The sequence below is a fragment of the Macrotis lagotis genome, chromosome 8 (assembly GCF_037893015.1).
Source record: "Macrotis lagotis isolate mMagLag1 chromosome 8, bilby.v1.9.chrom.fasta, whole genome shotgun sequence".
Classification (NCBI taxonomy): Eukaryota; Metazoa; Chordata; class Mammalia; order Peramelemorphia; family Peramelidae; genus Macrotis; species Macrotis lagotis.
In genome coordinates this window covers 26,924,495-27,067,013 of record NC_133665.1, presented here as the reverse complement: position 1 = coordinate 27,067,013, position 142,519 = coordinate 26,924,495, and the positions used below count along the sequence as shown (strand labels likewise).

At 42.9% G+C, this 142,519-nt stretch overlaps 6 protein-coding genes across 10 annotated transcripts in view; 2 read left to right on the top strand and 4 right to left on the bottom strand.

Annotated features, from left to right (window-relative positions):
* Positions 1 to 41,010: 41,010 nt before the first annotated feature.
* Positions 41,011 to 44,109, bottom strand: RPP25L (ribonuclease P/MRP subunit p25 like). Of its 2 annotated transcripts, none has more exons than XM_074196566.1 (2): positions 44,041 to 44,109; positions 41,011 to 41,965 (listed from the first exon to the last, which is right to left on the bottom strand). In XM_074196566.1, exon 2 carries the CDS (start codon positions 41,944 to 41,946, stop codon positions 41,398 to 41,400), a length of 549 nt encoding a protein of 182 aa, XP_074052667.1. In that variant the 5' UTR covers positions 41,947 to 41,965; positions 44,041 to 44,109; the 3' UTR covers positions 41,011 to 41,397. The 2 variants fall into 2 exon arrangements, with proteins under 2 accessions (XP_074052667.1, XP_074052668.1); XM_074196567.1 differs by lacking the exon at positions 44,041 to 44,109 and adding an exon at positions 43,453 to 43,831.
* A 6,195-nt stretch (positions 44,110 to 50,304) lies between these two features.
* DCTN3 (dynactin subunit 3) lies at positions 50,305 to 70,225 on the bottom strand. Of its 2 annotated transcripts, none has more exons than XM_074196564.1 (7): positions 70,072 to 70,225; positions 66,776 to 66,860; positions 57,135 to 57,221; positions 54,730 to 54,813; positions 52,810 to 52,868; positions 51,456 to 51,515; positions 50,305 to 50,831 (listed from the first exon to the last, which is right to left on the bottom strand). In XM_074196564.1, exons 1-7 carry the CDS (start codon positions 70,165 to 70,167, stop codon positions 50,742 to 50,744), a joined length of 561 nt encoding a protein of 186 aa, XP_074052665.1. In that variant the 5' UTR covers positions 70,168 to 70,225; the 3' UTR covers positions 50,305 to 50,741. The 2 variants fall into 2 exon arrangements, with proteins under 2 accessions (XP_074052665.1, XP_074052666.1); XM_074196565.1 differs by lacking the exon at positions 70,072 to 70,225 and adding an exon at positions 67,030 to 67,059.
* A 7,810-nt stretch (positions 70,226 to 78,035) lies between these two features.
* ARID3C (AT-rich interaction domain 3C) lies at positions 78,036 to 88,719 on the bottom strand. The gene is made up of 9 exons (XM_074198966.1): positions 88,705 to 88,719; positions 87,846 to 88,139; positions 86,559 to 86,957; positions 84,817 to 84,889; positions 82,796 to 82,979; positions 82,354 to 82,616; positions 80,463 to 80,654; positions 80,057 to 80,146; positions 78,036 to 78,625 (listed from the first exon to the last, which is right to left on the bottom strand). Exons 1-9 carry the CDS (start codon positions 88,717 to 88,719, stop codon positions 78,501 to 78,503), a joined length of 1,635 nt encoding a protein of 544 aa, XP_074055067.1. The 3' UTR covers positions 78,036 to 78,500.
* A 3,301-nt stretch (positions 88,720 to 92,020) lies between these two features.
* Positions 92,021 to 108,297, bottom strand: SIGMAR1 (sigma non-opioid intracellular receptor 1). Of its 2 annotated transcripts, none has more exons than XM_074196563.1 (4): positions 107,903 to 108,297; positions 106,481 to 106,681; positions 106,137 to 106,229; positions 92,021 to 95,455 (listed from the first exon to the last, which is right to left on the bottom strand). In XM_074196563.1, the coding sequence occupies exons 1-4, from the start codon at positions 108,051 to 108,053 to the stop codon at positions 95,292 to 95,294; spliced, it is 609 nt and encodes a 202-aa protein (XP_074052664.1). In that variant the 5' UTR covers positions 108,054 to 108,297; the 3' UTR covers positions 92,021 to 95,291. The 2 variants fall into 2 exon arrangements, with proteins under 2 accessions (XP_074052664.1, XP_074052663.1); XM_074196562.1 differs by lacking the exon at positions 92,021 to 95,455 and adding an exon at positions 105,448 to 105,764 and having other exon boundaries at positions 107,903 to 108,157.
* Positions 108,298 to 125,175: 16,878 nt separating this feature from the next.
* GALT (galactose-1-phosphate uridylyltransferase) lies at positions 125,176 to 130,349 on the top strand. Its single transcript, XM_074196561.1, has 11 exons — positions 125,176 to 125,325; positions 125,525 to 125,694; positions 126,054 to 126,129; positions 126,240 to 126,288; positions 126,501 to 126,630; positions 127,072 to 127,128; positions 127,431 to 127,553; positions 128,141 to 128,273; positions 128,982 to 129,065; positions 129,837 to 129,991; positions 130,141 to 130,349. The coding sequence occupies exons 1-11, from the start codon at positions 125,250 to 125,252 to the stop codon at positions 130,204 to 130,206; spliced, it is 1,119 nt and encodes a 372-aa protein (XP_074052662.1). The 5' UTR covers positions 125,176 to 125,249; the 3' UTR covers positions 130,207 to 130,349.
* Positions 130,350 to 131,956: 1,607 nt separating this feature from the next.
* The window catches only part of IL11RA (interleukin 11 receptor subunit alpha), a 12,777-nt gene continuing 2,214 nt past the window's right edge, over positions 131,957 to 142,519 (top strand). Inside the window, exons 1-11 of one of the 2 annotated variants that reach the window (XM_074196559.1) lie at positions 131,957 to 132,051; positions 134,151 to 134,250; positions 134,528 to 134,588; positions 134,834 to 135,012; positions 135,198 to 135,312; positions 135,517 to 135,549; positions 135,722 to 135,888; positions 140,620 to 140,783; positions 141,685 to 141,826; positions 141,918 to 142,073; positions 142,210 to 142,306. In XM_074196559.1, coding sequence (XP_074052660.1) covers positions 134,151 to 134,250; positions 134,528 to 134,588; positions 134,834 to 135,012; positions 135,198 to 135,312; positions 135,517 to 135,549; positions 135,722 to 135,888; positions 140,620 to 140,783; positions 141,685 to 141,826; positions 141,918 to 142,073; positions 142,210 to 142,306 — 1,214 coding nt within the window. In that variant the 5' untranslated portion in view covers positions 131,957 to 132,051. Of the gene's footprint in view, positions 132,052 to 132,772; positions 132,892 to 134,150; positions 134,251 to 134,527; positions 134,589 to 134,833; positions 135,013 to 135,197; positions 135,313 to 135,516; positions 135,550 to 135,721; positions 135,889 to 140,619; positions 140,784 to 141,684; positions 141,827 to 141,917; positions 142,074 to 142,209; positions 142,307 to 142,519 lie in introns of those variants that run through there. The other variant, XM_074196558.1, reaches the window with a different exon arrangement.

Sequence of the window (142,519 nt, the reverse complement as noted above, 5' to 3'; positions counted from 1 at the left end):
GGGGGCAGTTCTCTCTCTCTCTCTCTCTCTCTCTCTCTCTCTCTCTCTCGTGTGTGTGTCTGTCTCTCTCTTTCCCTCTCTCGTGTGTGTGTGTGTCTGTCTGTCTCTCTCTCTCTCTCTCTCTCTCTCTCTGGTGTGTGTGTGTGTGTGTGTGTGTCTCTCTCTCTCTCTCTCTCTCTCTCTCTCTGGTGTGTGTGTGTGTATGTGTGTCTGTCTCTCTCTCTCTCCCTGGTGTGTGTGTGTGTGTGTCTGGCTCTCTCTTTCTCTTTCTCTCTCTCTCTCTCTCTCTCTCTCTCTCTCTCTCTCTCTCTCTGGTGTGTGTGTGTGTGTGTGTGTCTCTCTCTCTCCCTGGTGTGTGTGTGTGTGTGTGTCTGGCTCTCTTTCTCTCTCTCTCTCTCTCTCTCTTTCTCTCTCTCTCTCTCTCTCTGTCTCTCTCTCTCTCTCCTCTCGGGCCTTAGTCGCCTCTAGTGCAAAACGAGCCACTTGAAGCAGAAGATCGCGAAGTCTCCTTGCAGCCCTCCCAGACCTCCCACCCTGCTGCGCTCCCAGGCGCCCTCTCCAAGCGCCCGCCTGGCACGGCGTCGGAACACCTGGACCACGTGCTTGCACCGTGCTTCACGCTTCTCTCCCCAGGTTCCCGGGCACCGCCCTGCTTGGCCGTGAGGCTGGAGCCTCGGGACAGAATCTGTAAAAAAAAAAAAAAGGAAATGAGGTTTTCGCACCGTTTGCTACCGGCTCACCACAGTCTGGGGAGAAGGGATCAGAGCAAGGATTGGCTCCACCGACCAGGGTTGAGATGAGGACCTAGGGTGCGTGCGGTGTGTGTGTGCGAGGCTGGTCAGGGAGACCTTCTAGGTCAGGACTGAGCTTCCAGATAGCTTCCTTTCTTATTTAAACAAGGCTGCCAAGCGTCAGCCTCAAACCTGGAGACCAAACATTTACATATCAATGCCAGGAGAAGGGGGAGCGAGTTTTTGGATTACATTGGGGCTAGGGGAGTACTGAGTAGTCTAAAGCAAACTCAAGCTCCCACATCTTCTTCTGGTCTCCTCATTCCCTTCTTCCTTCTTCCTCCACCATACCCTGCTCCCACCCCCATGTTAAAAGAAAACCTTTGATGGAAAAGACTGCACCCACTGCTCCTTCTTATTAAGCTCATCAGTTCATACTCTCAAGTCTCCATCCCCTCCCTCATCTCCCCATCTCTCCCATTTTCCCACCTCCCCATTCAGTGATTCCATCCCCCCCACTTTCTTGTTTCCATCTCCTACAAATCTCAGTATCCTCATCAGTGTGGGAGCTCTGGCAAAGTAGACATCTTCCTAGGGTGCAATGAGGGACATGTTTAACTTAATTTTTAAGTATAAATTTTAATGTCAGAAATTTCTGCCTCATGGGTCAAGTTACTTGCATTCCAAAGAAGGCTCATCCTGATCTGTGGTTAAAACATTACCTTGCTTTAGTACTTTCAGGACCTGTAATTTCCTCTTCTGTGACTATGCAGAAGACAACCCTTCTACAACTGATTAGCTGTTCTTCCTAATTTGCTATGACTGAAAAAATTCACCCCATTTTGGGCAACCTGGTGAGTGATCTCTCTAGATTCAGTTAGATCAATATACACAGTTCATAATGTAACTTTCAGGTCCATCAAGAGGTTATTATACTCTGCTGGTAAAATCTTTGAGGACCACATGATGAAGGGATCTGGATTTTATTGGAGAAAAACCTTGCTTTTCCTGGACCTAGTCCCTATTGATCATTCTCTCCCATCTCTATTTCTTTCCCCATACTTATTTCCTTTCAGATCCCCATCTTTGCAGATCTCCAGTTCTCTAATTTCTCCGTTTCCCCAACTATTCCCATTTTCTAAACTTTCCATTCTCTTCCCTCAATTCCCTCTTCCATCTCTCCCACTACCCATGTTTGCATTATTCCATATCTTTCTCTAATCTCCTCTTTAGCCCTTCCTCCTCGTAATAACATACTTACCTGCCACATAAGGATGGAAAAAGAAGCAGCCTCAGAAGACTTTAGGGTTTCCCTCCCTCATCCAATGAGTTGCTCCTCCTCCTTTCCCAGTGGTTTGGAAGGAGTTGGAGCAGAGATGGGGACTCCATGTCCTCACCCGTATTTCTGGGAACAAATTTCCAAGACATGAGGCTGTTTTTAACTTTCTCTGTGTTCCATGTGCCAGACTTGATTCCCATCCTGCTGAAAGCAGTGACTTTCAGCCAATGTTTTGTCACAGTGCCTAACCTCAGTTTCTCTTTCTGTATCCTAGGCAGAGTTATCCATAGAACAATCACAAAATGCATAGTGCCTAGGAGAAGGTTATAGCACATTGATCAACAAAGAATTGCACCAGAGAAATAGCCTAAAATAGCAAAAAAAAAAAATGTATGACCAAGAAAAAGAGGTGGGCTGGTCTTGTACTGATGAGAGGTCTCTAATTTCTAACATTACTTTCACAATTTCAAGAAATCTAGAGAAAAACCCTCCACATATTAGATGAAACACCTTGCAGAACCTTTCCTTGAGAACTTGGGCAAGAGTTGTGCACACTGTAGGAAAGCAAAAATTAGTTTTTAGCTGAGCCCTTGGAGAATGGAGGGTAGGAGTACCCTCTTAGATGAGAACACAGAACCATCTAAATATTTCTACTGAATATCATGGATAAGAAGAAGCCTGTTCCTAATTCTCCACCCCACCCCAGCCCACCCCAGAACACCAGTCAGACCTGATAAAATGAGGACAGGTTAGACAATAGGAACAATTTTGGGATAGAGGGGAAGAAGAACTTGCATATTTTTTTTAAAAATTCCTGACCCTTGGGGGTGGCTAGGTGGTACAGTGGATAAAGCACCGGCCCTGGAGTCAGGAGTACCTGGGTTCAAATCCGGTCTCAGACACTTAATAATTACCTAGCTGTGTGGCCTTGGGCAAGCCACTTAACCCCATTGCCTTACAAAAAAAAAAAAATTCCTGACCCTTCTCTTGTTGCAGGAGCTATAACTTAAGTGGCTCCTCCACAATTGTTTCTTCTCAAACCTCTACTATATTAGGAACTTGGTTTTTTTAGAGGGGGTGGAAAGAGAGAGAGAGAGAAACTGAGGGAGGGATGGGGAAGAGAAAGGAAAAGAGAGGGAGAAAAAAGGAAGGAAGGAAGGAAGGAAGGAAGGAAGGAAGGAAGGAAGGAAGGAAGGAAGGAAGGGAAACTGACAATCCCAGTCTTAGAAAGTTCTTAATCTGAAGAGAAAGACCTTTCAAGGACATTCCATGTCTATCTTCTCTTGCTATTCCCAAGAACAACCCAGAGGGATATTCAGGGCATGAAACCCAGAGATCAGCAGTAATTTAACAAATGATACTCAGAAATCAGGGTCTAGACAACTAGCTAACTTGTATCCTTTCCCCTAAAAACGTTTCCATCCCACTCACCTGCAGACCAGCTAGGTCTCCAGACTCTGGTAGCAAAGTGTTGGAAAAGAGTCTGGGTCAAACAAGAATTCAGGCAGAAAAGAAAGAGCAAAAGAAGCAAAAAAGGCCTTAGTGGTTTAGATGAAGCCTTGATTCTCCTGAGCCCCTCCTCACTACTGAAAAGGGAGGGGGGGGGGGGGAATAAATTGTACTCTTTCTACAGATAAGAAAATTGGATGTCTAGAATGACTGTCAAAATGTCTCTTAGATTCTTCCTTTCCATTTTGACTATCAATATTCTCAATCAAGCACAATATATACAGTTCACATTTGTTTCATTAAACTAACCTAGCTACAATTTGTTGGGAAAGACTATAGTGTCTCAGAAAGAGAATTGAATTGGGAGCCAAAGGGTCTAGGTTCTAGTCTCATTTGTTCCAGTAGCTAGCTTTGTAACTTTGGTTAAGTTCATCTCTTGGTAAGTTGAAAAGGATAGACTAATTCCACAAATATAAGACATTCTATGCTCAATAATTTTCAGTCATTCCTCAGTTTTATGTTTGCTTATGTCCAAACTCCTTAGCCAAGCATTAAAGGTTCTTTATGAATGTCCCAAGTATATCTAACTACTGCCATCCACACAAAAAGGCTCCATGCTCATTTCTTTCCACAGGTTCTTCCTTTTGGTCTCATCAAATCCTATCCATCCTTCAAAGTCCAATTTGTTCTACCTCCTCCATGAACCTTTCTCAGACTGTCTCAACTCTGTGCCCCAGGACAAGTAACTTGCCTCTGTTTGCCTCAGTTTCCTCATCTGGAAAATAAGGATAATAATCACACCCACCTCCCAGAGTTGTTGTGAGGATCAAATGATATAATACTCATAAAGCTCTCATCATAGTAGCTACTAGCATCTTAGCAATTATTATCATTATTATTATTATTACCACATACAGTTTAACACATAATTTCCCTTTAATTGTCTCCTGTATATAAATTGGTGTCTCCTTAACTAGATTTTAAACAGAGAAAAGAACCTAAGGGACCTTGGCAAATGCAATATGATTATCTCACTAACTTGTGCAAGGTGACCCAAGGTTTCCTTGGCAAAATAGACTAGAACCCAGGATCTTTATTCTGAGATAAGTGGTGAATAAAGTGAGGGTTAGAGAGGCAAGAGGGATGGGAGTGAGGGAGGAGGAGAAAAGAGGAGAATGGGGGATACTGCTCACAGACATTCCAGAGAAGGGTTTCTCAGCACAGGAAATGTGGGAGGAAGGGGGGTGGATGGACATGAAAGGGTCTGAGGGGCAGGAATTTGCACTAGAGCTGGCCCCACACACAGCTTCTGAGAGATTCCAAGGGAGGGGGGAGTATGTATGTGTCTGAGTGTGTTTCTGTGATTGTGTGCATGTGTGTGTCTCATGCACTGAGTCTGAGTGTTATATGTGTGGACATAGTCTCTGTCAAGAAGCACTAACTTGAAGGGGTCTTGGACGTGTTTCTGAGGCTGCTGCTTTCCATGTATACATGTGTATTATCTTTGTGTCAGGGATACTTATATATGTGTTAGTTTTAGGTCATCCTTAGGATAAATGGGCCAAGATTGTGGATTTAGGAGCATACTCATTTATAAGACATTCCAGGAATCATAGGTCAATTTATAACTGTGGGTCAGAAGGAGCATTCATGGATGTTTCTATGGAAGTGAGAAATGCAGACTAGAAAATTGGGTGTATAATCAACAAAACAAGATTTCTTAAGTTCTTTTTGTGTGAGCACTATGCTAGGCACCCTGTTCTTGACTTCATGGAGTTTATAGCCTAGTAGGCTACTAAGGCAGAAAAATCAGGATAGATAGGATTCTGTCTGTGAACAGTGCATGTCCTCATTCTTTTTCTTCCTAAGGAGTTCAAAATACCTTTCAGATTCAGTGCACTTTCTAGGATCCATGGGTGGAGTATCTACTTTATGAAGTCATCAGACATCGGAAAGACCTTGGAGTCTCTACTTTCACAAGGTCAGAAGGACCCTGATGGGGGAAGGAAAAGAGCTCCACTTCCATCTCCAGTTTCCTACTGGAAAATCAATCACACCTTCCTTTTCTTCTCCTAGTACTAACAGGCTAGACACTGGTGGCTGCTTCCTGGAAAGATTCTGGCTACCTTAGGCACCGTTGTCCTTACTGACACCCTCCACCCCCCCCACCCCCCCACCCCCACCAAGTATTCTTTATCTAGACTGATACAGGGGAGATTCGAGGTTGAGCCCCAGTCTGCGTGTGGCAAAGGAGGGGAGTTGCCATAGAGACCGAACCAGGAAAACGTACAGTGTTGTCAGTGTGTCCATGTGTACCTCTGAGGGAAGGGGCTGCTCCCTGTGAACGTGTGCCCGTGCCTGTGTATCTTTCCACCCAGGATAGAGAATATCGGGAATGATGGGGGGGGGGGGTCAGTATCTGTCTGAATGTACCACTGGGAATGAATGTCTTAGTGTCCCTGGGTCTGTTTGTGTGATTTCCTGGGTGGGGATGGAAGGCGGAGGAAGCGATTCTGTGTTAGTCCCTCTTGTGTCCTTCACGGCCCCCAGGATACTCCACCTGGATGGAGACAATTAAGCCGAGGGGAGGTTAATGTCCCTTTTCCGTCGGTCCCTTCTTTTTCCCCAACTCCTCTCCCTACCACCCTCAGACTTCTCATGTGGACCCCCTGTACCCCAACCCCGGCTATTCTGGCTCCCAGCGCCGCCCCCCACCAAATGCGCACGCAAACACGCATACACACACACACACACACACACACACACACACACACACGCACACACGCACACACGCAAGCATGCGCGGGCGCCCAAGCAGGTCCCCACCCCAATTTCCAAAAGAAGACAGAAGCGAGTAGATCTGGGGGTATCATGGAAGCCCCTAAAACTATCCCAGTCTCCAGGATGGTCTAGACTGGGAGGTTATGGGGAGAAACCCGAATCCCCAGCCTGGATACGGGTCCAGTCCAGCCCAACCCAGGCAGGAGGGCGGAGCCAGACCTCCATCCGCGCGACCCCATTCCCTCCCTCCTCCAGTTGGATCCTGGATGGGCATTCTCCGGGCCACAGCGACACCTTCCGGTCTATTCTGGGGCAGAGTCCAGGCAGAGCTGGTGTTGGAGAGGGCTAGGGGAAATAGGGAGGAGGAGGAGGAGAATGGCAAGGGGAGGGTGGGAGTCCGAATTGGAGAGGACCTTTGGAAGGGACTCTCTCTGGCACTCCACTGGGAAAATGTGTGTTGGGGGGGGGGGGTGTTAAGGGTGTCTCTCACAGAACAGAGATAAAATTAGGCAGACCTAGAAATCAAATAATCAGACACAAAGACAGAAATAGACACAGGGACTTGAGCACCCCTGTACTCAGTTCACCTTTTTCTGTGCTTTTGTTCTGGTGGTTGCCCAAAGAATAGGCTGCGTCTCCTCCCTCAGACAGAAGATCCCCAGACTCCGAGCTTTTTCTTCCCCCTGAGACTAGAGCTCCCCAAGGACTGGGTTATGTCTTTCTTTCCAGTCTTTCCAAGGACGAGAGCAAGGACACTGTTTCTCTGAATCCTCCAAAATGCTCAAATTAGTATAGACTCTCAGAGTGAGTGACTTAGCTCTGTGTGTATGTATGTGTCTTGTGTGTCTGTGAATGTTTAGGGGAACCAGTCAGGCCTTTGGTAAGAAGAGAAGCCCTGCAGGTTTCAGAAGGAATTATTTTACATTTAATTTCCCTGGGTGAGCTTTAAACCTTATGAATTAAAGAGTGCAAAAAGAGGTATTAATAGACAACCTTGAATCCTCTGACTGAAACTGCCACTGAGACTGCCTCAGCACACTGCCACCGTTGCAACCTTTCCCATGGCCCAAATGTAGGAAATCTGACTGGAGTGATGAAGGGGACAGAAGCAGGATCGTTCCATCCTCTTCCTCTCAGCTACCTTTGTAGGCCTGCTCCCCACCCTCTGGGCCTAGTTGCCAGCTACCAAGACTGGAAAGGCATATTCCTGGATGAAAACAGAAATTGCTTTGTGAGCAGTTTGCTCACCAAATTGCTTTGTGAGAAATTGTTTGTGAGCACTCATGGAAAGAGATGGGGGCAGCTAGGTGGCGCAGTGGATAGAGTACCAGCCCTGGAGTCAGGTGGATCTGAGTTCAAATTTGACCCCAGATACTTAATTGCCTGGCAGTGTGATATTGGGCAAGCCACTTAACCCCATTGCCTCAAATGAATATTTTTTTTAAAGGAAAGGATAGGAAGAGATTAAAAACTCCACTAATATATGACTCAAGGACCTTGACCCCTCAGAGACCCTTCCTCAGGCCACACACAGGAGCCCCTTTCCTTCTGATGACAAACAGCACTCTGCAGTGGAAAGAGGACTGTACCAAATCAAATAAGCAAGCAAAAAAATTTATTGACCACATGTACCAGAGAAGCTTCTAGACCCAGACTCTGCTGATGACCTAGTGTGGCCTCAGTTTCTTCAACTGTAAAATGGTGAGCTGAACTAAATTTCTAAGGTTCTTTCCAAATATCTAACCTCAGCTTCTCCTGCTAAAATGTCAGCCATTTCCCTCATGTTCAGTCCTTCTTTGGTTTAGCTGATCCTTATCCCCAATGACTTCCCAGAAATTTTCAGAGGACAACCTCCCCCTCTTTGGTTCAGTCTTCTCTCTTGATAGGAAAGAGGGAAAATAGATGCACCAATCAAATTCTCTTATCTTTTTTTTGGTGGTGTGGGGCAATGGGGTTAAGTGACTTGCCTAAGGTCACACAGCTAGTATCAAGTACCTGAATCTGGATTTGAATTCAGGTCCTCTTGACTCCAGGACCAGTGTTCTATCCACTATGCCACCTAGCTGCCCCCACCAGTCACAATCTCTTTCTTTTTTTTCCTAATTCAAACTTTGCTGAATCTTGTTTGGAACTGGGGTCTTGATTTTTCATAGTCCAATAATGAAAACTATTTCCAGACTTATACACACACATACTCAGGGAAAGTACATTTGTAGATGAGCAAATACATACTGAGTAACTTCACAGCAGACACAGGTTAAAAACCTAGCTAATGGACATAGTAACATAGTCAACACAAAGAGATAAAAAGAAACGAAGTGAAAGTGAAAAAAAGTACAGTAGCAAAGTGCCCCCAAAATGCCACTCTCACATTCACTGACACACTGTACCCCACAGGAGATCTCTCACATACACAGATTCACACATTCACACACCAGCAGTCACACACATACACGGCAGGGTCCAGGCCGGCGGGCAGGCGCCTGGAGCTCAGCTAGTTACATAAACGGCCTCTTTTAGTGCCAGGGCCTGGGGCAGCTTGGACTCCATCAGGGAACAGGATGGCCTCTTCGAGCCTCCAGGCGCCGAGAAACACGATCCGACTCAGCCTCAGAGCTCAAGCCAAAAGTGAATGTCCCACCCCTTTGGGATTCTCCCCTGTTCAGGGTCCCCTGTCCCTAGCTTTGACCCCTAACTCCAACTAGGACTTCTTTTTATAGCTTTTCCACACCCACAATACCAGGTTAACTTTTCTCCAAAATTCTGGAACCCTCCTCACTCATTCTGGGCCATTTTTTCCCTGGGGCATTTTCTGATCAAGATTACCCCAATACTTTACATCCTCCTACCTAGCCTTCCCTCCTCCATCCAACCTCTGCCCTATTTCCTCCACTTGCCCGAAGTCCCACAGCAAAATCAAATGCAAACCCACAAATGCCTGCTGTGTACAGAGCACTGTGCTAGAGGAAGTACATAGATTGGAGGTGGTACTGGAAACTTATGAAGGTGCCTGGGGTTATAGATTTAGGGGGATCAAAGACCCAGGCATTAGATTTCCATCACTGACCTCTCCCATAACAACAACAGCAAGAACATCTTGGTGTTATTTCACATTCCTCTGCCTCAGTCAAAACACTCAAGGTCATGGGATCTTCTGGGCAGGGATAGGTGCCATAGGTCAAGAGGAGAGGTCTGGGGGAGGGGGGCAAATAAGAGTCATTTCCCTTATCTTCTCTGAGGGTTAGGTGCTACCACTGTCATTCTCAGGGGTTTGAATCCATCAATCTGATCATAGGCTGGGTCCTCTGAGTTTGGGGTGAGGGATAGGCAGGTGCTTCTGCTCTCTTACCAAGTCAATTGGCTAACAGATCAGGATGGTTCCCATGTGGGAGAGTAGGAGAATGGAGATCAAAAAATGGAGCTCTCCTGTGGGATACAATGTATACAGTATGAACTTTAGATATATGATTATGAATTTAGATTTGGAAGGGACCTCAGAAGTCATTTGTCTAACCCCTTTATTTTACAGAAGTGAAATCTAATGGGGGCAGCTAGGTGGCACAGTGGATAGTGCACTGGAGTCAGGAGGACCTGAGTTCAAATACAGGCTCAGACACTTAATATTTACCTAGCAGTGTGACCTTGGACAAGTCACCTAACCCCACTGCCTTGCAAAAATTAAAAATTTTTAAAAACAAATCTGATGCCCAGAAGGGCTGTGATCTTTCCAAGGTAATGATCTAGATCCTCCTGACTCCAAATTCCTGACTCTTCTTATGCCCAAGATCCTGCAATAACTAGATTCCTGAAACTAGCTCCTTGAATTTCTGGCCCTCCACATCCCTTGGCCTTCTCTATTCACCCAGATGAAGTTCAGTTTTTTACAATAAACTTCAATGCTCTGAGTTGAAGCTGTCCTTGGGCCAGGGAGAAGGGAAATTTCATTCCCATGCTTTTTTCTTTTAATGAACAAAACATTTCAATTTGAACCTAATCTTTCCTTATCCCCACCCCATCCCATCTATTCTCCAGGCTCTTCTACTCCCTGCAGGCTATGAAGTTGTTGGGGGACAGCTAAGGGAACACCCTCTCTTCTGTCCTCCTCCCCTTCCATTCAGGGGAAATAAATATGATTGGGGATTTTTTTTTCCTTTTTTCCATAAATGATTATTTGAGGTTGGGGGTAGTTTTTTGGTTTGGGGGTTTTGTTATTTTACTTTTTCTTGTTTTGGTTTGTTGTTTTTTTTTTGTTTTTGGCTAAAAATACCCACTGGTGTGGCCGATTCCCAGAATGGGCCAGAGAAGCCCTGGCTCTGGGCACACACTCTCCTCTCCAGACAAGGATCCCATCTCCTTGTTGTTGTTTTCCTGACTTTCCCCCTGGATGTTGTTTCAATTATTAATCACATTTTCCACATTCTCTGGCCAAGCCTTGACCCTCCCCCATACCTTCTCTCCCCACCCCTCCCCCAACCCCACCCTAGGGCTGGGGATCAGGGACATGGAACTCATGCTCTTCAAGCTAGAAGGGGCCTAAGAGATCATCTAATCTAATACTCTGGTTTTCCAGATGAAGCAACTGAGGCTCAGAGAGACAAAGTTCACTTGCCCAAGATCATGCATGGATTTGATGACAGTTAAGATCATAGAACTATAAAGGCCCTTAGAGATCATGTTCCACAGCCTCTTTATTTTACATATGAAGAAACTGAAGTCCAAAGAATTTAGGTAACTTGCCCAAAATCATAAAGTCAGAAAAGTTGAACCCACACTAGAACTTCTCTGGGCCTCAGTATCTTCATTTGCTTAAAAAAAAGGGGGTTGAATGGATTAATTTTGAAGGTGCCTTTTAACTTTAAATTCAGTTTCCTGTGAATGCTCAAATAAGATATAATTAACCCTTTAAGTGCTGGGCTAGTCCATGGAGAAGAATTTTGAGATGGTAGAAGGGGAAGCTGACCTCAAGGTCTCACATCCCAAAAAAGGAATGGTCTTGGTTAATTGTACTCTGCCATCTTAGTCACTAAGTAGAATCAGTGATCACTCATTGTTCAAAAAAGGGTTTGTGAACACAACCAATATCTCCCCTAGACTCTGATCTGATGGCTCAGAAGCCTTCGACCATGGACATACCTTCAAATCCAGAGACTCCCCCATGAGAGTCTTGTGCTGAAGTCTTTTTCCTTGGGCCCTCAAGTTAGGAACTCTATATAATTTAATGAACAATGAACTTGCATCAACCATGGACTTCCTGGGTTGGACAATGGGGATGGACCTTGGAGATCATCTACTACTACAACCCCTTCATTTTCCAGATGAGGAAACCAACTTTCAGAAAAGTCAGCTCACATTAGCATCAAAAACCCTTTACAAGCTGGCTCTAGCTTAAATTTCCAGGTTTACTTCACATCATTATCCTTAACTCAAGCTGTGTTCCCACTGAACTGGTCTGCTTGTTTTTTCCTGAACTTGACAATTCATTTTCCATCTCTGTTTTTACACAAGCTTCCATCATGGGTAGAACACATTTCTCCACATCTCAGCCTGTGAAAATCCCTAATTTTTCTCAACCAACTTCTACAGGAAGCCTTCCCTGATGCAACTAGATAGCTTAACTGGAATTTTATCTGTTCCACCTTGGAACAGCCCTATTAAAGTCTGTCCCATTCACCATTATAAAAAGGAAGGCAAGGGAATAATAGGGATTATGGGACACAAAGCCTCCACCTGCATATTCCAGGCAGATTTCTGTTCTCCCTTTGTTGTTGTTTAGTTATTCTGTTGTGTCTGACTCTTTGTGACCCCATTTCTTGGTAAATATACCAAAGTGGCTACCATTTCTTTTTTCTAGCTCATATCACAGATGAGAAAACTGAGGTAAGCAGACTTAAGTGATTTGCCCAAAGCTATACATTTTGTTAGTGTCTGAGGCCCAATTCAAATTCAGGAAGATGAGCTTTCCTCTCTCCAGGACTCTATTCATTGCAGCACCTAGCTCATTTCATGAATAGTATGGTCCCAACATAAAGGGGATGGGATATGGATGGAGTAGGTCTTCCAGAGTTTCAAATTGGAATCCCCAAAGAGCACAGTGCTGGTCTCAAAAATCACAGCAAAATTCATATTGTAGTACATAAACATTGAAGAAGAGAGGGGAGGGGAGAGGAAAATTACTTCACCCTGCCTACCTAGGGGCATCTGGGATGCCCCTAATCTTTAGGTACTCTCCCTGGGGATTGATTCACTTAGGTTAAAGAACACTAGAATCAGAGAGTTCAGGAGGAGCCTTAGCTCTCCCACTTACTAGTTTGTGACCTTGAGAAATCACTTTTCTTCTCTAAACCTCAGTTTCTTCATCTGTTAAAAAAAAAAGGTGATACTTGAACAAGATCTTGTGCTGATCAAATGAAGTAATATATATATTAGCATAAACCTCATAATAATATATAATGTGAAGTATTTCTAAAATGAGACATGGAAAAAATTGAGGACTGGAGGGTACTTGATTGGCTAGGCCAAGGTCCAACAAATAATTAGTGGCTAGGATAAAATTTGAAACAGGAGTGAATGACAAAAAATGGGTTCAGATCTCACTATCTGTACAACTGTGGATAACTTAATTTGATACATGTTTATTAAAGGCCTACCATGTGTAAAGCACATTCTAGGTAACTGAAACACAAAGTCAGAAATGAAACAGTTCTTGGCTTCAAGAAATATACATTTTATTGGAGAGGGAAAAAACAAAGTAATAAATATATAAACACAAAACCATTTGAGGAGGGAGATAGTGCTGCTAATGGGGATCAAGAAAGATTTCCTGTTGAAAATAGGCAAGTAATTTCATCTAATAAATAAAGGATCTGGATTATATGTTCTTTTTTTTTCTTTTTTTTTTTTTAAGGTTTTTGCAAGGCAAATGGGGTTAAGTGGCTTGCCCAAGGCCACACAGCTAGGTAATTATTAAGTGTCTGAGGCCAGATTTCAACTCAGGTCTTCCTGACTCCAGGGCTGGTGCTCTATCCACTGTGTCACCTAGCCACCCCTGGATTATGTGTTCTTTATGCTCCATTCTCCCAACTGGACCCTCTCAGATCCCAATAGACATAGGTGATAACTAGATCAGAAACCATTCAGGAAGGATGCTCCCTTTCTCCTCTATGTTGGCAGGAAGTTCTCACTCACTCTAACCTCCAACCCTTCTGTTGCTTCTTACTCTCCTTTCCCAACCATAACGTGTTTGAGTTGGGAGGGGGAAGGGGAACAGGCTGGAAGGGAAGAAGGGTTAAATCAAGAATGGTCCAAGTTCCCAAGGTTCTGATTCTGTATTTCCACTGCATGTAGAGAAGAGCCTGGAGGAAACGATTCAATTGATAGTCAAGTGAAAGAGGTGTCACTGGCAGGTGTTAAAGAGGTCTGAAGTCAGAAAACCTGGGATCTAAACCCTAGGTCTGACACTGTGACCTTGGGCAAATCACTGCCACTTGCCGTTCCCTGAGCCTGAGTTTCTTCATATGTCAAGAAAAGGGACCAGTCTGTTTGATCTCCAAGCTCCTCTGTGACTCTGAGTCTTTAACAGACAAAGAAAAGGACCTACCTCCAGGACTGAGGCCCAGAGAGCTGGGTTGGGGGGAAGGAAGAGGAGGTTTCCTTCTCCCACCCCACCACTTCTCTTCAGCGCCGACACTCGAGCTGCCCCGGGAATCGAAGTTGCGACCTTCCTCGCCCTTCACCTGAAGCGGCTCTTGTTGGTGACGCCTCCTCCAGGGAGGCAGGGGGGGATTGTGATGGGGAGGAGGGTGGCGAGCGGGGAAGTCGCAGAGCGGGAGCTGGCCCCGGGCCTGGACAAAGAGAGCTGAGGTTGTCTGGAGATCCGGGCGCCGATTAGCACGTGAACAATTGGCCCAGCGCTCCTTCCCCATCGCCTGGCCGGGATTCTCCAGGGAGCAGCCTCGTCACCGTCACCGAGACGGAGGAGGGGGAAGGGGGCTGAGGGGAACTCAGAACAGGCAGGCAGAGCCACCCACCCACCCGAAGGGGGGGGGGGAGAAGAGGGAGAAAGGAAGAAAAGTGGAGAGGGGAGAGGGAAGAAGGGAGAAAAGGAAGGAAGGAAGGAGGAAAAGAAGGAGGGAGAAATTTTAACAAGAGGGAGGAAGGGAAGAATGGAAGGGAAGGGACTACAGCTGAGAAAGAAAGACTAGGAATGGGACGGATTACCAAACACAGGTAGATAGATACTTAATCTTTTATATAGACTTCAAAAAGTAATCTAGGTCAATTAAAATTCTTCTACAAGAATTTCTTGCAGAAGTGCCACAAGAAGCCTTTCCCCATTCCCCCTTAATTACAGTACCTTCCCTCTGTGAGTTATCTCAAATTTAGTCTATACACATCTTGTTCGTACATCACTGTCTGCATGTTCTCTCCCGTTAGCTCCTTGAGAGCAGGACCTGTCTTTTGCCTTCTCCCCCTCCTCCCACCTTCTCTAGGGTTCAGCACACATTAGAAGCTTAATAAATGTGTATTCTCTGGTTTCATCATCACAGGAAATACTGGGCATAGAAAATAGAAGGCTTCTTTTTATCATGAAGTCTTAGCCAGTTGCCAGGGTTAGTGAGAGATTAAATGACTTGCCTATAGTCACACAATTAGTATGTGTTAAAGGCAAGAACTGACCCCAGATCTTCCTGAGTCAAAGACCAGTTCTCTATTAGATATAGTATGCTGCCTCTCTCATAAATGACTAAAATCATATTTATATAATTTCAGAACTGGAAGGAACTTTAGAGATCATATAATCTGACACCCTTCATTCAACAGATTAAAAAAACTGAAGCCAGAGAGGTTATGACTTCAGATGCAAGGGGCAAGAGCATGAGAGCTCAAATTCAGGTTTTCTTGCTTAGAAGCTCAATGTGCTTTCTCCTTAACAATGTACTGTAATAACTTCTCTACCTTTTCCACATAATAAGAGCTTAGTAAATGTCCAGTTCTTTTTCTTTCTCTTCTTCCTCCTTCCACCCTCTTCTACTTTCTTCCCAAGAATCATAGAATTTGAGAGGTGGGAAGAAACCTTAATCTCATCCTGTCATTTATAGGTGAGGATGAGAATGATCAGAGAGGATAAGTGATTTGGACCTTGAACTCATATCTCCTGGCTCCAGACCAACTCCTTCTACTGTTCTACACTGTTTTTTTTTTCAAGGCAATGGGGTTAAGTGGCCTGCCCAAGGCCACACAGCTAGGTAATTATTAAGTGTCTGAGGTCAGATTTGAACTCAGGTACTCCTGACTCCAGGGCCGGGGCTCTATCGACTGCGCCACCTAGCTGCCCCGTTCTACACTTTTTAAACTAGGTATTTGTTTGTTGTTTTGCTTTGTTCTTTGGACCTCCTGTAGTGTTCCAAGGCCTGTGTGGGCCAGTCTTGGGAAAGGCTGAGAAGCAATCCCTGTCCCTTCCCTCGGGCAGATCACAATCTGGCTAGGGAGACAAGACTCTAGAGAAGGAAAAGATAACTAGGCCCCCTACGCTTGTTCAGTGCCAAATATTTGGCATCTTGGCATCAATGTGTAGGAGGGGAAACTCTTCTAGTGTGGAATCAGGGGCACCAATTAGAAGGATATAGTCATAGTTCAGGGCAGAAATAACGAGGCTCTGAACCACTGGTGTAAGCAGGAATGTTTGGACTGGGGCAAAAACAGTTGGGTGTGGGGAGAGGATGGTGTAAACTTTACACAGTAGAATGCAATGGTGTAGGGGCAGAGAACAATTTAGGATCTTCCAAGAGAAGGCAAAGTCTTCCCCCTATTAGAGAGAGAGAGAGAGAGAGTAGAGAGAGTAGAGAGAGAAAAGGGTCCAGGGCATGGTCTTGGGGGATGCCTATGATATGGGGTGGGAATGAGAGTGGAGAGGAGCAAAAAAGAAGATAGTAGAAGAAACAAAAACTGTAAAGAGAAGTAAACTGTCAATCCATAAGCATCTAAACCCTTACTGTGGACTTAAGAAAAGGATAAAAGCATGTTGCCAGCTCTCAGAGACTACAGAGTCTAATGAGGAAGTCAAATAACTATGTTCATACAAGATCTACATAGTATAAATGGAAGGTAACCTCAGAAAGAAAGCAAGGGGGGAGGGACTAGGAAAGACCTCCTGCAGAATCAGGGTCTTAACTGAGGCTTGAAGGAGGCCAGCAAGACTAGGACTTGAGGAAGAGGAGGGGGAATATTCTGGGAATGGGAGACACAACTGGGGCAAGTGGGAGATGGGGTGTCATGGGTAAAAAACAGAAACGAAGCCAGTGTCGATGGATTGCAAAGTGTGCAGGGGGAAATGAAGTATTATGAAAACTGTAAAGGTAAGAGGAAGCCAGGTGCTGAAGAGCTTTTAAGTGCCAAATAAAATATTTTCTATCTGAATATGGATGTAATTGGAAGCCACGAGTTTCCTAAATGAGTACGTATGTGTAGAAGGAGGGTGGTATGACAAAATCAAACAAGTGCATTAGGTAATCATTTTGGTGTTGAGAGGAGAATGAATTAAATGAAGAAGAAGAGAAACAGGTAAATTAGGTGTCATAGAAGCAAAGGAAGGAAAGAGTATTCAGAAGATAGATAATAGTGTGTGTTAAAGGAGAATGAAGATTGAGTACTTGCCACTGACAATTTCAGTAGATGCCAGATTGTAAAGGTTGGAGGGGTGAATGGTGATGAGAAAGTAGAGGTATCAAATGAAAACTTTTGAGAGTTTTGGAGACCCCAAAGGAGATACTGTCCCTAAGCTTTCCCCCTTTCTCTTTCTCCTACACCTTTCCCTTCCTGTTCCTTCTTTCTGTTGTCCCCCTTTCCTTCTCTATCTCTTACCCTGTCCTAATTAATTATGCTAAAAGAAGTCAAATAACAAAAACTATATTAACTAAGTTCCCTATAAATTAATTTTCCAATCTTAGCATAGCCTTCACTTCAACAAAGAAATCTTTTTATCCCTTCCTAAATGGTTCTATTCCAGACCTTCTCTACTACCTCTACAAACTCTACTACCAAAGAATCACTAACGAAAAGAAAAAGAAGCTATTTGCTGTAAATTCTCCTCTTTTCCCTTTCTCTACATCTCAAACCCCTTGAATATCACAAACACACACACACACACAAACCCAATTCCTTTTGATTTACTCAGGGATCTGATGAAGAGGTTGCTCTTCTCAACAAGGCCAGTTCCTTTACTTGTACCCTTGATCCTATTCCCTTCAAGTCTCCGCTAGCAGATTGCCCCCCAAAATCATTCCTTTCTTTTGTCTAATATTTCATTTCTCATTTTCTAGTGACTTCTTCCCTACTACTTAAAAATATGTCCAGAAAATTCCCAGTCTTAAAAAAAAAAGTCTTTACCTGTTCCTATCATCCCCTGAAGACTCTTTCCTCCCTTTTACAGTCAAGCTCAGAGAAAAATCCAGTCTCTTGTCTTTGCTTCCTTTCCTCTCATTCCCTTCTCTGAGAGCAAAGAACTAAAAGATCTCTTAGTTTCCTTCTGTCTCTAGAACTATGTATGTATGTATCTATTCTTTTAGAAAACATCTTTCACCTTTAGTACTCAGCTAAACCTACTTTCTCCAAAGTTATCAAAGATCCCTTAGTTGCCAAATCCAATGACATTTTCTCAAAACACATCCCTCTTTGAACCCTCTGCAGCATTTGAAACTAGTGACTCATCTTCTCCTCTTGGATATCCTATCCATTCTCTTGGTTCTCCTCCTAGGGGAAAGAGAAAGGTTAATAGGCATTTAATAAGCATGCCTAATCCATGCCAGACACTGAGCTAAGCACTTTATGAATATTATCTCATTTAACATCACAACTCTGAAAGGTAGGTGCTATTATCTGTATTTTACGTTGAAAGAAGCTGAGGCTAGTAAAGATTAAGAGACTTGCCCAGGGTCATACAACTAGTATCTGGGCTTAGTTTTAAACTCAGTTCCAATGTCTCTATTCACCTGTCACCTAGCCACTACACCTACCTACCTGACTGATTCATCTGAGTCCCCTGCAATCCATAAGCATGTGTGTTTTATGTGCCAGCTACTGTACTATGTCTTTTGATGACTCTTCATTCATATTTTGGTTCCTAAGTGTGAATATGTCAAAAGACTATCTTGGATCATATGTCTTTTCTTGCTTATATTCTCTTAGAGATGTCATCCACTCACATATATATAGTTATCCTCTCTACACAAATGATACCAGTTCTATATATCTAGTCTCTTGCCTGAGCTTTGATCTGAAAACACCAACTGTCAGCTGGACATTTTAAACTGTAAGTATCTCTGACTCAACAAGTCCAAAACATTTTCTTTCTCTAAAAGAAACCTCTCCTCTTCAAACTTGGTCCTGTTTCTATTGAAGGCACAACAATCCTTCCAGCCCCCCTAGTTCCAAATCTCATTCTTGTCTACTGCTCTTCACTCTCACTCACTCCACATACCTACTCAGTTTCCAAGTCTTGTCAGTTCATTCTCTAAAACATCTCCCATCTGTCACCTTTTCTCTGTTCACGTGGCTTGGTTTAGACCCTCTTTATCTCTTGCTTGGACTAGTCTGGATAGATGTACTATCTTCCTAATTAGAATCTCTGCCTCTTCTTCTTTTCTTCTCCATTCCATCTTCCACTCAACTATACAAGTGATAGGTCTAAGCATGGCTTTGACCAAGTCATTCCCCCTTACAATAGAACTCCAGTGGTTTTCTATTATCTCCAGAATCCAATATAGACTTCTCTTTGTAACCTTGTTCCAACCTATCCTTTCAACCTTATTATACATTATTTCCTTCCATGAATTCTTTGGATGGACAAAGAGGCATGGAAAAGAGAGATAAAGTTTTGTGAGTAAATAATAACAGTACCAATTGGGCAAAACTAAACAGCACATAAATCAATTCCATTGAATAAAAATACAAGTAAGAAAGTGATTGACAATTCCTGCCCTCAAGGAGTTTACAATCTAATGAAGGAAGACTACACATAAAAGGGAGCTGAAAAGAGAGACGTTCAAAACCGAGCAAAATTGCTTCTGGAAAATGGGGTGACCTAAAAAGTTCTCAAAGTTCTTCCACATCTAACATTCTCTTTCTACAAAGAAAGGTAGGGCAGTGAATTCACATATCCCTTTTTGGAGGCCAAGCTCAGACATTATCATTTCAATGTGTGTTTCAAGTTTGGTGTTGTACACTCCAATTCCATTGGTACAGTCATTGTACCTATTATGTATTTGATAATAATAGCTAGCATTTATACAGTGCCTTAAGATTTAATGAAGTTCTGATCTAAGGTTTCTGGAAAGCAATTTGGAATTATGCCCAAAGGGCAACAAAACTATGCATACCTTTTGATCCAGCAATACCACTATGAGGTCTATATCCCAAAGAGATCACAAAAAAAGGGTAAAAAAAAAAAGATATGTACAAGAATATTTATAGCGACTCTTTTCATAATGGAAATTGGGGGGATGTTCATGGATTGAGGAATGGTTAAACAATATGAATATAATGGAACACTATTGTTCCATAAGAATTCTTGAAGGAGGTACTTCAGAATTGCATGGAAAGACTTGCAGAAACTGATGCTAAATGAAGTGAGCAGAACCAGAATTATTATACATACTAACTATACATTATACATATTAACAGCAACATGGGATGATGATCAACTATGATGGACTTGAGCATTTCTGCAGTACAGTAATCAAAGATAAAACTAAAAGATTTGTGGCAGAGAATACCATTCATATCCAGAGAAGGAACTGTGGAGTTTAAAGGCAGACCAAAGTTTACTTATCTTCAATTTTTTTAAAAGTTGTCTTATGAATTATGTTTTTTCTCTCTAATTTTTTTCTCTTCTATTTGGACGTGAGTCTTCTTTTATAACATGAATAATATGGAGCTATGTTTAGCATAGTTATAGATGTTGAACCTATATTACATTGCTTTCTGTTAGGGCGAGGGGAGAAGGGAGGGAGGGAGAAAAATATTTTAAAAAATGATGGTTGAAAATCATTGTTACTTGTAGTTGGAAAAACAAATAAAGATATATATATTTAAAAAAAAGATTTTACAAAGTTCTTTGCATGTCATTTTATTTGATCCTCTCAACCTTAGGAGGAAAATGCTATTATCATTCTCACTTTACAAATGACAAAACAAATTGAGAGAGGGTATGTGACTTGTCCAGGACCACATAGCTAGTAAGTTTTGAGATATTTGAATGCAGGTCTTCCTGACTCCAAGTCCAGTTCTCTAGATACTGTGTCACTTGTGTCACCAATGACTTGTTTATTTTGTATACATTTATTGATGCACATATCGTTTCTCCTAGTAGAATGTAAATTACTTGAAGTCATTTATCACACAATGCCTGGAATAGAAATGATTAATAAATGTTTGAGGGTATATTGGGGCCTTCCTTGGCCCAGTTATTCAGGTCTGAACTCATTTCCAGAAAGCTCTTGAGTTGACCCCTAATAACAAGGTCAACATCTTCCCAGCTTCCTGCTCCTCTTCTCTCTCCAGGACAATCTTGCTCTTAAGGTACTGACCCTCTCTCTAGTCCCATTCACTCTATTAATCTGTGGTTCATCTGCAGCATCTTTCATGTGGTCCCTCTCAGCTCTACAAATAACCCTTTATTCCAGAAAAGTAGTGGAGGATATTTTGCAGGCAACCTATAGATAGGGGTCTCATGAATAGAACATCTCTTCTCCACCCCCCACCCTACCACAATCCAGGGAAAGGCTCCATTTCTAGCATTCCCCTCCTATCCATTCTTGTGCTGATCTAAATCCTTCCTGCTACATCTTGAAAGAAGATGGAAGACATCACCTCTCCCTGTCTTTATAATGAGGAAACCGAAAAATCAACAATAATAGCCCTTAAGTTCTTCTTTCCTCCTAAAAGAACTCAGATTGTGGTCTTCTTGGAAACCAAATAATAGTGACAATGTTGACATACTTTGTCAGCACACCATCCAAGAGATCTGAGAGTCCATGGGGCTGTGTATCTGGGGCTAGGAGGTGAAGAGGAAAAGAGACCAGTGGTAGGCTAGGGACCTGGAGAAGGGAGAAAGGGGACAGGGCAGGGGCAAGAACTTTCAATATACACTGAACTCTTTCCTGGAAGAATTTCTCCACTCCCTGCATAATTCTTGAAATTTCCTCAGACTACCAATGAGCCCTGTTCCCCCCACCCCCAGCTGACAAGACTCATAGAGGGCCCTGTGAAGTCAACTAGATGAGATTAGTATCCAAATTTGTCTTTCGTTGCACAACAGTTCCCCACCCTTTCCTCAATCCCCTTTTTCCTTCCCTTCCTCCTCCTACCCCTCCTTCTCTCTGTCTTTTTCCAATTCCCCCCTCATCCTATCCTAACTTCCACATGCTATAATAGAAAAGATAAAGGTTAGACCATAAGAAATAGAGGAAAGAGAAGAGTAGGGGAAACTGCAGGAGACTAAAGGAGCCTCCTCCTCTTGGGGATCTCAAAGCACAGAGAGAGAGAAAGAGCCACCATCTGCCTCAGATGGGGGAGGGGCTAGGTGGGGGAGGAATACAAGGGAGACTGGGGGGGGGGGGAATAATTGGAACCAGGACTGAAACATTAAAAACCATAACCCTGGCTCCTGGCCGGCCCCCCTCACTCCCCCTGTCCTCATGGGACTGGCTCCTGGTTTTCCTCTCTTCTCCCATCCTCCCCATTGCTGACAGCTCTGTTACCCCCCTACCCTTCCATCCCTCATCAGTCCAAAGTTGTTTGCCCCTCCAGAAAGCCCCCTAGGAGGTGTTAAGAACCAACAGCACCCTGATTCTTCTTCCTCCCTCCCCAAACCTGTCCCTCTTGTGCTTTGAGATCCTCAGAAAAGTAAACTATTTCCTCCTAGCTTCTTCTCCCCATTTCTCTGCACTGCCTTCACCCCCACTCCCCCACTCATAGTTGGGAATTTGTTCCCAAAATCTACATTCAGTCCCTCCTATTATATTGTGAGCTTGGCCTCAAGATTAGAAAGGAGGAAAGTCTTCCTGACAGAACCAAGAGGAGACACTAGAAGTAGGATAGTGATGGAAGCTGGGAAATTGCCTTCCCCAAGGATCTCAAAGCATACTAGTGTCAGAGAGGGGGGTGATGCACAACTAATTATTCCAAAACAGCAGAATGAAAGTAATGTACTCAAGGTCCCTAAGAGAAAGGTGCCACCCTTATGCACAAGGTTTTCCCCTATTTACCAACCAGGACCCACTCTCCCTGTTTCAGTCTCTTGTTTCTTTTTTTTCTCTCTCTGGATCTCTGTCTCTATTTCCATCTCAATCTGGGACCCTTAGCTCTGCCTGACACTGCTCCTGGGGCAGAGCCAAGCAAGGTTTGGGGGAATTTGGTAGGGGGATGTCCCTGACTTCAGGGAAGAGGAGGGGAGGAAAGGGGGAGGGGGAAGAATCCGTACTCTGGAGTCCAGGGAAGTTTTTAATTAAAAATCAAAACCACAAAAGGCAGGAGATAAGGCTGGGGCTGGGAGAGTATATTAATCACAATCCTGAAGGGAGGAATTTCCATTTCTATGGCCCCTTCCTGGGGCAGCTGGGATTGAGGGGGAGGGGCTAGAGAAAGGGCTGGCTGGGGACCATGGGTTGGGGGAAAGCACAAGACAATAGGGACTCCTGGGATCTGGGGATGAGGAGAGAGAGTCCCTGGTGAGACCCTAGATTTGTCACAGTGGGGAGGGTAGGGAGGAAAGAACTGGAAAGAAAAGGAAAGGTCTTCCCCCAACCTTCTCTGCTCCCCCAAGGCCTTCCCTTTTCTCTCCTAGCCTCAATAAAAACCAGCCATTAATTCTTCAAGCATTTATTAAGTGCTTACTGTGTGCCAACAACTCCTTATTGGGGGGGGGGGGAGATAGAGGTTTCATTTCAGAGTCAGAAATACCTGGGTTCAGATCCTTACTCTGCCACATACAAATTGCCTCTCTGTGTCCCAGGCAACCTTTTAAGACTCCATAAATTGCAGAACAGTTGCTGATTTGTATTGGTAGAAGAGTCATCTCACCTGGGACCTCCCTACTCCCATGAATTCATAGGTCTAAATTTTAAAAAAGTAACACTAGGCATTAGCTTGGAGTCTATAGAATACATACAAAGTAATTTGAGGAAGGGAAGGTCACTGGCAGTTGAAAGCATCAGAAAAGATCTCGGGGAGGAAATGGCTCTGGGACTGGGTTTTAAAGATGTAATTCCAAATAAGGAGCACCCTCCAAATATAGAGTATAACTTGTGCAAAGGCGCGATAGTATCAGAAGGTCCGAACAGACATGTCTAGTCACCCTCTGCTCCAAGTCCAAGTAGACTTCATGGAGGAGATGTTCAATCTAGAACCTAATGGTGTTGTCTGGTTTCCTAATATTTCTCCTGACCTGTTAGCCCATTGGCCACTTCCTATCCTTGGCACCCTCTGAATTCATATAGTATAATTCATAACACTTAGGAGATCCTTCCTCCTTCCTTCAGTTCTTTGTTCCACAATTTCTGATCATGAAAGATACTATCAGTCACTGGAATACTGTCCTCACTCTTACCACCATGCCTTCAAGAATTTCAGAATTAAATCCATTCCCTCCCTTGAGTCAGAAAACCAGGAGAATCTTCTTAAAGGTGGTTTTCACAAAGGGGGGGGGTAAAGAGTTACTACAGGGGGAGGGATGGAGGTTAAGCATAATGAAGAACTCACTGGCAGAACTGCTTCCTAACATGCTTCCCTTCTCTTGTTCCCCTCCCACACATATACACTCCCAGTTATGAAGTCTGTTCTGCTGGGACCACCTGGCAAGGAGACAAACCAGCTGGACAGGTTCTTTTCCTGAGGCCCCTAATCTCTGGGCATGAGCCAGACCCCAAGTCTGGTCTGAGCCTGAGTCTGAGCCTGAGCCTTGGCCTGGGCATGAGCTTGAGCCTGGCTTGGAGTCTTATCCTAAATCTGAGTATTAGTCCAGGTCTGAATCTAAACCTGAGCAGCAGTAAAGTATGAGGAGTGGAATCACTGGATATGGAGTCAGAGTACTGGGTTCAAATCCTAGATCAGACATTTACCACCTGTGTGAAGTTTGGACCTCAGTTTACTGAGCTTTAAAATGAGGGGAGACCCCCTTCTCTTTGGCCTAAATGAATGACCCAACATTGCCCATGTTCTCTTTCACTTTGAGAAGTCACACCAGAATGTAGCATAGAAGGCTTGTACTGAAGGATTGGGGGGGGGGGGGAATTGGGGGAGATTGTATCATAATAGCTTCCTTCCTCCAGGGAAAGTTGGTGGTGACTTTTAGCAGAAGCACGTGGCAGACAGACATATGCTTTCACACGACCTGAAAAGAAAGGGCCTTTTCCAGCTCAACCAGACAGAAACATCTGGGGCATGATAGCTTTCCTCCAGAAATACAAGAGAAAGACAGTCATCCGTGTCAAAGAGGGGAGTTCTGGGACAATATTTGTGAACCCCAAATCCCCTATGGAGTTGGGGAAGGCTCTTTTAATTCCTTAGGCATAGTGATACAAATCTAACCTTCTATCTAGTCCAAGCAGGGCCATGCCTTATAGGTAATTCCAAATCTGGGAGCACCCAAGTTTAAGAATTAGGCCTCTAGTGAGAGATTTCCTCCTCTGGTGTACTCTTTGGAAAAAAAAAGAAAGAGTCCATGTAAATGTACAGTTTTCTCTTTGGAGAAAAAAACCAGTAAGCTTCTCCATACAGAGCAGGTAGAAAGAGAAGGGGTTGCTTTTTCAAGTTACCTCATACTTAATTTGCATGCAATATTTGAAGTAGTTAGATGAGTTAGCTCAGGACCCCTTTTACCCAGACAAGGGTAACCCAGATATGAGTTATATAATCACTATATTAGGAGATACTTCTTTTTCTGAGGACAATTTCATGTGAAAATAATGAGTCAGAGAGAGAAAATTACCCTCTTGATGTCAGTGCCTCAAATTAGACCCCATCTATGGGAGATCAGCATTATGGGAGGCCCTAGGCTATGGGTGACAACTATAATGATATAAATGAAAGGAATATTAAAATAAGTCCAAGTAAATGTGATAACCAATCCTAACTCCAAGATGAGATGAGGAACTACCTGCCTCCTTTCAATAGAGAAATAGGTGATGGGGGATGGCTAGGTGGCGCAGTAGATAGAGCACCGGCCCCAGAGTCAGGAGTACTGGAGTTCATATCTGGCCTCAGACATTTAATAATTACCTAGCTGTGTGGCCTTGCAAAAAAATTTTTTTTTAATTTAAAAGAAATAGGTGATGCATATGCTATCAAAAGTGATCACTCTGGCCACTAATTTAACTTGATTATTTTTCTTTGTCATGAGGGAGTCCTCATTTTGAGGGTTGGGTATATCTGCAAACAACAGACATATAACCTGATATAAAAACAAACAAAAAAATCAATAAAAGGCTCCCCCCCCCTTTAAGGAACATATTGTGACCAAACAAAACTCATTTCCTTTTTGAATGTACTCCTAAACCAGTAGGTAACACAGAAGAATGCTGTAAAAATAATTTACCCAGATTCTAGAAAACTATCTGACAACATCTTTTGTCAGTCTGGAAGGAGATCTCTAGTAAAGTACCTCAGGGACCTGAGGTCAGTCCCATGTGACTTTCAGTGTAGATATCAGCATCTTCACTCTATTGCTTATCCCACAGAACTCCCAAAATTACTTGCTCCGATCACATAGCCAATATGTGTCAGAGGGGGCCTCAAACCTAGATCTTCTGGACTCTAAGGTTAGCTTCCGATCCACCATGCCCCGTTATCTTTAGTTGTTTTAACGTCACTAACAGTGACTAAAGGGATAGATAACATGCTTATTAGAATTGCAGATAGAACAAAGCTGGGACAATGTAGGAAATAACTAACCCACTGATGTCAGGAACAGGATATAGAAAGATCTAGATAGCCTAGACAAAGATGAGGTATAATCATGACAAATCTAAAGTCTTACACTTGGGTTAAAAAAAAATCAGCTTCACAAATATAAAACGGGGAAGGTGTGGTTGGACAGAAATTTGTCTGAAAAGGCTCTGGGAGTTTCAGTGGGCTGTAAGTTCATTATGAATCAACAAGCAGGATGCCGAAGCCAAGAAAGCTACATAATTCCTTCTTCCTGCGAGCTGAGAGGCCCGTTACTCAGGGCTAGGGAGGTCATAGACCCTCTTTCCCTGTCCTTACCAGAACACATATAGAGGAATATATTCAGTTTCTGGAAACCACATTTTAGGAAGGACACTGTTAAGATAGAGTATAAGGGAAGACAAGATGGTGAAGGGCCTTCAGTTTATACCATATAAAGCTCATTCAGAGTCACTGAAGATGTTCAGTGAAAGACAGACTTCTTCAAGTGGTTGAAGGACTGTCTTCAAGTATCTGAAGGACTGGTACATGGATGATGGGATAAACTAGTTCTCCCTGATCCTAGAGAGCAGAACTATGACTGGTATGGGAAAAAGTCTGTGGTTTGGGGATATTAATCTTTCCCTTACAAAATATCTATGTCCTCATGCCCCTTCCTCTTGTGTGTTACCCCTTTCCTTCTGTCTTTTGTCTAATCCGGAATTCTCCCCCACAGACACACAAACCATTTATAGAGAATCTTTATGTATCCAGAACCTTAAAGGTTAGAAACTAGCCATTTTCCATTCTGTGACATTAGAGGCAAAGAAACCAATCCAAATTTTCCGAGCAAAAGTGCCCCCACTACAAAACTTTCTCTTCATACTCCTTTAAGCTGCCCTAATGCACAGAATAAAGATGGACTCATAAGAAGCCAGGAGAGCTTGGAATGATGAGGTGTCAAGTCCAGGGAGCAGCCTCTTGAGAGACCACAGTGAATTTTTTCTTCCTGACACAGACTGAAGCCCATGGAGCCTAAGGCTTTCTGACCACATTCCTACTTATATCAACTTTCTGCTCTTTCCTAGCCTATCTGGAGGTGTCAGTCTAATAAGTGTCAGTCTAGATACCAGTTGGGTGTGGGATGGGGTGAGGTGGAGTGAGGGATGTTGCTGTAGTTTCTTTCTTTTGTTGCTTCTACCTCCCTCTCTCTTGGATTGGCTCCAATTAAGTCAGGTGACTAATTCCCCCCACTTTTGTGGTCTTTATGAACTTTGAGTACCCTTATCCCAACTCACAATGATAAAATCCCCCCCCCCCAGAAAGGCTATATCTTTCTCACACTATTCTAGGGTGAGTCCTGAGAAACAGGGGACAATTTTTCTCTAATTCCCTGGAGTCCCATTCCAGAGTGTTTTCCCCAATATCAACCACCAATTTTTAATACCCCAATTTCATTTAATTAAGGCCAATTAGCTTCTACAAAAAATTTTACAGATTTCTAGAAGGTTCTACACCCAAGTCTTTCATGTAGACTAGCAGCAGACAGATCTTGCTGCACATTTTCTTGAAGATGGGGCTCCATTGACCAAGCCTCTACTATACTTTGGATCAGATTGATGATTTCACCAGGATAAGGAGCCCCCCACCAGAAAAATTTCTTAACTACTACACCAGCTCTTCAATTTCTAGTCTTAAGAGAAATGCCTGGGCCACTGGGATGTACCTGGAGTCACATAGGACCTTAAGTGTGCCAAATTAAAAGGCTTATTGTTTTCATTTTTACTGGTTTGTCTCATTCTTGGAAAAGTCCCTTTAAGGCCTAGACACTGATTCCAAAATAGGAATGAGTGTAAGCTGCAAAGAAGAAAATTTAAATTTGAGGTATGGAAAGCTTGCTAACAATTGTGGCTATCCATCAAGGACTATATGAAAAAAATTCCAAATCTTTAATAATTAGAGAAGTGCAAACTAAAGCAACTGTTAGATTATACCCCGTACTATCAGTTTGGTAAAAAAAAAAAGACAATTGTGACAAAATGACAACTATGGGAAGACAGATACATTAGTGAATTGTTTGTGGAGATTATGATTTGGTAAATCCATTCTGGAGCACAATTCAGAATTATGTCAAAAAATCATTAAACTATGTATCCCCTTTGATACTGTAATATCACTAGGCAATTACCCTCTACCCCAAAAAAATCAATGAAGAAAAGAAACCATTTGCACAAAAGTATTTATTTAAGTTTTTTTGTTATGGCACAATACTAGAAATTAAAGGGAGGCTCATCAACTAGGGAATAGTCAAACAAATTAAGGTTTATGGATGCAATAGAATATTAATATCTCATTGCCTTAATTATTCATCTTTTGCCTCCTCCACCACCTCCTACCCCCACCCCCCCTTTTCATAGGTTTAGACTTAGGCCTTTACTAAGGTTCAAATTCAGGCTCAGACTTAGGCCCAGACACAGATTTAGACTCAGGCCAAGACCCACATCCAGACTCAGCCATGGATCTGGATTTGACTATGCATAGTTGTCGCAAGGATTTTTTATTTATTTATTTATTTTTCATTTGGGGAGAAGGAAGATAAGAAGAAAAGGGAGACGTGATACAGTTGCCAAAATAAGAAAAGAAAATGAAAAAAAAAAGGTCATAGAAGCATTTTTTTTAATGTACAGAGAACCATAAGAAAGCCAGATGGAAACAGACAACTTTGAAAGTTACATGTTGAATTTATTATATACTTAAAAGAAAAAGCTAGCTGTATGTAATAGAGATTCACAGTTTCATCTACAATCTTCTTTCTTCTGTCCTATTTTGTATATGAAACATCCATTTTGCTTAAGTGGTGTTTAAGTTCAGAATAAAACAACATTTTTAAACAATTAGAACTATTCCCACATAGAATGGGTTGCCATAGGAGGTGGTGGGTACGTGTGTATGCCTGGCTCAGAGGCTGAGCCTAAATTCAAGCCCAAGCATAAATCAAAATCTAGGACTGAATAAAATCTGAAGGCTCAGCCTGAGCTTCAGACTGAAGCCAAGCTTGACTTTGTACTATCAGTTGGATCTTTTCTGAGTCTAAAACTGAACCTCAGTTAGCTTAAATCCATGTCTAAGACCAAGATGAAGTTTAAGTTTGGATCTGTTTAGACCCCTGATTTTGAGCTTTTCATCTAAGCCTGACCCTGAGCCAGACTGAGCCAGAGTTTTAATCCTGAATCTGACACTGAACCTGGGTATGAGATGAAGCCTAAACCTGACTTTATCTGAGCCTGAACCTGAAAATCCAGCTCCATGGTTGAGTCTGAGCCTGGCCTTGGTCTGCGTCTAACTTGTAACTGAGCTTAAATCCGAGCCTCAGGAAAGGCCTAAACCTGTTCCATGTAAAAGGGGAGATAGTTGGCCTTAGATCAAGTTATTCTTTACCTACCCCTCCTAGTTGAGTCCCAAAAGACAAAAGTCAGATAACAGAAGCAATGAGATATTAATATATTAATGAGGTGTTAAACAGTAAAACATGTCTAAGCCCTGTGGTTCCCTTAGGAAATTTTTTCAGTTGGTCAACAAACATCAATAAAGCTCCTACTATGTTCCAATTAAGAAAGGCAAAAAATCCAATAAAAAATCCATTATCTCTTCATATCCTCAAGCAACTACATTCTAGTGGGGGATACAACATGTAAATAACTAAGTAACACACGATACATCCAAATTAGTTGAAGTTAGTTTGAAAGGGAAAGGAATTAGCAGGTTTTCTTCTGAAGGTAAGATGTAAGTCATCTTGAAAAAAATTCAGACAAATGAAGGAGTGGTGATGAGGAGGGAGACCACTTCAGATCTGGGGAGAGCCAGTGGAAATGTAGTATTCAAGTTCAATAGCAGCTAGATTTTAGAGTGTGGGGAGAAGAGAAATGTGCAATATAAGAAGACTGGATATAACAAGAGATCAAGCAACGGAAAACTTTAAAAACCAAACAGAGAATTTTATATTTGATCCTGGAAGGAACTAGGGTTCATGGAGGTAGGGATGGAGAGGGATGTTGGAGTCAGACCTACATTTTATAAACATAACTTTGACAACTGATGGGAAGATGGATTAGAGTGGTAAAGGTTTTGAGGCAGGGAGATCAAGTGAAAGGTGATTATTCTAATAGAGGCCTGAACTAGAGTGTGGTTATATAGGTGGAGAGAAGAGGTCAGATATAAGAGACATTAGGAAGGCAGAAATGACAAGATGATTCAGGATGACACTGGGGTTGGGAACCTGGGTGACTGGGAAGATAGTGATGCCCTCAAAAGTAATAGGAAATTTTGGAAGAAGAGTTTGAGAAGGAACAGAATTGTCTTATTGAATTAGAAGAGCTTGGAATTTTTTGACTGAAAATTGACTACGTTCCTAGACTCCTTTGAATAGTTATGCTTTCCAGTCCTGGATTTGGTAGACAGTTGGAAAGTTGAAGAGATGACCAGAATCATCTCCGTAGAGTTAGCCCCAAGTGCTTAGATTAGAGGGCAGCAGAGGAGGGATTTTGTTCTTCCCCTCCCCCCACCCCCCCCCACTGGTGTCCAGCAACAGAGTTATTTGTCCAGGTAAAGACATCTCATCTCTAAGTCTAAGAGAGTTCAAGGCAAAATTAAGGCAAAAGATGGTCTCAATGAGATAATATATATATATATAGACATAGAGAGGCACTGGCAGCAGAGAAGAAAGCTGATAATGAATTCAAGGGAGAACTATCCTTGAGTCAAATTACAGAGAGAAGTTAGACCCTGGGAGCCCAGTTGAGGAACTCACCCAGGAAAGACAGATTGCTCTAAATGTAGTGTGAGCACTGTATAAGGAGTTCTACAGTAAATTGCCTTAGCCACATGTTCCCTACATGTGTATTTTACTCCCATAGTATTCTAAGTTTGGGTACTCTTTTCACCATGGAGTGTGTGTGTGTGTGTGTGTGTGTGTGTGTGTATTTGTGAAATAGTGAGTCCCAGGTTTGAGGGCTACTGCTTTTAAGATACCCTGGAGTCAGAAGGACCTGAGTTCAAATCCCACTTCAGATCCTTGACATTTAACAGCCGCATGACCTCGGGCAAGTCATTTAACCTTGACTTCTACATTCATCTGGAGCCATCTTCAGTTGTCCTAATTCATACCTGGACACTCCAGATGGTTCTAGAGGAGAAAGTGAAGCTAGTGATTTAACCCCCTCCTTCATTGAGCCTGAGAATCAATCATGACCAACTTTGAGAGATCAGATGTTAGGGGCAGCTAGGTGGCACAGTGGATAGAGCACTGGCCCTGGAGTCAGGAGTACCTGAGTTCAAATCCAACCTCAGGTACATAATAATTGCCTAGCTGCTGATGTTGTTAATCAGATGTTGTCCCCTAGGTTCTAGGAACTCCTCTTTAACTCTGGAATAAAATGTATCTATTTCTGTTTGGCATTTAAAGTCCTTCACTTCTGCTTCCAGTTTACCATTCCAGGTTTTTATATGCCTTACATACTCTTATAGGCCAACCAAATTCTTTTACTTTTTTTTTTCCCATTGTGGAATATTTCATCTCCTGATTCTGCCTTTGCTTAACTACAAATCTGAATGCTGTTCTTCCTCACTTCTGCCTCTTAGAATTCTTAACTTCTCCAGAGTTCCTTTCTAACACCACCTCTACAGGAAGCCTATCCTTAGCCCCCAAATGCTTCTGCCCCCTCCAAAACTATGTATTTGTCGTGTGTAAATAAGCATAATTCAGTTATGGGCATTGTTCCCTATCCACCAACAGAATGTAAGCTCCTTGAGAAAAGAAACTGTTTCTTATCTTTGCAACTTTAGTACCCAGAACACTGCCTGGTATAATCAGTTCTAGTTAAATTAATAAATCTGTAAAATGAGGTTAGACAAGACATCTAAAGACCCCTCCAGCTCTACATACATTAACCTAGATACAATATCCTGCCTCTATAATCTCTCTAGACCCTACCACATCACACTATTCTCTTCTATTTCAATTTTTTTCCTGACTTATTATCTATAGAAAACAGGTCCCAGAGAATTCTTTGGGTAGGAAAAAGAATCCCTAAAGTTCTAGATTCCCTTTCCATTCCATTCAGCAGTTATTAAATACCTACAATATCCAAGGCATAAATATTTTAAAGTACATGGGAACTTTCTTACCAACAGCTTCCAGTTTTAAGCCCAGTAATAGTCTCAGATTCAAAAGGTATGTACATTTTAATCACTTTATTTGCATAATTCCAAATTGCTTTCCACAGCTCCACCAACAACTCTTAAGGGTACATCTTTCCAAAACTCTTCCAACATTAATGGTTACCATTTTTGCCAATTTGTTGTATATGAGGTAAATCTCAGGGTTATTTTGATTTGTGTTTCTTTTATCTGGATGATTTTTAGATCTGGAACATTCTTTCATGTGGCTGTGAATTCTTTGCAGTTCTTTTGAGAAATGATTGTTCATATCCTTTAACCATTTATCTACTGGAGAATGGCTATTAGTCATATATATATATATATATATATATATATATATTTTATAATTTCTATATCTTAGATACCAAACCTTTGTCACAGAAATTTGACAGAAAGATTTTCTTCCTTTTGATCAATTGCCTTACTTTTAAAGATTTTATTTATTGTGTTTTACAATTTTTCCCCTTCTTGCTTCCCTCTCCTCCCACTCCCCACAGAAGGCAATTTGCCAGTCTTTACATTGTTTCCATGATATACATTGATCCAAATTGAATTCGATGAGAGAGAAATCATATCCTTAAAGAAGAAAAATAAAGTATAAGAGATAGGAAAATTACATAAGATAATGTTTTTTCCCCCTAAATTGAAGGTCTTTGTTCAAACTCCACAATTCTTTCACTGGATACAGATGATATTCTCCATCACAGATAGCCCAAAACTGTCTCTGTTGCACTGATGGAATGATCAAGTCCATCAAGGTTGATCATCACCCCCATATTGCTGTTAGGGTGTACAGTGTTTTTCTGGTTCTGCTCATCTCTCTAAGCATCAGTTCATGCAAATCCCTCCAGGCTTCCCTGAATTTCCATCCCTCTTGGTTTCTAATAGAACAATAGTGTTCCATGACATACATATACCACAGTTTGTTAAGCCATTCCCCAACTGATGGACATTTACTTGATTTCCAGTTCTTTGCCACCACAAAAGGGCTGCTATGAATATTTTTGTACAAGTGACGTTTTTACCCTTTTTCATCATCTCTTCAAGGGTATAGACCCAGTAGTAGTATTGCTGGGTCAAAGGGTATGCACATTTTTGTTGCCCTTTGGGCATAATTCCAAATTGCTGTCCAGAAAGGTTGGATGAGTTCACAGCTCCACCAACAATGTATTAGTGTCCCAGATTTCCCACATCCCTTCCAACACTGATCATTGTCTTTTCTGGTCATATTGGCCAGTCTGAGAGGTGTGTCCCTTCTTAATCTAGATGCATTAATTTTGTCCATGCAGCTTTTTAGTTCCAAGTAATCGAAGTTATTTATTTTATCTTTTGTAATTGTCTCTATCTTTTGTTTGGTTAAAAATGTATTATGAGACTGTAATGATAGATATGATATTGGCCCTCTTCTCAAGAAGCATGCAATTTAATGAGATAAGGACTACAAAGAGATTGAAGAGGGAGAAATCACTTTCACCTGGTATCATCATTGTGGTTCAGAAATCACAGTATCTATGATCTGCAGTTCCATGACCTGAAGGCTATCTGCCCTAATAATGAGCTCCCAAGAGCAGATAGCAAACAGGTAGCCTATGGAGGGTCCAACTGACCCAGATCACAAAAAAATTAAAAAGCAAGTTAAAGCTTCTATAATGATCAGGCTTGGGATTAAGTCCATGAGTAGCTGTTGCCCTTCTAACCCAGGTGGGATAGGAAGACAAGGGACCAAGGGAAAGGAAGAGAAAGGAAGGAAACAGAAGGCACGAAAAGGGAAGGGAAATCAAGGGAGGGAAGGAGGGAGAAGGGAAAGGAAAGAGAGAGAAAGGGAGAGGGGAGAAATAACTAGAAAGGGAAAAAAGGAAGGGAGGAAGGAAAGAGGACAGAAATAGGAGGGAAGAAAGTAAAAATAAAAATAAAAAGTTTTGTTTGGTTTTTAATTATATGGAGAAAAAGAAGAGTATCAAAGAATAGACAGAACTGCTTCTAAAAGGGGGTTGATGGAGAAAATGCAGAGCTGCTCAATTCTTACCTTGCTTCTGTTTTCTCTTCTAAGAACAGACTTTGGAATGGAAAGGAAGGACAAAAATAACTAATATATAAAAAAATATAGTTGGAGTTTATAAAGGAAAGGGGAAACTTATATTTTCCCTTTCTTGATGTAAGTGGAAGCCAATTGAGAATGATTCCTTTTCAATTTAAATGGGTAGTAATAAAAAAAAAATTCCTTTTTTCATTTTCCTCTTCTCCAGTAATTGCATAAGGCTAGCCAAAAGACAAACACAGTCCACCCTGAGTTAGACCCCAGCAGCAAACTATAGACCAGTAGATTAAAAAATCTCTGCTTTTTTTCCTTCTAGAAAACAAACTGCTCCCAAGAACAGAGGCAGATCATTTGAGAGCCTAGTATAACTATACGCCTGCTGTATATTCGAAGTATAGAATAGGTACTGGAGAAATGAGTAAAAAATTCAAATGAAATTATTCAGAGACCCACTTGCTCCACAAAGACCTTCCTTTGGGGTAGGTCAGCCAAAGCTTCTCCATGCCATGGCTTGCAAGTGTGGACAATGTAAGTTTTTTTTTTACTGGCTTGTACCCTAAATTGTTTTCCATAACAAAATCCAAGACTAGTAGGGAAGATAGTAAGAACTCTAGTTGCACTTGATAAGCTCCAGTCACCAAACCCAGATGTTCTACATTTCAGGGTACTGAGTCACGATCCAAAAATATCTTGACAGGCTAGAATGTTGGACTGGATCTAATAAGACAAATTTAATCAGGACAAATGCAAAGTCTTACACTTGGGTTTAGAAAAATTAATTTCACAAGAGGGAAGGTATAGCAAGAAAGAATGTGGTCTAAAAAAGCTCTGGAGGGGATATAGTGGATAAAAGTGGGTTAAGTTCACTCTGAGTCAATATTGATAACAGCAACCAAGAAAGTTAATTCCATTTTAGTCTCCCTTGAGAAGCACACTGTTCAGGACAAAGGAGATCGTAATCCATCTGTACTCTACCTTGGTCCTACCACAGTTGGAATATTGTGATAAATTCTGTGAAATACATTGTAGGAAGGGCTTTGATAAGTAGGATAGTGTTTGGAGGAGGCATCCAGGATGGTAAAGGGCTGAGAACATACCCTACAAATATTGGTTGAATGAACTGTTAATGCTTAGGCTGGAGAAAATTGATGAAGGATATGATTACTGGTGTCAAGTAAATGAAGTCCCCTTTCTTAGATGAAGAATAAGACTTGTTTTGTTTGAGCCTGGGGGCAAAAAGAAGTATTAAGTGCAAGGTGAACAAAGGTAGATTTATATTAACTCAAGGCCATCTTCCTGATAATTAGAATTGTCCAAAATTGAAATGGACTACATATGGAGGTGGTGGGGTCTTCAAGCAAAGGCTGAATGACCATTTTTAAGGATGTGGTAGAGGGGATCCATGTCCAGGTCTGGGCTGGACTAGCTGGTTTGAGACTCTATGAGTTGCTATTGCCTCTGTTTCAAATTTGAGAGCCATTTTAGCAACAGATGCCTCATTAAAACTAAAGTGTTATCCTTCTGATCTCTCATCTGTATCTACCTTAATCCTATCTCTCCTAATCCTTGCTTCCTGGATCCCCCCATTCTTTTCTTTTTTAAAAGTCTTTTTGGAGTTAAGTGACTTGCCCAAGGTCCTTCAGACTTCAGGGCCTGTGCTCTATCCATGTTACCACCAAGCTACCCCTCCCTATTCTATTCTTAACAAAATTACCTCTTCCCACCTTCTTGTTTATTACTGACACCTGGTTCCTCCCTGAAGATGCTGTATCCTTGCACCCCTAAGTAACATTTCCCATAGACTATACCTGAAGAGAAATGGCCTACCGTCATAGCTAAAGGGCTGCTCATGGAGACAGGAAGATTTACATTCAGGTCCTACTTTTAATACACAAAGCTCCCTAGGCAGTTTTCTAAGATTCTTTATAGAAATGTTGCCTCATAGGGTATTTTCATCCTAGGAATGATGTATTAAATAACAGGTCTTGGATGTTCCTTCCAAAAAATGCAACACTTCAAATTTTGCAAAATACTTTCTATCCATTAGACTATCAATAGGATGCCACTATAGATTTTTGAGCAAAGGAATGGCATAACCAGACATATACATGAGAATAAGTGTGATGAAGGCTTGAAACTGGATTCATTGTGGTGGGAGAGAATAAAGGTGGGTAGCAGAAATAGAAAGGATGGATACTCCATTTAATTTAGGCTGTCACATAAATATCACCTAGTCTGGGTAGCTTGCCTTTGTACATACTTCTAATGCCTTTAACCTGGGGTATTATCATTGCATTTGGTTCCTCTACTTTTTCTTATATACCCTATATTATTCTTATGGTCCAGAGCCTGTGGAGATGGATAGTAAAGAGGGAAGTGGGTGACAGAAATAGATGATAGTTTACCAAATCTTAGGCACCTATTAATGTTCAGGTAAAATTATTGTGTACTACATCCACTAGTAGAAGCAGATAGCACCAATGAATAAAGTATTGGTTTGGAGTCAGGAAGACCCAAGTTCAAAACTAACCTCAGACATTAGCTAGTGATCCTAGGCAACTCACTTAGCCTCTGCCTGCCTCAGAATGCAAAATAAGTATAATAATAGCATCTATCACATAGTTACGAGAATCACATTACATATTTGAAAATGTCTTCAGTGTCTAGATAAAGTTTGAGAAAGAATGAAAGGCTTTAGGGTTGAATGTAAGGTTCCCTGAAGCTGATCTAGTTGGAGGATTAAGGTGTAGGGTTGTGTCCTTTCCTCCTTTATTTGTCCTTTCACCTTCCCATTCCCCCCAACCCCATATGATAAAAATGACTCTCCACTTTCATGGGTATGAACTGTCTACTCTTTCTCAGGAGAGATAAGTTGGAAAAGGGAGCAGGGTATTGGAGGGTGACAGGGATGGTGATAATGAACAGGAGAGGAGGGTGGAAAGGAGAGGGCAACAAAGTCACACATCATCCCCTTTGCTGAGAACGAACTTCAGTAAGGAATGTTCAGAGAATATAGGTGTCCCAACAACTCAGAAGCCCTGGAGTCACATTAGCTACTTAAGCAGAAGACTCTTAGGAAAGGTTATTGAGAGGCTAGACAGCTGGAGGGACTTCCCAACAGTGAAAGGGTGTAGCATATATCCATTATGGGAATGTCTTGGTTCCCAGGAACAAGTTTTTTTTTTTCCTGAGGGAGTTGGAGGAGTAGGGGGAAGGTGGGAGGGAGACCTGCCCTAACTGGCTACAAACGCCCCCACTTCCTGGGTCTGGGCCAGACCCCCCACAGCCTAGGCTTCCCAAAGTCTGGAGGGGAGGGGCCAGACAATCTGGAAGCGGATTTATGGAATGATCTATGAAAAACCATCACCCCCTTACTTTCCTCTTCCTCTCCCTATGATCTCTTCAGAGGTCAGCTCCAAATAAGCCCAAGTCTCTTGACCTTGGATTGACCAAGTTCAGTTGTTCAGTGAGGAATCCTGCTTTTTTGACCCCCATATTGAGGAAAGACAATGGCCACCACCTATTTTGCTAAAAACAGTTCTTCTCCCTCTCACACAAACCTTTCACCCTTGATACTGAAACAATACATGAGGAGTAGGGGACACAAGGACACCTTGAAGACCAGACTGTTCTTTTGATCTTTTCTCAAAGGCAAAAAGGGAAGTATCTGTGTAGACACAATTTACAAGGGGAACAACTAAGTCTAGATAGAAGAAAAGATTCCCTTATTGAAAAGAGAACAAGTCAGCCTTATGACTTCTCCCTTCTTGAGAGACTTCAAAAGCAAGGAGGGAAAAGATCTTCATATGGGCAGAGATGAGGAAAGATCCAATTAAATTTCATTTGACAAATGATTCAGAAATTACTGGAATGGTTTGGAAGGAATTCAGAAGAGCTGATGTGAGGATTCATGGTGAAGTAAGGCCAGAAGTTGGAAAGACCTGAATTCAAATCCTGTGTGAAATTGGGCAAGTTTTTAACTTCTGCCTCAGTTTTCTCATCTGCAAAACGAGAATAATATAGCAGCTACTTCCTAGGACTGTGAGTATAAACTAAGTTATTTATAAAGTAATTTGCAAATCCTAAAGCACTGTATAAATGGTAAATACTATAATAGGAATGACTATAGAAATACATGAGCTTTGGGTATGTAATTTGAATTAGAACAGGGACTAACTAGATAGGGAACAACATTCAAAGTTATTGGGAAGGGGTACCTCTCACTAAAACTTGGGTCATTTGTAGCTCACATTTTCATTTCCTGGAGATTCCTGGAATTTCCAATCCATACTCAAATTCTGCCTCCAAAGAGGATTCCACTAATATACAGTACTCTCCCTTATCCCTTTCCCTGAAGGTATATTCTAAAAGTCTAGAACAGGCTAAAACCTGTAGGAAAAGAAAAGTCCCTTTATGGTTTCCTCTCCTCATACTTCAATATGTTTCTGACAAGTAGCAAAATCACCTCCTCCAAAGGGAGCCCAAAAACAGTGAGACAGAATCACATGGCAAGAATTAGGAGTGGGGCAAACTGGTGACTTGGGGTCCACCAAGGGAATTCCACATGATGATGGCCAAGAATTAAAAAGTACTGTGAGGGAGGGCCTGGGAATTTTGGAACATGTGGGCAGCTGGGGAGGAGGTCGGGCTTCCCAGCAAGCAATGACAGATGGGAGACTTCCGTCCTTCCCATCAGACAGAGCCAGATCCAAGAACACCACCCCTGTGCTCCTCACGCCCAACCCCTCAGTCACAACTGTTAACTCAAGATCTGCTGGCCAGATGACCAGGTGAGTCAGTTTTTAGGTACCACCACCTCCAACCTCTTACTGGTGAGGACTCAAGAGAAACTCCAAGGAGTTTTCAGTCCCTCTTTTCCTAAGCCAGCTTCCCCCAGGGGTGGGAGGAGTACTATGAACTGCTTACTGCTCCTGTTGCCATGGCAACAGAGAAGGCAGCCCTTGATTTGCATGTATTTACATCTGCATAATTTCCTGGGCCCAGTCACACATTCTTATGAATGTAAATGGTTCTATCCCAACAGATAGGCTGCTTCTCCACCCTAAGGACACTGCAGTTAGAAATTCAGGCCCACTTCACCACCACCCTCAGATCCAGTTCTGAACCATCTTTCCCCCCTTATGAACTATATCTCCATCAGTAGACTAACTCACTTAGATTCCATCTTCCTGACTCAAGAATAAGGAAAAGATCCAGACTTGAGGAAAGAGTATCCCTAAAGTGGGTTATGAATTTCAGCACCACGGAAAGCAATGGGAAGGGTTGGCAGAAAGCCTAGTCTACCCCACTCCTCAAGGTGAGTCCAGAGTAGGAGAGAGAGAATATGGGGGAAGAAGCAGGGACAAGACACTGGAAGAGACTACACTGGAGGACTGAGCAAGAATACAACACAGAAGAAATTTAGTCTAATATTAAATCTTTTCAAGGCCCAAATGAAGTTATTTCTCCTTCAAGAAGTCTTTCTGCAGTGTTGCAGCCCACACCGACCACACCAGACTCTCCCACTCTCTCTTTCCCCAATCACTTGAGTCGAGTAATATATACCTTCATCCTGGAACACAAATCATCCTCTCCCAAGATCACCCATTTAGACTTTATTTTCCCATCACTCCTAGAAATCTTACCTCCCTAGGCTAAGATCTCAGAGGACATGAAGGCTGTCTTCTCATTTCTCTCAATCCCACAGGGTTTCCTTAGTACAGGGGTCTAGACAAACAGTAAGCAAGTATTTACAAGGACAGATTGAGAAATTAGGTGGAAAGGGCATTACACCTAGACAGAGCTGCCACCATGTGGCCAAATCCAGAACAACAAGTAAGACTCCGGCAGCCCTGCTGCTGCCCTGGGGCTGAGGTATGATGATCATTGGGAGGGAGGCTGCTTTCAGCACCCTTAGCTCACGGGCAGACATTGAAACACCAACTGCTAATCCCAGAACCAGATTTTGAGCAGGAGGGGACTTCAGAGGCCCAGCTGTCCAATCTATTCATTTTTACGGATGAGGAATTGAGGGCCACAAAAGCTAAATGACTTACCCAGGGTTATAGAGATAATGACCATAAGAAATGGGATTTAAAGGTCCTCTGACAATTGTTTTTAACACTATTCCACACAGCCCAATTCCACTCTGAGTAAAGCCCTCACCTCAGAACCCAACCCCACAAAACTGGGTGTCAGCTTCCATCTTCTTAAATTTACTGATTATAGTTTCCAAGGAACCACACATACAGTTCAAACTCTTTTGACATTCAAAATCCTCTACAGTATAGCCCCTGAACTCAACTTTCTAGCCTCATTTCCAACTGTACCCTTTATGCTACATGTATCCTTCTGTAATCTGGCCAGACCTCCTGTGTTTGGTACTAGTCCCTATAAGTTTCACTTATCTTTGGCCCAACTAAAATGTTTAACCCATCTCTTACTTTCTTCATGAAACTGGTCCTAACCAACCCAGCAATATTCAAATAGTTCCAGACACACTATCAGTTCCATAGTGTGTGTATATACTGAGACAGACAGGGACGTACACACGTACACACACACACACACACACACACACAGAGTTGGGCAGAGAAGGGTTTCATAAATGGTGTAAATGGAACTTTTATTACCAACTCATTTCCTTTCCAGGGGGAAAAACACCTTATATTTCCAGTCCAACGAATCTAATAGTGGCAAGAGATTAATAAAACTGGTGGTAACACTCTTGAGGGAGGAGAAGGGATACAAGGAGAAAGCTGAGAATGTCTTTGACAAAACACAAGAGCCTCAGAGTAACTATCAACATGGCTGTTCTTGAGTCATATGTTCATTTCCACCTGTTACTAGAGAGAAAACAGCAGTGTGGCAAGAGACTACAGCCATTGGACCAAAAAAAAAAAAGCAGTGATGGGGACCTCAGTATTGTCCCACTCTTCCTGGGGAGCACCTCAGAATCTGCTCCAGACCTCTTTCCACCAAGGGGGTCAGGGCCTCCTGGGGGTCTCTCCTCGGGCCCCACCTCCACCTCCCTGCCAATGCCCTGAGGCTCGGGACCCCCGCCTCTTAGGTTGAGGAGTATGTGGTGGAGTTCGGGGTAATGGTTGTCCCAGACCAGGAGGTGCACCTGGGGGCTGGTAGCCACCTTCATTGGGATCCAAAGGGTCCTTGCTGAGCAGAAGCCACACGGCTGGCACATGTCGGCGTACAGTAAGGGGGTCAAGACCAGCCTCTGGCACTACAGGAACCCAGGCATCCTCTGTTTGCTGGAAGTGCAGTTTGGTGAGCTGATGCAGGCCAGGCAGGCGGCGTTTCAGGATCTCTGCACAGGTCACAGCTTTCCCTGTGGCTCGGCCTGCACCAGTGAACACTATTTGCCGGGTGGATTCACTTTCAAGTCGGCCCAGTGCAAAACCCAAGAGGTTACGGATCTTGCTGCCATCCCGGACCCGCATTTCCAAGGTATCTGGAGGCAGACTTGGCACTGGGGGAACCAGTGGTTTCTCTACAGAGCTCGCCTTCTGGTAATTCTCCATGGCTGGACCTTCACTGTGCCTAAAGAAAGAGAAGTGAATGCATAGTACCCTAGGGCTAAGTCCAAAGCACCCCACACACACCCCCTCATTTCAGAAAGGAAGTACAGAATACCTAAGATAAAGGTTCTCTCCCTATAAGAACTGAGTAACCCTGAAGAAAGGAGCAATGTTTCCTCCCCAGTCCAGGATCTTCCTAAAGAAAAATCCACTGACTTTAACACAAAGGGCTAACAAAGAGTCACTGCCTTCTCAAGAACTTGCAATAGATAATATCCCAATACCTATCAAATTAGAGGCAGGGGTATTTAAAGCTTTCTGTAAAGGCAGCATGGTGTAACAGAGTGTTGGACTTGGAATCAAATACTGGCTCAGACACTTACTAGTTGTGTGACCTTGGACAATTCACTTAACCTGTTTGGGTTTAAGTTTCCTCCTATGTCAAAGAAGAATAATAGCACCTGCCTATGGGAAAAACACTCTGCAAACATTACAACACAATATAAATGCTATTATTAAAACAAAATAAAGGGCAAAAATTTTTTCAAAAAGAACTTAAAAAAATTAAGTTTAACTCCTCCCATTTCCTTTTTTTCTTTAGATGAAACATTTACTTTTTCAGTCACAAAATCTGCACAATATTGAAAAACTGTGAACTCAATATTGAAACTTGAAAGGAATTAGATGGGAGTCAAATACAGAGATGAAATGAACAAGACAAATGAGTAGGTCTCCTCCCTTTTTTTTTTTTTTTTTTAGATTTTTACAAGGCAATGGGGTTAAGTGGCTTGGCAAGGCCACACAGCTAGGTAAATATTAAGTGTCTGAGGCCAGATTTGAACTCAGGTACTCCTGACTCCAGGGCTGGTGCTCTATCCACTTGTGCCACCTCCTCCCATTTTTCTAAGCCAGGCAAACATATCTCTAATTTACCATAACTTTGTAATGAAGACACCAAGTGTGTAAACTTAGGTGAAGATCCTTAATGTCTGAACCTTAGTTTCCTCATCTACAAAATAGGGATAACATACTTGCCCATACATTCTCACAAGGTTGAAATGTCAAAGTGTTTTTTGGAAACCTTAGTGGCATAAGAAATACGAGCTGCTGACCGAGCTTAGCCCCAGAGAGATATGAGAAGGCACCTTTACCCTTTTTGCAGAGGAAAGGGAATACAGGAGCAGAACCCTGAACACAATGTCAACTTTTTAAAAAAAATGTGGGGTTATTTCTTTTTTTCTTTTCTATTGTAAGTGATAGCTTTCTTTGAAGGGGCAAGCAACACCAGTAATGTAGTAAAAAAAAAAAAGAAAGAAAAAGAAATATGGATTATTACCAAAACAATCACTTCTAAGTGAACAAAGTGACTTTGGTTCTGTAAAAGCTCATAAAATACTTATTCTATACTTATATATGCTGCATTATAATGTAGGTATTATATGTAACATAAATGCTAAACCATATTGTATCCAATACTGATATTTTGTTTTCTCTCCTTTACGTCCCCACCTGCCAAAGGAAGCTTTTCCGTGGGTCAGAAAGTGTACAAGTGTATCCAGACTTCTCAGCTGGTTCTCAGTGCTGCTCAGGCTAGGCAGGGCCCTGCCCACCGCGCCCACCTCTGCCACCCCAGGAAGCTGCTCGGGGCAGGGAGGGATGAGCGGGTCAGCGGCCTCCGGGGTGGCGGGGGCGCCGGGCGGGGATGGCACGAGGGAAGACCGGGGCAAAGGGGCAAGGAGCCGCAGGGGCGCGGCGGCCAGGGCCCAGCCCTGGAGTCGGGGGCCCTCCGACCGAGCTGTGCGGCCTTGGCACCCTATTACCTGGCAAGAAACCCTAAACGATGAAATACACGAAACGAGGGGCGCGGGGCCGCAGCCGCGCCCGCCCCCGCCCCCGCCCCCGCGTGGGCTCCACGTGTGCGGCTGCGCGGGCGGGGGAGGGGCCGCTGCCCCGCGCCGCCCGGCCGGCCCGCAGCCGGGGCCTCTCGAGCGCCTCTAGCCGGGGCCTGTGTCCGCCGGGCGGGCCGGGGCTTTGAGACCGGCCGCCCCGCCTCGCCCCGCCCCGCCTCGCCTCGCCCCGCGCCGCGGCGGCCCTCACCTCCGCCGCCTCCCCGCCGCCAGGGACCTCTCGAGCCGGGGAACCAAGATGGCCGGGCGGCGGGCCGGGGGCGCGCGCGGCGGCGGGCGGGGGCGCGCGCGGCGGCTCCGGGCCACGCCCCCGGCGAGGCCACGCCCCTCGGGGAAGCGGCCGCCAGGTGGCGACACAACACCGGCCCCGGGACTCCCGCCCGCGAGGCTCTCCTTTGTGTGGTGACGACTGAATGCCCGGCGCGCTCGGCACGTAGTAGGCGCCTAATCAATGCGCGTTGTACTCAACAGAATTGGGGGGGGGGGCCTCCCCTCTTCCAAAGCAGTCCAGCCCCTTCCTGGGCCTTATCATCGCTCCGGCCGGGAGGGCTTGAGACACGGGTGGGGGGGACCCGGACCTGCACCACCCGGGCATTTGGGGGGGGGCCTTGCACACGCACGTGGACAACGCCACGGACGCCTCAGAAATATCGCCTAATTCCATAAGATAGCTGCGGAGGGCCGAAGCGTGAAGAAGCGCCGGACGAGCCCCGCAGTCCCCTCCCCTGCCCTCTCCCACCAGCTCCAAGTTGGCATCACGCCGCGGCCTCAGCCAGCTCCCGGTCTACCACGCTGTCATTCGAGTATGAGCTTCTGGCAACAGCCAGATGTTGCTGTAAAGGAGGACTGGCCCACAGGGGGATCTGAATTCGAATCCACCCTCGGACACTTGGTACTTGCTAGTCTTGTGACCTTGGGCAAGTCCCTCAACCCCACTGCGCCCACAATTGGCAGGATCCTACCTACGCGACTCTCACGGCATCCCCTCGTTGCTAGGCCCTCCTCACCTTTCACCAAGATTACCGAATTATAATGATAGACCCAGTTTCCAGGTCTCCCTCCTCCAGTCCATCTTCTGCAGGGTTGCCAAATTATATTCCCTCAAGCACAGGATTAACCATTTCATTTGCTTTATTCGAGATGGTTCAGTGGTTCTCTGCTACCTCCAAAATATAGGAAAGTTATAACCCCATGAAAACTGAAAACAGATGAAGAATACAATGCATATAGAAAGATATATGATTGCCTAGCTGTGTGACCTTGGGCAAGTCATTTAACCCCATTGCCTTGAATTTTAAAAAAGTTAAAAAAAGAAAGATATTAGGAAGTTAAGGAAAGCAAGGATAGCAGAGCTCCTCAAACCCCCCCCTTTACAAATCTGATTCCAATCTATCTTTCCCAGAATAATTTTACATTACTCCCATATCCAGTCTATCCAAACTCCCAGGTCTGCTAACTTGATCCTCCCCATGCATGTCAAACTTTTCATCTCTAACTCCCTGCCTTCACAGGCAGACCCCATAAGAAGAATTTCACCACTATCTCCCCCCCAACCCCCCAATCTCTCTCCTTCCTCACCTCTGCTTCCTAGAATCCAGCTTCCTTCAGGGTTCAATTCAAAGTATCAGTTCCTTCACAAAGCCTTCCCCTGTTTCAGCAGTGCTTAATGTTCTCTCCCATAAAATATTTTGAGTTTACTTATCTGTGTATATGTTGTATGTTGTCATTCCCCTCACCAAAGAGATGTATTTTCCTTGAGGGGTCCTGCTTTATTTCTTTATCTCTAGATGTCTCACTGTGACAGGAACATTGTAAATGTTTAGTAAACAATATGAATCAAAAGTATGATTTTATTTCATATTTTGATTGTTTTACATTATTAATTTTTTTAAATGAAATTAATAATCCATATTTCCACTGTTGTCTCAGTCTGCCTAATCCTGAGTTTACCCAGATCACTCTTCCCTGCCAGGAAAGAAGTATTCCATTAATTCTAGCTTTGTCTTTTTTTGTTTGTTTGTTTTTTGCAAGGCAACGAATAGGGTTAAGGCCACACAGCTAGGTAATTAAGTGTCTGAGGCCAGATTTGAACTCAGGTCTTCCTGACTCCAGGGCCAGTGCTCTATCCACTGTGTCACCTAGCCACCCCTAGCTTGTCTTTCTTAATTAATTCTTGGCTTGTCTTTTTTAATCTGGTTTAACAACAATCACATCCTTGAGGTACCTAGATGTAAGCCAGCAAACAAGGGCACCAAGCCTGGATTCTGGAAGACCTCAGTTCAAATTCTACCTCAGATGCTTCCTAATTGTATGACCCTAGGAAAGTCATTTAATCTTTTGCCTCACTTTTTGCTCATCTGTAAAATGGGAATAATAACGCCACCTATCTGCCAAGATTGTTGTGAAGACCAAATGAGATAAAAATTGTAAACTGTTTCACACGGTAAAGCTTGACACATATTAACTACCATATAAATGTTATTGTGAAACACAGTTTAAAATTCCTGTTTGCCTTCCCTTCCCCCCCAATTAATCTAGATGTTCCCCAAGAGTAGAGATCATTATCTCCCAACACAAGAGTGGGAGCTTCCTGGGGGTAAGGATCAGATCAATTATCCTATAATGATTTGTTGCTGTTATCATTGGTGAAACATTCTGGTTGTTTCCAATTCTTCCTGATGCCATTTGGGATTTCCTTGACAAAATTACTGGAATGATTTACCATTTCCTTCTCCAGCTCATTTTACAGATAAGGAAACTGAGGCAAACAGGGTTAAAAGATTTGCCCAGTGTCACACAGCTAAAAAGTATCAAGGCCAACTTTGAACCAGGAAGGTGAATCTTCTTGACCCCAGGTTCAGCACGCTATCCAGTCCCATACAAAACAGAGGCTTTGTTCCCCAGGATTGTTTCTGATTGGACTGAAGAGTAGAAAGTTATGATTTTTAGAATCTCCCCAGTCAAGGAAAAGAATCTGATGAAATGTTCTCTGATTTTGAGATTAGGTGTGATTCTAATCATCTCTATTTTGTGAATAACTGATTTCACTCCCTTAAGAGTGAGGACCACAAGAAAATTGCAGCCAGAAAGGGTGGGTCATGGTGGCTCCTGTGGAATATATACTCCTCTTCTTCTGTTACAGCCCTCCAAATTCTCCTCTGCTCATTCCAGGTCAGTTCCCTCACTGTGCCAGGAAGATCCCATTTTTATTCTTACTTCTGAACTGATGATATTGCCCTTCTAGAGTACCCTCAATTATCCAATTCCTACTGTGCAGAGGAAGAAGATATTGCATAGACCTTGTGGAAATGCCACAATATATGAGGCAATGTAAGCCTTGTCCTCCAGAAGCTTATTCTTAGGAGAGGCAATTGCTCAAAGATCACAATACAATGTGTTCTAAGAGATTTTCATCAGGGGAAGAAGAAACTATTTCTGACTTGAGTGACTGGTGAGGTAGCTTTTGAAGAGTAAGTAGCACTTGAAGAATGGATAGTGTTTCAGCAGGCAGAGATAGGTGAGGATGGAGCACATTTTAAGTATATATAATGAAGTGAGATATGTACCAAGTAGGAAAACATTAGATATATTCAAGAAATGGTTAGTAATCAAGTTTGACAAGAACAGAGGTGGACAGTGAGAGATGAAGCTGGAAAGGAGGTTTGGAGTCATTGCTTGCTTGGTGGGCCTTGAATACCAGGCAAAAAATTTTGAAATGTATCATGGAGGGATAACACTGGAGGTTCTAGAGTAAGGATGTAATTTAATTAAAGTGGAAATTTCAAATGGTCAGTCTAGCAGGAGAGGGCAGAACCAGTTAATGTTCATCCTCCTTGTCACCAAAATATAAACATGAGAGCAGGGTTAAGAATGAGGATTAGACTTTCAATTTCATTGATCAGTGTATGTGTATCATAAACTCAAATAAATGAAAATGAATTTTGAGATTTCAAGGTCCTGGGTGAAATTATCCTATTCTGGGTTCCTACAGCATTTATTGTCAGCTCCTTAGTTTCAGTTCCTGACCAGACTGAACTCCATAGCATTCTATATTCCCTTTGCTGTTTCTCTTGCTCTGTACTCTCACCCCACACACACACACCCCCCTTAGCACTTTGTTGGGCACCAGCATGAAGCTATTGAGAAGAAATTGCTTTTTGTGGTTGGATTGTTGAAGTCATTTTGTTTCTCAGTCACAGTGTCAATAAAGTCATGGTGTCAATAAAGACACAATGTCAATAAAGGCAAGTTGTCTGACTGGGACACTAGGGGATGCAGCAAATCAGGGCTAGAGTTCTCTCCTCTTGTTCATTTGCCTTTGTTTTTTATTCCACCATTGCACATGTAAATGGCCCAGGAGTTCCCCAAGGCCAAGGACCCCATTTCCTCTCTGGTCCCCACACCCCAGGAGGCACTCAGACCTGTGATGACTGCTCCTCTAATTAGGTTAATGAGGTTACCTTCTATTTCTGACCTTTGGAAAGATTGAACAGATAAGATGTTTGAGACTAGATATGTTCCCCTTCTCCCTCGACCTCCAAAAGAACTACGGAATACTGGTCTATCTCCTTCCTCTGTGATTTCACAGCACTTGGGTGAGTTAGACCCTTGGGATCTTGACATGAGGTAATCCTTAATAGGAAAAGCCCCAGGTTTAGAATTAGAAGAGCTGGGGTCTGGTCACTTCTGCACTTATTCTGCGTGGTATCAGATAGGTCTCTTCACTTCTCTGACATTGTTTTCCCATCTGTAAAATGGGTATATGATGAATATACATAATAATCTTTTATATAGCACTCTTAAAGTTTGTTGTGTACTTTTTATATATTTTTTCACCTGATTCTCACAACAACCCTTTGAATGGGAATGCTGATTGTGATCAATTGAGATATTAGAGCCAGGAACAGGGGCTGGCTTCAGTATATACTGGTTCAGTTGAAAGATTGCTTCTCCCTTAAAGAGGAAAGAAAACCAAGGTTCAGGAACAGGAAAGTCTGACCAAATATCAAGAATTATACCTAGGGATACTGACTGAAATAATATTAGGCCAGCATTAGATTATAGCTAGTTTTGTGAAGGATAGAGTGCTGGGCCTAGAGTCAGAAAGACCTAAGTTCATATCCATCTTTTGACACTTTCCAGCTATGTGACTCTGGGCAAGTCACATAACCTCTGTCTCCTTAGTTTCTCAATCTGTAAAACAGGCATAACAATAGTAACTACCTCCCAGGGTTTGTTGTGAGGATCCAATGAGATAATTTTTGTAAATTAGCTTAGCATAGTATCTGACACATAATGGGTTCTATACAAATACTAGTTATTATATTATTACCTTACACAATGGTAGTAGAGAACTTGGAAAGAAAACTGAAGGTACATGCTTCTCAGTTCAATTTCTTACTCTAAATAAACATCATTCAGCTGCTTTTATGACATTCAGGTCAAAGGGCAAAAGCCAAATAATTGATTTTCCCAGAGGATTTTCAGCTAGTGGCACCTCCATATGAACATCTCATAGTCCCCTCCTACATCTCAGCTTCTGTCCTGATAAAGTTCATTCAGCAAGAGCATACTCTGACCACCCAAGGTCTCAGCTGTCCCCTGCTCACATCAGAGCAATTTGACCACCTTCCATTCCTGTTTGCCTTTCATAGATCAAAAAAACTCATAAAACTCCAAGCCCACCTCCCTATTCCCATGACTACTATCACAAGACCTGGGAATAACATAGCACCCAAGGGGGTTAGAAAGGGCATTTCACATATCTATTTGCAGGGGAGTTTAAATGAACAGATGAGCAGGCAAGAGGGAGGCACAAGACTGGGAAGGAGCTCAGGGCTATTCAACTCATTCCTAATTGTAATCCATCTTTTATATCACTGCCCAAGTATTTTATACAGAACTGTTATTCCTCTGTTCAAAAATCTTCAGGGCCTCCCCAGATATCTACCAAATACAGTTTGAATCTGTCATGCATTCAAGGCCCTCCAAGTTGTGATACTATTTTACCTTTCTAGTTTATTCATAATCTTCTCTGACTGCTTCAGATTACCTATTCTCTGCCAATTTCCCCACATAACATACCAGGTTCTCTACTCTCCCATCTCTGTGCCTTTGTTCACACTGTTCCTTATATCTGAAATACTATACCTATATATATCTGTTGAATTCCTACCTATCTTTTAGTCCTACTGAAGTGTACTACTTTACCTAGAGAAGTTTTTCTTATCCCCTGGTCAGAAGGAAGTCCCTTGGATCCCCTCCCTCCCAGCCCTTTGCTTTGCCTCTTTCTAATGCTTTTATGTGATGTATTGGTTGTCTATTGGATCCAGAACACAACAGATGCTTAACAAACATCTGTTGTTGAAAGTTGATGCATTTCAAGAGAGGACTGAGCAAAAACTCCATTCTTCCTTCTCCCCTACCCCCAACAGGATATCAGAATCATTCACAATTTTTTTTCTATGTCAGTTCTTTATTATTACAGTAATAAGGACAACAGTTCTGGATTTTTATTGTGTGATGTAGGTTATGAGGAGAGGGGCAGTAATGAGAAGAATGACAATATAGCAGAAAAGTGGAATCCAGATACAAGGCCTGCATCTCTGCAAGTCACCAATGTCCCCAGAACTTGCAGTAATAGCAAAAGAAAGACAGGGGCTATCAGGCATTCTTTTACCATCTTCAAACTGGGGTTGACTAAAGAATAGGTACCCTTTAAGTAAATTCCCCCAAATTATAATAAAAACACCACCAATCCTTATCCCAAGAGGAGGGGAAAGAAGTAAAGCTGTGGTGGGTGTGGGTGACTGAAACATTAAATATAGGGAAATGGAAGGCCCTGAGTGGGGAACATGTTCCAGGAGGGAGTCAACTAATGAATATCTTCTCTCACTCTGTTGCTGGTTTTACTTGTTTCGCTGCCTCCAGCTGGGATAGTAGTTCATCCCACTGAACAAACTGCTTGGAGAGGAGAATCGTCTTGGAAATGGGGTCAAGGATGAGAATAACATGGCCAAGGGGAGTAAAGAATGGGCATTTCACATATCTAAGAGTTTTAAATGAACAGATGAGCAGGCAAGAGGGAGGCACAAGACTGGGAAGGAGTTCAGAACTATTCAATTTAGAACCTCCAAGGGATTCTTCACTATATACAGGACTGAGTCCAATCTATTCAGCTCATCAGTTAAAGCTCTCTATGTTTTGACTAACTTTTCCAACCTCAATATCATTATCTCCTATGAGAAACCTACACTCTTAACTGTGCTGGACCAGTAGTCACCATTCATTTAACATGTCTTCAAGTTTTCCCATTTACCACTTTCATTTATATCATTCTCTAAAACTCGAATATCTTTCCCAATTTCTAACTTGAAACTCCATTCATCAACTAAGGTTTAATTCAAATGTTTCCAATTCCTCTGTGAAACACATGTGACACTTGAGGAAAGTCAACTTTCTCAGTTATTTCCAAGGAGGCTAGGATTTGGGAGTAAAAGGGTGGGAGGGAAAGGGACAGGGCTTAGTAAAGGGAGTAGTATGGGGACAAGGAAGGAGGCTTGGCCATGCTGAAAAACAGGGGAACCCCAAGAGGTGAAAGGATACCATCTTGTTGTACTCTTCTAGGAGTATCTTGGTTGCTTCAGAGACTTCCTCACACTGATCCTAAAATGAGGAAATGAAGTTGGAAGGTATCTGGTGAAAGGGATAGAGTTTCCCAGGCTAGCACTGTTCAAAGCTATAGGGAACTTTGGTGCCTCCAACTCTCTTAGCTTCTCTTGCCATTGTGATACTGCTGCTCAAGCCCAGAGGCTCTCAGTGGGGGAGGTGGAGGCTAATGTTTACCCCAAGAGACAAATAAATTGCTATTTTAGTTTGACATTAACTGGCTCACAGTTTAAGGAAGACAGTTTGGACACAACCCAGAGGCACCTTATGACCCACTCCCACCTCCCCAAAGCAAAATGTACATTAGGAAAAGTCAAGGCAGATGCAAGCCTGAATCACTGGTAGAGAAAGTTCAGGACAAGGAAATCAGATTTCTTTTTTTTCTATAGGAAGATATTTCCCCCCTCCTTTCAGAGTTAGTAACAAGGAAAATAGGATAATTTTTTAAAAATCAGTAATCTCATATTAACATATAGGAATTACTTTTCAAATCAAGTGAAAAAGAAAATTGAAAAAATTTGAAGGAAAAATTATATTATACATATTTAATTATTGTATATATACTAGAAAGAAGAGAGATTTTATTTCATCTTTTATTCAGTTAAAAATACAACTGGTGGGGCGGCTAGGTGGTGTAGTGGATAAAGCACCGGCCCTGGAGTCAGGAGTACCTGGGTTCAAATCCGGTCTCAGACACTTAATAATTACTTAGCTGTGTGGCCTTGGGCAAGCCACTTAACCCCATTTGCCTTGCAAAAAAAAACCTAAAGAAAATACAACTGGTAATTTTGCTTTGAGTCTTTGAAAAATATTTTTACTGTATTTGAGTGAAGAGCTCTTGTCTATCTGCTATGGTCAATATAATGGCATCTGCCATGCAGGTTTATCATGTAAACAAAGGCAACTTTTCCTGCTCTGAGGGCTTCAGTTAAGGTTAAACATTATTACCTTACCCTTTCCCCTCAATTCCCACATTTGTTAGGAAGAAAGGTAGACTGAGCCAAGAGACAGGAGTTCTAGTTTCATTTCTGTTCCTGACTTATTGTGATTTTAGGCAAACCACATAACCACTCTAAGCATGTCTCCTCAACTGAAAAATTCTTTAAGTGGATTTCTTCTTAGATGTCTGAGAAAAAGGGAGAGAAAAGCTAGGGCAAGATTGTCTAAAGGACAGGCACATATTCCTGATTCATCTTTGGTTTGCATAGATGCAGAGGATAAGGGCACTGCCTCTTCCCCTCTTCTTCTCTCCCTGCCTCCCACTCCCAAGATCCAGATACCACACCCCTACCTGCTGCTGGATGTGGATCTGTGACAGGGCCTGCAGCCGGGCAGCATGCTTGGGAACAGCTGAAAATCACACAAACACAAGCCTGTTATTTGATGGGTTTTTTTTTTTTAATCCTCTGGGGAATACTCAATAGTCTATTAGGTCTTCGGCTGGGATTAAAGTATTGAGTCTCTAAACTAAACAAACGATAGTTTCTATTGATTGCCTGGCAACTGTGGATGGAGGAAGGGCTCCATGGGAGTGTGAGGAGGGGGTGCAGTGCTGAAGGTTCCTAGGCAAGAAAGCTGCCTGGCCACCTTCTGCCTTCCCCTCCCTTTGAGGGGCAGGGTGGAAAAAAATTAGATCTGGTATAAATCAAGGAATCATGGCTTACTAGAGCACAGAAGGAAAGAGCAAAGGAGATGAGCAAAGCTTCAGAAGTGTCCCAGGTCAGCTTTTCTACCCTTTCCAAAGGACCCCTGGGCTGGGTACAGAGTGAGGACAAAGAGTTTATGGAGATACTGGCATGTCACTATGATCTAACCCTCTCTTTCCTTCCCTGGTGGAAACCAGAATATCTAGGGGGCAAACAGCTCACTGCCTAAGCCCAGGACCAGGACCAATATGCACTGAGTCCTTAAGCAAGTCTCCCAGAAATTCATCATTCTGAGAAGCAGCAACTGCTTGTGACAGGGAGACAAGGACTTCTACTAGTCAGCATTGAGGAAATGCAGAGAAAACTCCTAAAGAGGGACAAGATAGTTATCTGGATTCCATTCACTGGCCCCTGCTCCCTCCACCCAACTCAGCAGAGGCTGCTCTCTTGTCAGTGTGCAGAAGGAATCCGCCCTTTCCTCACAGTAGGGTCTAAGGCCTGATAGAAGGGAGAAACCTGCTTGCTACTGCATCCCTAGGGTCTTGGCCCCACCAAAACTAGTTAGTAAGGACTAGAATGGAAAGCAAGAAGATTCAGCCCCCTAGATAAAATCAAGTATCTTTTCACTATCTTTTAGGTGACATATAACAATACCACTGCAGGGTCAGCTGGAAGCTAGTGCTAAAGATAATAAAAGATAACTTTATACATATAAGCCACCTCTTCCTCTTTCAGTCAGATTCTGCCCTCTTTTCACTACAAAGAGGAACTGAAAACATACAAAAAAATTTCTCCACAAGGAATGCCATTAAGGCCTACAATGAGTAAAGGGGGGAGATTATGGAATCTATTTTCTTCATTAAGAATAGGGAAATGAGGGGCAGCTAGGTGGTGTAGTGGATAGAGCACCAGCCCTGGAGTCAGAAGGATCCAAGTTCAAATCCAGCCTCAGACACTTAATGATTACCTAGCTTTGTGTCCTTGGGCAAGTCACTTAATTCCACTGTCTTGCAAAAACAAACCAAAAAGAAAAAAGAAAAAAAATAGAGAAATGGACAACATAAAGTTGGACAACAGTCTCTGGAATAAGCTTTCAGGGATTCTGATCGTTTTGTATAAGGGAAACTGACATCCAAAGGAAGGGATATGGTTTAATCTAAGTTGATTCAGTGAGAAAAAGGGAGCAAAGGAGAAATGTAGCTCCATAATGAAGCCCTCATCCTAAAACCCTGGAGATGGACCCCAAAAAGGGATCAAAAGCACATATAGATTCTAAGTGATAGCCCCAAACCAGGAAGGAAGATGCTATGTGTTTCTAGATATTAATCAAGGAAGGGAGCAGGGACTCAATCGTGGATCCTGGAGGTACTACAAGTGTAGTCACTGATGCTGAGTCATATCCAGGGCTCTTTCTATATATATAGACTACCCCCACTACTCCTAACCTGGACAAAAATCCAGAGACAAGACAGAATGCAATAAACCAGCCAGTATGCCATTTCTGTAGCCATACTGAGGAGGTGAGTTGCAGTTGATTTTCCCAGGGGATAGGGTCTTAGAGTTACCTTTGATATGAGAACTGTCCAAGAGGGGAGCCAGGGCCTCCACCTGCTCCAGCAGTGCCACTTGGGAAAGAATAAACTGTTCCTCTGAGAGGAAAGGAAGCAGACAGTGAAACAGAGATCAGGGCCTAAGCTGATACCTCCTATCCCAATAATTCATCTACACACACATACACACACACAGACACACACAGACACACACACACACACACACAGACACACACACACACACACACACAGATACCACATGTCTGATATCTGTGTGGAGAGTTAGAAAACACATATCTAGAAATTGCAAGATTGACCCTGAGATAATCCCGGTGCATCCCTCCTATCCTGGATTTGGGGAATCTCTTATTGCTCAGGCATCAGGGATTCTTAACATGGTCAGATTTCAGAGGTCCATGGACTTAAATAGGAAAAAAAATTATATCTTTATTTTCACTAATCTTTCACTGAAAAGAATATTTCCTTCAACCATTTAAAAATATTCTGAGACAGAGTATAAGGCTTTCCTAGGCTGCCAAAATGGTCCTTGACACACACAATCCTGTTCAGAGTCTACCTTGCCCCTAATGTATATACATTCTCATAATGCAAATCTTCCCATCCAAGGCCACTGTTCCCATTGTTTCTCTGATCCCCCATACAGAATGCCCTCTTGTCTCCCTCTGCCTGTGCTATATCCAGTTCAGTTTTACCTCTTCTTCCATTAAATCCAATCAAGTAACAAATGCTTATTTAATAACTATTATACGCAAGGCACTGGAGTAATGTAAAGATTTGTGATAGTAACTAGTATTTATATGGCCCTTTAAGTTATACAAAGTGTTTTACAATTATTACCTCATTTGTCTCTCACAACAACCCTAGGAAGTTAGATGCTCTTATTAATCCCATTTTGCAGATGAGGAAACTGAGACAAGCAGTGGTTAAGAGATGTGCCCAGAGGCACACAGGTAGCTAGTTAGGGTAGTCAGAAGATTTCAGGAGAAAGTCTTGAGATAGACACTAATTGGCAAAAGTAGGATTTCAATAGGTGAAGAGGACAAAGAAATTCCAGATTGGCAGTGAAACCATATCCTGGAGGGCTCAGGATTGCAGCTAAGTGTCTCTCACCTTGTCAGTAGACAATGAGACACCACTAGAGGTTTTTGAACAAGGCAGTGACATGATGGAAGCATTTTAAGAAGAGAAGCCTGGAAACAGTATAGAATAACTATGAGAGACACTAGAAGCAAGGGGACTTGTTTAGGAGATTACTATAATAATTCAAACATGAGATGATTAAGCTTGGACAAGGATTTTGGCAGCAGAAATGGGAAGGAAAGGAGGTATATTAAAGACTACAGAGGCAGAATAAACAGAACTCTGACACCATCTAGACTACTAACCAGAGACCTTCCCCTTTTTTCTGATCCCTTATAGTCAGTCCTGAGGGAAATAGGAACAGTGTCATACTCCTTTTATGTACATTTTATCTTCCAAACTAAATCTCTTGAAAGTTGAGGACCACATCTTCTCTCTAATAATCAACACAAAGTTGGATACACATTATGTATTCAAATAAATCCTTACTGATTCACTTTGATCATCAGGTTGCTAGACCCCTATCCCTTATTCTTTTTCACTGTGAGATAAAAGAATTTTAAAATAATTAAAATAATTAATAATAAAAAATTTAAATAAGTAAAAATAATTAAGATAAAAAACTTTATAATTGTTAAAAACAATTCTCCCAAATCATTCTATCTCTGAATCCAATTTCACATCAATTATTCCCTGTAAACCCTATTTCTTTACTTGAGTGAGGCCTAGCAGGTAAAGGATAACTCTGGGGTCAAAATCCTGAGGGGTGGGGCAGCTAGGTGGCACAGTACATAGAGTACAGGCACTGGAGTTAGGGGACCTGAGTTCAAATCCGGTCTCAGACACTTAATAATTACCTAGCTGTGTGGCCTTTTGAAAAACCCCACTGCCTTAAATAAATTAAAAACAAAAAATCCTGAGGGGCTATTGAATGAGCACATCCAAGGGAGAAAGACTGATCTCAAGAATCTCATTAACCCATCCGGTGACTTCACCAGATCTGTCTTCTGATGTGGCTCTGAATTTGGCCCTGCTAGTCACATGACTGCCAGGAAAACAATTAATGAACTAAACCTATCCTCCCTGCCCTGAGAACTTGAAGCCCCTCCTGGCAATGAGGATCCCACAAATTACTTCGTAATGGCTGATACTTTCAATTGGGCTGGGCCTTTCAGTGCTAACTCAGAGCAAATTAAACCTTAAATTGAGTTGGTTTCTTCAGGATGGGGAACATCTTCAAGGCTACAGTGATTCACCAATTAGATGGATATAGAATTCATTTGTGGTGCCTAGTGGGGAAAAATTCACTACTTGTTTACCTGCTAGGATGAATTGCAATTTGGCAGCATTAGGAACAGTAATCCGATCAATATACTCAGGATCCAGGTATTTTATCAGGTCTTCAACTAAATAATCAAAAGAAAGAAAGGAAACAGAGTAAAGGTTAACAACTCAGGAAATGTTGAGAAGTTCTTTATAACTTGGGAAGAGAGCGAAATAATTTTAACTTGTGGAGTGAAGGGACATTGATTGTCTCAGTCTAAGATCATGAATTAGGTTTCTAACATTAGAGACATAAATTTTTTCCTAGCTTCCAACTTCCTTCTCTAGACCCAAATTCAGGGGCTCAATAAATAGTATAGATACTGCCACCACTACTCTATCAGAACCACTAGGATACCCTACTTCCCCTGGTTAGAATAAAGGGAAAAAATCCCTTTACATTTTGGCTTCAGTTAAATAAGGCTAAAGATTATGGAGTACTTAATAAATGTTGTTTGAATTATTTATTAATAAATTAAATTTGAAAACAAAATTCTCCCCAAAATATGGATAGGAAATTTAAAAGATCACAGGTTTTTCCACTCAAATTTAACTAAATTCTAGCCACAAATTCATTTGATTTAAAAAAATTTATACTGAAGTAAAAACAGCAAAAAGATTATTTCAATACACACAGTAGAACACAAAAGAGGATGTCATATGACACTACTAATCTCCATTTCATAACACTTGTTTTTAAAGAAAAGGTATATGATAAATTCTACATGTTTCTTTTTTTTAGGTTTTTTTTTTTGCAAGGCAAATGGGGTTAAGTGGCTTGCCCAAGGCCACACAGCTAGGTAATTATTAAGTGTCTGAGACCGGATTTGAACCCAGGTACTCCTGACTCCAGGGCCGGTGCTTTATCCACTACGCCACCTAGCCACCCCTTACATGTTACTTTCTAAATCCATCTGTTTATCTTAACTTCTTTCTAAATTTACTTCTGTTCTCTTTGCATTAAAAAAAAAATCTTAAAATAGCCCTTTTTTTTTTAAAGCATCACTATTCTCTCTTAACTTTCACATGGGTCACATAACCTTCATATAAGCATCATACAACTTTTTCCCTTCCTCAATTCAATTAAAAACAAAGAAAAAAAAACTTAAAACAAGCAAGAGTAATCAAATACAAGGAATCCACATAATGGTAACATTAAAAATGTATGTCTTGGGGGGCAGCTACATGGCGTAGTGGATAAAGCACCGGCCCTGGAGTCAGAGGAGAACCTGGGTTCAAATCCGGTCTCAGACACTTAATAATTACCTAGCTGTGTGGCCTTGGGCAAGCCACTTCATCCCATTTGCCTTGCAAAAACAGAAAAAAAAATGTATGCCTTGGGGCAGCTAGGTGGCTCTGTGGATAGAGCACTGGCCCTGGAGTCAGGAGTACCTGAGTTCAAATATGACCTCAGACACTTAATTACCTAGCTATGTGACCCCATTGCCTTAAAATAAAAAAAAAATGTATGTCTTTTTACCATATCTTGGTTAACATGCTTCATCATAGCTTGTCTGAAAACATGGTTTATTTTTAGAAATGAATTCTTAAGTCTTTCTAAATTATTTTTTTACATTGTTGCTGTCCTTGTATAAATTGTTCTGATTACTTTATTCTCCATCAGTTTTTACTGAAATTGTTTTCTGAAATTCTTTCTTAATTTCTTATTAATAATAATTCATGTATCACCATTTATTTAGTCATTGCCCTACTAACTAATAAGACAATCTAAGGTACTCTCTTAGAGTCTATAACTTTGCTTTTCTTCCCCATCCCCTTTTCCCTTATCAAGAAAATTGTTATCTCTGGTATCATCCTTCCTAACCGCCATCCTTCTTGACTATGTTTTGCCTTCTTTTTCTGTTGAATTAAATGTATCTATTCACCAAAATGTGTGTTCATCCTTCTGTCCAGTTCAGATAAGAATTAGGTTCATTTGATGTCCTCCCATGACATCTCTTCCTTTTTATACTATTGCATCTCTTTCATCTTCCCTTTTAATCCTCAGAAAAGAAACAATCCACAATTTCCTATCCTATGAAAACATTAAGATTCTAAAGGGACACTTCTCCTCTTATTAAAATATTATCCCTTCATCATTATATAGTTGTTTGAACTTGATCAAATATATTTGCCTTTCCAGGTTTCTCTGGACTTTTGTGTTTGTATTTCTATCTTGTTTTTTTAAGGTTTTTGCAAGGTAATGGGGTTAAGTGGCTTGCCCAAGGCCACACAGTTAGGTAATTATTAAGTATCTGAGGCCACATTTGAACTCAGGTACTCCTGACTCCAGGGCCGGTGCTCTATCCACTGTGCCACCTAGCTGTCTTTGTGTTTGCATTTCAAAGCTGCTACTCAGTTCTAATCTTTAAAGATTTTATTGCAGAATTTTCCTCAGTTTTACAAAGCGTATTAATTTTTTTTGGTTTTAAGACTGGCTCTTGTACCTTTTAGAATACTGTATTCTAAGATCTCTTCCTAATAGCCACATCCCAAGTGATTCTGACTGTAGTTCTAGTTATTTAAACCTTTTCTTTCTGGATCCTGGCATTATTTAGGGATGAGGGAGATCATGGAGCTCTGGATTCCGGCTGTGACATACTATGTAAAAGAGATACCATGATATACTTTAACACTAGATATCTTATGCTGTCTTCTATTTTTCAATCTTTGGATTGAATGTTTGATTTAATGTTTCTTTCTGTCTCATGGAGTCACTGATATCTGTTTAATTTATTCTAGTTTTCAGGAAATTCATTTAGCACTTTTGCTTCTAAGCTACTTATTCTTCAAATCTCTTCCTCCAGAGATTTTTATTATCTTCGAGATATTCATATCGTCTTTGTGAAAAATCCATTTTTGTCTTTCTTAAAAGCAAAATTCCATTTATTTCCATGGTTTCTAATGTTTTTGAAAATAAATTCTCATTTCATTAAATATTTCCCACTTAGGGAAATCTGGAACACTAATGCAATGTTGGTGCATTTGTGAAGTGAGTCAACTTTTCTAGAGAGCAATTTGGAATTATGCCCAAAGAACAATAAAACTGTGCACATCCTTTGATCCAGCAAAACCACTACTGGGTCTATATCCTGAAGAGATCATTAAAAAGGATAAAAACCCCACATGTACAAAAATATTCATAGCAGTTCTGTTTGTAGTGGCAAAGAATTGGAAATTGAGAGGATGCCCATCAACTGGGAAATGGCTGAATTATAGTATATAATTGTGATGGAACCCTATTGTTCTATAAGAAATCATGAGGGATGAGATTCAGAAAAGCCTGAAAAGACCTGCATGAATTGGGTAAGATGAGCAGAACCAGAAGAACATCATACACACTAACAGCAACACAGGGGTGATAATCAACCTTGTTGGACTTGCTACTCCATCAGTACAATAATCAGAGACAATTTTGGGGGATCTGTGATGGAGAATACCATCTGTATTCAGAGAAGGGACTGTGGAGTTTAAAATGAAGACTAAAGTTTTTTATGTTCAACTTTTAAAACTTGCCTATGTAATTTTGCTATCTCTAATGTTTTCTTTCTTCCTTCTAGATCTCATGCTTCTCTCACAACACATTCAATTTTGATCTATGCACATCATGGATACAAATGTAAAGACTATATCTGATTGCCTTCTGTTGGGGGGAAGGGGGCAGGAGGGGAGGGAGGGAGAAAAAATGTAAAACTCAAAATCTTGTAAAAAAAGATCAGTAGAAACTACTACAAATAAAATATTTGTATAATTTAAAAACAGATTTTCCACTTACATGTAAAAAATTACCATTCAGTAAAAAAATTTTTTAATGCCAAAACCCTCCCTCTTACCCTTTCCTTAACCCTTAAGAAGGCAAGCATGCATTATGAGATTGATTACACATTAAGTCATGCAAAACATCTTTCCACAGTAGCCATGTTGCAAAAGAAAACACACACACACACACACACGAAAATAAAGTAAAAAAAAAATATACTTCATTCTACACTCAAGAGCTCAACAGTTCTCGTCCTGGAGGTAGATAACATTTTTCATAATGAATACTTTGGAATTGTCATGAATCACTGTCTTGATCAATTAACTAAGTCTTTCAGGGCTGATCTTCCTTAAAATACTGCTGTTACTATATACAATGTTCTGCTCATTTCACTTTGCAAAATCCATTTTTTTCCCTTTGAGTTTCTGCATGGAGTTGTTATGGACAACTAATGTCTAGCTGTAATGGACAACTGTTAATTCTCTCCTATGGAGGATCTCTAGATTTTCAATAAATTGTGATATTGGTTAAGTGCTGTCTCTCATTTACTCATTTTTCTAACTTAAGTTCCTGAATTGGGACTCTCTGACAAAACCAGATTCCTCCCCATGCTGTATTTTTGGATAAGATTGTTGGCCCTGGTTTTTTTGTTTGTTTGTTTGTTTTGTTTTTTGTGCTGATCTCCACTCCAGTGGAGTTCGGTACTCTCTAAGATCTTTGAAGTTTATAGACAGCTGGATCTTCAGAAACCTCTCTGGTTCAGTTCTCTATATATTTAGACAAGGTACAAGAGACTTCAGATTCCTTAGACCTGTTCTGGTCTGAATATGGTGACACAATAATGGATGGCTATATCGGTCTTTGGTCTTCCTTGGTCCATTTTGGGGCTTTCTAACTACCCTAGAGTATTCTCAAAGGAGCCCTCTACCAGGATCATACCTGGACATATATTTTAGAAATGAGTCCTTTATCAGAAATGCTAACTGTAAGAAAGGCTCCTTTTCCTGACTCCTCTACATGGCACATTGGACCAAGCACTGCATCTGAAGTCACCAAGTTCTGAGTTCAAATCTAGTCTCACACTTCAAGCTGTGTATGACTTTGGATACAGAACTTGTTTGCTACAGTTTTCTCAACTGCAAAATAGGAATAATAACAGTAACTACTTCAAAAGCTATAAGTATAAAGTAACAATTGAATAAACATACTTAGCAAAATGCCTGACATATAGTAGGTAAATGCTTATTTCCTTTTCTCACAGCTTGGCAAGGTGCTCTAACTTATGTTTTAGAGCAAGGGATAATGGCCCATTAAAAGAAGTAAAATGGGAAGACTTTCCGGCAAAGTTCATAGACTAAAGGAAGGTAGGGAGCCCAGTTCTGATACATCTACTCCAGCAAAAACCTAAATATCCCACCAGACCAAATAATGATCAATAAATTCAATGAGAAACTACACTAAATTACTTCATCTACCCCAAAAGTGAACAAACCATCAGGCAGAAACCCCCTGGGCAATGGAAACAAAGGGTATCAATTTTAGTATATATGCTGCTGAAGTGAGCATGAAACAAAGGGTACCAACAGAAAAGTCAGTGTCAGTACAAGCAAACAAGACTATGGTTTCTCAAAGTGAGCAGAGATAGGTCATATACACTTGCAGCATGCAAGTTCTGTAACTAGACAGCAAGAATGGATGGTTTCCTCTGAAAGTCACAGAAGAGCATGAGGCATGGCAGAATTAAAAACTAAAATGCCCTGGGGTCTGGGCCTCTGAAGTCCCTAAGCACTCTGACCTAAGACATAAGAGAGGGTCCTGAGAATTCAGTACTCTGAATCGAAAAGACCCAGAGAGACTTAATCTCAGGAGCTGGAGAGCCAGGTGACCCAAATCTAGAATTAATAGGACATTTCATTCACTCAAAAAGAACAGCAGGAGCATACCCTAACACTGGGACAATGCCCTAGTAGAGGACCTAAGATTGAAGAGATTAAATACAAAACCAAGAAGATATTAATCATTGTAAAAAATTAGAATAGATCCAGAAATACTAACAAAAATATGACATAGAACAATAGAGTGACTCTATAACAACTGCAAACAGAGACTCAAAAGAAAATGCTATATATGAAGAAACAGAATTAACTAAAAATGAAATTTCAAAGAAAAGATACAGGCATCCAGGAAAATTTTTTTTAATTTCAATGAACATGTCAGAATAATATAAGACCTGCTAACTTCTATTATAAATAAGAGCTATAGGAATTTAATATAACAAAAGGCAAAAGGGCTAGATTTACAACTAAAATAATATACTCTGCAAAGTTGAGTATAACCCTACAGGAAAAAAACTGAATCTTTTAATATTAAAATAAAAGAATAAAGAACTTTCAACAATTTCTGATGAAAAAACTAGAGCTGAGAAAGAACTTTGAAATGGAACACAAGTTCATGAGAAATTCCAAAAGGTATTTGATCAAGTTTAAGGAACTTAACATTCTATTAAGTAGAAATGTAACAAGTATCCCTTCCAAATCTTAATGTCTTCAAAGGGCATTGAGGGATATAATAAGAAAAACAGGTGGGGGGGGTTATTGGCTCTGTTCTCAAGTTTGTTTGTTTTTTAATTTACATTTATTTCTTTATTACTCTCTAACATACATGCAAAGATAATTTTCAACATTCTTTTTTTGGAAGATTTTGAGTTCCACATTTTTCTCCCTCCTTCCTTTCCTTTCCCTTTCCCTCTGAAAGTGAATAATTTATCATAGTAATATATGTATAATTATATTAAACATATTTCCATATTAATTATGTTGTGAAAGATGAATCAGAATAAAAGGGAACAAAAAACCACGAGAGGGTAAAAAAAAAACCCTACGGAATATAAAACACATTTTTAAAAATGGAAAATAGTATGTGTTGGTCAGCATTCAAACCCCATAGTTCCTTCTCTGGATGTAGCTGGTATTTTCCATCACAAATCCTTTAGAATTGTCTTTGATTATTGTACTGCTGTGGAAAGCTAAGTCCATAGTATTAGATCATCATGCAATGCTGCTGTTAATATGTACAATGTTCTTCTGGTTCAGCTCACTTCACTCAGCATCAATTCATGAAAGTCCTTCCTTTCTGAAGTCTACCCAACTCATGATTTCTTACAGAACAATAGTACTTCGTCACATTCATACAATACAATTTATTCAGCCATTCCCCAATTAACCAGCATCCTCTCAATTTTAGTTCTTTGCCACTACAAAGAAAACTGCCAAAAATATTTTTCCCTTTTTCATGATCTCTTTGGGATATAGACTACTAGTGGTATTACTGGATCAAAGGGTATGTATAGTGTTATTGTCCTTTGGGCATAGTTCCAAATTTCTCTCCAGAATGATTGGATTAGTTCACAACTATACCAAATTCATTAGTGTCCTAGTTTTTCCACATTCTCTCCAATATTAATTATTTTCCTTTTTGTCATACAGGTCAATCTGACTGGAATGAGGTAGTACCTCAGAGTTGTTTTAATTTGCATTTCTTTAATCAATAAAGATATGAATTATTTTTTCATATGACTACAGATAGCTTTAATTCCTTCATCTCTTTTTTTGTTTGCTTGTTTTTAGTTTTTGCAAGGCATGGGGTTAAGTGGCTTGCCCAAGGCCACACAGCTAGGTAATTTTTAAGTGTCTGAGGCCATATTTGAACTCAGGTACTCCTGACTCGGGTGCTCTATCCACTGCACCACCTAGCTGCCCCTAATTCCTTCATCTCAAAACTGCCTGTTCATATCTTTTTTTATCATTTACCAATTGAGAAAAGACTTGAATTCTTATAAATTTGACTTAGTTCTCTATATATTTTAGAAATGAGTCATCAGAAACACTAACTATAAAAATTATTTTCCAACTTTCTGTCTTCTAATTTTGGTTACATTGGTTTTATCTGCGCAAAAATTTTTTAATTAAATGCAATCAAAATTATTCATTTTGCATTTTATAATGTTCTCCATCTCTTGTTTGGCCATAAACTCCTTCCCTTTCTAAAAATCTGACAAGATATTCTATTCCTTATTCTCCTAATTGGTTTATTGTCCTCAAGTTTTAAGAGAAGAAAGAAAAGAGAAGATAAAAGAAATAAAAGAGTTTAAAAAGGAGAAAACAGGGAATTGAACTTAAAAGTACAATTCAAAAATAAGGAAGAAAGGGTGGGGTAAAGTAGTTATCAGATGAGCCCTTACTTTTATTTGAACTGGACAGAGGAAGAATGAACACATCCACAGACTTACATACATACAAATAGTTAAATAAAGAAACACATTAAACTCAAATGGTCAAAGGATATGAACACCCAGCACTCAAAGAAGAATTGTAAACTATTAACCATATATGAAAGAATGCTCCAAATCACTAATAAGACAAATGCAAATCAAAATAAATCTGAGGCTTCATCTTATATTCTGCAAATTGACAAAGATGACAAAAAAAGGGGGGGGACAATAGTTAATTTTGGAGGGGTTGTATAATGACAGAAAACAGAAAATGACATAAAAGTAAATACTTGCTAGTAAAGTTATGAAATGATACAATTGTTTTGGAAAGTAATTTGTAATTATGCAAATAAAGTATACATAACCTTTGAACTAAGAGATCCCATTGCTTATATCCCAAGGAAACCATCAATAAGAAGAAAGTTCCCAAATACACCAAAATATTTATAGCAGCAATTTTAGGGAAAGGAAAAAAAGTACAACTTTTGGGGAAGGGCTAAACAGTAGTACATGAATATAACATAAAACTAAAGTATTGTAAAATATGATATATGTGATGAATTATGCAAAGATCTACATGAACTGATCCAGAGCAAAGTAAATTATATACAAAAAAATTATACACAAAACTATAATAAAAATGAAAAGAACCATACACATGCAAAATGAAAACTGATTATATCAAGATTATAAAGATAAAGCATAATTCAAAAAAGGAATTATAAGAGGATACTTCCCAACCCACTGCTTCATGGAAGTAGAAGGTCCACAGGAGTTCCATATTAAGAGATGGGATAGGAATAAGCATTTAAAGGCTGTTCTAGCTTTATATATGCAAATTCACCTTTACATAAAAAAAATTCTGAAAGAAACCCGCACTCTATAAAACATCTATGTTAACTTTACTGTACAGTACTGTGCTTTCTCTCTCTCTCTCTCTCTCTCTCCTCTCTTACTTTATTTTTGTATTAAAAATATTATTTGTTACATGAGATGGCTTTCTAGGAGGGAAGAAAGATTATAGAGATAACTATGATGATAGAAAATATACATCAATATTATTTTAAAATAACTTTCTAAAAATAAAAATAATCATGAAAATAATACAAAAGCACCCTTTTTAAATAAAAATTTAATTTTTAATTAATTCAATTAGTCTGGTCACAGATTGGCTTGAATGGCAGTTTATAGGATGCCCCTAGCCAGTTTCTTTCTCTTATTTCAACTCTACCTGAAGAATCCTAAGCCAAAGTTCTCTTTTCAGAGAGTATTTTTCTTTCTATTCCCAACTTCCTCCCTCTTTAACTCACACTACACCATCACACCAAGGTAAGAGAGTCTGACTACAGTTAAAGTCGCTGATAATTCAGGTGAGTTACCTCTAACCAATAGAGGACTAATCAATTAATGAACTACTTCCAGTTGGAGTAACAGACACCATTGCATGTTCAAGCTACAGATCATCATATCTGGACAGCATCAAAATAGGTTAAAGCTCACCCACAAATGATGTGCCTACCCACCCTGGTTTTGTGAAGAAGTAGGATTCACTTCCACCTTTAAAGAAACTCTAGCACTTGACAAACACCAGTGACAGAAGAACTTACTCTTTTTATACAGGACTTTAACCCTCTCTCTTTTGTTGGAAATGTTCCCCAAAGCCACCTGCACCTTAACCAAGCCATCAGCTACCTAGGAAAGAGAAGAACAGAGAGAGAGAGAGAGAGAGAGAGAGAGAGAGAGAGAGAGAGAGAGAACACGAACAATAAGGTTAACAAAAGTAGTTGACTGGTGGAGACAGTGATTGGCAAATTAAAAAGATATTTTTACCAAGTCCCTAAGCTTGATCTATAATACATACCTGTCCCTTCCCCATCACACTCCCGAATTCTTCACACATCACTCAGTTTCCTCATTCTTCAATCATCTATATAGGCTAATAGGCTACCACAAAGCAGGAGATTCAATTTCTATCTACTAATTTTAAATTGATCATTTACTATATTTTATGTTGTCTTGTAACTATTTTCTGCTTTTTTTTTTTAATGTTGGGCTTGCCTCTCTAAGCAGAATGTAAGCACTTTTCTCTCCCTCAATGTAACTGAGCCCAGTGCTGAGCCTTGAGCTCAGTAAATACAAATTGTCTGGAAGAAAAGACTGTAGATAGTGGTAAGAAATATAATGTGGAAATGATTTCTTTGGAAACTTTCATCGAAACCAAACTGAAATCCTGATGAAGTTGTAATAACTATATATTAGTTCATACTCTTCTACTTAGAAATTTAATTAAATAATCGTGGGTATCATGAATGAGAGTGGATGGAGAAAGACAGAATCTGAAGCAGAAATTAGAACACAGACTAGTCAGACAATTCTATTCCTTCCTCACTAGATCAGAAAAGACAGGAAAACCTTTGATGAAATCAAATTCCATGAGAAGTATGCAAAAGCATATACATTTGGGCGACACTGCACTCTAGTCTATAATCTGCAATTTCCACTATCAAATACAATAAGAACCGGGGTGGCTAGGTGGCACAGTGGATAAAGCACCAGCCCACCTGGGTTCAAATCCGGTCTCAGACACTTAATAATTACCTAGCTGTGTGGCCTTGGATAAGCCATTTAACCCCATTGCCTTGCAAAAACCTTAAAAAAAAAAAAGAACAAAGGTACCTATTTAAAAGAGAACACTTGAATCAAGAGGCTTAAGCTTGGGAGGGAGTAGGAGCCTCACACATAAGATACAGTTGCCTCAGACTAAAATGTTGATCCCCTTCTTCTAGCTGGTCCTTTCTATTTATATTCTATTCATTTTTTCAAAATCCAGCTCAAAATATATCAGTGTCAAGATATTAGGAGACATCCTGTTTCCTGGAGCTGGGCCCCCAGCTTGGCATAACAATAATCCTTTGCACTCTAGATGATAATCTCTGAATGATCTCACACACAGTAAAATCTCAAAATTGTTTCACACCACCATGGATGAATATAAAGTCAAGCTATTCATCAAACTTGTCACATTGTTACTGTTATCACTCATTGCCAGCTCTTACACTCACTGCACAGCCAAGGATATAAGTATAGAGACCAAGCGCCCTGCCTTGGATCCCTCCCAAGGGGGGGGGGGGGGCTTCAGCTCATGTGTCCCTGCTTGTAAGCTATTTTTTTAAACTTTGAAATTAAACTTGTGTTTCTCCCATCTCTACCCTGCTCTGTTTGGCTCCAGTCACCCAGAGGTGACAATTCAGTCATCCAAACCAGACTCCTGCCCCAAAAAGATAACAAGTAGAAAATGGAGAAACAGTATTCAAGGGTAGAAGCTGTTCAGGCATTTATTTTTCAGTCTTGCCTCATTCTTCTTGATCCTATTTGGGGTCTTCTTGGTAAAGAAACTAGAGTGGCTTGCTATTTCCTTCTCTAGCTTATATTATAGGTGAAGAAACAGAGGCAAACAGAAATGAGACTTGTCTAAGGTCACTCAGTTACTAAGTATCTGAGTCCACACTTGAACTCAGGAAGGTGAATCTTCCTGACTCCATGCCCAGCACTATACTACCTAGGTAGAAGACAGTTCATAATTGATCTGGTTAATTAGCTATAGGGTCAAGACTGCAAGAGACCCAGAACAGGACCTGAGGGAAGATTATGAGGAGAGAACTGTAGCAGGGGTACCAAATCCCTAGGGGAGGTAATCCTAAACTCATACTGTGGGGCAGAAGTAAACAGGAGGTACATAGTATGGGGTTGGGAGTAGATATTCATTGACAGGAGGGAATACTAGAGGATGACAAGACAACCAACAGCCACTTAGTGCACAACATCCAAGGAGAACATCATACAAAGATGGGTCATTCAGGAAAGGGAATCTATGGGGAAGGGTCAAAGGGAGGTAAAGGGATTAGAAGAAATCACTGAGAGTGAAATGGGGGGGGGTTCTGGGAGTCACAAAATGAAGGATTAGTGAGGAATTACAGAAGATCGTCGGGGGAGGAATGGTCATAGGATGACACAAAGAGGGATTGTTACTGAATATTATTCAATGAGGGATTGGTGAACTATATGGCAGTACATGGTGGGGAATCAGAGAAGAATTCCAGTGTACCTAAGATGTAGATCAAAAATTGGAGGATCAATGAGGAATCTGGGGGTGGGGGTGGAGGAAGAATATCCTACAGTGGAAAATTATTGAGATGGAGTCATAGGTGAGTGTCACAAACAAGGCAGTCATTTGAGGTTACAAATGAGGGAGTATCAGCGATAGGGCATTAAAGAAAATTCACTGAAAACCACACAGTAGGAAATCAATGAAAAGTCATGGAAAGGGGTGGCTACGTGGCGCAGTGGATAGACCACCGGCCCTGGAGTCAGGAGTACCTGAGTTCAAATCCGACCTCAGACACTTAATGATTACCTAGCTGTGTGGCCTTGGGCGAGTCACTTAACCCTAACAAAAAAAACTTTAAAAAGTCATGGGGGGGGCTAGGTGGCGCAGTGGATAAAGCACCGGCCCGGGAGTCAGGAGGGCCTGGGTTCAAATCCGACCTCAGACACTTAATGATTACCTGTGTGGCCTTGGGCAGGTCACCTATCCCCATTGCCTCGCAAAAAAAAAAGCCACAGGGAGAAGGGAAAGGGTGGCCAGGGGGTGGGGCTGGTGGTCAGAGGAGGGCGGGCCCCGGGGGGCAGGCAGGACGGCATGCCGCCGGCGGGGCGGCCCTCGGCTGTCACGGGGGGGCTGTCACGTGGCGGGGGTCACAAAGGGGGGGTGGCCCCGGCGGTCACCCGGGGAGCGGTCGCCCGGGGCGGGGGGGGAGGAAGTGAAGAAGGACGGCCTCCAGAAAGGCTCCCGGAGGGCGCGCTCTGGGTCGGTGGCCGGAGCCTCGGGTCCCGGCCCGCTCACCTTCCGCGAGCCGCGCGCCCCGCCCGCCCCGTACACCCAGCGCTCCAGCTCCTCTATCCGGGCCTGCAGCCGCTGCACTTCGGTCAGAGCCGCCATCGCTTCAGCCAGAACCAGGAAGCGCCGCGGGGGCGGGACATCCGGCTGAGTGGAAGGAAATCCCCAATCCGAGGGCAAGGGAGCCTACCTGCAGGAAGTGACGCCACGAGCCCCCCCCCGGCCGCGCCTTTAGTCCCGCCCCGCCCCTCTCCGAAGCGGCCGCGGAGAGGGCGGACTGCTCAGTTACCTAGGCAACCAACTTCGCACGGCCGCCGCCGCTCACTTTCTCCCCGCTTTTTCCCTTAAAACGGGTTATCGTTGAGGGCTCCATTTCAGGCGCCTTGGTGAGAGTCTCCGAGAGCCCCCCGCAGCCCTGCCTACTCCGGCTTCACTCCTAGGCCGCCCCCCAGACCTCCCGCGCCGCCACGCCCGCCTGCGGAGCAAGCTGCCAGGCCCTCGGTGAGGATGCCCGGCCCTGTACCTGTGCGCCGCCGCCTGCGGTGGGGCCTGGCACACTCAATGATGCGCGTTGGTGGGGAAAACAGCCCCGCGGCCTGGGGATCGCCCGACCTCGTCTTGCAGCAGCCCCCACGGGCTTGTTAGGTGCAGACTCCTCCCCTCTGCCCCCCGGCTTCTGCTTGGCGGGGCAGACACCCCTTCCCAGTCCGTGTAGACGCGGGTCAGTGTGATTCCTGGTTTCGGAGAAACTGCATCCCCGGCTACTGCTGCTTTCATTCATTCATTCATTAATGGTGAATTTGGCGGGGGCGGCTAGGTGGTGCAGTGGATGGAGCACCCGCCCTGGAGTCAGGGGAACCTGAGTTCAAATCCGGCCTCAGACACTTCATAATGACCTAGCTGTGTGGCCTTGGGCAAGCCACTTAACCCCATTGCCTTGCAAAAACCAAAAAAAAAAAAATAATGAATTGGTAGAGGAGATTATGGAGCCCACTACCTGTAACATTTGATTGATCTTAGAGACTGGGAGAGGACAATAAACATTTATTCAACTCCTACCACGTGCCAGCATACTGTGTACTAGGCCTTGCAGATACGAAAGAAAAAGCCCCTGTCCTCAAGGAATTTACAGTCTAATCTGGAAAGCCTGCACACAAAGCCAAACTGAAAGGAAGGGAGAGAAAAGCACCGAGATAAGGAGGATTCTTGTAGTGGAAACCAAGCAGAACAGTATTGGAAAATTAAGAATTAACCTAAGAGTTCTGAGCCCTCAGGGGAAAAAAAAAGGTTTTGGGGAAAGTTTATATATCTGCAAATGTTGAGTATCAAAACTGAATCTGCACGAGGATAAGATGTCAGGTAATGAGCTTATTCAGGGAGAGATGAGATGTTTGTGGTGCTGAAACTGATGGAAAATGAAGGATAACATGAGTAAATGTTCCACTTTCCTTTTTTTTAAGGTTTTTTGCAAGGCAATGGGGTTAAGTGGCTTGCCCAAGGCCACACAGCTAGGTCATTATTAAGTGTCTGAGACCGGATTTGAACCCAGGTACTCCTGACTCCAGGGTTGGTACTCTATCCAACTGCACCACTTTAGCCACCCCCTCCAGTTTTCAAAAAAAGAAAAAGGGCAGACTGAGTCCTTATACAGGTGAGCTTGATTGTAATTCCTGGCAAAACTTTATAATATAGCACAAAGGAGTGATTTGTGAGAAATTAGAAAAAGAAAGTAATCCCTAAGAACCAGTAGGGCTTAATCAAGAGCTGGTCACAATAATTATCTATCTGTGTGACCTTGGGCAAGTCACTTAACCCCATTGCCTTGCAAAAAAAAAAACCTGGTAATGCATCCTAGACTAATATTGTGTTGTTTTTTGACAAAATTACTAGCCTCCCCAGAACTGAAGGATTCTGGATTAATTGAATGAGACCCAGAGTAGCCTCCTAGAGTGCCTCTCAGAACTATATGTGACTTGCGTAATTGAACATTTTTAATCAATACTGATGATAGTCATTTTCAGTCAAGTCCCACTAGTCCTGATCCCATATGGGGTTTTCCTGTGAAATTGGAGTGATTTGCCATTTCTTTCTCCAGGTTGTTTTACAAATGAGGAAACCGAGGCTGACTTACCCAGAGTCACACAGCTTACATCCAAGGCTAAATTTGAACTCAAATGAGTCTTCCTGACCATCACTTGATAGAATGCTGCACCACCTAGCTGTCCTCTTAATCATTACAGAATGAAATAGTAGATGGCAAGGAATGAAATCATAGATGGTAGGAGTGCATATTAGTACATGACTAGAATTGGAGAGGAATAGTCTGTAATACACTGAATGACAATGTGAGGATCAAAAATCATCTTGACTGGTTAAAACAATGGACCAGGGGCAGCTAGGTGGCAAAATGGATAGAGCACCAGCCCTGGAGTCAGGAGGACCTGAGTTCAAATTCAACCTCAGACACTTAATAATTACCTAGCTGTGTGGCCTTGGGCAAGCCACTTAACCCCATTGCCTTGCAAAAAAACCCCTAAAATAAATAAATTAAAATTAAAACAATGGACCAAATAGAAGATGAAATTTAATAGGAGTAAATAGATAAAATTATGAAAATTTGCACAAAGAAGGAGGAGGTATGACTCAAATCATATGAATACTTTCTGGGACATTAGGGGCCTACAACTGAATATGAATCAATAGAGTGCCATAGGATCATACAGCTATAAGTAGAAAAAAGCCAAAGACTATCTAATCCAAATCCTATCTAAACTATAGCCTGAGGGTCAAATCCATCATTCGCTTGTTTATGTTTAGAGGTTTTTACATTTTAAAAATTATTTTTAAGTTTTAAATTACTTTTGTACATGGACTGGCAGTGGACTAGTTTGCCAACTTCTAGTCCTACCTCTCCCATTTTGAAAATGAGGAAACAGAAATCCAGAAAAGTTAAGTAACTAGTTAAATATCACAAAAGGATAAACTCTCTGAGGTAGCTTTTGAACTAGGTTCTTTTAAGTCAGAACAAGTGGCAGCCAAAAATAAATCCTAAAAGCCTTCAAATGAACTATATTGTCTTGGTTTTAACTCTTATTGTACTCTACATTGGTCAGAACACAGTTTAGTAATGTAGTAAGTTATAGGCACCTCCTTTAGGAAAATTATTTTGCTTCTTTGCTTAAGGAAAATTTAGTAACAATTAGGGCTGTCGCTAGGTAGAATAGGCTTTCTTATGCTGCTCTGAATGATGCATTTTGAGAGGTAAAGATAAGGTATTCATATGAAGGCTGGTAACCAGGATGGCAAGGAAACTTAAAACCAAATTATATGAAGAATGATTGAAACCTTGAGAAGATTTAGTGGGCAAGTGATCTTTGTTTCTGGTTTGTTTGTTTTTTTTTTGCAAGGTAATGGGGTAAATGTCTTGTACAAGGTCATACAGCTAAATAAGTATTAAGTGTATAAGGTCCTCCTGTCTCCAGGACCAATGCTCTATCCGGTGCACCACCTAGCTGCCCCATAGGCAAGTGATATTAATCTTTATTCTGCTTGTACCCAGAGAGTAGAATAATGAAGTAATACAGTAGTAATAACAAAATTAGGTTAATGAAATAGTGAAATAATATGTGGAAGTTAGAAAGATTGGGAGTCAATATAATGAAATTTCTAACAATTAGAACTTTTCCAATAATGGAATGGTTTGCTTTAGCATACAAATCCGATGGCTTAAAGGGCCCTCTCCATTGTACCTATTGTTCAGAAACCTACAGTCAGCTAGCAGAATTAATTGCTCATTTGAAAAATTATGGCATCAAGGTTACTGTCATGGAAAATAAGCCTACTTTTTATCTGTACTCTTGTTATAAGCAAACCTCCAATACTTCAGTTGTATTGAAGCATCAGTGCCCCAACCAATGAGCAGGGGAGGAATGTTATACTTGTTATTTAGAGAATTAATTTCCATGAAACTACAGTTTGTCTATAGAGTGGGAGGGGACTGTAAGAAGAGGCATGTTTTTTATTCTGGCTAAAGTAACATAATGATGAAAGAATCTTTGTTCATAATATAGTACCTGGTTGGGTAGTAGGGGCTGACAGGTGAGGTGTGGAAGGCTTAGTAGGAATAAGAAAAGGAATTGTAATATAAAATTGGAGGCATTAGAAAGAAAGCAACAGACTTGTTGTTGGGAAAAATAAATATTCTCAGTCCCAGTACCTAACCTGTCTCTCTCTAAAACTTATTAATACACAAACATCATGTTGTTAATCTACACAGGGAAAGTCATGAAAGATGGATCACCTTTAAGTCCATTTTTGCCAACCTAAGTAGGTTCCTAATTTTTGTACTTTTCAGGTTTGTGATAGTGATATTTGGCCTAACTGTGTAAAGGTTAATATGGCTGGATAGATCTTTCTCTGATGTAGTATCTGAAATATGGTCTGAAATATTTTTAATCTAAATCTACTTTTCTAAAAAAAGCCATGAACTCAACTTAACATTAAAGATGTTTAAGGAGAGGGTTCTCAGGAACATTGCAGAGGGAATCTTAGGGAAAAGATGTAGTGAAGAGCTTTTAGATATCCTAGTCTGATCTATCCTACTATTACTGGTGTCATTACTCCTTGAGAGCAATGACCTAGCTTGCTTATATTACTTATTTTTCTCTCTTAACCCTCAGCTTGTATCTACAGGAAAATGGGAGGGTAGGGTACAGCTGTCCTTTATCTAAATATACACTACCTTGATTTCCTTGCTTTCACAAGCTAGTTTTCTTTATAGTGTATCTCTTTTCTTCTCCTGGGGACTTCCAATATGTATGAAAGGCAGCCTACAGATAGAGATTGCAGCCCAGGAAGGTGTAGATCTTGTGGAAATTCTCAGAAACTCACAAAGATCAGTCTTCCTGTCAGCTCTTTGATGGCATCAAATGGTCTCTTATCATTACTAAGTCCCTAAAACCTACCTTTCCCTTTATGCATCCCCCAGACAATCCTTTCTTCATATCCTTCTAAGAGTCACTTCAAAACTCCCTTTTTAGGGACAGCTGGGTGGTGCAGTAGACAGAGCACCTGTTGCCTCAGACACTTAATAATTACCTAGCTGTGTGACCTTGAGCAAGTCACTTAACCCCATTGCCTTGCAAAAGAACCAAAAAAACTTCCTTTTTAAAAACAAAACTCCTTTGTGAGAAACTTAAAAATAAAAGGTTGAGGGCTGCTAAGCTTTAAGGAAAGAAAACATCAATGTGAAATGGCAGACAGAGCTCATCTGTTTGCCTCACAGTGATGGAGAGAAGGCTTCACGAAGTGAGGCATTCAAAGGAAGCTAAAGTAATTATTTCCCTCACTTTGAACTCCTCTCACCCTCCCTCATATAATGGAAAAATAAGATGGGGAACACCTCCCAACCTAGAGAAACTGCAAATTTGACGAGGAAAGGGGAAGCTAGGTGGTGCAGTGGATAGAATACTGGCCCTGGAGTCAGGGGTACCTGAGCCCAAATCCAACCTCAGACATTTAATAATTACCTACCTGTGTAACCTTGGACAAGTCACTTAACCCCAGTGCCTAGCAAAAACCAAAAAAAAAAATTTGATGAGGAAGGTTGAGTCACTACCCTCAGATAGCCTTCTTCTGATGGAAAAATCAGCCACAAGAAGAAATGGACAAAATTACAGAATTGAGTTTTGGGAAAGGTAGAGGTGCTGATGGGGAAGTGGAGGTGTGTGTGGAGAGTGGGAATTTGTTCTGGGAGCTGAGCTTGCATCTAGGTGAGACAGCAGCATGAGGGGAAGGATGAGAGGAAGGATAGGGGGAGGAAGAACAGCGGAGAAGAGGTGATGGAGAGAATTGAGCCAGGATTAGCGGGCCGGGACTGAGATCGGTCGCCGCCCTCTCGCCAGCCGCCTGGACTTAATGAGAACTGGCTTGTGGCCAGAGCTGCGGTTTTGCGGCTGGCGCAGCTCGGGGGACGGCGGGAGGGAGGTTAAAGGGATCGATGCTATTTTGCTCTGTAGATACCGCTGCTGTGGGAAGTCCCGGAGGCCCATTCTCACGAAGGGCGGGGGATAGAGAACCCCCTGCTGCAAGCAGGCACACCGGACCGAGGGTCCCTGACTAGAAGGAGGGAAGACTGAGTGGAGGGGACACTTGTCCTGGAGGTTCCATCTGCTAAATACGTGATGTGGGTGGTCACTTTCCTTAGCTACCTCCATTTCCTAATTTGTATAATGTGTGGGTCTAAAATGCCTAAGATGCAGCAGGGTACAGACCAGAGGATAACCGGGCTGGCAGTCAGGAGGTCCTGGATTCGAGTTTGACTTCTAATATATACTGGACCTTGAACAAGTCATTTCAGCTTTCCTTGAACTCAGGAAACTAAGTTAACAGAGTAACTGTCGGTTTGCAGAGGTGAGAGTTTTCTACCTGGAATTCCAGGTAGCTTTGAAATCAAAGATCTAGAAAAAAATAAAACCAAAGCCTCAGTGCCTCAGTTCCTCAATAGAGATGAAAGTCCTTCCTGCCGGCTCCTTCCACCCAAATTATCAGTTCCAAAAGCTGTTTGTTAGGGGTATCTTATGGTTTGGAGAAAATGTAGGGTCTGGCTGAACAGACTGGTGGCCCTGAGGTGTGTGGAGGAGAGTTTTTGCAAGCAAAGTCAATAGCTAGCAGAAATTTCAGTGTGGGAATTCAGGGCAATTCAAAGCTGAGGCTGCTGAGGCCGGGATGGAGGGCAATTTAGGGGATTCAACCTGGGTGGAGCAGCCAATCTGAGATGTGGCATGCACCTAAAGTCAAGAGAGGATTCAGCTCTGAGAACATTAGAAATCCATTGGTGATAAGACTAAAGGAAGAACTTTTGAAGGTATGGAGGGTTAGGGAAACTGGTCTCCCAAAGGGAGTAAGATAACTTAATTTCTGCCCCAATGAAGTGAACATTATCTGAGTTTTTCTGGGGGGCGGGGGGGGGGGGAGAGGTAAAACTTGTCCAGGTAGCCCAGCATCTCTTGGGGAAAAGCACAATTCCAACCCAAATTTTGCCCTAACTTCCACTATAAACAATGGGTCTAAGAAGGTTAGAGGGAGAAGGAAGGGAGCTACCAGAATACATGTAAGAGTAACAAGAGGGAAATCTACAGAACTAGGGGGAGGGAGGGACATACAGAAGCCTGGAGGGTGAGAGGGATGCATATTCTTGAGGTCCCCTAAGAATCACATAGAAGGGGCCCTAGGGGGCTAAGGTGGTGAACTCTGAGGCCAGAAGCTCTGGGAAAACACTAATTCCTCAATTTCCCACAACTCCAGAACCCTAGGAAAAGGAAGAGTTTAAGACTAGAGATTGTACTATAGAGGAAACCTCAGATGTGAAAGTGCCCAAGTCACAGGTGCTAGGTCTCTAGGTCCATTCGGTTGGGCCTTTCTCTATTGGTAATCCATAGATCCATTGATCCACAGATTCATCGATCTCTCTATCATTGAGGCATCCATGTATCAGCTCTGGACTCTGTCTGGCCTTGATCCAGATCTTTCAGATTTCTGTTCTTCTTCCCTCTTTCCCCTGGCCCCTAATCCTTATGCCTTTGCCCTTTTCCACTGTTCTCTGAACACACTCCCACCCAAACTGTTTCCCTCTAACTCCAAATTTGGTACTAACCTGAACTCTTCTTTTGTCCCCTTTGAACCTTTGTCCCTCCCACCCACCTCCCACCACATCAGTATCATTCAAACTAAATAGCTTCTTAGATGCAGTCTAAGCCTCTGAATCAGCTTCTATGCATGTCTACATATCCCTTTATCTGTCTCTGGATATCAGTTGGATTTTTGATGAAAAACTCATTCCAAGAATCAGAAATGAGGAGTTCAGAGCAGCAAGGGCAGCAAGTTTATTGTCTGGTCAGGCTGACCCCAAAATGGATTCCCCCTCTAAGTCCCCTTCGGTTTTCACCCTGTAAAAAAAAGCTGTTCAGGGCCAGTCAAGGAGCTCAGATGGGATAGGATGGTCTAAATGAGTGGGAGGGGGGAGGGCAGACTAAGGATGGGAGGAGGGTGACAAAGGGAAAATTGAAATTGAGACAGGGTCTGAGACCAAGCTCAAAGAGGGCAGCTGGACTCTTTGGTATATATGATGGGGGCGGGGGTTCTTTGGCTAGATAAATGGTAGAACAGGGGTTAGGAACATTACCCCCATTACAATGAGGTAGACATTTCACAGCAAAATGTTGGGCTTCCAAGTTCATAATCAGGGATGGGATATGATTTGGTATAGGGAATAGAGAAGGGAAATCAGCTGGAAGGGAAAATATGAACTTTTTTTTCTTTGCCAGTGGGGTACCCAGCTTAGGGAGGGAAATGAAAGACACAATGAAAGGGGTTTCCCCTCCCTTCAATGACCAAGATATAGCTGGATGGCCCAGGTTCTTAAGCATGATGTTTCCTCAAGGTGAGGTGCTTGAGAGGGCACCTGGAGGGGTATGAGAACTAGGACTTATTGGGCCCTGAGAATTTCTGCTGCTGTTGGTGGCTGAGCCCAAAGTTGGTGGTCGCCGGGCAAAGAGGACTCCTACATTTATTGACATGGAGAAAAGAAAGGAAGTAAAATGAGACAGAGTGCCTTTTTTCAAAATGCCTCTACCCCCTGTTTTTCTAGAGGAGTAGATCTCTTCCACCCCCTGGTACAGATTCCTCATCCCTCATTTTTTGATAGAAGACTAAGAAACATAAAAACTACATAGATGATCTGATATCAGTGTTAGGCAATCTGACTTCCATTCAAGTATAGATGCCCAGGACTGCCCATACAAATATAATAATTCCATGTCTAGAACCAATATAGGTTCATGCCTCCCCAAGCATACAATACTACTACAAACATACTCTTCCTTCCATCAGAAGATGAATTCCTTGATGTCCTGAGCCCTATAGATACCCAAATTCCCCCTCTATCTCTCTAAATAATGTAGATGCCTTCTGGTCATCCATAGAAGAGGAAATGTCTCTTATACCAGAGCATGATCCTTCATATCAGTGCAGATGTCTGTACAAATGTAGGTCCCTTAAAATTCATGCTAGGATAGACCTGCCATACCATGGAATCACAGAATCTTAGTTTTCTCAACTATTACTTATAAGCAATGGTTTCCAAAGGTTACCATCCTAAACCACACCTTCCTCTGGATGTTCTACCAGGTCATCAATTAAAATATGTGTTCAGTTCTTCTGAACACATTTCTTCAAAGGTGGCTTGACCAAGACATAGGAGAGCTGACCACTGAGCTCTGGCTACCACGTATAGTAGTAACTCAGACCAAGATTACATTAGCTTTTATAGCAATCACAACACACTAATGATTTATAGTAGAAATTTGTATTCAATTAACCTTTACTAGGTCTTTTTTTCATAGGAACTCTTGTCTAGCCACTTGTCATGAATTCATTCCATTCTGTACTTGTACACTTGACTTTTTAAAAATTATATGATTTTACATGCATGCCTATTAAATGTAATCTTTTTAGATCCGACATGTTCAGATTATTTTTTATCTAAATTCTGACTAGTGTACTGAATGCACCTCATGTGATGTTCAGATTTCACAAGCATGTCATTCTATTTCTTTATCTACTTTATGGGTAAAAATGTGAAACAGAATAGGACTAAAGATAGAGACCTCCCTCTAGGTTCACATGGATCTATTAATCAATACTCTTTGGATCTGATCTTTAAACTAGCTAATTCTACTATCTCCCAGTCCATATCCACCTATCTCATCCAAAAGGACATCGCCAGAGATTTTGTCAAATGTCTGCCAGTGTTGATGCCTTATAACACTATAGATCCATGACCCTTTTTACCAGTGTAAATGCTTTCTGAATTCCATTTCATTTGTAGACATTACAATTACCATAAAAGTGAGACTTCCTGACTTCTGATATTCCTGAGCACTAGATATTCCTGAGCCCCCATGCCAATATAGCTATATTCTGGCTTCCATACCCGTGTAGACAATTCCATTGATCTCCAGGGCCATGTTGATACTGCTGATGCCATTGCCTGCCATATTAAGGGGTACCTCCTGTGGCTCTTCTATCCAGAGAAGAAGGGAAGGAAAGTCCATTAGTTGGGGGTGGGAAGGTATAGGATGCTGAAGACAGAAATGAGTCATAGGAAAACTCCATACAGAAGAAATATTCCTAAACTTCTCAGTTTGTCTTGTCCCTCTTTCTTCCATTCTTTCATTTAATACCTCTTCTTATATCCTGTAAACTAAGGAAATGTGACCTTATCATCCCCTTAATTTGCCCTTTAAATCCCTAATCAAGACTAATACCCCACTTTGTCCTCAATGGCACATATCCATTAGAGCTCTCAGATTCCACTATGGTCCCCAAACCTCCCTTACCTCGGACAGAAGTCTTGCTTCTGGGAAGAAGATTAGGAGCTAAGGTTGGACGGGGAGGGTCCACAGGTCCCATCAGCACAGCCTTCTTCTCAGGGGGTTCCTCTGAACCTATCTTTTCTCTTATAGGACCCAGGGCCATTGGTAGTGAAATTCGTGGTGTAGCCACTGGTGGGGCAGGCCCTGAGCCCTCCTCTGAATAGACAAGAAGGAGCATTTATATCAAGACTCAAATCTCTTAAATTAGCCCCAATGTCCCATCTGGGAAAAGTAATGTCATGGTAATGACACCAACTAGACCTGAAATTAGGGAATTTTGCTACCTGTTTAACTTTAGTGAAGAAACTTTACCTGTCTGTGTGACCATAAACAAATAATTTAATCTTTCAGAGTCTTTTTTCTAATTTGTAAAAGAGGAATCATGAAACTATAGTACCAACATCCCAGGGTTGTTGAAAGGATTTAAATAAGATTATGTGTGTATATAAAATATGTTATTTCAAAAGTCTTAGTGCAGTTTAAATTTATCAAAACTTAAATATGTATATATGTAAACATATATATATATAAAATATATAAATTCCTAAATTTTAAAACAATATTCTTCTCTCTTCTCCCAGTACCCCATCTGGCAGGAACCTCTCTATACCATATCTCTATGCCTATAGGGGACTTGGTAAGTACTAAGAAACGCTAACTGAATTGAATTTAATCTTTTAATAGCAGAGGGTTAGCCATACTCTGATTCTGTTGCTTAGGCATATATTACAAGAAGTATGCTCTATAGACATAAACATATACAAATTATAGTGACTTTTTGAAGTAACAAAAAATTGGAAACAATGTAGATGCTCATCAACTAGGGAATGACTGAACATGAGTGTACTGAAATATTACTATTTTATAAAAATTGTTACTATAGATTGAAGAGTATAGAAAGACACATGATCTGGTGTAAACTGAAGTAAATGAATGAAAGAAAAACATAACTACAATTGATATAAATGGAAAGAGCAACAATAACAAATTAAACTGAATGCTATGAAATTATAATGTTCAATCTTAGTCCTGAAAAAGTTTTGCCAATGTACATCTCTCTCCTTTGAAGTGAGCAGAGATCGACAATAGGTATATGGAACACTGTAAAATACTGCCGAACTGTCAATACGTTGATTAGTTATACTGTGACCTTTTTCCTCTTCATTTATTTTAACTCATTGAATGGGGGAATAGAGAAGAGAAAAGGGGAAGCACATTAAAAGATAATCATAAAAATTTGAAATCTTAAAAATGAAGGGTAGATTAGATGACACTAAGATTCTTGACTACCCTATATCTCTGATGCTCTAAACCTAAACTCACCTCTTCTAAAGCTTGTCTAATCTGAAACATAGGGGCAGGGGAGAGAGGGAGTTTAGGTAGGAAAATGAGTAGAGCTGTCAGTTTAGATGTCTGAGGTCAAAGGAATTCAGTTCCAAATCTGGAAGATACATGGAATCTAACCCTCTCTTTTAAAAAGGGAGAAAACTGGGGCCCAGGGAGTTGTCATTATCAGGCCAGTTCTCTGTTTTCCTAAGCCAAAGCCTGCCTTGAACAAACTGGAGCCCAGGAGGGCCAATGGCAGTGTGTGGAGAGTTACAGAATTTAAATTTATTTTAATATTAACAAATTAGCATGCAAAGGAGACACAAATCACATACATGTCAGGATCCTGCACCTTCTGAATAAAGGGCTGCTCCCATAGAGCCTTGACCCCTGTTAAACACCCACTTCAAGAGTCACTTCCCCATCCCCACCCTGGAGCTTTTGCACTTTCTCTCTACATCCCTTCATGTGTCCAGTTTCATCTCCCCTCCCCAGTCCCATACACAGCCCCAGTCACCTCTGCCCACACCTTTCTTAATGGGGGCGTGGCTAGGCCCATGGCTGTGACCCAGTTGGGCGCAGGCAAGGGCTGGCAGACCTGGTGCGGCTGAGGTTGTAGCTGAGGACCCCCGTGGAGGAGGGGGCCCTGCCGCGGGGAAGCTGAAGAGCGGGGCGCTCCCGTAAGTCTGGCGCCGGCCCTCTCGTCTGTTACTGTCGATGGCCGCCTGGAGCTCCCCAGGAGAGCTGAGTGCCCGAGTCTCACACTCGTAGGGGTAGAGATACTTCATATACCTGTAGGGTTGCATACCCAAGGATGCCTCATATCTGAACGCCTTCTAGTTTCCCCCAAACCTGGGCCCCCTCAAATCCGAGATCCCTCCCCTGAGGTTCCCCAAACCCTGTTCCATACGTCCGGACCCCATTCCCTCTCCCCCTGGGCATACCCCCTCCCCACCCCTCCTCTAGCTCACTGGGTGCGCAGCGTGAAGGCGGCGGAGGTGATAGATGTGGGCAGGCTCAGGCCCCGAGTGACCTCCCGCCAGACCTTTCGGTTGATGACCTCCACCAGCCCCCCCTTCTCCGTCACCAGCCGGAACAGCACATAGAGGTCCAGCACCTGCTTTGCCATGATCGGAATGCGGTTCACTGGGGTGCCTAGGGAGGAGGAGGAGGAGGAGAACACCGGGACAGTGGGGAGCAAAGAACAAGAGGGTCAGCAAGGCGGGGTGGGAGGCTGTCATTTGGGCCGGGTAGGACACAATTTCTAGGGAGGTAGGAAAGACACGGCCTCCTTGGGAAGTATAGGATACGAAGGTCTCTAGGAGAACAGGGGTTCGACAGGGCAGTGGGAGCACAGGTAAGGAGGGGGTACATAGGAGGCAGCATGCGTTGGGCCAGTTAGGAGAAGGGATTGGTGGTAGACTCCAGGGACCTCACAAAGGTCACCATCAGGGACAGGGATTTCTGTGGAGGTCAGATGAAGGCAGGACAATAGGAGGGTCTACCGGACTGGAATGGAGGGGCAGGGAGGAGGGCACAGAGTTTAGAGAGAGGAGAGAATATTGGGATCTCTCTCCCTGGGGATCTCTAAGGGACTGCCCAGAGGCAGGATTCTTGAGTCTCTTCTTTAGCTTGCAGAGGTTGGGGGTTTTCGGATCTGGTCCTGCCGCCCCCGCTCCGGCTCCCGCCCCCGCCTGGCGGGTGACAAAGGGTTCTGTCGAAGCTGAGCGATGGGCCCCAGTTAATTTGCGCTGATTTTTACCGATCCCATTCCCACCGCCAGACCCTTTGTGCCCGAACAATTAGCCGCAGGCCTGATTAATGGGGGGAAATTATCGGCCCCTTGGGACTCTTCCCCTCCTCTCTCTTCCCCTCCTCCCAGCTCCCCATTTTCCTTAGTATTTCCTGATTGGGGGTGGGGATGAGCAGGAGTATCGTCCCATTCTCTCCCCTCCTCCCAATGTCTAGCTAACTGGGGGAGAGGGTCTGGGGTGGAGGAACTGGAAAAGTGAGCTTCAAGAACCAAGACCGTGGGGGGGGGGGGGCACTAGGGAGGGGAAGAGAGCTGGAGAAAAAAGGAGATTGCTTTTGGGGGTCAGAAGTTTCGGGGAGAGGCAGGGAAGAGGGTTCGGCGGGGCAGGCACCCCGTAGGTCTCTCTGGGAGCACTAGAGCGGCACAAAAGGAGGGGGGCAGAGGCAAGTTAATTAGTGGCCTTATCAGGCTGCGATGGGGAGGGAGTTAATTAGCTTTGGAGAAAGAGATAATGACTCAGACTCTGGGCCCATGAATCTGGGGAGCGGAGGGGGGGGGGGAGTGATGGACAGGCCACCCAACGTGCTTCGCAAGCTGGGGCCCCCTCGCCAACTCTAGCTCTTTACTCTAGAGATTTGAGATCTCCAAGGAAAGGATTTCCTAGTCTTTATTTTTCTAATCATCATATCCTCCCTTACCCCTTGGAAAGTCCTTTCTGTTTTCTAACTTCAGGAAAGATCTGCAGTGTCAACTCATATCTAAAGTTTACCCTGGGGTGGGAAAGAGAGAGGGAATCTAATCCGAAGAAACCCTAAGCAAAGGATCCAGGAGTCCTAAGAACCCAGGTCAAGACTGTGGTCCTGTAAACTCCCTCCCATCCCAATGAACCCTCCCCAGGGTGAGCGTCATCGATTGAAGACTCATTAACCTGCCAGCATCTCCGTTGCTAATTAATTCCCATGGGAGAAAGGGAGGGGCTAATTAATCGTGGTAGGTCAGAGGTTAAAGATGTTATTGAGGTATCCCCATCCCCCCCTCGCCCCAGCTTCCCGATGTATCCAGAGGGTCCGAACCTCACAACTGCTCCAATTCTAAGCCACTCTCTTGTAGATGGGGACTAGCCTATAAGGAATTGGGACTGGGACACCTGCGGGGGAGGTAGGGGTTTGTTTCTGAGCCACACTATTTTGGGGCCCAAGACCCCACCCCCCTCTACATCTTTTCCATACCGCCCCTCACCCCTCTTCTGCATGAAGCTGAACAGGTCATCCAGGAATTCTTTCCTCTTGGGGTCAGCGTCGAGCTCATATAGCTGGGGGCGGGGAAGAAGGTTATTTACCACTCTAGACCCCAATAATGTCTTCCCTCCCTTCCCTTCCCTTTCCCTAAAACAGAACAGTTTCCCTAGACCCCATCAACAGAAACTTCAGCCTACAGGAATGATGTTTAGAACTGGGCTGAGGGTTTCTGGAATGTGAAGTGCATTTGAAATGGATTGATGAAACCTACCACATTCAAGGAGGTCCTAATTTGAGCCAGGTTGGGGCCAAGCTCTGCCCTGAGGTGTTTTGTGTTCCCCACACACTGGTGTGTCCCCCCCACCCCCAGGCACTGGTGGCTTGGAAGGAGATGATAGAGTTGTGGTCAACCAGAAGGAAGATGTCCTAAAGGAGAGGGTACTTCCCTGGCAGGAGAGAATTGGTATTCTTATCTCTATCTCCTCTTGGTGACTGGTTAAGGAGTCAATCCTCTTGTCAACTCCAGCCACTCAGATAGCAGTTGACCAACAAGGCTTAAAATTGTCTTCATTGGCTCCTGGCCCCACCTCACCCTGTGGGTCTCTGATTAGGTGATTCAGAGCTTTTTGCCAGGTCATAGGTTATCAAGGGTGTGATCTATAGCTCTGCAACACTTAAGACATGCCTGCTAAAAGGGGGACTAGAAATGATCCCTGTGACATTAAAAAAAAAGCCTCGGAGTGATAATCAGAATTAATAATACCTGAGTAACACTCAAGATTTAGTCCTTACTTCATACTCAAAGAATAACTCTTGAATAATAATTGGAATATATATCAATAGTAACGAAACTATAATCCTCAAAGTAGTCCTTCCTAGTAAACTTTTATGAGCCCCCTCCCAAACCATTCATTCATTCACACCATGGATATCCATCTCCCATCCCAGAGTAATACAATTGCATATCTAAAATAACCTTCACTTACACAAAAATAAGATATCAAGGTCTTGAGGGGAGGGAGGAGAGTAAAAAAGATTAGGAGAGTGGAAAGTGTAACAATTGAGCCATGGAAGCATAAACTATCCACACCTCCTGTGTCTCCTTAGTTCCACGAGCCAGAGGAATCTTAGAGCCACCTTTAAGATCCCCATCCCCAATTTCCAAACTCCTATTCCTCACTGTCAGGTGAAGGGGTAATGGGACGTGACATATGGAGGGGGAGAGTGTTCAGAGTCTAGGCTGGAAGGAGACAAGGATAGAGAGTGGACACTTGAGAGCCCTCCTCCCACCATTTTATCTGCCATCTTCCACAGCATACTGGACTCTCCCCTCTATCCCCACAAGAGATTTCTCTCAGGATCCTTGAACACCTTTTCAGCTATTTCACCTTTGTCTCCAAATCTCTGGTTTACTCTATCTTCTCTTCTTTCTGCCTCTAACTATGCCTTTATTTCCTCTGCAGAGCTCCATAGGGTGGGGTATATGGGATGAAGGGATTGGGACCCTAGTGGCTGCTCCTTCCTGAGGCATCAGTTTTCAGGAGAAGGGAGAGAGGATTGGATAACAGGGCCTAAGAAAGGGTCAGATGGGATAGATGAGAGTTGAAGGTCAAGTTTTCTAATTCATATTCCACCTACCTCTCCCAGTACTAGAAAATGTAGAATAGATTGGAGATGGGATGGGGTGGAGAAGTATGAACCCTGATTTCTGGGCTCTATACCCTACCTACAGCGACTTCCTACCTGTTTAAACTGTTCCTCATAAGTCCACTCATGATGCTGGGGACCAGGAGGCTGGCTGGGAGGGGAAACAGATAGGCCTGATCCTGGGTTGGGCAGGGGAGGTTGCCCCTGAGGTCTAGACTCCTCTTCCTCTTCCTCTTCCTCTTCATCTTCATTTTCACCCTCTTCAGTATCCCCCAGAGTCCCCTCTTCAGGAGACTGCTGGGCCCTGACACCCACTGGATGGGAACGTTGAGGAGGTAGAGATGAGGGGATTGAAAGAGGAGGTGGGGGTGGAACCCCACCTTGAGCTAATCGGGCTGCCTGCTGCCTCTGTAAGGACTCCATCACAGCTTCCAGTCGAAGCCCACCCCCAGGGGGGGCTCCAGGCATAGGGCGGGGCATCGGGGAAAGGGCAGCCTGCAGGAGCACAGGGGAGGGAGTGTTGTGGGACTGTGAAAATCAATAGGCCCTCCCCAAGACTCCCATCCCAGACCAGATTCCCCCCCAGACCCTTCCAATTCAATCCTCTCCCCAACTCTCTGACAATTTTCCTTGTCCTCCACTGTTCTAGAGCAACCATAGCCCCCCCCCCCACCGAATTCTCCCAGTCAACCCCAGATCCTCTTCCATAGAGCCATCAAGAGAATCACTTTCAAATTAAACTTGATGTACACATGCACACACCCCAACCCCTTACTGTGGTTTGTTTCCCTTCCCCTGGTACCCCAGTTATCAAGGTCCTGAGGGGACAACAGGGAAGGGAAGAAGAATAAAAAAGATAAAAGAAGACGAAGACAGAAATAAAGAGAGAAATGTTTAGAGAGGAAAAGACTTGAAAGAGGCAGAAAGAAGCTATGCAACTGAGGAAAGGACAGAGGCAGGAGGAATAGAACGACAGATTTAAAAACTGGGATAGGGACAGAGACCCGGACAGAGACAGAGGTCTGAGGGAGAGGAGACAGTCAAGAGAAAGAATAGTAGCAGAGACCACTGGAAAAATATAGTCATAATGAGAAAGTGAAAGGGGGCAGAGGACAGGAGGCTTTGGAGGAAGCTGAGAGGTGATGAAGATGGGAATTCCCTGGACGTTGTTAAGTAACTGGTCATCCAGGAAACTGGACACCGCAAGCATCCCAAACTCTAGTCACTTTGGACACTGATCTTCTCCCCAGCGGCCAGCACCTTTGACACTGGTCACGCTGCACACTTGGGACTGGTTTCCTCACCCGCTCCTCTTGCCCTCATCCCAGACTTTGAGCACCTCCTCGGTCTAGCGCTCCCGATGCGGGAGCCTCCCGGACTCACCAGCGCGCTGCGGGCGGCCGTCCCGAGGTTCTCCACCATGCTTTCGCCGCCCCGCGCCCCACTCCGGCTCCCGCTGCTCTCGCTCCTGGTTGGCGGCTCCTGGCTGCAGGCTCGGAGTTCTGCACCCCCCCTCCACACTCCGGTTGCCTCCTGCTCTTGTCCCTCTGTCCAGCTTCCTCCCTCCGTCTTTCTGTCTTTACCCCGTATCCCTTCTCCTCCTTTCTCTGTGTCCTCTCTGGCCACGGGTGCCGGGTCGGAGGTAGGACAGCGGCAGGGAGGGGCGGGCGGATGGCGCTGTCCCGGGACCCAGGCGTCCTGGACTCCCCTGGGGCGTGGGGCGGAGCAGATTCTCTCTCTCTCTCTCTCTCTCTCTCTCTCTCTCTCTCTCTCTCTCTCGATATCTGTCCTCCTTCCTGCCCTAGCTTCTCCTCCTCTCTTTTCTGGCAACAAGTGTCCGCAAGCACCAGGTCCCTAGGGCGGCCATTCGCTCTGCAGAGTCTCTGAGAGATGTATATATGGTGTTGATGGGGTGTCTTGAGGTGGGGTATGTGTGTGTGGGGGGTACTGAGACACTCTCTCTTTGAGAGGAGACTCTATAGATATAGGTAACATTGTGGGAATGGCACTATGTTCCCATTGAGAATACAATTATAATGGTATGTGACACTGTGTGTGTGACATAATGTTCGGGTACCATTGTGTAAAATAGCTATCTGCATATTTTACATTTCCCTATGCTTTACTCAAACAAACACACTCACAGTACAGATTCAGACACTACAACACACACCAACACAAACACATTCGTACAACAGGTAAGCACTGGGACACACACACAGACAAACACACATTCATATACCCCCTCCTTGGACATGATCACTGCAGCTGTCCTGCCGCAAAGCCGGGAATCATTCCTCCTGACACTGGAATGAAGACGGAGACAGACATACCCAGGGAACCCAACAGGAATATAGACATTCTACAATTCCTGGTTTCCACCAAACTACAGCAGTTTTCTCTCAAAAGCTGGTCTGGGTCTGAATTACTCAGTTATTATCTCAGGTCTCCACTTTCCTTTACCTTCAAAGATTAAAACACTGTAATGCATTGAGACAAAAATAGACAATCTCCATCTTGCAGTTATTGAAAAAATATGCAGAAAACTAATCTTTTGACTGTATGACTCCAAAAACTGCATTTTCAACTGCAATATCTCCCTAAAGATCCAGATAGTATTTCCTATTGTCTATCAGTTATCTCCACCTAAATGTCGCAATGGCAAATCGTTCATTAGGGCCACAAATAACCTCATCATATTCCCCCCAGACTGGCTATTTCCCCCTTAATTTTGTCAGTAACACCACCATTCTCCTACTCCTCTCAAGTGCTAAACCAGAGAACCATCTCTGACTTTTGCAGGACATTGCTATGCCCTGTCTTCTTCCTGTTCGATCCCCATATTATATAAAATTACAGACTCCCAGAGAACATTCAGTCCAGCCTAATTCTTCATAATGATCCCAACACATTTGCTTGAAGATCTCAATCTCTCTCTCGCTCTCTCTCTCTGGAACACATTGTCTCCCAAGACAATTCATTCCATTGTCAAAATTCTTAGGAAAATTTCCATATCAAACCTAAATTCACCTCTTTGCTCTTCATTATTTACTCTGAAGCTAAACATAAGCATAATCTCTGTTTCACATAACTCGAATGTCACCTACTCTAAGAAACCTTCCTTAGTCCTCTCTGGAATTCACATATAATTTTGTTCCCTGGCTCTATAATGCATCTATATTTTGTATTTGGGAATTATTTCTCATGTGATCTTGAGCAAATCACTTCATTTCTTTGGGCTCTAATTTTTTTGGGGAGGAGAATAAGAAAAGCATAACCCATTTTATAATCTTATATAGTCAAACAAAATAAATTCCCAAACTAGCTATGTCCAAAAAATTGTCTCAGTCCACACACTATCATTTCTTTATGAAAAGTAGATATGGGTATATATATCTATTAAATATATCACATGAGTAGCATGGTTCATCATAAATTCTCTGTAACCATGATTGGTCATTGCTTTAATCAGAGTTCCTAAGTCTGACAAAGTTTATACGATATTGTTGTTTCTGTGTAAATTAATCTCCAAGTTTTGCTCACTTCACTCAGTTCATATAAATCTTCTCAGGTTTCTCTGAAACCAACTCCTTCATCATTGCTTATAGCACAATAGTGTTCCATCAGATTTATATACCATAACTTATTAAGTCATTCTCCAGTTGGTGGACAGTTTCTCAATTTCCATATCATTGCCACTGAAAAAGGAACTGCTATGAATATTTTTGAACATCTTTAGCTAGAGTTCTTTTGCTTAGAACTAGTCCTTTCCTTAATAAACTTTCCCTTATTCTCTTCCCTTCACCCTTTTATCTTCCATTTCTATTAAGTGAAATGTAGATACCATAGAACCAAATTCTATGCCAACTTTTAATGTATTTTCCACTCCTTTGACCAATTCCTTATTTGTCTAGATTTCTATTTTCACAAAGGAGACCTTAGGTATTTCTGTTCCCCTGTCTTTCCATTCTTCTTTTAAGATAATCAAAATATAATAGAGAACAAAAAAATACTCTGTTGGTTTTATGGAGAGGGAAAAAGTTTATGTCCAAATGAGATAGAAAACATTATAAATTGCAAAATGGATGATTTCAACTATATTAAATTTTAAAGTTTTTGTGAATAAAACCAATACAACCAAGATTAGAAGAAAATTCAGAAAGCTGGGAAACAATTTTCACAGTTTTTTTTTTCTTTAGGATTTTTGCAAGTGTCTGAGGCCAGATTTGAACTCAGATACTCCTGACTCCAGGGCTGGTGCTCTATCCTCTGCACCACCTAGCTGTCCCCACAGTGTTTCTGATAAGGGACTCATTTATAAAATTTAGAGAGAACTGAATCAAATTCATGAGATTACAAGTCATTCTTCAATTGATAAATGGTCAAAGTATATGAACAAGAAGTTTTCAGATGATGAAAATAAAGCTATTTATTAGTCATATGAAAAACTTCATTATTGATTAGAGAAATACAAATTAAAAACAACTCACCTATCAGATAGGCTAACATGACAAAAAAGGGAAAATAATCAGTATTGGAAAGGATGTGAGAAAATTGGTACTCTAATGCACTGGTAGTGGAGTTGTGAACTGATCCAACCATTCTAATTTTGGTTTTATTTTAGGTTTTTTGCAAGGCAATGGGGTTAAGCGACTTTCCCAAGGTTACACAGCTATGTAATTATTAAATGTCTGAGACTGGATTTGAGTCCTCCTGACTCCAGGGTCAGTGCTCTATTCACTGCACCACCTAGCTGCCCATGATCCAACCATTCGAGAGCAATTTGGAACTATGCCCAAAGAGCAAGAAAACTGTGCATACCCTCTAATCTAGCAATGCCATTACTAGGTTTATATCCCAAAGAGATCATAAAAAAAGGGGAAAGGAACCATATGTCTTTTCCATGGTGACAAGATTTTGGAAATTGAGGGTATGCCCATCAATTGGGGAATAGCTAAACAAACTGTGGTACATGTATGTGATGGAATGCTATTATTGTTCTATAAGAAATCACGAGCAACCCAACTTTAGAGAAGCATGGAAACACTTGCAGGAACTGACATTGAAATGAGCAGAACAACACAACATTGTTCACATTAACAACATTGTGAGATATCAACTATGATGGATGAAGTTTCTCTCAGTAGTTCAGTAATCAAGGACAATCCAGTTATAGAAAATGCTATTCATATCCAGAGAAAAAACTATTAAGTTTGAATGGAAAAGAAAGGAAAAGAAAGTCTAAGAGATGTAGTGGCTCATCCTCAATCCTACACAAGTATTAGTAGCACAGTTGAGACTAAAATCCAGGTCTCTTGACTTTCAGTTTACTTTCCTTGCTATTTCTCTTATTCTACCACTATCTTGACTCATATAAGTTTCAGATAGAGTTAGTGAAAATTAGGATATACCTTTTTTTTGGGGGGGAGGAGAATAAGAAAAGCATAACCCATGTTATGGGTTAACACAAAACATATTGTGTTCACTTTTTAAAACTTCTTTTATGTCTTTTTTTTCTTATTCATGTTCCCCCCCCCCCTTTAGCTCTAATTCCTCTTTCACAGCAGGACTAATTATGGAAACACTATTGTACATATACAACTTTTCCCATTGTCATGGGAAGGGGGAAGGGAAAAAAGGTGGCAGAAAAATGTAGAACTCATAAACGTGCAAATGAATTCCTTTACATGCAAGATAAAATTATAACCAAAAAAACCCTATAATACAACTACTCCAGATCCTTTGTCTAATTAGGCTTCCTCTAGGACCCCTAGTGTTAATAAGATTATCCCCCCATATTAGAATGTAAATAATCCTTGTTTAGTCCCTTCTGATTGCTTACACTTTTGTTGTTGTTAATTATGTACAACTTTTTGACTCCATGAACTAGAGCACATACCAGGCTCTTCTATTTTTACTACACTATCTCTCAAAGTCTCTTTATGATCATATTCATTGTTTCCATGACACTATCCATCCATTTCATCCTGTTGTTTTTTCCTTTTCCCTTTGATCTTTCTCGACATCTGATTTTTTTTTCCAGTTATGTTTACCTTTTTCTGTGTTTCTCTTGACTCCTGTGCTTCTGTATCAAAATTCTTACCCAGTTCTAGTCTTTTCATCAGGAATGCTTGGAAGTTTTTTATTACATTTAAGGTCTACTTTTTTCATCTGTAGAATTGTTTGGTTTTGTTAGTTGTTATTGTTGGTCATAAATCCAATATTATTTGTTTTTTGGAATATCATGTTCCAAATTTTTCACTTCTTTATTGTAGTGGCAGCTAGATTTAAATTTTTTTTTATTTATTGAAGGCAATGAGGTCAAGTGACTTGCCCAAGCTCACACAGCTAGGAAATTATTAAGTGTCTGAGGTCAGATTTGAACTCAGGTCTTCCTGACTCCAAGGGCAGTGCTCTATCCACTGTGCCACCTAGCTGCCCATGACAGCTAGATTGAATATGATTCTAACTGCGGCTCTTCAGTATATTTTGGCTATAATGCTTCTGGAAGTTTTCATTTTGGGGGCTTTTTTTTTAAATTGTTTTTTGAATTTTACAATTTTTTCCCCAAATCTTGCTTTGGGGGGTTCTTTTAGGAGACAAGAGAGATGGATTTTTTCTACTCCTATTTTGCTATCCCATTTTAAGAGATTTGGGCAGTTTTATTTTATGATTTCTTGAAATAGGATTTCTCTTTAGTTGTGATGTTCTTAAATTCTCTTCTCGATTTGTTTCTCAAGTTATTGCTTTGTTTATGAGATATCTTGCATTTTCATCTTTTTTTTCAGTTTTTTTGACTTTAATATTTCTTCTCAAACAATGTGATTAACTTTTGTTTGTTACATTCTAATTTTCAAGATGAATGTTGATTGGGTAAGGTTTTATACCTTGTAGGAGTTGAATGAACCACATTGACACCATCTTGTGATTTAATTCTGGATCAAGCTCACACTTTCTATTTATTCAAAAGTCTAGTTCAGTTTCTGTCTTTTGAGAAAACTTTAATTATGGGAATTGTGAGAAAACTTTTTGAATTCTTTGAACCTAGCTCTGTGTGGTTGGCAAGACAGACCACTTCTACCTGCTGCTTAGAGACTTAGGATCTAGGTTATGCTGATGAGAAACCTAGTTGGTCCCAAAGATTGATGGAGGGAGTTTTCTACCATTATACATCTCAAGCAACCTTCATAACTTATTTCTATTGGTCAAACAGTTTTTGTTTCCATGTTCCTTTGACTGAATACAGATACTGAAGGGAGTAGGAGACCTCCTTTTCTGATCTCAGGAAAAGCACCTGCTCATTCTACCCCCTCTCAAACTCACTCATCCCTCTCCCAACTCAGAAGATCCTTCATCTTTCCTCCAAAAAGAAATCAGATAACCCAATTTTGTTTTCTGGTTTGCACCGTTAATTGTTTTTCGTTTATTAATTAGTCTTATTAATGGTTTTTAAAACATAAAAATCTGTCTCCCCTATCTTTGGGGCTCAATTCCAAGTTGAGAAAGGCCTGGTCCCTATATGTTATGCAGTTAGTAGGCATTACTTAATACATCAATATGCTCAGAAGCTTGAACTTTTGTTTCCTCAGTCATTTCAAATTTCACAACACTTAGGGTGGCTAGGTGGCACAGGGGATAGAGCACTGGCCCTGGAGTCAAGAGTACCTCAGTTCAAATTCGGCCTCAGATACTTGATAATTACCTAGCTGTGTGGCCTTGGCCAAGGCACTTAATCCCATTTGCCTTGAGAAAAAATCCTAAAAAAAAAACTGTAAAATTTCACAACACTTATCCTAAGCAATTAACTTCCTTTCTGATTCTTTTTTCCATAGATCTAATTTCTTTTCAATTTCTCCCCTCTAGTACTTTCACTTCATTTATTAAACATTTTAAACTCCTAAAAACTCTTTCTTCATCTCTTCTAGGAATTCTAGTTGAACTTGTACTCAAGTTGTGCTTTCTTTGAGGCTTTGCTTGTAGATGTTTTTGGAGTCATTCTTTTCTTTTCAATTAGTGACCTTATCACCATAATAACTTTTTATAGTGGATTCTTTTTTGTTTGAAAGCACATGCTTTCTGCCCATTTTCTGACTTTAGACTTTGTTTTAGGGTATGACTCTGTGCACTCCTGGAGAGAATATCAGAGTAGTCCTCTTGCTTTCTTTAGGTATTGGATGTTGTGTTATTCCAGTATCTCAGACACAACTTAGGCTGGCAACCCATGGACTGGGAGTTTTCAGTGCTCCCAAACTTGCTTGATTCAGGAAAAAGTCTGACTTCTGACCTCTTATTTTAGGCTCTGTAATTTATTGATCTGAGTTTGGGTCTGAGCAATATATTTACGTGTTTGCTCCACTTAGAATTCAGTAGGCTGCCACTAGAGCAAGTTGGAAAGCTCTGCTGGATCAGTGACAAAATTGTAGGCTTCCATTTGGTCTAGGATTTCTACCCTGGTTATTTCATTGCAGGATTCAGACTGGACAGGAGGCTGGAACCCACTGTCCTCCTGTAGTCAGAAAGGAGTTTTAGCTTGCTTCACAGGTTAAGACTAAAGATTCCTACTCATCCTGGAAAGCTGCTCCTGGTCACAGATCCCTGCCTCAGTGATCAAGTTGCCTTTTGGTATTTATTCCTACATCCTACACAGTGTAGGAATCCCCCTTTGGAGGATTCGGATCCTCTTCTTTAGCTAGTGTACAGGTCTTTATGTTTCTCTGTCTGGCAACCATGTGAATTTGGGTTATAAAGATGACTTTATGTGATTTAATTATTTGTTTAATTTTTTAAATTAAATTAATTAATAAATAATATGGATTTCCTGATCAGGACTCAGTCTAGTGCATCTTCTTGATCTGTTGGGAGGTATTGTGAGGAGGAGCTCAGCTGTACAACTTCCCTCTTCCTCTGGAGCTTCTCAGTAATCTTTCTTTTCTTTCCACCCTTTTTTTTTTGTTTCATGACTACTCTCAGGAACATTACAAGTCGGTTCATATCTACAGAAAAACAATGACAACAACAGCAACATAAAAACATCCAGGCAGAAGGATATTAAATATGATAAGCTTTATCATCTAACACTCACACATAAGCCCATAGAGAGTAAAAATAATTCTTATTCTCACTCTGGACTTTTAGTAGTGCCCTGGTGCTGCCCTCATCAAATGGAAATCACTTGGGGCTTTTCAAGGATCAAGTAGCCTATCTTTCCAGTAAGTTCCACCAAGGATTTCTACAGGCCTCAAGATTTCTAGTGACATCCCTACAAAAGCTCAAATTTTAACTTCTTCAGTAGTAAGATACTGAGATTTTAAGTGAATTTCATCTTCACAGTAAACATCATCTACTGATACCCATGACTTGATTATTTCTCATCTTGTCAAAAGTTTCACTGAGATAACAAACAGTTATCATCCATGTTAACCTTATTAATAGGGAGTTAACATGAGACCAGAGGACTGAAGTCAAATCAGAACACCCACCTTCTACCAGAGAGGTAGAAATTTAGAATGAGAAATGCATATTTGTACAAGGTCAATGTGGAAATTTATTTTGCTGAATTATTTACACTTAATGTGAGCATCTAAAATGGTGTTCCTTGATGGAGGAGTAGTGGTAATCAAAGAAGAGATAGTAAATGCTTGCAATTTTTTAAAGAATTAAAATAAGTTAATCTTATCAAGATTAATTTTAAAAACCATAGAGAAATTCTAGAAACCCTTATCAGGTGTCTCCTGTAGTTGTTGTTACTATTTTCTATAGATATGAACCAAATTCTAGTGTTCCTGGGTGGAAGCATAAAGAAAAAAAAAGCAAATTACTGAGAAGTTATGAAGGAAGAAAGAAGCTATGCATCTAGAAAGTGTGTACATCTAGAAAGTTGTAGAATGTTTTTAATGTAGGCTTTGGGATTCATGGATAGTTTTCAAAGAATATGAATTTTGAAAAAAAAAGTATATCCTAATTTTCACTAACTCTATCTGAAACTTAGTATGTCCTTATAAATTTTTTAAAAACTTTTTTCTATGAATAGGGTCCATGAACTTTAGCAAAAAAGGTTAAAAATTTGTTCTAGATGATTTCTAAGGTATTTTCCAATTTTAATTTCCATAATTCTACCCATGTTTGACTTATTCTTCTACAATATTGTATGTTCTCTAAAAGTTGGGGTCGTATCTCATCTGAACTTTGTTATCTCCCCCAACATCTAGCATAATAAAATCTGTACAAAGTGCCTGGTTAAACATGTTTTAAATTGTAATTAAAACTTCAATGCTTTTTCCACTGCCTTCTGCACATTTCTGTCTTTAGAACAGGATCTCCTTGGGCATTTTGGTTAAATTTATGCACCCAATCTCAGAATGTTTTTAAAATCAATGAAGGAAATGCTAAATTTCAGTTATAAGTGAAAATAAGGATGTAGTGGGTTTTTTACCCTTCCAAGTTAACAGATCCCCTGAAATCTTTCACAATTTAGAACTTTTATGAATCTAAAGTCTGGGCTAGGTTCATATCCACATTTTACCAGCCATACTGAAGTCTGATAGGGATGGTATTCATGTTGGCTTAGTCATTCTCAGATAATATCTACTAGACAGGGGAAAGGTCTCAGTGGCTTTACAGTTGTTTTTCAGTCATTTCTTACTTTTCCTGTTCTTATTGGGGTTTTTTTGGCAAAGAGATTGAAATGATTTGTCATTTCTTTCTCTAGCTCATTTTACAGATGAGGAAACTGAGACAAACAAGGTTAATTGACTTGCCCAGGATCACTCAGCTAATAAGTATCTGAAACAGGATTTGTACTCAGGAAGATGAGTCTTTCTCCAGGCCTAACAAGCTGCTCACAGGGGTCTCATTAAGTGGGACTCAGACCTGTTCAAGAGTTAGTCACACTTATATGAGTCAAGATAGTGGTAGAATAAGAGAAATAGCAAGGAAAGTAAACTGAAAGTCAAGAGACCTGGATTTTTGGTCTCAACTGTGCTACTAATGCTTGTGTAGGATCGAGGATGAGCCACTACATCTCTTATTCTTTTCCTCAGCTATAAAATGAATTCCAAGGTCCTTCTAGTTCATACACACATATGTATACATAGTTCATACACACATATGTATACATATATGTGTGTATGAAATTGTGATTGTATATGTATATCTATGAAGAGGAGGATCCAATGAAAGATGAACCTGTAGTAAATTAATTTCTCTGCTATCCAAATTTATAATGGATCAACTGTATTAGAAGCCCTTGAAACTGGTCAGTAAGCTCACATCAGATTTTGCAAGCTTAACAAAGTCAAGTATGCACTAAAAGATTTGTTGCTATCCTTGGTCTCTCTCTCTCCATACTGGTCAACCCCAGGTTTGGAGGTGGGGGTCTCCCATGCAATCAGTCAGCACTATACAAATAAGCTCTGGGAAACTATGTGGCCTTCTGTAGAGAAAAGTTTTAAGTGACAAGAGGTCCCACAGGAACACAACTGGGAGCTCCAAAGCCATTTCCCCATCAAGTTCCTACTCTGTTTAGCCCATGGCTCTTCTGATGGTCTGAGAGTATTGTACCTCAAGTCTCCCACTGCCACCTGACTGCTACACACTTCTCCATCTTCTTTAGGAATTTAGGGCTAGAAGTGACCTTAGAATCCTACCTCTTCATTTTAAATGAGATGGAGAAAATAAAGCACATAGAAATTGAGGTCTTGTTCTGGATTACTCAGCTAGAAAGTGTTTGAATTGGGATTTGAATATAGGTCTTCCTGAACTCAAAGTTCAATTCACTTTCCATTATGTCTCTCAAGTAATAGAATGATAGAACTCAGCCTATAGCACATTTGAACTGAAAGGTACCTTAGAGATAATCTAGTTCAACTCATAGGATTGGCTAGTCTACTATTCGGTGCCCAGATAAGCCTTCCATCTAAGATGTTAGTCACCTACTGATATGGAGATGAAGCTAAAAGCTCACTTACTCCCATAGCTTCAGTTCTCACCTTCATGGGGTTACTCCCTATTTGAATATTCAACAGAATATTTGAATATTCTATTAAACAGAATAGAAATCAACATCTACTTTGAAGGCCTGTTCTTCCTTTTGACATAAAAATTTTGTTCATGGTACCAACATTCTTCCAGTCACCAAGGCTCTAAACCTGTGAGGTGCCATAGCATTGATTACTCACTCACAATGTGTCAGTCTCTATATTAATGTATCCTTCTCCTTCCACTCACCAAGTTCTGTAAGAGTCTACCCTCAAAAAAATCTCTCATGTCGCCATTCTCTTTCCTGGATCAATACTAAATTTAAGATACCATTATATCTGCCGTGGACTATTGTAACACAGCCTCTAAACATCCTTCCTAAAAATCACACTTTTAGTCATAAAAAAGACAACTAGAGTCAGAAGTTGTTATTTGGTTGTTTTATTCATGTCTGATTCTATACGACTCCATTTGGGGTTTTCTTGGCAAAGATACTGCAGTAGTTTGTCATTTCTTTCTCCAGCTCATTTTGCAAGATGAGGAAACTGAAGTGAACAAGTAAAGTGACCTGCCCAGGGTCGTCACACAGCTAGTGAGTGTCTGAGGCTAGAGGAGTCTTCTTGATTTAAGGCTCAACGCTGTTTTCTCTGTGTCAGCTAGTTGTTTTATAGAGTTGGGAGACCTGGGTTCTAATACTGACTTTGTTGCCAACTAGCAAACTGGTTAAGTTCTCTAGATCTAATATGAGGTATTTAACTAAATTGTTTAACAATTCTAATAATCTATAATTCTATTTTGTATCTCTTTTCTGTTCAAGAACCTATGTCTCTCTACTGACTACAAGATTAATATTAAATAGCTCAGTCTGGCAATCTGGCTCATTCCCTCTGCCATGGAAAACTAAACCTGCCTTTCCAGACTTGTCTTCCACTGTTCCCCTCCACATACCCCAATCTCTGATAAGGGCTTCCAGTCATCCAAATGAACATCAAGCCTCCAAGGTTTTGCACAGTTTCCTCTTCCCTGCCCTCTTCATTTTTGCCTGTTTAAATCCTACTAACCATTCAATCATCAAGCATTTATTAAACAATTATTATGAGGCAGGCAATGGGGCTAGATTTGAATAAAAATACAAAAGGGTCATCCTTGCCAATATCCCCTCTTCCTCCACAAAGCCTTCTCTGACTTTTCTAATCTGGTGACCCTCTGTTTATCTGCCCCTATTTACGTCATTCAGCATTAATAATCTGGGATCTTATTGAAATTATTTCCTTAATTCCCACCAGTCCAGGCCAGAATCCTTTCCTTGGTGGTTGTGACGTAATGGGAAGAGTACTAGGGTTTTTTTTTTTTTTTTTAGACTTTTGCAAGGCAAATGGGGTTAAGTGGCTTGCCCAAGGCCACACAGCTAGGTAATTATTGTCTGAGGTAATATTTGACTCAACTCCTGACTCCAGTGTTGGTGCTCTGCCCCACCTAGCTGCGTTTTGAAATCAAAAGATCCTTTAAAAAGATCCTTTAAAATGTAAGCTTCTAAGAGGGCAGGTGCTGTTTGTGCCCTTCTATGGATCCCTAGTGCCTAACCCAGAATAAATATTTAAGAAACATTTGTTAGTTCCAAGGGCCATTTGGATATTTATGACAATATTCATGGGAATGTATTTGGTCAAACATTTAACTAATTCACCCAGAAAATACTCCTAGATTTATTGAATTTCAAGTGCCATCTGTAGTTGCCTTGGCAGCCCCGGAGCAAAAAGTTTTTTTTAGTTTTTAAAGTCTCAATTTTTCCATTCACTAGCTGTGCTACACTGGACAAGTGATTTTCCATCTTTGAGCTTCTGATTCCTCATTCGTAAAATGGGAATAATTGTAACTTACTTGCCAGGACTGTTTCAATGATAAAATAAAACAAGATATTGAAGAACCTTAAAGTACTAGATAAGTGCCCACTATTTGATTATGACTTTCCAGCCCTTCATGCTATAAGGGTTAGGAAAGATAGAATCCCTGCTTCCAATCTCCCTTGCAGTCAGTTCCTTTCCTCTTTCCCCTTTACTCTCTTGCTTTTAATGTTAGCAGGCTTACAACCCTTGAAACCCTGAAGAGTATAACCTTATTTTCTGGGATGCACAGATCATTTTCCAGTTACTGAGGGGTGAATGGATGACTATCTAAATAAGCATACCTTTTGCAGGCCTGGGGGCGGGGGGTGGGGTGGGGTTTAGGGGAAGACTAATTTAAAAATCTCTTCAGAAAGTTCTGCTTCTCCTGATCCCTTTCCTCCCCTTCAGAGACTGCACTTTGTCCCTCTGTCTCTCATTTTCCCTTTCAGTTCTTTCATTCTCTTCAATGTTTCTCAGTACAGGAGACCATCATAAGATTTTAAAATTTGGAGGCTTGGAGGTATGAAGTGATCCTATCATTCTGGAGAACAATTTGGAACTATGCTTGATCCAGCAAAACCACTCCTAGGTCTATATCCCAAAGAGAGTTTTAGAAAGGGCGGGGGAAGGACCTATTTGTACATAAATATTTATAGTAGCTTTTCGTGGTACCAAAAATCGGAAATTGAGAGGATGTGCAATTGGGAAATGGCTAAACTGTGGTATATGATTATAATGAAATATTATTGTGATATAAGAAATGACAAGTAGGATAATTTCAGAAAAACTAGGAAAGACTTAAAAGCATGAACTAAAACAGAGTAGAGTGAGCAGAACCAGAACATTGTACATTCTAACAGCAATATTGTATGATGATTGGGGCAGCTAGGTGGCATAGTGGATAGAGCACTGGCTGTGGAGTCAGGAGGACCTGAGTCCAAATACAGACTCAGACATTTGTTACCTACCACCTCTGTGACCTTGGGTGAGTCACTTAACTATTACCTTGCCAAAAAAAAAATTTTATGATGATCATCTGGGAATGACTTGGCTATTTTTGGCAATACAATGACCCACAACAATTTCAAAGGACATATGATGTGCTTTTTACCAGCAGAGAAAGAACTGACAGAAGCATACGTCTTCCTTCTTTTCTTTCTGTTTTCTTCCACAAAGTCATGGAAATTGCACACATAAAACATATCCAATTGCTTACTGTCTGTCTCAGGGAAGGGATGGGAGAGGGATCAAGGGATAGAATTTGGAATTCAAAACATTAAAAATAACCCACAATAAATATTAAAAATTGTTTTGAACATGTGATTAGAGGAAAATAAAATATTATTAAAAATAAATTTGAGAGGGGCAGCTAGGTGGCACAGTAGATAGAGTGCTGGCCCTGGAGTCAGGAATACCTGAGTTCAAATCTGGCCTCAGACACTCAATAATTACCTAGCTGTGTGGCCTTGGGCAAACCACTTAACCCCATTTGCCTTGCAAAATCCTAAAAACATAACAAAACAAAAATAAATTTGAGGGCAGCTAGGTGGTACACATCAAATATTAAAAATTGTTTTACATGTAATTGGAGGAAAATAAAATATTAAAAAATAAATTGGGGGGTAGCTAGGTGGCACAGTGGATAGAGCACCAACCCTGGAGTCAGAAGGACCTGAGTTCAAATGTGGCCTCAGGCATATAATTGCCTAGCTATATGACTTTGGCAAGTCACTTTACCCCATTGCCTTGCAAAAAGCAATAAATAAATTTAAGAAAAGTTGGAGCCTTGGAGGATTATCTAATCCAATCTCTAATTTTACAAATTAGCAAACAGATATAGAGTAAAAATGATGTGCTTCAAGAGACACAGTGACATAGATAGAATTTGAACACAGGACTCTAGGACTACAAACTGTTTTCCTTTGCATTAAACTTAACAAAGATAAAGACAAATTCAATTACAGTCAAAGAACACTTTTGGTAAAGGGTATGAACTGGAGAGGGGCATGAATAGGACATGACAGCTGTCTTCAAGAATTTAAAGTTGTCTTATGAAAGTAAATTTAAGGGGTGGCTAGGTGGCGCAGTGGATAGAGCACCGGCCTTGGAGTCAGGAGGACCTGAGTTCAAATGTGACCTCAGACACTTAATAATGACCTAGCTGTGTGGCCTTGGGCAAAGCCACTTAACCCCATTTGTCTTGCAAAAAAAAAAAGTAAATTTTAGATTTCAGTCTAATAAAAGTTGCAGGGATTCAGATTTCTGTTCATTAAGGTGATCCTCCTACCCCAAGTTGTCAGAAAATGGAATGAAATTACTTTCTGAGCTAGACAGGAGAATCACAGATATGGTTAACAGGAAATGTGAACAAGGTTACCAGCATGGATAGTGGGACAAAAGGCCCAGGCCATGTTCTTCTGCCAGGTATGAACTGCCACCACATGGTCACATTTCATCACTACAAGCCATGGTTGAAAACCCCATACGAGCTTTGCCCATTGTGAGCATAGGCATCTCAGGTGGCAACGGAAAAAAAAAAATCAAAGTACTTTAGGATTGGAAGAAATCTTAGCAGAATAGAGAGCAATGACCAAACTTCTTGGTTCTGAAGGCTTGCAAATCCCTAGAACTCTGAAAAAAAAAGCCCCTAGACAGGAATGACCAAGTCCCTAGAAGAGGTCAGAGGTGTTTGTTGTGCTTTCCCTGCAGCCACACACAGTACAACCCCTCAGCACGTGATCCTTCACTTGGAGTGATGTGTACTCTTCAGATTAGTGATATAATTGCTTCTATTTTGTAAGATATTTTGGTGTTTTGGGGACTAGATTTTTTCTGAAAGCTGGGAAAATTTTACTTTGTCCTGTGCATCTTCAAAATATTTTCTCTGGATCAATCCATTGTGTTTTAAATGGAACTACTGGAACACACCTTTAAACCCAAATCAATCTGGTTTCTATTAAATGGCCAATGACCCCTAGCCCTAGCCCAAGCCTCTGTGTGTGCGTGTGTGTGGGGGAGACAGCTAGGTAGGTCAGTGGATAGAGTACTGGACTCGAAGACTTTCCGAGTTCAAATCCCTCCTCATTTACTAGCTGTGTGACCCTAGACAAGTCACTTAGCTTTGTTTGCCTTAGTTTCCTCATGTGTAAAAAATAAACTGAAGAAGGAAATGACAAACTACTCCAGTAAACCCCAAGGTGAGAATGCATTAGTCAGACTAATGACTATCTTGAAATTTGTCTAGCCATTGAACTTCAAACACTTTGGAAGAGGTTAAAAACTTTAAGTAACTGCCTCACTTGAGTCTACTTCATGCATGAAGTCAAGACTGCTCTGTGATGTTATTGGTCTTCCTCAAAAATTAAGGACCAACAATAGTGTTAAAACTTAGAACTGAAATGACTAGGTTAAGGCAGGCCTAGAGGCTGTCTCCAGGCTGCCAATTTTATTCCAGTTCACCATGCTGCTTTCCCCAAGAGAAAAAAGACAGAAATATTCAAGAAATATTTATTGAGACAGACAGACAGCAACACAGGAATTCTGGGGAAAAGCTGCTTTGTTTAGGGCAGTAGGAAGGATCTGAGGGGGCTTCTGATATACCCTCCTTCAGATAACAGCTGAAGCCAAGGACCTCTGAATCCCCAGAAATCTTGAAGGAAAGACTGCACCCCACCATCCTGAGGTGGTGGCTCAGGGAGACCAGGTCCAAAGGGAGAGAAACTCTAAGATTCCAAATTTCCTAATGATTGGAGAGGAAAGCCTATTTGTTGTAAGGAACTGGGTGGGGAGAGCCAAAAAGAAGCCTCATTGCTCAATGGGATTCAAACACAGCACCAGACTGAGTCAGAAGACCTGGATTGAGATCTCAGTAAAGTGGTGAATACCAATAGGCCAAAGATAGTCATTTCTTGTCTGAACCTGATTCATCTGAAAAATGAAGAAAATACAAGGTCTCCAAAATCTTTAGTAGCTTAAAACCATGCTAAGATTTTGGGGACACCTTGTATCCATGCTACATGACAGAACCACTGAAGAAAGCATTTTGCAAGCCTTTTAAGTACTAGATAAAATGTTTGGCATTAATATAATCTGGCCTGGATTCTGTCTCGCCATTTCCCATCTGTAAAAGGGGCAGAGGACAGCAGATTCTTTGCAACTATCTACTCGCTGTGTGCAGGGAGGATGGAGAGGTGGGGAGGTGGCCAGAGGTCCTCCTGCCTTCTTATGAGTCCCATTTGCTCCAGGAACCCCCACCCTGATATCCTAAGTCCCCTTTGATCCTAACCCACATGGCTTCATGTATACAGTTTGGTCTATCTTTATAATAAAATGAGCAAGTCACCATTTCTCTAGCTTTGGTCTCCTCACAGACTAAGCCTAGAGGAGCCGAATTTCCAAGGACCCTTAGAGTTCTAGGGTTCTCTGAACTTCTATTCATCCTATAGTTGGGACTCTGATGTTTATCAATTATTCAGTCCTTCAATGTCCTGGTGGTTTGTAGTTTCTTCACCTGCCAATAACTTCTTTCTGGCTCCATGCTAGACATAACAAGGATGGGGGTGCCCCCAGTAGACACCTGCTAATTAATATAACTAACAGAATTCTGGAGGTACTCCCTTAGATGAATAGGCTCAGTCCCTTTTCTGTCTTGCTTTGCCTTCCTACCAGTCAATCACATAGCCTGGGGGGGGGGTCCTGTTGGTTAGCACTTTGGGGTCCTATCCCAAGGCTCTGAAAAGAAAGATGAAAGGTTTGGGGGAGTCCACAATGGAAGGGGAGAAAACTGGTAGCACCTACCTGGAAGGCAGGAAGAGAGTGAGGATGCTGGGGGGAGAGGAAAGGGTGAGGGGGTACAGAACAGGCCACTGGTCCCCTTTGCATAGCCAGGACAGGGAGCTAGACATATAAGGCGTCTGGTGAGGGTGAGTTGTGGGAGGTATCACAGTTCCAAACTGGGGGCTAGGAAACACTCATGAAGAACACCTCCACTACTCCCCCAAACTGCTGCCCAGGGAGCAGATTAAGGTTCACTTAGAACCCAACCCCCTGCAGTACGTCTGTATCCCTGGTTTAAATACGTGTCCAAGGATAAACCCGCTGAAAGTCTGGCCTGTCTCTGTGCTCTTGAGAGTCTGACCGTCTCAATCTCACACAGACTCAGGCTACCCTTATCAGTTCTGGGAAGGGAAAGGGGTGTCAGTAGGTAGGGGAGGTCAATGTCCCTGGCTGGAGAAGTAGGTGGTGAGCTCCAGATACAATGCCCGACCATAGGCCCGGAGAGTGTAGAAGAGGGTGAGGAAATCCTGGGTGCTGAAGAATGTGTCTGCCAGTGCAAAGCCCAAGGTGGAAGGGATGAAGCCCCGGCCGTACTCCACCATCCATGTGCCAGCCCCCCACTGCACCGCCGTGGCCTCCCCAGGACTGTGAATAATGGTGTCTCCTGGAGGTGAAGAGGACAGAAGAGTGAAGGGGAGAGGGAAGGAGGGAACAGGTGAGGGTTCCCCTGAAATTATCATCAAGAGAAATGATTTCCTTCCCACCAACATGATCATCCTAACTTCCCAAGCCTTTTCTTTTCTTTTTGCAAGGCAAATGGGGTTAAGTGGCTTGCCCAAGGCCACACAACTAGGTAATTATCAAGTGTCTGAGACCGGATTTGAACCCAGGTACTCCTGACTCCAGGGCCGGTGCTTTATCCACTGCACCACCTAGCCGCCCCTCAGTTTATACTCCAGACTAAATTTATCACCAACCCAAGGTGAATTGCCTTATCCTCTTGAATTCAGTGCTGATCTCTTTGGCCCTCACACACCTGGGTAGTAAACTTCACTCTTGGTTGTCCCCTCCCTCCACTGGCGGAAGGTTCCAGAGATGATTGTGTCTGAGATTTCAGCCCAATATCGTCCTGAAAGGAGAGAAGAAGATCAGCTGGCTGTGCATGAAATATCGTCCATGTTTGGGGGAGGCGTCTGGATGAAGAAAGGTAGTGAGATCACATAGGTCATACCAGGAAATAATGGATTGGGCAGGAAAAGGACAGGGTCCACTAGTCATCTCTCCCTCCCCTGTCCACCTCCTCCCAGGTTCACCCATGCAGCAACTTTGGATGACCTGTGGCCTCCCTCCCTCTGCCCCTCCTCCCCAACCTGCACTGACCAGAGTGGCCCCCAGTGTCGATGGCTGTGCCGAACAGCAGCACGTACTCGGAGAGTGAAGCATGCAAGAGGCACATGGAACCCATCCACCCGCCGGCATTCACAAACACCCACTGCAGGTCCTCGTCTTCGAGGATGTGGCCGGGGTGCAGTCGCCGAAGCTCCACAATGAGTCGAGAGAATGCCAGTTCATGATCGAGGCCTGTGGGGGGAGAGGAAAAACAAGGAGATCAGGGGCTAGCCCCACCCTCCCAAATATCAGAGGCAGATCCCCCAGGGGAAGAGTTTACACTAGCTCTGACTGGAGTGATTGGCTGTGGAGGGCAGGAATGGACCCTGACCACCCTATACCTCCAGCTCCAGGACACATACAACCCTTGGGAGGTCTGGATCTCTTCCCAACCCAAAATCTACATATTGGAATAATCCAATATTTGGAACTGAAAGAAAATCATAGAAATGAACTAGATCGATTCCTTTTTTTTAGATGCCAAGAATTAGATATCTTCCCCTTTCGATCCTCAGTTACTTTGGAGAAGTACCCCAGAGCAGAGCATCTGTCTGTGTATGCAAATGTGTATTCAAAGATCAAAGCAGATCAAAATACTTTGTGTTGGAAGGGACCTAGAGACCATTTAGTCCAAACTCTTCATTTTGCAAATGTGGAAACTGAGGCCCAGAGAGTTGAAGGAAACATAGCTACAGTTTTGTAGATAACAGAGCCAGGAGGTTAATCTGACTATATCGGGGGTCCTACACTTTTCTTTTACAATGTACACCACCCCCGTTGGGAGTGTGGTGAAACCCAAAGCCTCCTCAAATTATCTTTAAATGCACAAAATAAGGAGGATTACAAGGAACGTCAATTCTATTGAAATCCAGTTCTTAAAAAGTTAAAAAACAACACAGAAAGCAACAAGTTCACTTCCCCTGGTTAAGCATTCCTCCTTACCGGGCCCTGATACGACTCTAAAGGCGGTGAAGCCCGTTGACTTCCAACCCTAGCTCAGGCATTTAGCGATGGCATGACCCCCCATGACGCCCCAAGTCCCTTAACCACCATGTGACTCCACTTCCCCATCTGTAAGCCGGGGTGTTAATGTAAGGATGACAGCACCCCTCTCTCCGGCTTAGCAGAGTCCACCTTTCCCACGCACACCTGAGGCCCAGGGATCCAGGACGGTCCCCCATCACCCCTGGGGGTGACCCAGCCTTCCGCCCGGGGTCTGCCATAAAGGAACGTTTACCGGGCGACCCCGGACCGGGGCGCCCAGGGCAGGCTCCACACTCAGGTCGTCCCTCTGCCACCTGTGCACCTCGCCCCCCCCCCCGGCCCCCCGGGGCTGGGGGCCGACCCTCGTGGCAGACACGTGGCTCCCTGCTCCCCGGGGGCGCGCCGGAAGCGTCCCCCGCCCCCGCTCACCCGCATACTGGCGCGCCAGCTGCGCGATCTCCTCGCGCTGGAAGACGAAGCGCTTGGAGTCCAGCCAGACGCGGATGCCCTGCACCAGCACCGCCGCCACGGCCAGCACCGCGGCCGCCCGCAGGGCGCGCGAGCTCTTCGTCCACCGCATCCCGCAGCCGGCAGCCGGCGGAGCCCCGGGAAGAGCAGGGGGCGCCGGGAGGGCGGGCGGCCGTTCGGGCGGCGCGAGCCGGGGGCCGGGCTGGGCTGAGTTAGACACCGCGCACGCGCGCGGAAAACCACGGGGCCTCGGGGCGGGGCGGGGGCGGAGAGCAGGCGACGCCGGGTCAGCGCAGCCCGCGGCGCGCACCGCCTCCACCTGCCCGGGAGCCCGGCCAACGTCACCCCACGGCCCAGACGGCCCTCGTCTCACGCTATGGTACGTTCGCTTTCCGCCAATCGGGAAACGGCGTGGCCTTAAGGCCCCGCCTCCTCGGACTGGTCCATTTTCGAGACGGGGGGGAGGGAGTTAAAAGTCTAGCCTGACGGGCGTGCACGGCATTGGCAGGCTGGGACACGCACCTGAACCGACCGCCCCCTCTGCTTCCTAAGTAACCAGGGCAGATTGCCCCCCGCGGAGTCTCCCACTCTCTGCTCCTACTGCTCTTCAGACCTCGAAGCCCCCCTCTCTGCGTGGACCCGTCCTATTCCTAGATAACCCGGCTTCAGCCGCAGGTGCGCCGCCTGCTGGACTTCTGTCTTCTAAGCTTGCTTCTGCTTGGGGTGCGCCTTCATCTAGGCAGGGACGCGGCAATGCAGAGCGGGGGCGGCCCAGCGCGGCGCTGCCTCCGCGCCTCCGCGCCTCCGCGCCCCGCGCCTCCGCGCCCCGCGCCGCCGCTGCCCCCCCCCCCAGAGGCTCGTGTGTGGGCCCGGCCGCAGTGGTGCTGGCTGCCCGAGCCTCCGGGGAGCCCGGGCGGAGCGGGGACGGACCCTTGGAAACCTCTTCATTCAGGCATCCACTTAGACTTGTGAACCTGCCTCTGGGGCACGAGAAGAGCTTTTGCATTAGAATTAGGCGGGAAAATCAAGGACGAGAGTTTTTTTCTTTTTATTTCTTTTTTAGATTTTATTTTTTATTTACACATTACTAAAATATTCTTGTTTAAGAGTAAACATAACACCCCTCCCCCATTAATCCGCTCTGCCTCGGGCGGGTCACGTTTTTTTTTATCACAAGTCCAAGGATGATAGCTTTGAAGGAATAGTTTGGGGCAGAGTGTGCCTCTTATCAAACAAATCTTTCTGGGAGGAGAAACAAACAGTGGCCATTTACTTTCACTCCGAGGAATAAACAATTTGTGACAAATAAGGAAGTCCTAAGTGAAGACCCCCAAAGAGAAAGACCCAAAGCTTACCTCCAGACCTACAGGGGAGATAAGGAAATGATATTATTAGGGCTGCTCGGTGATCCACACCCTCAGGATCTCGAAACCACGTTAATAGGTTTTCTCTCTATCAAAGTATAAATAATTTTTCAAAACTAGAATCCTGGTAAAAGATTTCTTTAGGGAGTACTTGCCACCTTGCCAAACCAGTAAGAAATTAGCGATTGTTAATTAGGAGCTTAGGAAGATAATGATCAGAACAGGATAGACTTGATAGCATTGTACAAGGATGATAGCCTTTAGGGAATAATTGAGGGCAGAGATATTGTGCAACTTTCATGGTTAGATCACAATGTTGGCTAATAATTCTCTCTATTCTCTGCTTGCTTAAAAGGTCAACTTCTTTCCCAGGTCAGCGGGGTCATTACCGTAATGACGTCCTCTCCAAAGTTTAGATGGAAAATCCCAGGGAATAAAACGTTGCATCTAACCTATTTCTGTTATTTTATTTTAACCCTATATTTCTAAGATTTACAGTTTTTAGAGTTCACACCTCATACTGTAGTAGGAGCTAACTTCCAAATCAGGCCAGAGAAGCGAAGTAACCAGAATTGTGATCTCAGGCACAGTGACCTTCAGGCTTGGTAGAAAAGAGTTTACAATGGACTAAGACTATTGGGTCAATGCTTTGAAATATCTCAGGGGGCTCTGGAGTCAGAGCAGCTCCTAGATCAACTGTGTGTGGAATGATTCTATCAGAGCTGCTCAGAAAACTCAGAACAGGTTCCCACTTTTGGGATTGTGGACAGGGAAATAGCAATTGATTAGAAAACTGGGATGTCTAAGCCTAGATTGTTCCAAAGATGGATATTTCTGATTTTGGGGGGTAGAAGCAAGGAGAAGGAAAATTTCCAGAAAAGGTGAAGGACTGGGAGGTGATCCTAGGCAGAGCCTTTTGGGTCCAGTGCCCAGGTATGGATCCTGAAGACTGGAGATGGCCTTGAGGCAGAGTCTAAATCTGATTGAGGACATGGCAATTTAGAGATTAGGACTAGGTAAGAAAAGAAGCAAAGAATGGCCTCTTTTACCTAATCAAACAAACAAACAAACAAATCTTTCTAGGAGGGGAAACAGAAACCATTGCTATTTACTTTCACTAAGAGGAACAAACAACTTGTGACAAAGAAAATCTTGGCTATAAAAACTAGAAGTTTTTAAGGCTACAGCAAAATGTAATTTAAGAATTTAATTGTATTTTTTTAAATCCTACATTCCCAAAGAAGACCACAACATCAGAGAGGTGATGCCATGATAAGCACATGAATTGGATTTGAATGAACCTGTGCTAAATCACCAGCCTCACTTTCTCCTCCAGAGCCATCTGGGTCCAGTGGCCAGATATGAATTAGGAGGACTAGAGAGGGCCCTAGAGGAAATCAGGGCTAAGTGACTTGCCCAAGGTCATACAGCTAGTACGTGTCAGAGGCTGGATTCAAACTCCTGTCCTCCTGATTCCAAGGCCAGCTCTCTATGCACTGTGCCCTCTAGTTGCCCCAATAATTTGATGGCTAAAGATGTGTTAGTTGACTTAGTTAACCAGGGCACTTTGATAGGTCTCACAAAAGTTATTGAATAAGGAGCAGCTAGGTGGCACAGTGAGTAGAGCACTGGCCCTGGAGTCAGGAGGACTTGAGCTCAAGCAGAGGCCTCAGACACTTACTAATTACCTAGCTGTGTGACCTTGGGCAAGTCACTTAACCCCATTGCCTTGCAAAAACCTAAAAAAAAAATTACCGAATAAAAAAAAGTTAATAACTTTGCAGAAGTCCAATTTCTTTAAAGAAGAAGCAACAACCAAAGAAACAACTGTAGAATCTCCTGTAGAAAACTTTTTTAGCTATACAAAACTTAAAACAATTTGAAAGACAGATATTGATGGTAGCCACTCAGCAGAGAAAAAGGAATGGAGCAACAAATAATAGCAGTTTAACAAAGGAGCAGCATGAAGATCAGGAGGCAGAGAGAAACAGCAACAAGAGGATAAGTCTGCTGGAGATAGAACTGTGTCCCAATCTTAAATAAATGAGTCATCCAGAAAAAGTCTCCTTCCCCATTGGCAGGCAGCAATTAATTTAAAAACACTTTTATTGTTAGTGGGAATCTCAATCTGGTAATGGAATCTTGTTTAATTCCAAGTTTATTGAGAGAATACATGGGAACTTGGGTCATATTTATGTAATTGATTACCCCAAACATCCAACCTAAATCTGGATTACAAGGAATTAAAGAATCATACGGAAGACTATGCTACATTTGTCTCTTCTCTTTAGAAAATTCTCTCTCAATGGATATTCTCATCTTCTGCATTACTGAGAAAATAAGAGGTCATCTGGTATGCTCTCCCTCTTCTCTTTTATCCCATACCTGGAAACCCCTCTATGTCTTCTTCATCTATCCATCCCTCCTTTATGTCTGTCTCTGAAGAAAAGGAATCCCTTCTCCTTGTCCAGGTCAATCCCTCTAAACTCCATTGCCTAGGTACAAAATGTTCCATCTTCTCTAGGATTTCTATTCTCCACTGGTCATTACCCTCTCCAAGGAATTTCCCTCTTTTCAGTTTCTCCCTATATACTGATTCTTTCTCCACTGTCTGCAACCATTCTCAGATTTATTCCAACTTTAAAAAAAATTTCTCTTATTTGTTCTTGCCATCTTTCTACAAGCTATCATTCTGTGTCCCTCTTCCCTCACTACAAGACTCCTTTTATATGTACTCTGTCTCCACTTCCTTACCACCCAATCACTTCTTAATCCTTTGTAATCTGTTTTCTGACCTCAGCAGCCTATTGATACTCAAGTAGCTAATCATTCTCTGAGGTAACTAATAATCCTTTAATTGTTAAATCCAATAGTCCTTTCTCAGTTCTCATTCTCTTGGACTTCTCTGCAATGTTTGGCATTGTTGATCAATCCCCATCTACCATCCTTTACCCCTCTTTCTGGACACTCTCTTTTCCTTTTCACTTCTGTGACTATTCTCTCCATGTTCTCCTACCTGTCTGAGTGAAATAGGGGAAATATTGGGAAAAGAAATATGTTTATAATTATTAATCTGTATTGATCATGTCTCCCCACCCCACCCCCATTGTCTAAGATATGAGATGAGGTCAATGAACTTTTTTAGTAAAGCACCTAGTCCCTCCTTGGCACAGACTCAATAAAGCCCTGCCCTCAGGTAAAAGACAAGCCCCAGTCTACAAAACTATGGATCCCTGCCTTAGCCAGAAGAGATTAAGTCTTTGAGCTTCTACCCCTCATCTACATATCCCTAATTACATCATTGAGCTATTGCCCTTTATCAGTTATCTTTCTTTACTTCTCTACTCTCTGAGAACCATCCCTACCTACTTCTCCTTATATCTCCTTATTTTCTCCTTAAAAGCTTACTCCCTCCTCACCTGAGCTAGCTTGTGAAGCTAGTGTGGTCTTCCAAACTCTCCTGCCCCTATATTTTTTCTTACTGCCCAACTTTCATGTCAGTTTAAGTCTAAATTGTTCTTTCCCCTAGCTTCCTTCTCTGCTTAGGATGAGTGGTTTCCTTTCATCACTTTAATCTTTCTTTTCCTTAGCTTCTGCTAATTATAGCACACTCTCCTGTTCTTATTCCCTTCCTTTGGAGGGCAGCTCTGGGGAGCTTGATCTCCCAAAGTCTCCCTCCCTCTTCTCCATGCTGCTGAATCCTTGCGATCCCAGCTATAAGCAGCTATATCCATGTTGAATTAAGCCCAGTCACTGTCTTATAGCTGTTTCCCTTCCCTTTCCCTTTTTCCCATTCCTTAAATGTATTTGCTATTCTCCCCAGTCCAGCTTTTAGCTCTCTCTGCTTAAACTTAGTCTTCTAAAACAAACAAACAAAAAAATTCACTTTCTTTACCTTGTTAAAGAACTTAACCTGTGGACTTTTTAGAATAACTTCTGGACTTTTTGTAGTAATCTTTGAATTTTTGCAGTAACTTGTGAATTAAAATTTAAACCTTTTCTTATCCTCCTCAGTCAGAGTCTGGTGATTTCTTCATCCAATACGAACCACAGCTTTCTTGGATCTCTGTCTTTCAGATCTGCTCTGGCCGCTTGAACAGTCCTCAATTTTTGGCTTAACATCCATCTATATCTTGGGGCTATAGGATGCTCTGCCCTAGATCCTCTTTTCCCTGCCCCGCCCCCCCCCCCCCAAATCTCTCTCGATACATATATGTATCTAGCCCTAACCTTTCCCTTGAATTCCAGTCATCATTCATCATCAGCTGCTTCTTAAGTATCTCCTCCGGTTATTCTTAGATATTTCAAACTGAACATTTCCAAAATGAAATTCATTGTCTTTCTCCTAAACCTTCAATCTTCTCTACTTCTGGTGAGGGCACAATTTGGGTGTTAATGGGAGCAGATGATTCTAAGGTCTCTTCAGAATCCGAGACTCTTCAATTCATTCATGCTGTGAAGACAAGCAGCCTATCTCCTGGAGAGTTCATTCTGTACTTCAGTGGAGCAGGCAATGATTCTCAGGAGTAGGTGGGATGAGAGGTGGTACGTGAAGGACATTTCAAGGGACAAGAATGGTGAGGGGAGGCAAATGATTGGTTGTTTCCCTTGATTCTGAAATAGAGCAAGCACATTATTGGGAATAAAGGTCCCTGGAAATTAGGGGAAGGAAGAAGAGAAACATTCATCTCCTTATTTTGTGAGGGATTGGTTTGTTTTCCTGTTCTCTTAATACATATAAGGAAACAATGTTTCTGAGATAATAGGAAAAATTTAAATGATATATTCTTTTATGGTTTTTTTTTTTTTTTTAGGTTTTTGCAAGGCAAATGGGGTTGAGTGGCTTGCCCAAGGCCACACAGGTAACTAATAAATGTCTGAGACCGGATTTGAACCCAGGTACTCCTGACTCCAAGGCCGGTGCTTTATCCACTCCACCACCTAGCTGCCCCTGATATATTCTTTTATAAAGTTCTATTTCCTACTCTTTTGGAAAAAGATAAGATACTAGTTAGCTAAACCTGGATGGCTGAAGCATCAAAGTACAGGTCTACCCTTGATCATGAAGCTTTTTGATTGGCTAGGAGAAAACTTGGCCTTGTTACACAGACAGATGATCTAGTTCCCATCCACCTTAGTATAAAGTACTTTAGGACAAATTCACCATTTTCTTTGGAGTCTGTGTGGGATTCAGACATTTTAAGACTAGAGAGAGACTAATGCCTCTAGTTAGATCAGGGACTGTAGTTCAATAAAATGGTCAAAGCTTACCCCTCTGAGTCTAAGGTTTATTGTGTCTTCTTAATTATTTTACCTGTGTCATATTTCTGAATTTCTATTGTCTTTCTTTTGTAATATACTCTTGTGGTCTGGAATGGAGCAGGGAGAGGACAACTGATAGAGGAAAGAAAGGAAATTCAACTTAAGTCAATTGCGTGAAAAATACAAATTAGGGTTTACAAAGGCAAAAACAAAAACAGATTCTGCCCTTGAAAGGCAGCACATATTACTGAAAAAGAGGGGTCAGATCCAGCAATAAGCATTTATTAAGTACCTACTACAGTATGTAGAGTTAGATGGCATAGAGGATAGAGTGCTGGTCCTGGAGTCAGGAGTCTTCCTGTTCAAATGTCTTCCGAGTTCAAATTCTGTCTCAGATACTTACTAGCTGTGTGACCCTGGGCAAGTCACTTAACCCCATTTGCTTCAGTTTCCTCATCCATAAAATGAGCTGGAGAAGGAAATGGGAGACTATTCCACTATCTTTGCCAAGAAAACTCTAAATGGGGTCATGAAGAATCAGACATGACTGAAATGACGAAACAACAACAATATACCAGTAAGTATAGTATTGAACTTTGGGGATACATATATCAAATAGATCCAGCCCTTAACAGGAGTATAATTACATTTTACTGATGCTAGAGTCTGGAATCCAATTAATATGTCAGAAGGAGGAGGAGGAAAATAATTTAGAGCTAGAAGGAACCATAGAGCTTATCTAGTCAACAGATGAGGAAACTAAGCCTAGAGAGGTCAAACATCTTGTCTTAAGTGCAACAACTTATCTCATGTAGATTCCTACCTAGTCCCTGTCACCTGGAGTGGGAGGCAGTTTGAAACACAAATGCCATAGATAAGCAGTACTTATTAGGCCCCTTAGGAAAGAGTATTCTCCAGACTGATGCAAGGAATTGAAAGCAGGTGAGAGACCAAAGAGAGGATTTCCTACTTGTAATTCAGCTGGAGGGCCAGGCAAGAAGTCAAGACCAGAGTCATTGAGCCAAAGTTAGAAGGAGGACTTCATGGAACATGTTTAGGGAGACATTAGAAATGTCAGTGGCTGAGAGCTTGTGAAGTCCGTGTGAAGTCCCCTGGGTTACAAAAGCCCCATGCTGCCACAAGAGGGGGATGGGGGGATCAGCCTGCAAAACCCTCCCCAAAGGTCACGATGCAGATAAGAGAGCAGCCCTGAACCAGAGATGACCTTCACCTTTCACAGGCATGCATTATGTGTGTGTTTTGAGTAACCCAAGTCATGGAACTAACTGATCAAGGGGAGTATTTGTAAATCGTGCTCCTGTTCTCTTTTCTTCCCATGACCTGCTTACTTGATGTGGAGTCGCTATATTTACAGATACTGACCCCTGGACTCCTAAAGGCAGAGCCTCTCAAACTCCCCTCATTAGTGCCACAGGACCCTTTGTGGTTGCTTCAGGTAATTGCTTTATAGCATCGTAACCACATCCCCAATCAGTTTCTGGGCAGCCTGGATAGTGTGTCCCGGGTTACCGTTTTAGGGAATGCAATGTCTGAGTTGCCCACCAGGTGATGCTATGTGCAAGCCCCCAGTCAGGCAATCTTGCAGAAATCTTGGTGCAAGAAAGAACTTCCCACAGCAGGGGCCCCTGAGCAGCTAGGCCAGTTAAAATCCACCCTTGCTTTGTTCAGCATTGAGACTAAGGGATAAAGTTAAAAAAAAAAATTAGTTGGAAATATTTTTAAAAGAAGAGAAAACCAATAACTGCATTCACCCCACATCTAAAACATCTGTTTTTAATGTTCTCCATAGTTGCAAGGCATAGATATCAAGATATGGTAGTTTCATAGTTCATTTGACATTACCAAAATGAAAAGAAAGTTGTGGAGCACTCCTACACAGAGCCACTTAAGTCTTTGTTCCTTGGGACTGATTGGGATCTCTGCATAGAAGCAGCCCCCAAGTGTCTCAGCTACTGGCAGATAAAGTCTTAGCTTGTGGTCACCCCTAACTATGTCCCTGGTAGACATGTACACAAACCCTGAAGTCAGCTGCTAAACTACATAATGAAAAGGAAGAAGTCTCAAGAGCAAAAAAAGAGAAAAAGAAGCATCCAATTCAGTTTTATCTAAGAATCTTGCCCCTTCTTTGTCCTCTTATTCATCTTTTTGCCTGTTGTGAGCCTCAATCCAAACCCTTGAGACTTATTGAGGATGGGGAAGAACATGATATCATCAGAAATGCTCCCCCAGTCCTCAGTTCTCACATATCAACGCTGTCTCTTCACAACCTAACCTCATTATCTTTCTAGCTTTACTTTAGAAATTACTTTTCCTCCCACAAGCTTCAGTATAACGGATTGACCTTCTCTCTGTTCCTCACTTATTACAATTAATCTCTCATTTCTGTGTTTATGCATTGTTTGGCCCACATGCCTAGAATGAACTGACTCCCTATCGCTCAAAAACTCTCTTCCTTTGAAACAATCTCAAGTATCATGTTCTGCATGAACTGTCCTGACCCCCTCATCATCCTTCTCAAACTTATTACGACCTTGTGTATATGTATATTTATTCACATTATGTATTTCTAAATGATAAATGATATACAATTATATATTATTCTCTATGTATTTATTATATATGTTCTTGTCTCTTCCATTATCTAAATTAAGTATAGATTATTTCATTTTTTTTGGTAATTATGTCTCCAGCACCTCTGACAATATCTAGTACATAATAAAAACTTAGTAAATATCTGTATATTGATTGTAAACAAGCTCTTGACCAGCCTTAAGGTAAATAGTAACTTAGGAGAGATAAAGACTCAACTAGGAAAAGTGCTGGAAGGTTTTTTCCAACTAACTTTTTTTTTTTATTTAGTTTTTGCAAGGAAATGGGGTTAAGTGGCTTGCCAAGGCCACACAGCTAGGTAATTATTAAGTGTCTGAGGTTGGATTTGAACTCAGGTCCTCCTGACTCCAGGGCTGGTGCTCTATCCACTGTGCCACCTAGCTGCCCCTGGAAGGGTTTTTTCAACTCCAGTGTCCCTCATGGAGAGGGGAGGAGATCTCTCACTGAGCAGGGGCCCCACAATAGTGGGCCCTTGACCAAGTCCTCTACCTTGGACACATGGACTTGGATGGTCCCAATATCAGTGGTGTCCTAGAGAACTAAAGTCTTTGTTCTTCATTAGTGGCTATTACTAAGCCCGCTAGTGTCTTCTGCTTCCTAAATTTCCTCCCTCCTAACATCACATAGACTTGTTTTAAAAGGATAAATGACCCGGGTCTCCAGATCTAAGGAGTGGTGAGTCTCAGAATAGGAACTATGGAGCTGGCTCTTACCAGGGCTTCCAACTATAGATTTATGGTTTGGTTTTATATTCACCAACACCCTCAGGCCTCTCGGTCTCATGCTCATCTCCCCATCTAACATTCTGATCTTTCATCAAGGTGGCTGAGTAAATCCATCAGGGCTTTTGTAGCAAAGTATCCTGCTAAATGATCTTGAGGCTCCCAGCTCCAGCCTTTTTTTTTTTTTTTTTTTACCATCCCTTTGCCCCAAAATGCCACTTAGCTGACAAAACTCATTTGTAAACTAAATCATGGTTTGTTTTTTTTTCTTGCCTAGCACTGAAACTGCAGCTGTGGTTTCAACGGGCCCTATGTGGGTAACCAGACATTGAATGTGGGTAACCAAGCATTGAATAGAACTCTACCTCAAAACACCGATGGTTCCCTGCCAACAGGACATAGTGAATACAGGACTGAATGAGAAAACAAGTTCAAATTCTGCTAGCTGGGTGACCTTGGGAAAATCCCTGACCCTCTCTGAGCCTATTTCCTGATTCTGTAAAATGGACAATAATACTAATAATAATTAAAAAACTGACATACAGGATTGCAGTGAGGATCAAGTCAGATAATGCCTAGGATGAATTTTGCAGGTCTTAGAGCATTGTAGGTCACTATTCCCTAGAGCAGGGGTGGGGAGGGGAACCTCTAGTCTGTGGGCTAGTATAACCCTCTAATGATGTTATGAATATTCAAATAGTCCTAGGCAGAAAAAAGGTTCCCCACCCCTGCCCTAGAGCACCATAGATTTAGAGCTGAAGTATTTCTAGTTTTACTCTCCCTTTTTAATGGGTTAGGAAGACTGAACTCTGAGTGGTAAGAGTAGGTAGATTTAGAGTTGAAGAAAAGTTTGAGTAACTTCTAGTTTTACTCTCCCTTTTTAAGGATTAGGAAGACTGAGCCCAGGGTGGTAAAACCAACTTGCCCATGGTCCCATAGGTAGTGAATGGCAGAACCATGACGCTGGATAATGGAGGTCCTTTCCCTATGCCACTCTATCACTTCCAAGCTATTGTTATTATTTTTCTATGAAGGATAGGGACTGCCAAGTGCATTACCTTAGGAGAGTTTCAGTCAAGTCTGATCTCTTAGGTGATTCAATGGATAAATAAATCAGTGGGTCTGGAGTCAGGAAGACTCACCTTCCTGAATTCAAATCCAGCCCCAGACCCTCAATAGCTGTGACCCTGAGCAAATCATTTAACTGCAGTGAGCAGATGTGCTGACAAGTGAGAAGCAGGAGAACCAGATTATCAAGAAGCAGGGGAAGGAACAGACTGTCCCACCTATTCCCAGGTGCGCTTCCATTGTCTTGCACTGTTACAGGAAGACAGGCTAAATACACTATCTGGGCCGGATCTGAGGAATGTCTGGTACTTGGGGATGTAGGGTCATAATTCTGAAGTTAAGAATGGAGAAACCACTGCTTTCATCAGACACTTAGTGAGAAAGTGGTGGTTCATCACCTCAGTAGGGAAAGTCTGGAGGAACCCACCACCTCCAGGAGAAAGATATGGAGAAATTGTGTCAGATTTTGAGCAGGTATGGGAGTGCTCAGCGAAAGATTTAACAAGTTGAAGGAATATTCCCCTTTGAAACAGGCAGTGTTTCAAGCACTGGTCTCTTATTTTTGAATTTTGCCAAAATGAAAAATAAAAAATCAGGATCCTTCTGTCTCAGCAGTATATATTCTTTCTGTCATGTTTCTCCTACAGAGAATTGCCTCAAAAAGGGGAAATGAGGGAGATACCCCTTATACAGTAAGAACTCTAGTAGACTTGTCATTCTCCTAGTTTATTTCCTATTTGCTAGTTTATGTCCTATACTTTCAATAACTGGATCTCCTCTCATCCTATCCTAGGAACAGATTTGCACAAATTGGGGCCTCTTAAGAAAACATTTCTGCCTTTTGTCCAAATGTTTCCTAAATAAAATAATGATATGTTAAAAAAAAAAAAAAAGAATATGAGCTCCTTGAGAGCAGGGACTGTCTGACTTTTTTATTTGTATCTTCAGTGTTTGGCACACTGCTTTGCATATGGTAAATATCTAATCAAAGCTTCATTCATTCACTAATTCATTCTATCAGAAAAATTTGGGTTTTTTTGTTGGGCTTTTTTTTTCAGTTGTATCTGACATTGATAAAGGTACTGGGATGGTTGCCATTTCCTTCTCCAGCTCATTTTACAGATGAGGAAACTGAGGCAGAGTTCAATGACTTGCACAGCTCGATGAACCAGAAGCTTAGAGTAGCAAAATTAAATGATTAATTTTATTTATTTTTATTTTTATTTTTTTTAGGTTTTTGCAAGGCAAATGGGGTTAAGTGGCTTGCCCAAAGCCACATAGCTACATAATTAGTAAGTCTGAGGCTGGATTTGAACTCAGTCAGGAACTCCTGACTCCAGGGCCCCTAAATGATTAATTTTAAATGACAATAACATTAATTTAATTTAAATTGACAATCTAAAAACTAATTTAAATTTAATTTGTGATAGTCCTTTTATGCTAACCTGCCACCATTTTTGCAGGAATAGTAGAAAGGGACTAAAATAGGACTAAGGGCTGTTTGCATTTTCTTTTCTTATTGGTGTCCAAAGAATTCATCACTTAGACCTGTCTTCTAGTGAGGATTCTTTCCATACCTGGGTAGGCTAGTTTCTGGACAGCAAACGCAATCTGTTACCAAGACCATATCCAGCCCTATACTACATAATAATAAAAACATTAAATTGATTATACAATAATTCGATACTGGAATCCCTTGCTGGGATTTAATCACCATTGACTAGTCCTCAGAAATAACTGAATTCTTTCAGTTCAATTAATATAATTGAACACCAAGTTCAGCATGTGATTTCTAATTGTGTCACCTAAGTCCCAAAGACCATTGGTTTGGAACTTTCTATTCTTTGGTAGAGATGAATGCTCTGAACTTGAGGGGCCAGGCAGAGTCATTGAGGGGAAAAGAAGAGAGATTCTGTCTCTTGAGTCTCTCTGTGGTCTGTTGACTGTCAGTTTAAAAGAGAAGTTGCACAATGCTGTCCTCTCTTAAAGTCAATGAAGGGAGGAAGGGACTCTTGAAAGAAGGCAACAGAAGAGGAGCTGGCAGTCTCCATCATGTCTCATTCCTGACTTATCCTAAAGACTTCTTTGAATTTCCCTTTTTGGTGAGATCCAGAATTCTCTCTTGGTTGAGCTGAATTGCCTTGTCCCCCTCCCCCCCAAAAAAGAGATCATTTTGCTTTCACTCCATGTTGCCTTATATTCATATATATATCTATATCTCTATATAAGTATATATAGATATAGCTATAGCTAGAGATGTCTATTCTAACCTTTCTCCAAGCTATATATGATGTATTTGTGTGTGTGTGTGTGTGTATGTGGAGAGAGGCAAACTTGCTATATATAATTATGCAAAGGTGGTTTGAGTTGTCATCTAGTTCATTTTTTAACTAAGTTTATTAATGAACCAAGCAAATAGTAAAATATTTATATAAGGAAAGAATAGTAAGCACCTGAGGAAATCAATTAATGGGATAATTCTTAGCCTTTTCTCCCCATAAACAAAGAGGTACAGTTCCCCACAGATTTCCATAATGGTAGAGAAGAGAGTACTCAAAAGGCTAGGGTATCTGGGGCACCCCCATGGCTCCATCTTAATGAATTAGCTATGCCTTGCTTGTTCTTGGTTTCACTTTGTGTAACAACCTTGGTATGATCTTAGCTAATGAGGTTACTTCTTTTCCCCCTGGAGAATATTATTGCTCTTTATTGAGACTACACTCACTAACATTCCTGGGGCTAATTAGCTTATTTTAAGGTCTTTTATTGGTCAAGACTACACTTCATTTGGCTGACCAACCAGAGAGTTAATCAAGCAAATCTTTTTATCATCCCCTCATAGAAAGGTCTTCAGTTCTTATGATAATAATAGCTAATATTTATATACTATTTTAGGTTCACTTCTGTTATTTTATTTGATCTTTGCAACTCCCCTATTATCTTCATTTCAGTGCCTCAGTTTCCTCATCTAAAAATGGGAATAATAACAGTACCCATCTTCCAGGGTTGCTTTTTTAGGTTTTTGTAAGGCAATTGGGGTTAAGTGGTTTGCCCAAGACCACACAGCTAGGTAATTATTAAGTGTCTGAGGCTGGATTTGAACTCAGGTACTCCTGACTCCAGGGCTGGTGCACTATCAACTGCACCACTTAGCTGGCCTGTGGGATTGTTTTGAGGCTCAAATGATGTAATATTTGCAAAGTGCTTTGCAAACCTTAGCATGCCACATAAATGCTATTTTTTATTATTTCATAGATGAGGAAACTAAAGCAAATAGAGATTGTTAGTTATGATTACACATTGAGTGATGGAGGTAAGATGTGATCTCTAGCATTTCTGACTCCAATTCCAAAGCCCTAACCATTGCACTACCAAACTGCAATAAAGTGACTAAATTTCTTGTACCTTTTCCTTTCCCAAGGATAAAGTTTCACAGAATTGTAAGTACAGAACTGGAAGGGACATCTAAACCCCTCTCATTTTAGAGATGAGAAAACTGAGTTTTAAATTGTTGCAGTGTCACACAGCTAGTAATTTTCCAAGGTGGGATTTGATCCCTAGTCTTCGCTTCTAAACCCCATACTCTCTCTATTCCAAGATGCTACCTCTCATTGAGTCTTTAGTATAGCTGAAGGAAATTGATAATGGGAAGAATACCTCTCAATCACTTAGCATTCTCCTAAAACAGTCAGCAACCTACTCCTCAGATGATCTCTATCAACCCTGTCTTGGGCCCCAGAGCCCCAGCAGTGGGGGCTGAGAGCTATGGACAAAGATCAAGTAAACACAAGCTCAGTTATAAACTAGCATCCTGGAATGTGGGGTTAGAGGGTGTGGGGCTTGGAGTAAAGGTAAGGGAGAACTAAATTTCATCCACTTTTCTCTCCCAGGGACACCAGGTTACTCTGTCACCTCATTCTTTTCTTTGTGAAAATGTATGAGAAGTGATAAATATTTGAATTTGAGACCTGTTCCTGATATGAACTCCATGACTTTGGATACAAATTTCTCTTTATGGGTCTCAATTTTCTTTTTCTATGAGCAGGGTGGCCTAGGTCATTTTTCTTTTCTTTTCTTTTTTTTCTTTTTTTTTTGATTTTTGCAAGGCAAACGGGGTTAAGTGGCTTGCTTGCCCAAGGCCACACAGCTAGGTAATTATTAAGTGTCTGAGACCGGATTTGAACCCAGGTACTCCTGACTCCAGGGCCGGTGCTTTATCCACTTCACCACCTAGCTGCCCCCCTAGGTCATTTTTGATGTCCTTCCTAGTTGCAATATTTTGAATTTATGGTTCTATCTCTCTTTAAACTGGGGCTCTTAATTTAGTTTTCTGGGAAGGAGGCCTGAATACCCCACTGTTGACCAGTTGAGACCCTGTCCCAACAATGGAACAGCTTTAAAGTTCCAGTTTTACTCAACTCAGTTCCACCCCATGCCCCTTTACTCAGAAAGTAGGAATGTCTGCCTTGGGGCTTTCCTCAGCCTGGGAGTGACCAGAATGCAAGCTTTCTCCAAGGTCACTTAGGGTTAAATTGGTTCTCATCCTCAGCCTGAGGAAATACTGTTCAAGATCCACAGCTTCTTTAAAATATTCTCGAATTTTTGTGATTGTAGTAAATATAACCAAATTATCTCGACTTCCATGACAACAGACTTTATGATTCTTCCATTTCTCTAATTCTTCTTTGTCTTCTAAATTGGTTCTTCCCCTTTGGGCCCCTTATCTCCCCCTCCTCCACTCATTCCTGCCCTAGGTCTCTTCTTGATCCTTTTCCCTCTTAAACAATCTCTGCCTCCAAGAGCACATCTATTCCCTTCATTCCAGTGAAGACCCCTTCCAGATGGTAGAATAGTGAATAGAGTACCAAGCCTGGAGTCAGGAAGACCTGAGATCAAATCCAGCCTCAGACACTAACTAGTTTGTTTGAATCTGGGCATGTCAGTTAAATCTTTAGTTCCAACACACCTTTCCAGTTGTTCAATTATTCTTCATACCAGCCAAACTGGTCTACTCATTAACCTTTATTCTCATTCTACTGTCTCTCATTTTATACCTTCTTTTTGTTTACAACTTTCCTAAAACTTGAAATGTATATACTTGCAGTCTGGCCTCAGACACTAAGTTGTTTGACCTAGTTTTTTAACCTAGTTTTTACCTAGTTTTCCTGTTTCCTTATCTGTAAACTGGATATGAAAGAGTGGAAATCCACTCAACAACATTCCTTTATTAGACTGTAAGATCTTGGAGGTCAGTCAAGAACCACTTTCCTTGTGCTTGGCTTTGTGCTAAATCCTTCTTTTACAAAGAAAAAAAGTGAAAACAGCCACTTCACTCAAGAGGAAAACCAGGATAAAAGTCTTTCGACTGTACAAGGAAAGAAAAGGAAAGGAGGTAGAAAGGAGTTAATAAGTCTCTGAGGCTAGATTTGAATTCAGGAAAATGAGTCTTCCTGACTCTAAGCTCGATACTCTATTCACTGTAATACCTAATTGCCCAATATCCGAAAATACTCCTCCCCAAGGATAGTATATCTTAGATCTATAGAGAGGGGAGGAGTTTATGACCAAAGGAGATGGAGAACTTTATAAAATACAAAATGGATAATTCTACCTTCATTAAATTATAATGTTTTTACACAAACAAAATAAATAAGATTAGAAGGAACACAGAAAGCTAGCAAACAATTTTTACAGTCAGTATTTCTGATAATGGACTCATTTCTAAAATATATAGAGAACTGGGTCAAATTTATAAGAATACAAATCATTCCCCAATTGAAAAATGGTCAAAGAATGTGAACAGAATTTTCAGATGAGGAAAGTAAAGCTACCTAAAGTCACCTCAAAAATGCTTTAGTGCATTGTAGATTAGAGAAATGCAAATTAAAACATCTCTGAGGTATCTATCACCTCACTTTTACCGGGTTGACTAATGGGACAGAAAAGGAAAGTGATATTTGTAACCATTTTTGCCCACAGCAGGCGTTAAGAAGCCTCAGGCTAGTGATCCTCCTCTACCCACCCCCCCACCCCGACTGAGCCCTAAAGTGATCCGCGAAGCGGAATAGAATTGAACCGGCGAGATCCAGCCTCAAGGCAGGGTCCAATCGGGAGCGTCCCGGGGAGCTGTCACGTGCTGGCGCGGAGCCAATGGGCAGAGGGGGAGGGCGGGCCCAGGCGGAGGGGCAAAGGCGAGCCGGGGCGCGGCTCGCGGGCTCTCAGTCCGGCTGGGCGGCGGCGCTGGAACCTGCTCCCCGCGGCATGGCGGCGCAGGCGGCACCGGCCGCGGGCCTCGAGGAGCGGACGCAGACGCAGGCGGCCGCCTTCCAAGCCGGCGGTAGGGGCGGAGCTGCGGCCCGGGGCTGCCCTGGGGCCGGAAGCTGCCGCGGCCCGGGCTTCCCCGCCCCCGAGCAGCCTGAGCCCCAGCTCCCAGTCCGGGGCCCGGGAGGCTGAGGAGCCCGGCCCGGCCCCGCTCCCCCCGGGGTGGGCGCTCGGGGAGCTCGGCCGCCCGAGCAGCCCCCTCTCCTCTGTTGCAGAGCATCAGCACATCCGCTACAACCCGCTGCAGGACGAGTGGGTGCTGGTGTCCGCGCACCGCATGAAGCGCCCCTGGAAGGGGCAGGTGGACCCCAGCCCCATCGACGACATACCTCGGCATGACCCCCAAAATCCCCTCTGCCCCGGGGCAGTGCGGGCCAATGGCGAGGTAACCCGGGCGCCCGCCCCCGACCTCTCTTCCTGGGGCCCTTCTTGGACGTCCCCCCTCTCGGCACCCCCAGCTCTTCCTTCTCTTCCGTTGTGAACCCCCATGATAGCTTTGAGGTCAGGGCGAGCCGAGTCAGGGAGCGAGCCAGGAAGCCCCGATTGAAATCTGACCCCGGACACCCGCCAGCAGCGGCACCTTGGGCCTCTTTACAGCCTGTCTACCTGAGTTTCCTCATCCATAAAATGGGGGCTCGAAGAGGCCCTCCCAGGCCTGTTTTAAGGATCCAATTGAGGTCACAGTGGTAAGGCCTTGACCAAACTGCCAGCGCTTATAAAGCCTTCCCTCCTTACCCCATGTAGGTGAATCCTCACTACACAGGCACCTTCCTGTTCAACAATGACTTTCCCGCTCTGCAGCCTGATGCCCCCAGTCCCGGTAAACACGATGATCCCGCCCCTTGGGGAAAGCAGAGTTTGGAGGTAGTCTTGGCTGCCGGGCAGTTTTTCCTCTCAGTCTCACACCTTGCTTTGTCCCTCCCTCACCAGGACCCAGTGATCACCCACTGTTCCGAGCTGAAGCTGCCCGAGGTGTTTGGTAAAGACTAAAGAAATTCCTCAAAATCTTGTGTTTTTGGGCTGAGCTTGGGAGGAGGGTGTCCTGAAGCCTCTTCTTCTTCAAGGTGTTTTTTTGCCTTCTATACAGTAAAGCCTTAATTCTGTGTCTCCCCTTCACCCTTCATATGGGTGGACCTTTCTCTTCCTCCTTTCTCCCAAGTAAGGCTCTGCCTCCTACCTCTATCCTATCAGTAAGGTCATGTGTTTCCATCCCTGGTCTGACATCACACTGCCACTCATGTCTATACCTGAGATCCGAACTGTCATTGATGCATGGGCCTCAGTCATGGAGGAGCTGGGTTCTCAGTACCCTTGGGTCCAGGTCAGTAAGGTCATTGCTTATCAGAGTCCTAAGAGGACAGAAGGTGGGTGGGGGGTCAAGGACTCTTGGAGATTCCTATAGGTACCTGTTTTATATTGCAGATTAGGATTGGGTTTGGGGAGCAGATACCCTCTGTCTTTGAGGACTACTTGGTAATTGTCTTCTAGTATTTGAAGGGCTGTAATTTAGGAGAAGGAATTTTAGCCTTGTTCTGGTAAGTCCCAGAAGTAGTGGGCACACTAGTCGTAGAGGCTCCAGAAAGGCACATTTAAGACTTGAGACATGGAAAAATTTCCTATTAGAAGTTGTCTGAAAGTAGACTCTGGAAAATAGTGATTTTAGGGGTCTCCAAACAATATCTAGGTGACTACTTCTCATGTCCTCTCTAGTAATATGGATATTATCTCTGACTTACCAGAGTAACTTTTCAATTCGCCCTAGATTTTTGAGAACAAAGGAGCCATGATGGGTTGTTCCAACCCACATCCCCACTGTCAGGTAAACCCTCGAATAGCATGTAAGTTCCTTAGTCATGATGGTTTTGTGTTTGTTTTTCATTCTTGGGGCCTGGCCTTAGTGCTTGGCACATCTCTTATTTAATGTTTGATTGTCTTATCCAGTCCTTGATCCTTCTCTACCCTCCTGAACTCCAACCCATTTTATTTTCCCTCTATTCCTCTAATAAGAGTAGGGGATGGGTTCAGAGATTCCTGAGATATAGCCTTCTGGAGAGGAAAGGTGAGGAAGAGAAGGGCTGTAATTAGATATGAGGACTGATGGTGATGTGATGTCCTTTCCAGGTGTGGGCTAGCAGCTTCTTGCCAGACATGGCCCAGCGGGAGGATAGAAACCAGAGGGCCTATCAAAAGCAGCATGGATGCCCCATGCTTTTGGAGTATGGGCGTCAGGAAGCTGAGAGAAAGGTAAGTTCAGAGTTGGGAACCTTGGAGTATTTGAGATTGCCCACAAAGAATACTCTTACCCACAAGCATTCCTGTCTCCCATCAGAAACTGAACCTATTCCTTAGGATTCTATCTATGATTTCCTTCCCCCCCTCCTCTCATGTAATAGTCTCTCAATAAGACTAAACCAAGGTGGGAATAATTCTGAGCCCTCAAGAGGCCCCTTCTCCCCCAACCCTGAAGTTAGACAAGCCTATCCCTATAATTCCCAACATACCACCTTTTTCTTCATTTCTTCTTTTCTTTATTTTTCCAATTATATTCAAAGAAGTTTTCAACATACATGAATTACAAGTTTGAGTTCCACAGTTTTCTACCACCTTCTCCCCCCCCCCCCATGGGGGTTAACAAATCTGGTAAATGTACATCTACAACAGTGTTGGATATATTGTGAAAGAGGAATTAGAATTAAAGGGAAAAACAACATGAGAAAGGAAGAAAAAAACAACAGGTTTTAAAAAGTGAATATAGTATGTTTTGCTCTGCAATTAGACTCCAGTTTCTAAGACCCCCCCCTAACTCTCTTGAGCTCCCCTCCTATTCCCAGGAGCGAGTGGTCTTAGAAAGTGAACATTGGCTGGTACTGGTACCCTTCTGGGCTGTCTGGCCTTTCCAGACAATGTTGTTGCCACGAAGACATGTGAAGAGGCTCCCAGAGCTGAGCTCTGAAGAACGGGATGGTGAGAAAACTAATCTTCCTCAGATGGATCCTACCTATTCTCCCTTATCAATTCCTCTGGAACTCCCCTGTTCCATTGGAAACTTGGAGGACTTAGGGAGGTGGTAGAGCAGATAGGGTGGTTCTGTGAGCAGAGTATTGGGCCTGCAGTCAAAAAGTCTTGAGTTCAGTTTGACTTCAGACTCCTACTAGCAATGTGATCCTGGGAAAGTCACTCAACCTCTGTCTTAATCCACTGGAGAAGGAAATGTCAAACTACTCTAATACCTTAGCCAAGAAAACCCTATTGTCTTGTGTTGTAATTAGGTGGTTAAGTGGCACAGTGTTTCAGTGAAGTGCCAGGCCTGGAGTCTGGAAGACTTCCTGAGTTCAAATCTGGCCTCCTTATCTAGACACTTATTTAACTGTTCAACCCCCCATCCTCCAGGCATATCAAAACCTTGTTTGCTTCACTTTCCTTATCTCTAAAATAAACTGGAGAAGGAAATGGCAAACCCCAAATGGGATCATGAAGAATTGGATATGACTAAATAATAAAAAGCATTATAATAGAGTTCTGGTTTTGTGACATGGGGCTCTGTCTTCCAATCAGCAATCAGAGGAACAGCAGGAGGAGGCTTGGATTCTGAGTTTGAATTCCTGGTTTCTGAATTTGCAGGCTCTGGGGTGTAGGTACTTGGTTCAGATGATAACAGCAACTCTGTTCTAGATCTGGCCTGCATCATGAAGAAGCTCCTGACCAAATATGACAACCTATTTGAGATATCCTTCCCGTATTCCATGGGCTGGCATGGTGAGATTCATTCCCCACTCTAGGAATTTGGTGGTGGTGGGGGCGCCTAAACTCAGAGAACTCAGACCTGATTTCCAGCTCTAGCTTCCTTTTAAGTTCTGTTGAGTTTGCCCAGCAAAGACCACATCTCCCATCAAGCTTTGCCAAACTATCCTGTTAATACTTTAAGGCATACTGGGAGTTGTGGTCTTCACTGGTCTTAACTAGGCATTGCTGAGCAGGATATGCTGGGAGTTGTGGTCTCTGGAGAAGTTTATAGCATGATCTCACTGCTCCATAATGCTGTCCTACAGTCTTTGGACTGGGGCAAAACATGTAAGAAGTTTGGTCTGAAATGACACTCAGTTTTCCCAAGCATGTTTTTTAAAGAACTAAATTTTCCATGGGAACTTTTTTTAACCTCACTTTTATTTCAGAATACTATCCCTCTGCCTATATTCAGCAAGCCATTTCATGTATTAAAGAATATTGGAAGAAAAAAATTCATTTAGTAAAAACCAACCAATATATCAGCTGGGTTGGACAGTGTATATATCAGTCCTTTCCCTTGCAAAGAAGAGGAGTAGGTAGTTTTTCAGCTTCTCTAGGACCAAGCTTCTTAGTTATATTGTTTTTTGTTTTTCCATCCATATTGTTACTGTGTATATTTTCCTGGATCTACTTCATTCCATATTAGTTCCTGGGAGTAGAGACTGCTTACTTATGTGCTACAGAGAAGTGAACTGAATGAAGACTGCTCCCATCTAGCCTTTTATTTCCTTACCTTTCCAGGTGCCCCTACTGGGGCAGAGGCTGAGGCTGATTGTGACCACTGGCAGCTCCATGCCCACTACTATCCACCACTGCTTCGATCAGGCACCATCCGAAAGTTCATGGTTGGTTATGAGATGCTGGCCCAGTCTCAGAGGGATCTGACCCCAGAGCAGGTCAGCCTCTCAGAATTTAATAACCATCACCTCAAGGGTCCTTGAAACCACTTTGGGGTATAAAGAGGGGGAGGAGCAGGGGCAAGGACATGAAGAAAGGATCTTCAGTACTTTTGCCCCCTCTCCCAATAGTTTTCCTCTTTCCTCAGGCAGCAGAGCGATTGAGGAAACTACCAGAAGAACATTATAGGCTTCGACAGAAGGACTCATCCTGACCACGACCCTCAGGAGGAGGCCACAGTTAGGACTGATTCTAAGCTGCCTTTTACCTCTCCTGTTCCCAAATTGCTTGATTCCCTTATCTCACTGGGTGAGGGGAGAGGTCTTGAATTGGCAAATAAATCCTTTATCCCCTTCATTGACTGATTAGAAATGGAGGAGGAGGGCCATTTCTTCTTGCCTCTGGTCTGAGGGGAGGTGAAGGGAGCCCTGTATCTTGGGGGCTGGCCTCACCCGAGGCTCCTGTGGACAGTCAAATTCTTGGCATGTTGGAGCCAGGTTCTGCCAAAGCTTGGCCCTGGATCAGGCCTTCAGGGAGGGGGCCCAGACAAGCCGGCGGCGGTGCCTCTCTGCTGGCAGACACTGCACATGGGTGTTCACACGGCTTGGCTTCTCCGCCCTCCCACGTGCTGCAGGCACACTGATACAGTGACCAGTTATGAGACTGTGTGGCAGTCTTCCTGGAAATGGGAGTTGGGGAGCCGGGAGGGGGGAACATTCCAGATTTGCAGAGTACTTCATAGACCACTTTCACACTTAACTGATTCTTCAGGACAGCCTAGCGAAGGGAGAACCAGAAGTGTTAGTGCTCATTTACACAAATGGCCAGTCTAGGCTCACACTCCTGATTTGTGGGCCCGGTGAAGCTTGGATTGGGTGCTGAAGTCTGAATCCTAGCCCCACTTCTTAGCAGCCTTGTGCCTTGGAGAGGGAGACCTGGACTTAGCTTTCTTCATCTGTAAAATGGGGTGGGAAGGCTGGGGAAGAGATTGTCTTTTAAAGGTCCCTTTTAGCTGTGAATTCTAAGATTTCTGGTCCATCCTAATTTCCATTCTACTATGAGCTTTTTCCAAGTTTTGGGTCCTGGATCTGCTTCAGAAGCCAACACAAGAACTCATACTTTAGGAAAGGAATTTCACCTCTTCCTTGGTTTCCTTATGTAAAATGAATCCCTTGTGTTAAATAAGGTTTCTTAATCTGGGGTGTGGATAGATCTCGGGGGTCTGAACTTGGATGAGAGAAAAATTGTACTTTATTTTCATTAGCCTCCAACTGAAATTCAGCATTTCTTTTGATTATGAATGTAGAAAACAAATCATTACTATGAGAAGGGATCCACAAACCACCAAATTGCCGGAGGAGCTCAAACCTAAGCCACCAAAAAAATAAGCATGGCTGTATCAGATGTAGAGTCCCTTCTAGCTCCCACAGCCCAGGATGCATTTCAGGACCTCTTGCCTTCTGCCCACATTTGCCTCATTTCTCTTGAGGGGCTCCTTTATTAAACCAAAAAGTGGAGGCTGGGGGGGGGGGGCAATGACAAGTTAAACCTTCTAGAAGGGGGCCCAAGGACTTCCTTTGGGCCTGAGGCCCTGGAGCCAGTCAAGTAGGGAGGTTATGGAAGCTCCCGGTAAAGCAGCGCCGCCAGCAGTCTGGACTTCGCTGCCCTCGGCCCCAGGCCCCCCATCGGCTGGGCCGGGCAGAGCGGACACAGAGCCCTCTCGGGCCCTCGGCGGGGGACGTCCTGGGCCCCGGGCTTCGGTTCCGACCCCAGGGGACCCTCACTCGGCCCCGGCCGCCCCTTCCCCTCTCCAAGGCACTGCCCACACTCCCGCCCTCCGGTCGCTGCCCCTCCCGCCCCGGGGACAGGAAGTGTCCGGGCCGGGGTGGGGGCCTGGGCGGCGCCGCTGATTGGCAGTGCCGGACTCCAATGGGCCAGGGAGCGCCGACCCCCGCTCCGCCGGGACCCGGGGGCACGGGGCGGCCCGCTGTGCCCGGGGGCGGGGGCCCGAGGCCGAGCGGCGGCGGGAGCGGGCGGGCTGGCGGCTGGGCCGCATAAGGTGAGGACGGGCGGGCGGCCGGGCCCCGGAGCCGGGCCCCGGAGCCGGACCCCCGAGCCGGGCCCCGGAGCCGGGCCCCGGAGCCGTCCCCGGAGCCGGCCCGGCCCGGCGCGCCGAGGAGGAGGCGAGGAGCGTCCTGAGGGGCCGGGCTGGGAGGGACGGGGCTGCGGCGGGCCCCGAGGGGCCAGTCTCCTGGGGCGGGGGGATTCTCCCGGCCCCCCTTCCCTCAGCCCCTGGGGAGCAGCCGCAGGAGTGGGGCGCGCGGGGACGCGGGGTCTCCCATCGCAGCCACGTGCTCCCCTGCGGGCCCGGCCCGGGGGTCTCACTCGTGCGGGTCCGCCCGGCCGAGCTCGGGGACAGGAGCCGCCCCTTGGGCGGGGGCCGGGGGCCGTGGCCCCGGCGCTCCCCTGCGGCCCCTCACTCACGGACACGGGGCGCACGCGTGCGAGCCCAGCCGCGAGCACACGGACCCCCCCGAACCTCACTAGACCCCTCACAGGCCCGCTCCGCAGCCCCCCATGGGGGGAGCAGGGCAGGAGGCCCCCTTTGCAGCGTCCTGGGGTGGAAGAGGGCCATTCCTTAGCTTTGCCTTGCCCCTGGGGCTGGGGCAAGGGGAAGGAGGGGAGCGAAGGGGGCCTGGCCGAGGGGTAGCCGCATTCTGCCAGGGGATGGGGGGGAGAAAGGGGTGGGAATTGGAGGAGCCAGGCAAGGAGGTGGGGAGAGGGGGGCTGCCTTGAACTCCCAGAGCTCAGAGCTCAGAGCTGAGAGGCAGAGAAGGAATTGGCTGAGGACTGGAGGGAGGAAGAAGGATCATGGACACAGAGAGCACCGGGATCTAAGGTAGGGGGGATAGAGGTAGGGGTGCGGGTGCAAAGTGAGAGAGGCAGAGAAGCTTCGTGCCTCACTCCATGGGGGGATGGACCTATACCCCACTACCTACCGACAAACAAGCACATAGACACATGTATGCATGCAAACACTTGCATTCACATAAATCCTGTCTCTTTCTCTAAAGCCCCCTCTGCTCAGCCCCCTTCCCAACTCATCTCTATCACTCTCAGTGTACCTTCCAGCTGTATCTCCCACATCCAGTGTCTCTCCTTCCATAAGGTACCTCCCCTCCCCCTTTCCCTCCCCCAGTCACCCTTTTGTCTCAGGGCCTCTGGCAGCAGCTGTTGCATCTGGATCTCGTTAGTCGTTTACCTCCCAAACTTCTCCCTCCCTCTCCCTAAGCCTCTAAGGCTCCTTTCCTAGGAGTGAATCCAGAAAGGAACTAAGAAAAGATGGGGAGAGGGTAGCCCAGGGTCTGGTTAGAGCCAGACTGTCTCCTCTCAGCCTGTTTGTTCCAGAGTTGGAGAAGATGGACTCATAATGGTTGATTTAAGCAGGGCTGGGGGTGTCAGAACATGGCCACACCCTGATGCTATTTCTCCAATCTGTGTACATTCCCCCTCCCCATCAAACAGATCTTTTCAGGAGGCATTGAGCTGAGGGGATTCTTGGATCTCCAGACTATTTCCCAGACACCAGTTTCCTAGGTTCAGGGGTTCAGATTTATCCATTCCTTTCTAGTGGGTATATGGCTATCTTCTAGATTAGGGTTAATAGTGGAGTTGGGCCAAAATAGAGTGGAGTAGGTGGGGGGAGCTGCCCTAAGCAATGCCAGATTCTGAGCTTGCCCCCGTGCCAAGGGTTGTCAGGAGGAGGCAGGGGTCTGGCACGAACCCCAACGCCTCCAGCTTTTGTCCTGGGCCCCAAGCCCAGAACTGGGGCTCTTGGGGGCTGGGGAGGGGGTAGGAGTGGTAAGGAAGAGGAGGTGGGACTATGTATTATAATATTAAATGTGCATGTATTTTTGTGAATATATTGTCTATTGCTGCCTTTGTTTATGAAAGTGTATATGTGTCATTGTATTTATGCCAATTCCTAAGGGGAAATCTGTCCCCCAGTCCCAGAAAATGAAAGTCCCTCTGAGTTTTCTATTTTATGTCTTGGAAAAAACAAGATCCCTGGAGGGAGGGAGGACTAATATCAGAAGAGGCTGGGGTCCCAGAGAGCTGCTTCTCTTGAGATGAGCCTGTGCCTTATTCTCCTTCCAGATGAGCAGCAGTTGTTCTGGACTGGGCAGGGTCCTGGTGATAGTGACTGCAGCCCTCGTGTCTGTCTCTTCTATTGGCCCTGAGACCTGGGGTCCTCCAGGTGAGAAAGCATGGCATTGACCTGGGCCCCCAACTACTGACCTGAGGGAGTTATCAGACCTCAGGATATCAGAATTTAGGCTAAAACTGGTACCCTTTCCTCTTCTCCTCCCTCCATGCATGCCCTAGGAATGTGATCCAGTAATCTACAAGCTGAAGCCCAATTCCTAGAATCCCTTGCAACTACTATCCCCTGATGTGGGAGGGAATTGGGAGATGTCTGAAAAGTCAGCATGGGGAGGCTTTCTCCATAGAATTTATACCAATCTCACCCCCAGGGGTCCATTATGGACAACTCGGAGAGACCATTGTGCTCTTGTGTCCAGGAGTGACTCGCAGGTAAGGATCTCACCTCACTTCTCCAAGCTCCATCATAACTTTCTCATATTTTCAGGGGATGATGGGGTGAGATATATAATCAGGAGCTGAGGGAATGGGGTGGGGAGGAGAGTCCATCGACTTCAGCGCTGGTCCAGCACTTCAGCATAGTCCTTTGAACTAATAGGTGCTTCATGTTTAATGATTGATCTTCCAACTTCATGCTGTTCCATCCTCAACCCCTCCTCCCCCACTTGCATCCTTAGGACACTGGTTTCCTGGCACCGGGCTGATGGCCATGCACTCCTGGAGCCATCGAGGTCAGAGTTAGGGTTGGCACAACGGGAGTTGGTCCTGGAGCAGGCAGATAGCAAAGACGAGGGCACCTACATCTGTCAGTCCCAGGATGGGGGGACCAGAGGCTCTGTAATGCTCCAACTAGGCTGTGAGTGGTGTTTGGGGTTTGAGGGGTATTAGCTGGGGAATGATGTGAGTGGTGCTGATGGAGGGATGGAGTTGAGTGGGCCTGTGAATGACTGGAAAGGGCTGACACCCTAGCAAGGAGAAAGTCTGGAAGAGAGTAATTGATGCCTCCCTGGCAGCCCTTAGCTCCTGTCCTGTCCCCCACAGACCCTCCATCTCGCCCCATGGTTTCCTGCCGGGCATCAGACTATGAGAATTTCTCCTGTTCCTGGAACTCCAGCCGGGTCAGTGGCCTCCCCACACGATACATTGCCTCTTACAGGTGTGTGAGGCAGGAATAAAAGAGAAATGGAATGGGTACAGGGGAGATGGGGAGAAGGGAAAATTGGGGGTAGACAAACTTCCCCTGGGACTTCTCTATAGGTTAGGAAATTTCAACTGGGAGGGGGGGGCACTGGGAGATTTCTTTCTTTAGTAGCCCAGGGATTTAACCCATGCATCCCTTTTCTCCTTCCTCTTGTCATAGGAAGAAAATCATCCTTGGAACAGAAAGAGGAAGGTAAAAAGTTCTGATTCTCTCTTATTCCCAGGGGGGACTCTTTGGAAAGAGAGGTTATGTGGGTAGAGGATTTTAGGAGGATAAGCTTAGCCACTGTGTTGGGTCCAGAATAGTACAGGGAATCCTCTGAGTGAGTAGTCCTGATACCCACTGTATTATCCCGCAAATATAGGTCAGCGCTGTCTACAGATCCAAGGCCATGCCTACCGGAACTTCCTGGGGCTACCCGGTGTGTGGTCCATGGCTCTGAGTTCTGGAGCCAATATCGCATTAATGTGACTGAAGTGAATCCCCTGGGGGCAAGTGTCCGCCTCCTGGATGTGAGCATGCAGAGTATCTGTAAGTAAGCTCTCTTTTGATATCACCTAAAATACTGACTTCTGACATAAAATATCTATGAATGACCCACTTCCCCCCAACTCTGACCCTCTACAAGAAAATCTATTAGTATGAAGAATATCCATGATAACCTAACCCCCACCCCTATCCAATTATGTTGATATTTTGTGTGCTGAACAACTAGCAGCACATTTTAGAATGACCTCAGTAACATATGGAATGACCTCATGTGATTCTTTACAAAACTGACCCTTATACAATTATAGATTTAAAGCTGGCAGAAGCCTTAGAAATTATTAAGTCCAACCCCCTCATTTTATAGATGAGGCCAGTGAGGCTTAGAAAGATTAGGTGACTTTTTCCAGGGTCACCTGGTTCGTAGATGCCTGAGGCAGGATTTAAATTCTGGTCTTCTTAACTCCCAAGTCTGGCATAGCTGCCTCAACCCTATCATCACAGAAAGCATCCTATTTCTGTTCCTCTAATTTCTTCCCCATTGACTTCTACTATGAACCTCTTAAATATTAGCCCCCCCATCCCCATCCCTGCAGTGTATCTCTGACTAGCCTTCTCAATACTGTCCCCATAAAAAGACAGGTACTGCATGCAAACTAACTCAAGCATCATACAGAAGATCTGTTGGTTATCTCTCACAATTCTATATAGTCCACAAGGGACCCCTAGGACTCCGCTTTGCAAAAACTGACTGTACCTGCACAGAATATTTCTGGAAAACTCTACAGTGACCTCCATATTGACCCCCATGACTCCTCTGTCACTGATCTTCTTCCCAATGACCCAATTTGTCAGAATATTGACCCCTTAAATGACCCCTAAACTATATCCCACTGTCACTGAATGACCCTGGAAAGTACTTGCTCCTTACTCTATTTAGGGACTGGCTGACTTTGGCACTCCCCCCCCACCCCATTCTCTTTTCATAAGGATTCTTACCCCTGCAACCACACTAGACTCTCACTAAGTCACTTTTTATGTCCCTGAATCCTGTAGTGACTTCTTCCTTTTCTTGAATTTTTACAAGATGGAAAGTTTCAAGGGCAAGGATTAACTAAGAAATGAAAGTGAATAAAATCAAACCACAAGTATACCCCCAAACAGAATGAATTATGGAGGACAGGGTTTGATCCTATTTTCCTGACCATGGTGGGGGGGGTGTTTCCTACCTTGGTTCCTGGATAAAGAAGGAAACAAGCATTGAGGTATTTATCATGTTCCAGACCCTGTGATCCTCTGTTATTTAATAACTCTCATTTATATGAGACTTTTAAAGTTTATGTGCTTTTTTTGACCTGATGATATGGAAAGTACAAAGGTCATTATCCCTAGTTTCCAGAAGAGGACACTGAGGGGTTTTTTTTGCTTGTTTGTTTTTGTTTTAGTTTTTTACAAGGCAGTGGGGTTAAGTGACTTGCCCAAGGTCACACAGCTAGGTAATTATTATGTGTCTGAGACTGGATTTGAACTCATGTCCTCCTGACTCCAGGGCCAGTGCTCTATCCACCTAACTGCCCCTAGGACATTGAGGCTTACAGAGATTATGTGACTGGACCATGGTTACAAATGGATTATGTATCAGAGCTAGGATTCCAACCTAAATCTCTTACTAACTCTAAATTCAGTATAATCCCAAATACATTATTCTGGCACATTCCTCCAGGAGGTGAAGCTGCTACACCCAAGGGAAGCTCAAATCCCACTTCTGTGAATTTCTTTCCTACCTTCTAGCTCCAAGCTAGACTTTACCTCTGCTCTATAGCCTCCCTGAGAAAAGATACAAGTATTTGAGTATCTACCCTGTTATTTCATTCCCAACTATAACCCCAGGAGGTAGGTGATATTGTTGTCCCCATTTTACAGTTGAGGCAGAATAGGAGAAGCGACTTGTCCAGGGTCACACAGCTAGTAAGTGTCTAAGGTCAAATTTAAACTCAGGTTTTACTAATTCCAGGCTTGGCACTAAATCCACTGGACTCTTCAGTTTTCTTTCATTTGGGCTCTTTTCTCTTTGACCCCAAAGAGTACACCCAGGCTTCATGTCCTGCTTTGGCTTACTGTTCTTTTCCTTTAGTATAGGCAGCACTTTTCATCATCTGCTAGGTATCTCTGACTATAATCCCTAACATCTTATCTTTATCCCTGACCTACTCTTTCTCATTCTGTTGGTTTTTGGAAGGCATTCCATCAGCTGGTCCTGCCCTCTATTGAAGCTTGAGTTTTCTACCTTTTGTCCTAAACTGGCCCCTTCACCTAATCTCAAGAACAGTTTTTGACCTAAACATCATCATCCCAAATGGTTCACATTTTGTATTCTGCAATATCCCTTCAAGGACCAGAAGCATTCTTCTGCTCTGTCTCTTTCTCTTTCAAAACTCAGGTTGACTATTTTAGACTCTAATTGTCTAATCATCTGCAGTTCACTGATGGTGAATAGCAGAGAATCATAAACTGAGCCAGACAGGGCTTAAGAGTTCATCTAATCTGGGTGTGGGAGAATAGAGCAAGGACCCTGGAGTGAGGAGTACCTGAGTTCAACTCTGGCTTCAGACACTTAATAATTGCCTAGCTGTGAAACTTTGGGCAAGTCACCTAACCCCATTGCCTTGCAAAAACAAAACAAAACAAAACAAAACAAAAAAGAGTTTATCTAATCCAACCTGCTCATTTTTCATAAGAGAAAACAAGCCCAGAGAGCTATGAAATTGGCTCACATATTTAGTAAGGAACAAAAAGCTAGAATTTGAACCCAGTTCTTCTGACTCAAAATCCAACCCACTTTCCCCTGTCCCAGGTCCTGAACTCAGTGAGTGATGGTTTTGGTTATCAGTTCTACCTACTCCCCAGGATTTCTTTCCCTTAAACACAGGTCCAGTGAAGGGAGGTGAAATTCTTCACCAAATCCCTTAATTACATTCCTTTATTAAATGATTTCCTCCATTAAAGTCCTCTTTCAGGTTTTTGGGTTTTGGTTTTTGTTTTTTTTTTTGCAAGGCAATGGGGTTAAGTGGCTTGCCCAAGGCCACACAGCCAGGTAATTATTAAGTGTCTGAGGCCAGATTTGAACTCAGGTACTCCTGACTCCAGGGCAGGTGCTCTATTCACTGCACCATCTAGCTGCCCCTAAAGTCCTCTTTTGTAGTGTCACTGAGGAGATCCTATATTCCCAAAGGCTGTTAGTGGAATGCACACTTTGGCAACTTTTTTTTTAAGGGTTTTTTTTTTTTTTTTTTTTTTGGCAAGGCATGGGGTTAAGTGGATTGCCCAAGGCCACCCAGCTAGGTAATTGTTAAGTGTCTGAGTCTGGATTTGAACTCAGGTACTCCTGACTCCAGGGCCAGTGCTCTATCCACTGTGCCACCTAGCTGCCCCTGAAGTATATTTCTGTCAATCAACAAACATTCATTTAGTATCTGTACTAAGTACTGGGTTATTAAGAAAGGCAAAAAATGGTCCCTGCTCTCCAGGATCTCACAGTCTAATGGAGAAGACAACATGCAAATAACTATATATGAGCAAGGCCTAAGCAGCATAAATTGGGGAGAGTCTCAGTGAGAAGGCACTAAGATTAAGGACTAGGAAAGGATTCACAGAAGAGAAATGCACTGTTATGTATGAGAAGTAGGGTATCACTGGATTGCCAAGTGGGAGAGGAATAAGGGAAGGAAGTAGGAAAGGTTGGAGGGGTTACATTATGAAGAGTTTTAAAAGTCGAACAGTTTTTCTATTTGCTCCTGTAAGTATTAGAAATGTGCTGGAATTTATTTAAAAGGGAGTGCCATGGTCAGACCAATACTTAAGATAACTTGACTATTGAGTGGAGAATGGACTGGAGCAGGGAGAAATTTGAGACAAAGAGACTGACTAGCAGGCAGTCGCACAGTGCAAGTGTGAGGCTTTCAGAAAAGAGAAGGGAGCTTGAGTCACGAAGGTGACTCAACAGAACTTGACAGATGATTGGATATGGGAAGGTGAGAGGGAAGAATCACAAGTAATGTGATACTCAGGATGTGAACCTGATGTTACCTGGACAGTCTTATAAGAGGTTAGCAAAAGAAGAAGGCTTGGAGGCCAAGATGACTTTAGTTTGGGACCTGTAGAAGTTAAGATTTCTATGTGATATTCAGTTTAGGATGTATAAAAGGCAGTTTGAGATGTGAGCCTGGAGGTCAGCATAAATAGATCTAAGAATCATCTGCCTTGAGATGATTATCATTGACTCTATGGGAGCTTATTCTCCAAATATAGTATAGAGGGAGAGGAGAAGAGGGGCAAGGCCCTGGGGCTCACCTGTTCTGTACTGAGAGCAGGATATGAAATATTACACAGTAAAACTACATATGTACATGTATACATATATGGACTTTATATATAATTCCAACAAAGTAGATAGCTGTTGCTTCAAACCTCAAACCCCTATATAGATTCTACATTTACAGACACTTCTACACAAATCAACTTCTCTGTAGCACAACCATTCATAGCATATCAATCATATTCTTTCATTATCTCTCATTGACCTTAGCATCTGTGATACGCCTCTTCCCTTCCTCTTTATGCTTCCTGGTATTTCCTATTACCACCTTCTCTAATCCTAGCATCTATAGCTTAACTGTCTCTGATCTAAACTCAGGGCAGAATTTAAGGAGTAGCACATAGGAACTTCTTGGATATCCCTATTGACCCCAAGCTCATCCCCTGCCTTCATGTTCACAGTAAGGCCAGACCCACCCCAGGGACTTCGAGTGGAACCAATTCCTGGGGCTCCTCGCCGCCTGCTGGTTAGCTGGGCCTATCCAAACTCCTGGCCCCTCCAACCCCACTTTCTGCTCAAGTTCCGACTTCAATACCGCCCTGTGCGCCACCGGACCTGGTCCATGGTAAGGGGAAAGGTGGGATAGAGGGATTTATTCCAGTCCATGGTAAGGTGAAAGCATGAAATGGAGGCAAAATACTTAGACCTTTTCCACAGGATAGGTGCGCTCAGATCTGGAAGTCCCTATAGTACAAGCTTCATCTTCATATCTCTGACTCTTTTAGCTCTGAGGGCTTAGCCTGTTCTGTGTATATCCAGTTCTTATGCCTTGGAATGAGTGTTCCTATGTGTGTGGTGGCATCCCATCTAGGATAGACAGGGAGAACACTAACATCCACAGTAATCTCACTTCATTTCGTCCCCATCTCTTTGGTTTGCTCCCCTCTTTGGAATTAACAAGTAGACTGTGGCTTAATAATGTTTCTGAATTAAAAAAAAATTTGCTAGACGTTTCCTCATCTGTAAAATGAGGGATGTACAGAGGACCCTCTGATACATATTCTTCAGTCCTTTACAGGACTAACATTTGTAACTTTTGGATTGTCCAGATTCTAAGTTAATTTCAGAACTGACTATAGATTGCTCAATGAACCATTTTATGGGATCTAGATGAATTATTTGGGTTTATCCTAGAGCCTTGGGACCTTTGTTCTGTACCATTCTGTCTGGGAAAAATTTTTTAGTCCCCCAATGATGCTGGATGAGCATAAAAGGGAAGGTATCTTCAACTTTGCCAGACTGTCCTCTGCCCTCATTCTGCATCCTGCATCACTGTATCCCTGTACTTCCATCTATCCAATCCAAGATTAGAAGACCTCAGTACAATTTGCAGACATTTCAGGACCCATGCAGTAGTCAGCTCCAGTATAGGTCAGAAAACTCATTTCCCTATACTCCTCATTCCCTCATGGAATGCTTTGCCAAAGTACCCCGTGCCCCCAGGTCCCTCCCTGTGACCCCCGCAGGTGGAGCCAACTGGGCTGGAAGAAGTGATCACTGATGCTGTGGCTGGGCTGCCCCATGTTGTGAGAGTTAGTGCCCGAGACTTCCTTGATGCTGGTACTTGGAGTGACTGGAGTGAGGAGGCCTGGGGGACTCCGAGTCCTGGTGAGGAAAAGTGTTTGGGTGTGGGAGGATAGAAGGGAGGGAAGATCTGGAGAGCAACTCTACCCTTCATAAGCTACTCTTGCTCTTTTAGCATTGGCTGCCTTTGGTCTGATCACCAGACCCAGTGAGAAGCCCTTAGAGACAGAGATGCAGACACAGACACAGGTGCAAGAACAGACTGAGATGAAGCCAGAGAGACGTGTCCTCGCTGGGCCTTCCCTGCAGCCCGACTCTCAGCCTCTAATGGGTGAGTTGGCTAGCTGGGTACGTCAGGGTGATCCTCATCAGGGATAGACAGACCCCAAAGAATCTCCTCGAGGGCCTCCATCTGCTGAAGTGGTGGGGTCAAGCTGCTTCTCATATGGGTTCTTCTTTCCATTCAGACCAAAGGGATCCCCTGGAGCAGGTGACTGTGGTAGCATCTCTGGGTGTTTTCTCTTTTGTGGGTCTGGCTGCTGGGGCCCTCGCACTACTGCTTTGGTAAGTGACTCGAGTCCTGTCAACATTCTATTCCCCCCCACCATCAAATCTCAAATTGCCTCTCTTACCCTGATCTTATAGATCATTCAGCCTTAAACTCCCTTTGATCCCCCCCCCCCCCGGCCTATTCCTTTTACAGTTTATGGTATAAGTGAAAGAGCATTGGTCCTAGAGTCAGGGGATCTGGGTTCAAATCATACCCTGACCCTCAGT

Coding starts and splice junctions, on each gene's coding strand:
- RPP25L (XM_074196566.1), bottom strand. CDS start 41,946: ATGGAGAATTACCAGAAGGCGAGCTCTGTAGAGAAACCACTGGTTCCC.
- DCTN3 (XM_074196564.1), bottom strand. CDS start 70,167: ATGGCGGCTCTGACCGAAGTGCAGCGGCTGCAGGCCCGGATAGAGGAG. Junction 54,814..57,134: donor ATTGCAATTCATCCTAGCAG/GTAAACAAGTAG, acceptor CTTTCCTCTCAG/AGGAACAGTTTATTCTTTCC. Junction 50,832..51,455: donor TAGAAGAGTACAACAAGATG/GTATCCTTTCAC, acceptor CCCATTTCCAAG/ACGATTCTCCTCTCCAAGCA.
- ARID3C (XM_074198966.1), bottom strand. Junction 82,980..84,816: donor CAGCTTCATGCAGAAGAGGG/GTGAGGGGCGGT, acceptor CCTCCTCCCTAG/GCACCCCAGTGAACCGCATT. Junction 78,626..80,056: donor CAATGGAATTGTCTACACGG/GTATGGAAGCCA, acceptor CAATAAATGTAG/GAGTCCTCTTTGCCCGGCGA.
- SIGMAR1 (XM_074196562.1), bottom strand. CDS start 108,053: ATGCGGTGGACGAAGAGCTCGCGCGCCCTGCGGGCGGCCGCGGTGCTG. Junction 106,682..107,902: donor GCTGGCGCGCCAGTATGCGG/GTGAGCGGGGGC, acceptor CTCCCCCCACAG/GCCTCGATCATGAACTGGCA. Junction 105,765..106,136: donor GAGTGAAGTTTACTACCCAG/GTGTGTGAGGGC, acceptor CTTCACCTCCAG/GAGACACCATTATTCACAGT.
- GALT (XM_074196561.1), top strand. CDS start 125,250: ATGGCGGCGCAGGCGGCACCGGCCGCGGGCCTCGAGGAGCGGACGCAG. Junction 125,326..125,524: donor GGCCGCCTTCCAAGCCGGCG/GTAGGGGCGGAG, acceptor CCTCTGTTGCAG/AGCATCAGCACATCCGCTAC. Junction 126,130..126,239: donor GCCTGATGCCCCCAGTCCCG/GTAAACACGATG, acceptor CTCCCTCACCAG/GACCCAGTGATCACCCACTG.